At 37.9% G+C, this 108,498-nt stretch overlaps 9 protein-coding genes across 14 annotated transcripts; 5 read left to right on the forward strand and 4 right to left on the reverse strand.

The window, feature by feature from the left end:
* Nucleotides 1-540: 540 nt before the first annotated feature.
* cfap20dc (CFAP20 domain containing) lies at nt 541-18,734 on the forward strand (the record flags this gene model as incomplete). The annotated part of the gene is made up of 20 exons (XM_079461042.1): nt 541-561; nt 644-733; nt 2,079-2,172; nt 2,368-2,440; nt 2,652-2,766; nt 2,895-3,042; nt 3,524-3,664; nt 4,943-5,122; nt 5,233-5,346; nt 5,493-5,618; nt 8,121-8,326; nt 10,877-11,206; nt 12,622-12,801; nt 13,887-13,958; nt 14,552-14,613; nt 15,717-15,808; nt 16,620-16,783; nt 16,858-16,961; nt 17,562-17,649; nt 17,732-18,734. 20 exons carry the CDS (start codon nt 541-543, stop codon nt 17,744-17,746), a joined length of 2,415 nt encoding a protein of 804 aa, XP_079317168.1. The 3' UTR covers nt 17,747-18,734.
* A 186-nt stretch (nt 18,735-18,920) lies between these two features.
* Nucleotides 18,921-25,299, forward strand: LOC306896035 (uncharacterized protein). Its single transcript, XM_079459686.1, has 12 exons — nt 18,921-19,015; nt 19,088-19,195; nt 19,283-19,336; nt 19,431-19,554; nt 19,759-19,817; nt 19,934-19,984; nt 20,080-20,164; nt 20,253-20,379; nt 23,063-23,129; nt 23,247-23,451; nt 24,010-24,154; nt 24,693-25,299. The coding sequence occupies exons 1-12, from the start codon at nt 19,003-19,005 to the stop codon at nt 24,828-24,830; spliced, it is 1,176 nt and encodes a 391-aa protein (XP_079315812.1). The 5' UTR covers nt 18,921-19,002; the 3' UTR covers nt 24,831-25,299.
* A 130-nt stretch (nt 25,300-25,429) lies between these two features.
* camk1a (calcium/calmodulin-dependent protein kinase Ia) lies at nt 25,430-42,784 on the reverse strand. Of its 4 annotated transcripts, XM_079459520.1 has the most exons (13): nt 42,665-42,765; nt 41,355-41,468; nt 33,487-33,618; nt 30,861-30,935; nt 30,551-30,689; nt 29,798-29,924; nt 29,572-29,647; nt 29,355-29,467; nt 28,925-29,003; nt 28,729-28,816; nt 28,420-28,588; nt 28,244-28,311; nt 25,430-27,337 (listed from the first exon to the last, which is right to left on the reverse strand). In XM_079459520.1, exons 2-13 carry the CDS (start codon nt 41,438-41,440, stop codon nt 27,233-27,235), a joined length of 1,257 nt encoding a protein of 418 aa, XP_079315646.1. In that variant the 5' UTR covers nt 41,441-41,468; nt 42,665-42,765; the 3' UTR covers nt 25,430-27,232. The 4 variants fall into 4 exon arrangements, with proteins under 4 accessions (XP_079315646.1, XP_079315647.1, XP_079315649.1 ...); XM_079459521.1 differs by lacking the exon at nt 28,244-28,311 and having other exon boundaries at nt 42,665-42,784; XM_079459522.1 differs by lacking the exons at nt 41,355-41,468; nt 42,665-42,765 and adding an exon at nt 38,833-38,962 and having other exon boundaries at nt 25,431-27,337.
* A 2,374-nt stretch (nt 42,785-45,158) lies between these two features.
* Nucleotides 45,159-56,996, forward strand: pbrm1l (polybromo 1, like). 2 transcript variants are annotated; one of them, XM_079460577.1, is made up of 30 exons: nt 45,159-45,430; nt 45,789-45,934; nt 46,032-46,129; nt 46,224-46,371; nt 46,486-46,638; nt 46,714-46,830; nt 46,936-47,004; nt 47,226-47,324; nt 47,425-47,510; nt 47,591-47,682; nt 47,933-48,140; nt 48,241-48,382; nt 48,509-48,591; nt 48,675-48,954; nt 49,097-49,202; nt 49,285-49,948; nt 50,148-50,359; nt 50,729-50,923; nt 51,057-51,214; nt 51,337-51,582; nt 51,664-51,809; nt 51,949-52,106; nt 52,463-52,646; nt 53,290-53,497; nt 53,789-53,987; nt 54,082-54,162; nt 54,679-54,843; nt 55,612-55,667; nt 55,756-55,954; nt 56,178-56,996. In XM_079460577.1, the coding sequence occupies exons 2-30, from the start codon at nt 45,800-45,802 to the stop codon at nt 56,339-56,341; spliced, it is 4,851 nt and encodes a 1,616-aa protein (XP_079316703.1). In that variant the 5' UTR covers nt 45,159-45,430; nt 45,789-45,799; the 3' UTR covers nt 56,342-56,996. The 2 variants fall into 2 exon arrangements, with proteins under 2 accessions (XP_079316703.1, XP_079316704.1); XM_079460578.1 differs by lacking the exon at nt 54,679-54,843.
* Nucleotides 56,997-57,197: 201 nt separating this feature from the next.
* On the forward strand, nt 57,198-64,666 carry stau1 (staufen double-stranded RNA binding protein 1). The gene is made up of 15 exons (XM_079460579.1): nt 57,198-57,396; nt 58,806-59,134; nt 59,278-59,399; nt 59,486-59,666; nt 59,876-60,026; nt 60,278-60,449; nt 60,602-60,697; nt 60,796-61,008; nt 61,335-61,478; nt 61,644-61,790; nt 61,904-61,979; nt 62,098-62,420; nt 62,521-62,643; nt 63,149-63,228; nt 63,357-64,666. Exons 2-15 carry the CDS (start codon nt 58,945-58,947, stop codon nt 63,442-63,444), a joined length of 2,106 nt encoding a protein of 701 aa, XP_079316705.1. The 5' UTR covers nt 57,198-57,396; nt 58,806-58,944; the 3' UTR covers nt 63,445-64,666.
* Nucleotides 64,667-64,807: 141 nt separating this feature from the next.
* On the reverse strand, nt 64,808-69,961 carry LOC306896504 (uncharacterized protein). 2 transcript variants are annotated; one of them, XM_079460580.1, is made up of 10 exons: nt 69,913-69,961; nt 69,714-69,801; nt 69,605-69,628; nt 69,368-69,445; nt 69,029-69,106; nt 68,695-68,772; nt 68,361-68,438; nt 68,022-68,099; nt 66,277-66,359; nt 64,808-65,955 (listed from the first exon to the last, which is right to left on the reverse strand). In XM_079460580.1, the coding sequence occupies exons 1-10, from the start codon at nt 69,925-69,927 to the stop codon at nt 65,875-65,877; spliced, it is 681 nt and encodes a 226-aa protein (XP_079316706.1). In that variant the 5' UTR covers nt 69,928-69,961; the 3' UTR covers nt 64,808-65,874. The 2 variants fall into 2 exon arrangements, with proteins under 2 accessions (XP_079316706.1, XP_079316707.1); XM_079460581.1 differs by having other exon boundaries at nt 65,215-65,955; nt 69,714-69,767.
* Nucleotides 69,962-72,654: 2,693 nt separating this feature from the next.
* On the forward strand, nt 72,655-76,450 carry LOC306896040 (somatomedin-B and thrombospondin type-1 domain-containing protein; the record flags this gene model as incomplete). The annotated part of the gene is made up of 5 exons (XM_079459692.1): nt 72,655-72,937; nt 73,528-73,719; nt 74,134-74,212; nt 74,496-74,678; nt 76,333-76,450. 5 exons carry the CDS (start codon nt 72,655-72,657, stop codon nt 76,448-76,450), a joined length of 855 nt encoding a protein of 284 aa, XP_079315818.1.
* Nucleotides 76,451-81,162: 4,712 nt separating this feature from the next.
* Nucleotides 81,163-98,968, reverse strand: kcnb1 (potassium voltage-gated channel, Shab-related subfamily, member 1; the record flags this gene model as incomplete). Its single annotated transcript, XM_079459760.1, has 2 exons — nt 81,163-83,091; nt 98,393-98,968. The coding sequence occupies 2 exons, from the start codon at nt 98,966-98,968 to the stop codon at nt 81,163-81,165; spliced, it is 2,505 nt and encodes an 834-aa protein (XP_079315886.1).
* Nucleotides 98,969-100,739: 1,771 nt separating this feature from the next.
* ptgis (prostaglandin I2 (prostacyclin) synthase) lies at nt 100,740-108,225 on the reverse strand. The gene is made up of 10 exons (XM_079460645.1): nt 108,106-108,225; nt 107,339-107,462; nt 106,898-107,073; nt 106,661-106,807; nt 105,901-106,022; nt 105,625-105,806; nt 102,622-102,760; nt 102,309-102,490; nt 101,589-101,740; nt 100,740-101,471 (listed from the first exon to the last, which is right to left on the reverse strand). The coding sequence occupies exons 1-10, from the start codon at nt 108,168-108,170 to the stop codon at nt 101,330-101,332; spliced, it is 1,431 nt and encodes a 476-aa protein (XP_079316771.1). The 5' UTR covers nt 108,171-108,225; the 3' UTR covers nt 100,740-101,329.
* Nucleotides 108,226-108,498: the final 273 nt, after the last annotated feature.

Raw genomic sequence — 108,498 nt, forward strand, 5'->3', positions numbered from 1 at the left:
ACACACCACGTTAAAGAAATCTGAAATGGATTTGGATAAACAGCTGAGTTTATAATGGTAGGGATATTCTTTGAAAGTACCGTTCAACAATATGCTAAAATAAAATTATAATAACCATGATATAACACTTTATAAATGTGAATATCATAGCCTACACTTGTAACGAATAGGCTATTTCTCGTAAGGTATCTGTAGGCTATGTACAAAACTGTGGAAACGTGATCGCAGCTTATAGACAGACGACAGCGTCCCGTTGCCATAGAAACGGTGCCGTTGCAGCTAGCTTACGGGCTAACACCGGCCACTTTTTATTAATAAAGCGGGCTTACAACCGACAAAATACGAACATCATCGACAAGTATTGTTTAAACGTTGTTTTTCTTTATGCTGGGGGAAAGTTAAAACTGTTCGACAGTTCGCCTTTATGATATATATGCTTACGTCATCTACCGCAGCTTCTGTTATTAGTCATTTTTCGCCTTTTTGAAAGCGACACAAAAAGAAGAAAACGTGATTTTAAACCGTGAGACGTTTGAAAGCATGTTCAGAAAAGATTATCAGGTATTGTAAGAACTAAACACCCTGGTTACTTTCTTTAAAGAAATGGAAAGTCTTTTCAAAGCTTTTTTTATTGCGTGTGTAGGGTGGACCCATTGTGGAAATCTTCAGTGCTCAAGGAAAAGATCCTGTGTCAAAATGGAAACTATATGGCAGGAAACCTTCGATAAGTAAGGTATGTATGAACACATATGAAGTTCAGTAATGCACAAAGTCAGAATGAAAGAGAGAATGGTTGTTTTTAACATTCTGCATATTTTTTTTAATGTATTTATCAAGCCTATTCGTGTTCAAGTGTTGCAGATTCCGGCGTATAAATCATCTGAGATGGTCTTTTACGTCATTTAATTTACATTTACATGTATGCAGTAGGAATGAATCAAGGGATACATCTCATTATGAGTTGGGAACTGCTAACCAAGTAATATAGCTTTCTGGTCTGTGCTTCACAATTCAATTTTCAGACCATACAATGCAAATGCAAAAATTAAATATTCTATCTAATTTTAATTGTTTGGGGTTACTTTGTCAATGGATTCTTGTCATTTTATTTTCATTTTACTTCAGTCAAATTGTGACTTAACAAATAATCATTTCAACAACTGAGAACTAACCTTTGTCTTGTCATTTGCGCTGTGGGCTGTACCTTTTTGCATGGGGGTATGGACTACTGGTACATGGACAGCACAAGCTGATAAGTCTCAGACTCACATGTCACGCCCATGGACCGTTGGCTAAACGTCTGATGCATAAAAGCTAGAATACACTACAAGAGTTTTGCTGAGATTTCGCCTAGATTTTCAGTCTGGACTTGTTGCAGAAAGTCTGCGCCAGTCTGCAGATTTGATCAGTTAGTCTGGTTCTATCTGAAACTTTCAAAAAAGTGTAGCCTACGTGATGTATGATATCTGTTCAGATATTAAAAGTCTAGTAGTGTATTCCTTGGCACACGTTTTTGGAAACACTTCAGCACGTTCGAAGTCGTCATTGGTTGAATTTCACAGGATTTCCAGGAGACGTGCGTTGTTCCAGGTTGTCCACCTGGAAACAAACATCACAAAGCCGTATGACCTAAGAAGAAAGCTGTTGTGTTTAGAACAGTTGCTTTAGGAATGAATCATGTTTGCCTTAAACACTTAATTCTTAAAAGTATGCGAGGTTCACGGCATAAATTAAAAATCATTTTGTTGCTGTTAACCTTTGACACGTTCGTAAATGTACACAGGTCTGTTACTGCGGGGACATTTCCACACCTCTAAACATGACGCGGCACAAAACGAAACGTGATTGGTTGCTTTACCTGTTAGTCATATGTCCTCTTGGGCAGGCCTTGGCCAAAGAAAGCGTCAATGAGTCCCAGCCAGGTCTGGCTACGCGAGACTACAGGCAGGCTGATAGTCTTGCTGCTCTGCGCTAGTATACATTTTTCATTTTTGCATTTGTGTCTGAATTGAATTGTGAAGCGTTACACTGAACCATTTGTGTGTAATTTATGTCTTTGCTTTATTTGTTTTCAACAGGAGTTTGACAAAGAAGTAAAGGGTTTTGTATACAGTCTTGATGGGAGCAGTCAAACACACAAGATGCAGTTACCAAAAGATGGCAAGATAGCACGTGAGTGCCACTATTAATTAATTTGACATATTTGTAGTAAGAGAAAGTCTAGCTTTACGATTTAGATGAAATCACAATTACTTTTGATTATATATTTTTGTGTTCTATAATGAACTATCAATTCACATTTATTATGTCGTGAAGAATCAATACCGTCCTCTGTTTATCTTCTAATTATCTCTTTTTTTCATATAGTTGGATTGATTCAAAGGTTCCTCATTCTACAGGTCAATGTTCCATTGGGAAAAGACTTCTCTACTGAATGTCTGTAAGTTTCATATTTCATTATCATTGTTGTCTTTTCCTTTCTGCGGTGCATAACATCTTAAAGTTACTATACTTATCTGACTGACATAGATGAATTTCACACATGTAGACACAGTTTGGCTCCCACACAACTCTAAGCAGGAAAACGGTTAAAGATCCTTCCCATCTGCTTCGCAGAGCAGACGCTGTTAACTTTCAGAGCTGTCTTGCAGAGTGACAGATGAAGAACATCTCAAGAGAAGACTCTACTTGTCTACTATACACAGAGAACTCTCAGCGACCCCTCTGCATGCGAGAATACCTCTAACGTGCCTGAGACGCAATACTGTAAGTCACCTAGAATAGTCAAATCAATTGGTATTGACTCAGCGAGATTCGCTGTAAAACGGCCACGAAAAATGACCTGGGAAATGCTCTTGTTGCTGGGATGATAAGGTGCTACTGTCTGTGTGCAGTGGTGTAATCTGTGTATTGATCTGGACTCGCTCTCCACTGAGATATTCAGAGGGACACGCTTCCTGTCTTTGGATGGGATTGTCATCTCCGCCTGCTGTAAGCTTCGCCGCATCTTCACGATGAAAAATGAACCTGAGGACTCCATGGGTAGAGGTTTGGAGAAAGTCATCTGATATTGTAGTTGATATATACTTTTTATGGCTACAGTAAGTCACCAACAATGGAAGTGAATGAGGCCCAAATGTACATGCATTATTAGGTAAAAATGTTGTAATTTATTTATTATTTATTTTATAGATATATTTAGTTAAAAAAGAGACAATCTACATTAATCAACATCTACGGATGTAAATGATCCCAATTTTGACCAAAGGCTAGTTTTCATTGGTAGTCTATAGGCCAAAATGCAAAAAAGAAAAAAATAATAAATCAACCAGAAATTATAAACCACTCTGTAAAATATAACGAAATAACACTTTAAACAAAAAGTATTGTTATGTGTTAAATAATAATAACAACAACTATTGTTTTTATTGTTGTTTGTTTATTTACAGTATGTGTTTACTGTAAATTCCTATACAGGATTATTGTTAAGCATTGTATTCTCATTTAATGGGACAAAATTTAGCCCTTTGTTTCTTCATTCAATGTCCAAAAGAAGAGATTCCCAGAAGTTGCCAGTTTCCCAGTGAAGTCCAGCATATTATCCAACTGGTGAACATGAAAACTTTGGGACATATTGATCTGAAGGCTGCAAACTTAGATTCCGGTCAGTACCATACGCAAACACCCGTCTTCCATAATTCCCTTCGGTTACATTTGCACAATTTTACATTTGTCTCCTTAAGTTGAACTGAGCTGAACTGAAAGTTTTCTGTTTTTAAAGTGTTCTTTGCTTAACAGAAGGTCAGGCACCTATTCAGAACTCTCTCGCCCGTTTTTGTCTGTTAACTTGCCGTCTCTTGCCAAGAGAGCTCTAATCATGTGTCCTTAGTCACATACCTGTCCATTCTTTAAGCCCAGTGAGACCTTCATAGCTGTTCTCGGTTAGTTTTATTTATCCCGACATCTGCTGGCCTCATGTTACAATGCCAGACTTTTTATCTTCTCACCTTTCGACTTCAGAAATTGGATCACATAATGCCCTCACACGTCAAATTCACCCCAGTGAGATATGAATATAACACTGACCTCAGGTGTTGGACACTTACGTTCGTTTGAAAATATTTGCACATATACAAACACTGTGACAAAACACCGCCATCTATCACTCTACATTATTCATCGTTTTTATTGCTCATCGCCTAGCAACAATGTATAAAAAACAGCGGGCCCTGTCTATGATGCCCTGTAGTCATAGCATACAGCCTTGGATTCCTGGATTTCTGGCTGTTATATTGAAATGACTAATGGCAGTATTTTGTTGCCAGGTTGCCACGACCTTAACACTGCTTTTTCTTGCAGCGTTGTGGTAAATAACAATTCAAGATATGCTCATCTCAAACCAACAGATGGAAAGGGCTTCACAATAAAAAGCTTTATAAACACAAGCAGAATATGAAGGCAGTTGTTTTGTCATAGAGAGTGTTGTGGTATTGCTACATAAATACAGTTATTATATGGAAGACAGTTCACCCAAAAATAAAAATTCTGTCATCATTTACTCACCCTCGAGTTGTTGATCTGTTTACATTATTTGTTCTGATTAACACAGGGAAAGATATTTGGAAGAATGCTTGTAACCAAACAGTTCTTGGCCACCATTTGACTATACCATAGTAAGAAAATTTAGAATGGCAGTCAAAAGTGCCCCAGAACTGTTTGCTTTCCTTCATTCTTTCAAATATCTTCTTTTGTATTCAACAAAGAAATTCAAAATATTTTTTCTTTCTATGGCCAATGGTGGCCAGTCAATGAAGACAGAATTATAACTTTTGGATGAACTGTTCCTTTAATACATCGTCAGTTTCCTCGAATGACAGATGCTGTAATGCTTTTAAATACTTCGGCCAGGATAATGGGAGATTTCGGCTTGTCTGTTTGCTAGAGGAGACAAGCGCTGTCAAGCCAACCACCACACGGGGTCCAACTCCTCGGGACTCCTCCCATATTGCGTTCGGGTCAAAGGTCATTGGACCTCCTCCGCTTACTGCGAGGAAGAGCAACACATCTGCAAACAAGAAAGCAGACAGATCGAAGTCTGAACTGAGCCTCAACATATCAGCAGGTAAACGCTTGATTATTTTGACATGATAGGGTATATTATATTAACCTTAGTTTAGTCTAGAGATGTTCAAATAAGGTGGATTAAGGTTCCAACCTTGTCTCCAAATGCAGGTAGAGATGAAATTATACAACCACGACCGCCACTTGAGAAGCCATCAGCCGAGAGAACAAGCTCCAGCAGAAAACAGCGAATTCACAATGTAGAGAGAGAAAAATTAAACACAGGTAAAGAACAAATAAATTCTAACAATTAGAATTATATTATTTTTGTTATTATGTCTCAGACATGGACTCCCTTGATAATTAACTCCTTGTTACCCTTTGCTGGTTGTACAAAGTCATTATATTTTGGTCTTCTATTTTACTCCAAGATAAAGAAGATGGCCAAATTTGCTTAAACCAAGAGGGACTTGAGCTTCAAGGTAAACTTTCCTCACTTCAAACCCGGCGCTTCGATTTAACAGCGGAGGCTAAATTAACTGATCCGGATCTGCGGGGTGAGTAATATTCTGCCTTAAATGTTAGTACATCTAAAGGAGCTCATATGGGAAAGAATTATTAGCAGTGCCTGCTAAGGCAAGTAAAGCTTTTATTATAGCTCATAGTCCGGGTTAGAGGTTTATGGAAACCATATTAAACTTAAGTTTAAACTTCTGTATAATGCATTTGTGCTACGGACATGGAGTACTTTTGGACATGAATGACTATAAAGTGAATTCACTATAGATCATTAGAAACGTTGTTTAAGTTACATTAGAAAAGGGACCAGACGGAGACCAATATCTGGCAACACGAGATCCGCCCGCACCAGAGTAGTAAAGGTTAAGCAAACCGAACGAAGCAAATGAGCGACAGACGGTTTAAAGCCAAGACCGAGAACGCGATCGGCTGCTAACAACCCTTCCCTGCAGAGCGGGCCTAACTCTAACTTCCCTTTAGCTGCGCAAAGAGAGTTCATTAGTGGTAATGGGACATTAAGTACACTGTGTAGGTCAAAACCAATGTCTCTGGGGTTCAGGCAAGCCTGCACCGTGGGCAATTAGAAAAGGTGATTACAATATAAGCCTGTTCAAAAACGTGCCAGGAATTGAAATATGCTAAACCCCTCGGAATGACAAGAGCGACGGCAACACTGGAGAGGTGCTCTGTGAGCGTGCATGCTTTAATTAGATTGAATGCTACTCTGTGAAGAGCTTAATAGAGCCTTTACATCACTTCATCTGACATGGTCATTATGTTTGTGGTTTTTCATGTTTCATATTAATATGCAATCAGTTGTTCAAGTGACAAAGTCTTTATTTTCCCCGCTACAAACAAAACAAACAGAGCTTACGATAATCCATCATTCAATATATGGCCAAAAAGGAAATATCACCAAGAATCTTTGTGTTGCAAAGCAATGAGAACAAATGGAGATTTCTTTCAAATAAGATTTCATCATTCATTCACCCTCATGACATTCAGAACCTTTATGACTTGCTTTCTCCAACAGAACACAAACGATGATTTCACCCCATTGATTTCCATTGTATAGACACAAAACCACCGAGACATTTTTTAAAATATCGTCTTTTGTGTTCCATAGAACAAAGAGTCTTAGAAAGGTTTTGACCGACATTAAATTCTGACTGAAATTTCAGTTTTGTTTTAACTATCCCTTCAATACAGTCTCAAACTGTGCAGTTGTTTCTACTTTTCCCAATTCATTTAAAGACATCTGAGGCAAAGTCGATGCTATTTTCTGTGAAAAGTAACCTCAGAGCAAAGATTTCTTCACTTGGAATTGTGATATGCATTTATCTTACAATCATTAGGGAAATGTGTCACTACATCGAACCTCGTGCATGTGGTCTTACCGGACTTGCCAGTGATTAAAAGCAAAAGCAATGTCCTTTCTCGCCCTTGCGTCTCGGTGAGCAGAAGAAAGCTCAGGTTCACAGTTCACAGTAGTTTAGTGAGACTTTTCGCCGCTGTGCGTTTTCCTGAAGTAGATCAAAGTGTTCTACTCTCAGACTGCAAATTCATCATTTGGTCTCTGTGGTGTCTTTTGCTCCCTGCTCTCTGGGTGTCTTCACTTTAGTATGAGGGCAGGCAGACCCCACAGGCACACATCACAGCGTCTGAATTATGATCTTACTGTACCATCGCTCCCTATCTGCTAATGATGCTGTTTTTTGTGCCAGTGGGACTGTTCGAGAGTACCCCCCTTCTCAACCTCACACACACGGATAATGCTATTTTTTATGGTAACGGTAATGCTGTTTCACTTATTCTCTCAGGACTGCAGATGTAAATTCCTTCCATCCACATTTTTTAAATATTGTTTTCAGTGCATCTTCACCGTTTATGTGAAATAGGAGATCATTAAAGCATAATGCCGCAGTTATCAAATTTAGCACAAATGAAAGCCGCTGGACGCGTCCTATTAATTCATCCACGCAGTTGGCAAGCGTTGCGAGTTCATCTCAGTCTTCGAGGAGTCTGCTTATTTGCATATGCCTATTAAAAAGAACGCAGGCGAGAAACATGAGTGCCAGTATAAAAAATGTAAGATGAAACATTATGTTTCCTAATTAGATCTTTATTATTGATCTTTACGAAGACAAATGAGTCAATACAAGGTCCCAGAGGGTAACTCAAGCGGAAATTATTAATGCTTTCTAGATGTGCAGCATATTATAATCAGGGCATATTTGCGTTTTATTTTTGCAAAGATCATTTGGGGTGAACTTTTTTGACATAAGTATACAATCAAATGTATATACTGTATATTTGAATGCATATGTAAATATGTGTGTTTTATATATTTTATATTTAAATTTCATCAGGGTAAACAATTACCAAAATATAAAATATATTTAAAAGGGCAACAATACTTATCATTCCAACAGACAGCGTTTCTACTTCGTATACATCTGGGTCAGTTCTCCAGCTTCCGTGTGCTTCTCCACCTCCTGCGTGTGCACTGAGTACAGATGATGCTGACCTTTGTGACACAGAAACTGAGCTCTCTCTCAGCGATGAGGAATATGAAGGGGAAGTCTTCACTTTCTCCTCATGCCCTCACTCAGCCAGACGGAATCAGGCTAGCAGCAACCCTGTTGAGGAGTTGACCTTTGGCCTAAAAGGTCACAACCTAGTGTCAGGAGGAGAGCGCAAAGATGCGCGCCTCGAGGATGATTTTGTCGGCAGTGAGAGTGAGGAGGTAAAGTGTGCACTCCCAGACACTTTAAAATATTGAGATTAACACATCCCACGGGTTTAACTGTAACTGATGGAAATGAATAGAAATAAATGGAGACTTCTTTCTTAAATCATTTTGGTGTTCATTCTGCGTGGTTGTCAAACAGCCAGCAGAACTTGAAGACAGAAAATCAAGTGTGTAAAACATTGTTACTAAAAAGTAATAAGGTCTTAATTTTGTATTCTGTAGATAGAGATACATTTAAAATAAAAAATAAAAAAGATGTCTTTTAAATGATCCTTACAGTATGTCATTTTTTTATTATTAATCATTTACTATTAATAAATTATTGTCATGTATTTATATCCATGATTGTTATTGATAATATAAATATTTGTATTATTGTTGTTACATTATAATGTTTAATAATAATAATCATTGTCGTTGTTCGATTGTATTATTGTTATGATTATTATTATTATTTGTTATTATAATAATAATAATTATCATTTAACAGATCTGTTTTTATTAGATAAAGGTTTGACTCATTTAAGTCTAAAATATAATCACAGAAAACGTCACTGACTAGAATCTTTCTGTGCAAATACCTACAGGAAATGGAAACAAAAGCCGATAAAAATCCAGCTGTGTTTACATGCATAAGTTCTTGAAGAAACTTTTCAGAGACGCTGTATACTTTTGTTCAGACACCTGTAGAAATAATCAACTCTTTCTTCTATAGCAGCATATAGACATTGACAGAAAATGACATCAGTAATTTCACTGCGATTTGTCTGCATAAGTAAACAATTTATTTAATCGCACATGCCAATAAACTTGCAGTCATAGTTTTCTTTCCAAGTTTCCTATCATGTATTATTTAGCAGAGTCATCCGTTAATAATGCACAACCTGATTGGACCCCCGAGGGGCGCTGCCGTTCAATTAGGTCCATGAAGAAAGCATCGGTTTTCATCAGCTCAATTCATTTCTTATGAGAGGGCATTCAGCTCAATGGTCCTCATCAGTTCTCCGTCCATTGAGATGCACATCATTCATTTACCCTGCGTCTGCTTCGTCTCCTCCCGGGAAATCAGCCTCATCTTTGGCATACATATGTTCTGATGCACTTAATTAGAGATATTTGATTCATTCCGCTGACAGTTTTACTGTTTGTTTATTTCTCCTTCCCGCCCTTGATATGTTTCTAACTCTTATTATTTTCCATTCTCTTTGGCAACAAGAAGAGGATGTCAGCATTTGTCTTCTTATTACCAAAGGGATATGGAAAGTGAAATAATGACTTGTTTTAAATATTCTGTTTGTTTTGCATCGCTGTAACTCACACCTGCGTGATATGAAATAATTTCCACTGGAAGCAGAGGTGATTATATGAACCTAATGACTTCCATTAATGCCACTGAGTTGTCATCTAAAGAGAGATGAAGCAGTAATGTACTAAAAATCCTCTGTAACACAACGGACTTGTTTCAACCCAAAAAGATTGTTTTAACCCGTGGTTGGGTAAGATAGGGACAAACCAAACTATTGGTTTAAATAATCCTCAGAGGTTTCATAACGACTTGTTTGTTTGTTTGTTAAACGAACACAAATCATTAATGTAGCTACAACTTTGATTGATTAAGTTTGATGATTGACATGCACAATTTTAATGATGCCCCTGTTTATCATATGTCAAAATATCTTATAATGTAGGCTAAATCAAAAGAAGTGATGCCTCTGTCTCCCCAAAAACAGAGATATTTCAAATGTCCCCTGGTGGGGAAACGAAAGACGACAAAAAAATTGATTTGATAGCTCGGCTGTCCGTGCCCTTTTACTAAGGTTGTCCTCATTAGAGTGAAGCTTGCTGTTTAAGACCATTAGCGTAGATCAAAGCCTTGCCGGTTTAAAGACCTTATCTCTTCCAAAACAGAGCCAAGACAGACAACTTCCCCTGGACCGCTTCGCCCTGATTAATTACAGGTAACTGTGATGTTACTCCACCCGCGTCAGGCTGTCTCGCGTCGTGGCTATTAATGCGTTTCATCTGTGACAGCGTTGGTGTTCTTGGCTCTGAGATTTTTGCAGGAGGTTTCATCATTCCCTTTATGATTCCATCACAAGTGTTTTTTGGGGGTTCAATTTAATACTAAGTTAAAATTTAGAGTAAATTTGGTTTATAAATGTCTTACGTTTGTTTTATTATTGCAGTCTGTAGGGCTGTGATTTGAGGTTGCTGCATTATTAATTTTGGGTTTTCATAATTAATGTCGCGTGCTAGTCCAAGTGTCTCTGTTAGGGATTTAAAAACAATAAATTCCTTGGGTAGACTTACAATGCGACTAAGCAATAAGCGATATGTCATAAATCAGTTAAAGTGTCTTGAAAGAGGGACTTGAGATATTGGAATATTATAGGGTGTGGGCTTTTTTGGGAAGAAACAACATACTAGCACCTCCATAGAATACACTCAGAACATCGGGTGACCCGGCACAACAAAAATTAAGGAATGTAATAGTGAAATTCCAAACATGCTCTCACTGTTTTTATCTTTTTGCCTCTTTAATAGGATGAAATGCACGTCGAGTTCCTCATACCTAGACATGCAGTCCATTCCGTCACTTCTCCGCCATCACCTCTCATACAAAAGCACACATTCCTACCCAAGTTTTCTCCTGAGCCTGTCAAGACCTCCACACACCGTGTCTCTGAGGGCCCTAGAAGGACTGAAGCTGTGCGTATAGCACCAACCCGTTGCCTCTCACCCAGCACCTCAAGATACGCGAACAGACCGGACCACTCCAGATCTGGTAGGACATTGCCTGATGGAGACACCGGTTTATCTATTAAGAGAGCATCTGTTCGAGAGATTTCAGTTGAGAATTCTGGGCTTCAGATGGTAAGTCTGTTTTCTAAGGGTTATAAATATAAAAATGTATTCTATGAATAAATTGTAAATAAATTAGATTGTATTATTATTTATTGACTTAATATTTTTTTAAGTTATTTTATATGATTGTTGGTTTTATTATTAATTAATTGTTTTAAAAAAACAACTCTGCATCTTTGATGTTCTTCTGAGAAAAAGATAACTCAATTTCAGAAGAGATCTTCATATTACAAACTGTGCTCAGATGTTTTGTGGAATCTTATTAGATACACAATCTTTGACAATTGTATAGTTCCACGTTCCTTATGTATGTCAACAATTTCTCCAAATTGCAATTTTTGAAAAAACATATTCAGACAATGACAAAATTGATAGTTAAAGGAATAGTTCACATAAAAATGTACAAAAGAAAAAAACTGAAAAGCTTTGGTCCCCATTGACTTGCATTGGTTTTGTGTTAATACAATAGAAGTCAAAGGGGAACAACGATTTTCAAAATGTGTTTTTGTGTTCCGCAGAAGAAAGTCATACAAGTTTGAAATAACACGAGGATGAGTAAATGATAAATCATTTTTATTTTTGGGTTAACAATCCCTTTTAATGAAGCATAACTGAGAACTCCAGTAGATCATCCGAGCCATGAAAGACCATCCTTTGAGCTATACATTTTTCTCAGAAAAATCACATGATCCAAGTTCACGGAGATGAAATGTTTTTAAGCGTAACTAGAATCCCATCCATGCAGGGTTAGAGGGGATCAAATCAAGCACATACTTCAGATGAATTGGTACACTCAGGCAGAGTGCCTTGTTTATGAGTGCCTCTTTTCTTATTGTAATTTCCGAACTGGTATGACTCTTATTTTCCCCAGAGGGCGGATATTTTAATCGGAATCTATTCAGATTGAGGAGAATGCGATGTGCCTCTGCATCTCTTTATGGTGAATGGCTTCGATACAGGGTTTTGTTTTTCACGATTGAGAGTATTTTGGGCGTTTGTGCACACAGAGGTTGCTCTTTCATACTATAGCTCAAGAGCTTGCAATTCTGTTCCACAACAAGCAACAATTAAAACCGACTGTAAAAAAGTGAACACCTGATTTAAATGGCTTTGATGTAAGAGTTACAGAAGATATTAACGGATGCCCAACACCACTAACCACTAAAAGCTGACAGGTCTCTCTGATGCCGCCAAAGTTTTCTGAGCTTATCTTGAAGGTTTCTCATAGATCCATGGACATGTAGGACTTCATATAAGGATTTGTAAGCAGCAGGCAGCCATCCCTGCAGATGTCTTGGCCTTAATACGGGTGCCAATTAGCTTGCGAGCTCTGATTGATTGCTCGCTAATTAGCTATAGCCAGTAACGATTGTTCTCATTACAAAGTGGCAATGATGAAGTAATGAGATTTTTGGGCCTCGCAGGTGAGCGTCGATGAGAGGGTTCGACCTTTGGGCTCCAGCAGGTGTGATCTGAGAAGAAGTGAAAAGAGCGAAGAGGAGGTGGAGGAGGAAGATGAGCTACGAATGTTGGCCACTTTGAAGAGAGAACAGGAGGAGGCGCAAAACAGCGACACGGGCGGTTCAGGTCTTACTGCATCACAGGTAAAGGAAAATTATGTAATTGAAGAGAGGATGCATGATAACACGTTGTGATGGATAAGTGATTCTTATGAAAAAAACATGCATGCCAAACAAAAAGATAAAATCATATATTATGGCTAGAAAGACATAAAACCGGGCAATCTAATGCAAATCTCAATTTAAGCATTTACCAAAGGTGTTCAGTTGTCAATATTTGGTGGTTTGGTCTCTTAAGGTTTTCAAAGCATAATTCCATTGTCAGGTAAGTGAATTGTCACATCCATAAACGTATTTCACATAAAGGGGCAAATCAAATTAAAATGTAATAACAATTGTGTGGTCATTAAAGAGCCATCCCTTTTTCATTTGTTGGGTATAATTGCTTCTGGGTTGCACATTTTAATTCACCGAGATCCTACAAAGTATGTTGTCTCCCGAAAACATGCTTCCTTTTTTCACATCCACAACCCATTAATTTTTCACACTTTTTTAACAGAGAACTCGTGCATAGATGGATATTTTTTCTGATGTCTGGACTAATAATAGTTTATATAAATATAAACAGATTGTTTGCAATAACAAAAAATGATTGGCAATAGCAAAAATTGGATAATAATTGTAATGCAATATTTTTATTTATTTAAAATCATAATATGTTATGGTCAATTTGATACACCATATGCGTGAATACTTTTTTACAATACAGTTTACATTAACAATAGATTTGTTTGTGTTTGCATTAGGGAAATGAAAATAACGTAGAAGGTGTATGTGCTGAATCGTCATCAAAAATACTGTCACAGTATGGAAAAACAGACTTCTCATGAGATTCACTCATTTATCATAAAATCAAATAACACTAACCATATATAAAGGGTTATTAAAGGGATTGATGCATTATAATTGTTCACAACGTGTGTTATTATAAATTACATTTTGTTGTTAAGAATAACCAAATAAAACAAATGAAAAGTGTAACAATGAATTGAAAAGTGTAATAATGTGTTAACTATAGTTAAAATGATTCATAAGACAATACAATGCATTATAATGATTAATATATGATTAAGTAAAATGTTTCCACAATATTTATTATCTTCTTTCAGGTTCACCACTGTAACATCAGTCTAAGTGCCAGCAGTGATGACACTTCTACCTGGACTCAGTGTATTCCACTGGTGGGTTCGCACGCACGCACACGCACGCACACACACACACACAAACACAAACACAAACCCACACATAAGGTTCAGTTATAATTACAGCAGTTTTAACAGCAGAAATGTTGAAAGTCTAACCTCATCCTGTCCTCAGCTGATCCAGTATAGATAATCTATAGCCAAAAGGCAAATAAGATATGTTACTAGGGGCTTTCAAACTTTATAAATTAGGTCAGAGTAAAATAACACCCCATGACACTGCAACATCAGACCTGATCCATAATTTGTTTTTGATTACATAAACAAACTGCAAATGCTAATCATGTCTGGTGGGCCTGGTGCTCTAAAGCTACAAATGAGTAACCTGCACTTTTATGAAAAACGGTGCAATACTGCCACCATCAGGCAGTGCATAAACAAAACATGCTAAATAACACAAAAATACGGAATTACATTTTGCTTGTCTGTTGCTCAATTGTGCATTGCATTTTCAGTGCAACGGGTTTGATCTTCAAGAAATGGTCGTACTACTAATGCATATCTTTTTATGTACTGTAAGTTGCTTTGGATAAAAGCTAAACTGTACAAACTTTTTCCACGCATATCCACAGCCAGTTGAACAGGGCCAACACTACCAGAAAGAAATGACGCCTCTTCTTCACTCCAATCCAAGGTAAGAGTCCACATAGGAATATTTGTGTCTCCCTAAGGCATAACTCTGAGCAGGGCTCCGGATAGCAAGTTAATCCATTAGTTCCATAGCATAACAACTTTTGAACACTGGAGAACAAAAAGAAGAACAGACAGTGCACTCAGTTTTGAAATAATCCGGGTACCAGACATGACGAAACACCCAGACTACATCTACACACAAAAGTATCCTCATTTCTGTTTTACAGAATATACAGAACAATACATCACACCTAAAAAATGTAAATTTGAGTTAATTCATATTGACAATCTGCAGTCTGTAGCTCTCAGTGGATCTCAATTTCCTACACCAAACTTTGCTGTTAAGGGAAGCAGCCCACAACGGCACGGCACCTCGATGATTAATTAAGCATGGTTGTCATGGACAATGAGTAAGCCGAGTTATGCATGTGCTCAGAGGCTTGTCTGTGTCACCTAGCTGTCACCGCCGTAGCGGAGCTCGCTGGGAGGTCATCATCCACCTCCCTCCCATCTCACTGGGGAGCCTGTCCGTCATCACCACTTGGGGCCTTCAAAAGTGTCATGTAAATGAGAGAATATGAAACAGAGCGACAGGCAGAGTGGGGGGGGGGTCTTTCATTCTCAATAAGCGCTACCATCAATGGCTGTACAGGGATGCTGAAAGTATAATTCAGTACTTTCACCAAGACCATTACATCATTATAATGCAAACTGATCAATAAAAAAATTTCATTGCTGAATTAAATGTTGATAATTAGATTTTTTTGCCAACTGGTCTTAAAAGTATTGCAAGTGTTGTATGTGATTTTAGCCAAAACCTTGGCCTCTAAAGGCACGTGTGCTTACAGACTCCAAGTCATTTTGCTGTTGCATGTAAGAAAAAATGAATAAAGCCAAACAGCGGAGACATCTGAAGGAGCTATGAAATACAGTATATGCAGCAAAATATCCTCTCGCTCTTGTCATTATTTTCTCATGCCAAACCGATGCCCGCACCTTTCAAATTTGGGCTGGTCTGTTAACATGCAGAATAATGAAAAGTGATATAGGCCTTTTTAAGAAATGTAGCATTTTTAAATGATTTACAATTTTATCCTGTTGTAGAGAATGGATGGATGTCATTAGCCCTCCGATAGTTCATCCAAATCAACAGATGGCAGGTGGCAAAGGAGACCACAGCAAGGTGTCAACAAGAGGTAAAACATCAGAAGATAGGCTTCAAAATTGTTTTTTTACATATATATATACTTAAACATTTTTGGACTAGATATTTAGCCACACAAATGATATAATAAAATGATTAACTGGTTGCAATTTGATTTAATAGTTTATAGTAAAACAAATATAAAGTAAAACGCTTTTGTGACTAATAGCACTGCTCTCCCATATTTTAGTTTTTATTCTACATGTAACTTTTTCCTCCATCAACAGGGTCTAAGTTACACAACAACAGTGGAGAGGAAGAGTTTCTCAATTTGATGTATGATCCCTGCCTCAATTGTTATTTTGATCCACAGTCTGGGAAATATTATGAGTTGCTCTGATTTTAAATGAACAAGATCAGCAGATGTACATGAGATTAATATATAGAATTTAAAAGGTACAATTAATGGAATTGTTTATAATACGAAATTAAATCAAAGCAGTTTGTTCACATAAATTTGCTCTACAAGTTATGATCTGACAGAACTATATTGCGGAATGTGTTTTTCTTTCAAACGCCAACTAAATTATATTATTTATTAAGAGATGTACAGTCCTATTTAACTTTAGCATGATTTTGATGGGAATTTGATGTGTCAAGTGAATGTACAGGTCTATAAGTTTCGTTACACAATAAAAATATTAATAAGATCCCTTTGTTGTTTTTACATTTCTTTTTTTATAAATGACCTCACTATGTTTACGGTATAATGTTGACGGAAGTCTTGACGTTGCCGCGCTATCGACCAATCAAATGTCCGCTGTCCCTTACGTCAGCAACAGCTGAAATAACCAGGAAGTAAACAACCATGGCGAGAAAGTCGTTGAAGTTAAGCTGCTTAAATATGTTATTATCGACGATTATATACAGCGTTCTTGAAGAGTTAGCCATCGCCTTACCGTCATCAGGACACAGCGAAAGTACACGATCGCGAAGTTTAGAGAAGCCTCCATCAACCGATCAACAGGTTTGATGCTTATTTGCATAATCGCTTAATTTATCAACTGCATAGCTAACCTTTCTTTTCACATTGTTAACTAGGCAGTAAGACTTCATCCTGGAGTGATAGCATCTGTTGTGTTCGTTGTAGTAGCTGCAGTCGTCGCTGCTGTCTTTATCGTCAGGAAATACTGCTGTCCGCAGAGGTAGGTTAAACGACACTAGCAATGACATCAAGATTATAGGTTAAAATAAATTAAACGACATTTTTCGATGTTGGTATGTTTATGTTAAAACTATTGGGTCAAAAGCTGAGCACAACATTGGCATACATAGGCACATTTATGCTGAAAGGTTAAACTGTGTTCTCAGGTCAAGGGGGCAACTTATAAGTTGTCACGTGTTTAATTTGTTCATTTTCTTTCCTTTGTATTCTACGTTTTCGTGTATATTATGTATGTCTCAAAATGGTTGTGATTTGTAACTGTTGAACTCTTTAAATAGAGCTTAAGATGATCTATTTAATGCCATGTTCCCCTTTAGTTTCCTGTGTACCCTGATAAATGTTGTCACAAAGGCTTTTTTCCTGTAAAGTAAAGAGTGGAAATATTCAATGCTTTTCAGTAGTCTTGTGCCCTTACAGATATCGACCTTTAAAAACGAACCACCCCTGAGAAATATGATGAGACTACAAGCCTATCTTCCCTATTGCATGTTACACAATTGGACATAGCAGTCACTGCTTGGTAACAGCAACCCACCTAAAGATGAACAATTTTTATAAATGGACATGTTTTCACTTTCAGTAATGCAACATATAGGTACTCAGACCTGCGTCAACAAGAAGAGCAAAATGCAGCCACTGCCGCAGAGGAGGATAGTGACTCCGATGAGGTTTGTATAAGTGATTAGTTACATGTATAATGGCTTATTTCCTTCTTATTTTTTATTCTTACGCAAACTTTTCCTTCCCCAGGATCTTTTGGAATGAATCGGCACACAATGTATTCCCCGAGATTCTCTTTCCTTTTGAAACTGTGACATTTTAGGGCCATAAGCATCACACGGGATCAAGCCATTTACAAACCAAAGGAGCTTATGAAATATTTATCATTGTTCCATCATGTTTTAACACGGATACATCCACCAACCAGTTAAATTTAGCTGGTTTAATTGGGCAGCGTTCTAAGTTTCTCAGCATTATTAATTCTAAAATGGGGATTTATCACCAAATATGGTTCTGTTTGAAATATGTTTTTGAGTCACTGTATGTGTAAGATTTTCCTTCTCGATTCCAACATTTTAAAATATTTCTTTATTTTAATGGTTTATATGTGAAATACCGTTTAAGATGTACATTATATAGGTTTTGAAGTAAATATTTGTTTGCAGAAATATAAAGTAACTTGGATGTAGTTGTAAAACACTCCTTGAGGAAGAAAGATACTTTGTACCAAAGTCTTTAAGCCTTTTGATGTTTTCCTTTTTATTTATTGTGAGTGGATGCGTGTGTGCGTGTTGGCACATCTTTGCCTGCTGACCTTACAGTAACATCTCAGGGTTGTCCCGCTGGATACTGTATCAAGTGCCACTAATACCGGAAGCACAATCTGAATATGCCTTTGGTGCAGACTAGTCCTATCAATTATACACTATACCATCTGTTGAGTTTGCATATCCCTTGTGTCTTACTGAAATACGTTACTGAACTCTGTAGGATGTGCAATAATCTGTTAAGGAGAGAAAGGTCAGATATTCACCAGTGGCCGTGTTTGACAGTGCTGACAAAGCAACCTTAGACGAGAGCCGTTTCACCTTTCAGAGTGTTTTAAATTAATAAGTATTTTTATGACAACTGAAATCTATCTCGCTTCTTTCATATGGAGTAACAAAGGAGCATCACCTTCTTAACTGAAAGTGACCAATGAACGTTGAACAAAATGTTTGTTTTACTGAGAAGAAATAAAATATGTGTTTATATTTCCTGTGTCCAGTGTTTTCTCATGGATTGTCACTAGATGTCAGCACAACGCTGTTAAATCCTAAAGAAATGTCTCCCTGACAATCCTCAAACAAAAACATACAGTTTTTTTTTAACATTTGTTAAAGGTGTGCAAACATTGAGCCAGATCCTGTTCGGGATGTCTTGCAGCGCTATTGTCCCGACGCCTTTTAACATCTCGCGTTAATTCCAGCAGTTACATTTTCCAGCAGACACTAAAGAAGGAACATTTTGCTGTATCAAAGATGAGATCTCGTGGTAAACAAACATCAGTTTTTTTATGTCTGTGTGTGTACAAATGTGCTTACAGTCCTTCTGTATTTCTTTCAGATCTTCTCTATGTTTTAACAACAATGATAATCTTAATCTGGTGTTTATCCATCGACTGGTCAAAGCAAGCAATACAGTCATGTAATAAAAACGGTGCTGACATTACAGGTTGACAATAACATAACATTGCTACAATACGCTGTTATAACTTAAATCTTTTAGCTTGCTTAAAGTTAGAGTTGTTTTGCATTGCAGATGGAGTTGATGGTTGCTCAAAAGAGGCTTCAGAAACAGACTGTGATAATCGAGGTATTGTGCATGGGTTTGTGTGTTTTGAGACAGTCATAAAAAGAAAACCCATTTTTTAAGAACAGCACTGTATTTGTTTTATTTTTCTGGGCAGGTCTGTTTAAATCTCATTTTGGTTGTTGTCCACGTAAGGAATGCTCCTCAGATCATTTCCCCTTTCACCTTCGCAGTGGAGCAGCCAACGTGGTCCCTCCAAAAATCTGCTTTAACAACACTATGTAAGGAGTGTAACATCATACTGTTTATTTACAATCAAATTATTTAAAATAACATTGGAGATAAAGGAACCATTTTAACTAAAATTACAATTCTATCAATATTTATTTACACTCTTTTTATGGAAGTTTAAAATGACACGAGGGCAAGTAAATAATGATGTTGGTTTGTTTTGGGGTGAACTGTTCCCTGCTTCTTCCCTGCAGCATCATGGGTGGTGTAAGGGACAATTCAGGACAAGGACTTAACATTGTTATAATAAACGGTCAGCTTTGAATACTTTTTACTTTGGAAAAATATTTTCAATCTCACAATTCAGAAATCATTCATGCACATCTATTTTATAATGCACAAACTCAATTTCTTGACTCATCACCCTAGGTCAAACCGGGAAGATTTTACGAAGTAACTACTTTAATTTGAAATCTGCAGGTAGGTCTTATGGGCGATTTCGCATGCGAGAAAAATGTAACATCTCCACATTTGCAAACACTTCTGCTCAGTCTAATATTCAATACCTCTTCAAGGTCCCGAGGAATTGCTTCACTATCTACATTCAATAAAGCCAGGAAATATCATTCTTGTTGCGTCACACATCAACCCCATGACAAAGTAAATCAGACAGCATTCGCACACATCAAAACATTTCAAAATTGTCCCTGCGTGGTCAGACTTGTTTCTGCACTTTTGAATTTTCCAGCTTGACTGATGAGATTAAAGATCTTTTCGCTGGTGTGGGAAGCACTATGATCAGATCCCTGAAGCCTATGGATAGCTGGGTATTTGCAGGTGCCTATGGAATGAAGAAAGCTAGTCCTTTTGAAAAGGTTTGGACATCTTTTTTAAGATCTTCTGTTGTGAACAGATTTACTGTCTTTTAAACTGTGTTTTGTTTTTCTCTTAATGTTTAGCTCATTCAAAATGATTTGAAGAACAATGCATATGGAGACTTGCCAGAGATTGTTGAGATCATGGACTGTTTCCCAAAGTCTAGATATCTAATAAAAAAACTACTGATCAAATAATGAAATCATTTGTACAAAATAAATGTTTTATTTGAATACTTAAATCTAATTTAGCTCACATTTTAATAGTATCGTATCCACAAACCTATTTTGTGATTTTTACGAAAGCATTTTAGTCTCCATTTGTTTTGCAAATATTTAACCAATAGACAGTATTAAAAGAGCTTGTCGACGTTGACAACTTAGTATTTTATACTAAGGGGCAGTCGTGGCCTAATGGTTAGAGGTTCAGTCTCGTGACCGGAAGGTTGCCGGTTCGTACCTCAGGGCCGGGTAACGACTGAGGTGCCCTTGAGCAAGGCACCTAACCCCTTCTTGCTTACCCCTGTCGCTGCAGTGATAGCCCCCCACTGGGTGTACATGTGTTCACGACTTGCTGTGTGTGCGTGCGTGCGTGTGTTTGGGTGTGTGTTTGCTACTCTCTGGAATGGGTTAAATGCGAGGTCACATTTCGGGTATTGGTCACCATATCTTTCACACTTTTACTTAATCAGTTAAACAGTACAGTGTTTCCATTTCCTGAAAAAACTGTGAATATGGACAGCCAAGGTTTCCGAAGGACAGCAACGATATTGTTTTATTACTTGGATTTACTTGGCCTTTATATGCATCTAACTGTGTAGGAAAGAATGTTCTGTAAATAAATCTATAAGATGCCCCAAAGATTAAAATATTTTTTATTTGATTTCTTTTTTGTTTTTTTATTCTGTTTTACATTTATCTCTTTCACGCACCCTATCCACTGCTGAACTGTAGCAGTCGGGTCATGCTCTGTATGCGCTCTGGGGTCGTCCTCAGCTGGCTGCGAGAGCCGTGTGTGTGTTGGTTTAGTTTGTGAGATTAGTTGGTGAGACCCCATCCCGTCTCTCCTCTCGCTTTCAGAGAAGAATCCTTTACTTACAGAAGACATTTCTGGACCGACCCGGCTTCAGTGAGTGGTCTGCACCTGTGGAATCATGGGAGTGACCCATGGAAAGAAAGTAAGAATATTCAAATCCACTTTAAAGTTAGAGGAACCTGTCTGTCGCTATATCACAAATTCATCTTGTATTGACCAGCTACTGTACGACTGTGTTGATAGTAAGCATTCTGTTATATGCATATCTCAAGTCTGTTAAAGTGTTAAAGATTGTATATGGATAAATTGTGTTTACAATTGTTTATACTCTAAATGAACATAAAAACAGTTATTTGCTGTAAAATATGTGATTAATTTACTTCCGATCAATGGATGAGCTGACAAATTTACTTTCTTTCACTTTCTTTTATCTTGTGTTCACAAAGTATCTTCATGGAACTTTAATCACAAAGTTTGAGCATCAGACATATGCAATTAAAAAAGACATACTGTTAATGTAATATAAACACAAAAATACAATATACACATATAGCACAAGTTGGGCGTGAAACTCATAGTTCATTTGGTTAAGATTCTCAGGAATGTATGAATTCTAAGTGCATCGCAATAGCAACTAAACCTGCATGGACTTTTGGGTTTATTGGATTATCGCCCAGGCAGAACCCCACATGGTAAATCTCTTTTGACATTACAGTGTTTACCCTTTTAAAGCACTGTAGTATAGTTGGTTACACTCTGTACCATTCGCCTGATTTCAATGCTTTCTTTTACCTCTGGTTTACTTTCCTATAGTGCTTTAACCCACAAACTCCTCGTGCCTTTCCTGCAACAATAGCCTGACAGCAAACAGATTGCGGAAAGAAAATGGAGAGTTTGTTTGGCAGGGCCTGTAATGAGGTGGCTTAACGCCAGCTGGTCCCAAAACCATTTTAGTCCAATATGATCAACCCGGCGTGGTGTTAACACACAAACATGCCCACAATGCCTCACTTGTCTCACTCGAACACAACTTGTGTTCTCTCAACACACAGGCCTATTTGTCCTCTTCATCAACAGCTTTAGAGATTATTATCCAACGTTTGGACGAATAGTTATGAGACATATCAAAGTTTTTGAAAACTAAATTTAATATTAATGTCATAATCCAAAATAAATGAGTATGCACATTAATAGGAATCATCATTTGTTTTGGTGGATTAAATATCATTTGTAACTTTCCTGTAGCTCAGTGGTAAAAGCATGGTGTTAACAATGCTAAGGTCGTGGGTTTGATCCCAGGGGATTGCACATACTAAGAAACAATTGTATAGGTTAATGCAATGTAAGTTGAATTTACGTGGACTATGATTTTATTACAAGTAAAAAACTAAATTTAATTTATGGGTCATAAAAACTACGGTAACTATGGTTTTATTACAAATTAATTGTATAATTAATTAATTATTAAAATTAATATAGTAAAACATGGTTGTGTTGGTACCACGGTATTTCATCTGTTTCCAATTTACAGGACAATACAATTTAAGTGAAAAGCAAAATGTTGCTAAATAGTTTTGTTATGATTTTTTATTATAATGTCCTTGTGGTAAATGTATAATGAATCATAGTTTTGTTTACACCGCTCAGGCAGATCATAACCATCAGAATCTTAATTCCGGCTGTGCTCAACCACTTATTGGACCCGGTGAATCAGGTCAGATATTCTTTATTTAGTACTGAACACACCAGGTCCCAGAACACATATACAATAAATGCGAGTGTTAGTGGCCTTATGAAATGAATTGTTCTCTCCTCCCTCCACCTCCTTCAGATCTAGTGTCTGGTTTTGGATTTGTGACGGACTCTGATCAGAGGTGGGGTACAGAAGAGGATTTTGACCACAGGCATCTGCTTCCTAAACAAACGCACAACTGTTACTATGATGAGCTTATCAAGCCCAAGAAGATCCACAATCCCGTCAAAGCATCCGAAAGCCACCGTGAACTCCACAGAGAGCTGATCAGCACACAGAAGAGGTGCAAACTGACCCACCAGAAAGCATATTCATATTATTCAACAAGGCAATTTGGGACTACAAGTCATGAAAAAAGGCTTAGTAGCAGACTTTATTAATCACCTGACACAGTTTCTTTTTAAGCTTCAAATCCTTTAGCAACGCTTATATTTCCTTTGCATGTACATGTTTAAGCCAGCAGATGGCGGTAAAGCTAATGGTTTGATGTTTTTTGATAATCTTGGTCCAGGAGATCTCAAGCCACAACATTTTAAATTCCTTCCTCTAACTATTTAGACCTTACTAGAATAATGTATATTTACATAACCAAACTCTAGAAAAAAATCATAGGAAAGTCATCTTGAGGCCCCCCATTGGCCCAAATCCCCTGGGTTGACAAACTTGGTCGCTTCATTAACACAGACAAAGCTTGCTTGGTCACCCACCTTCACTAGAAAGTCCATACTGGTTGACTAGTTTCACAGACTGGCAAAATTAAACCTGGAACCAGATGAATGATAAATTCAGTGCACAAATGGTTGTTAACATGAGCTATACTAACTCTTCTCTGGTCTAACAGAGGACTGATGGAGGAGAAGCCCGAGTTACAGAAGATTCTGGAACAAAGGAACAGAATTCAGGCTCTGAAGCAGCAGCAAAAACAAGATCTGGAAAAGTCTCCCTTGAAGCAGGAATTATTAAAGAGGCAAATGAGATTAGATAAGGTAAACGAAGAAGTTACTTATTACACACAGCAAAATCACCAGTGTTAAACCAATATTTATATAGCTGATATATAGCATAATAGTGTTTGAGTTATGCTACGTTCAATGGAAATGCATCCATATTACTCACCCTCTTGTCGTTTCAAACCTGCATGACTTTCTTTCACAAAACACAAAAAATATATATTTTTGACGAAAGTTAATAGCTGAACAGCATCGGCAAATTCACTTCTATTGTACCGCACAAAAACAATGCAAGTGAATGGATGCCAGTTCAAAATATTAAAATCAAAATATATTTTTTGTGTGTTCTGCAGAAGAAAGGAAGTCATACCGGTTTAAAACGATAAGCCTGATGAGCCCAAAAAAGTATGTAGACATGCTCTATTTGGTTAACTTAACATAAAATTATATAAAGTATATAAAAAATATCAAATCCGAATCTAGTGATCAATCCACTGTGTACACTATATATATATACTCTACAAACCCCTCATCTAAATGTGATTTCTATAACAGAACATGTACTTGTTCTCAGCTTGAGAGAGAGGCAGAAAAGCAGACGGAGATGTTACAGGGTACACCTGAGTTCATCAGAGTTAAAGAGAATCTGAAGAGCACAGCCGTCACAAGCACTTTGGAGAAAGAGCGTCAACTGCACATCAGTTTACATTAACGTTAATGTCGGGTTCCTGTGAACATCTGGGAACAGTACAGTATGTTCAACCAGGACACTTGTTTGTATTAAGATTATGATAACAAATGATGATGCATTTTTCTGCAAGCTTGGGTCAAGCGTAATTAACTTTTTGGGTTAGTTTTACAAATCATTCTAAACGCTTTTTTGATTAAGACATAGTAAGTTGCACCAATTCGAGAGGATAACATTTTTTATTTTGCATACTATTTCACATTCTATTTCAAAATAATAGTGGGTCTATATACAGTAATCTTGTTTGATATTTCAATCATAAGCATTCAAATAGAATTCTCACTTTGATCAGCTGTATAAATCTCTTCGAATCATATGATGACATGACTCACACATTTTTTACATCACGGATGTGCTAGAGTAAAGACACAGAATTAGCTTGTAAACATGTTTTATATATGTATTCATTAAATAAAGGGATTTTGAGTCGTACAGTTGGAAGTCTGTTTTGGTGTGTTTGAAGAGTTCATTTGAATCTGAAAGTACTGACCGCATTCCCTTTGCATACACTTTAACGTGCCCTTAATTTGGACTGTACTCAAAGATTTTATCGGACTCACAATGCATAGACAAGGAGTGTTTATTCATAACGTGCTACGGCCTGTATATCTTTAAGGGTACAAATCATTGGCTCTTGCTTCTCAACATGATGCATTGCATCGATACATTGTAGCTTTTACAAAAAAGATATACAATACATGTATACATCATATTCCATTGACAATACACATACTGTATTGGTGTCTCCTCTTCCTTGCGAAATCGGCAAGTGTGCGTACGTGAAACAAAATGATATATATATATATATATATATATATATATTCTGACAAAATGTATGTTTACGCTTAATCAAAATGCTGGGTTGTTTCAACACATGGTTAGGTCAAATATGGACAAATTCGGGGATAATTTAAACCAGTGGTTGGGTTTGTCAACAAACTATGAGTTGAAACAGGATTTTTTTAGATGTAAATATCATATAACTATAACAAAACACTATTTTTAAGTTACGTTTTACAAGAAAAAATACTTTTGGGGAGAATTTGCTAAGAAAATGGGTTATAGTCGTGCTCTCATTGGCACAAATATGATATACTGACAAAACAAGGTAATAAACGGTCTTGCATTGTTATTTTTGAAGAAATCCAGTTTAGGCCAGCACTCCAAATATTCTTAAATGTGCATTTTCGCTTTAAAATATAACATTTATATTCCACAAAGTAAGGACAAAAGATAAAGATTCAGTCAAGTGCCAAAATATCATATGCCTCTATCTACATCACTTTATGAGCAATATTTTTTATCATATTTTGCTCTTCAGCATAGTTTTACTGTTAATAATGTGTATATTTGTATTTTGTTCATCGCTCTTGTAAACACATTTACGAGGTCATGCAAACATTAGACATCTTCTGTACATGAGAATAGTACAGATTATGGCCAGAAAACCAAACAAAAGAACCTTTACAAAACGACCAGCTCACACGACATGCATCCAACCACAATATTTCACCACCACGTCCAAACCCCCTCACCTCAACCTGGAAAAACTCATAATCATATACCAATAAATAATATAAATAAAAGACAATTTTGTCCAAAACATGGTAAAATAACTTGCGCCAGGTGCAGCACACCTATAATGCTGTAAAAATGTTTTCAGAATAAGTACCTCCCTTGGGTTTGGCTAGCTTCGGACTCTGAGAGTAGGTTGTTTTTGACCCACACAGTCTAAATTTAGACAAAAATGAAATATTGAAAAGAGAGATTATCCAGGTTTGTTACCGTATTTAATCTGGGTGTAAAATAGAAAGCACCCAGACAGTGCTTGGCTCACAAACTCGGCACTACAGAACCAGTCTAAACCAGAGCACAAAATCAAGAATTCAACTACATCCAACAGACCTCATAAAACAAAGAACACATCGGATTAAGGCGATTAATCTTAAAAAAAATTAAGAAATTTAAAATTAATCTTAAATAACCTAAACAAATCTTTATAAAAATTGGGATTATTGGACATTACACCTAGTGGCTTTCCAAGAAAGTCCAAAATGCTACGGGGACGACATCTGAAATGTCATGCCTCTCTTGTAACGCTTTAAAAAAAGAATGAATTTACATTATGACCCATACACAACTAAAACTATCTTTGGTTGGGCAACATAAATATAAATAAAAAATAAACGAGGGTTAAAACAGAGGAGTTAATTTCTGTCTGACTCTTTAAAGCCACAGGTCACTTTTCTGATTTGAGTTTCCAACCAGCATTGCTAGCTCCATCTAGTGCATGTTACCAGGAAACTTCTCTCTGTGTTCCGGGTCAGACTGGTGCAATAGAAGTGCATTTGTGGGTTCCGCTGGGTTCAGAGATCTTCTTCAGATCCTGCTGGTTGGTCGGCAGCAATAAGCACAGCTTCTGAGACTCTCTCTATCGGAACTACCCCGACGTCCGTCTGTGGTGGGAGAACCTTAAACATATATAAATAAAATAGTTTATACAACGGCATGCATCTCCAGACAACAAATTTCCTTCTGTGTGCCACAATATACCGGAATAACCGTGATATAAAAAACATGATTATGGATACTGCATTATTTCCACACATAGGCCTACTGTATAATAATAACGTAAATACTTCAGCATCGGTTCAAATTTTTGCCTTAAAAGACACAGTTGTTACAAACTCCTTCTTTCTAGTCCCTATACACTCAAATTTGAAGTGTGATTTTTTAAGTATTATTACTTAAAATAATAATAAAAATATTTAGGATACTTTTTGGCTCATAGCATTACGTATTCATCAAATAACCTTTCAAATAGATATTGTTATATTAACATTACTGTGAATTATTTTGGCCACGATAACTGTCAAGTACAAATCTTATATTGTGACAGCCCTATATTAAATATTTGACTATTTTAGAATGTTTCAAGGGAAATGTGATGAATAACTTACTCTCCAGTTGTTTCAAATCTGTAATCATTTCCTTTTTGGATGAACACAAAGAAAGATAGGTCGATTGTTTGTAACCAAACAGTTCTTGGACCCATTGACTAACATGGTAATAAAAAATAGTCAAAAGTGCCCCAGAACTATTTGCTGTCCTACATTCATCAAAATATATATTTTTGGGTTCATCAGAACAAAGAAATGTATACAGATTTGGAACAATGTTGACGGATTAAAATTTTTGGGGTGAACTATCCCTTTTAATAAAAGTCATATTACTTTTAATAAGAATGTGATGTGCAATGTTTAGTTGAATTGGGGAGAGTTTGGGTCTTAAGTAGAGTTTAGGTCTATACATATCGTGTAGAATCTGCATTTTCTTTGTAAATACATTGTTTCATTATGTAGTAACAAGATTTAAACCTGAGAAAACTCTGAATCAGATTCTGCTGATTGAAAACAGTCCCACCTACTGGCCAGAACAGGTACTGCTGGAATAAAACAAGGGCTTTAAAACATGCCATTGCCTTTTAAAGAAAACTTTTTTCACACTGCCATAAAGGAAACCTATAAGCAACAGCTCAATGGCTAAACCATACCATTCTCTTCCTCCTCCTCTTCATCTTCCTCCTGCTCAAGCTCTTTTGCGGGGAGGAGCAGGTGTCTGTGATACGGGCTGGTGGTGTTGATTTGGCTCGGCCCCTCTAGGCTGGTGTTCAGCTGCAGTCTCCGCATGTGTCTGACCACCGCTGTCGCATTAAACGCTTGCTGGAAGGGCACGAGCAGCAATAACATGCCTCAAAAACGTTCACAAACACATCTGAGAACAACTTTTGATGCAATTATATTTCTATTTCAACACCAGCCAGATATGTTTCAGTATAAATCTCTATAATAAATGGAGATACCTTCCATTTACTTTTGGCAAAGTTCTTCTTGATCTGTTCACTAACAGACTCGTGAATGTTCCTGTCCAGAGCTGTATCTCCAGAAATCCTTTAAAATCAGAGGAAGGATGGGTTACTAATGCAATTGTGTTGAAAGATGAACCTTGATATTATAATAGTTAAAAGAAATGAAGGCACAATTTCTAGGTGAGCTTACCAGGGATGCAGTAAAGCCTGTTCACATGTGTATCTCAAACATGGATCTTTCTCCATCAAGTGACTGATGAAATCCTTGGCTGAGAAGAGATATAATCGAAAACATGCTTGTCAAACAACATTCAAAACTTTCCTACTATCCAAACCTTCTAGTACACCGCTTTGCACATTACCCCAAAATACAATTCTGTCATTGTTTATTCTTCTTCAAGTGTTTAAAAACCTGTATGTGACTCTTTGTTCTGTGGAACACAAAAGAATATATTTTGAGAAATGTCTCTTTGGTTTTGTGTTCATATGGAATGGGGTCCAGTGTCGTTGTGACTGTTCTTCAAAATACCTTCTTTTGTGTTCTTGCATGCAATGCCATCAGAATTGCCTTTGCTAACCATCATGTTTCGACCCAAAACTGTTGAACATGACTGAACTACCTGAGTCAGAGATGTCGTCCCAGTACGGCGAGTCAAATTCATATTCTGCTTTTAAAATCTGTTCAAACAGTTTGCCATCGTTTTCATCATAAAATGGAGGATATCCACATAATCTGCAAAAGAAATACTGCAAATTAACTAAAGAAAAACTTGATTTCTACACCGCTGTTGTTTATATAAACATATTTAAAGATACTGTCTATGTATTGTGACTTACAAAATATAAGAAATCACTCCTATGGACCAACAGTCTACAGCTTTACTGTATGGCTTTTGAGCCAAGACCTCAGGAGCTGAGAGAGAGAGAATATTTCACCAAACCTTCTATTTAGTTCAATTTCATTTTGACACTTGAGTGGCTTTTCTAAAGGAAGTGAAACTAAAAATGTAGATTACTGAACTCGGTTTGACAGATCAGAACAAAAAAGAAAACCCACTCGTACCCACGTATCCAGGCGTGCCACAGGCGGTTGACATCACGCTTCCTGAATCCTCGATCTTAGACAGGCCAAAGTCACTGATCATGATATTGGAGTCTTCTTCCATACTGTAATACAACAGATTCTCTGGCTGTGCAAAAAAGAAAGAATTGATCCGAGATGAACATCGTTTCCCCGTAATTGAATTAAATCGAATCAGATGTTACAGAAATTAATCTGCAATAGTTGGTGGACTTCATTTGATATGTATGCGACTGACGCTGCTCTCTTAAAGGTCCAGTGTGTCAGTCTTTTTGAAGGAAATATTGAAAGAAATGCAATATAATATGCTTAACTGTCTTGAAAAGTGTATAAAAACCTAAACATAACCGTTATGTTTTTATCACCATAGACTGAGCTATTTCTGTCTACATACACAGCAGAACCCTTCACATTGAATTCACCATGTTGTTTCTACAGTAGCCCTAAATTGACAAACTGCTCTAAAGCCCGCGTTTCGTAAATACTTTATATCCTTCGGCAAAGAAGTGAAAATGTGACAATATCTTGTGCCGTTTCACCCACCGTAGTGCTTCAAAAGGGAGAGGGGGAAGTGGATTGAGATGTTGGCTGAACCATATCAAACACATAATATTTTATAATTGGTTGTTATGTCCCTGCGTGACGTAAAGAGGACAGAAGCATTTTTACAGCTTGATGTTCATCACATTATGACTTGTCTGAAGAACAAATGTGATAATGAAAGGATATCTTTACCTTCAGATCTCTGTGCACAATGCCCATATCATGGAGATACTTGACTGCATCTAAAATCTGGCGAATAAGTTTACTAGCATCTCTCTCGGTGTAGAAGCCCTTTTCAACGATCCGGTCAAACAGCTCTCCCCCCGATACCCTTTAAACACACACGCATGCATGCACGCACACACATACTATAATTTACAGCTTAGCTATAATAAGATTAGCATTGAGAAGAAACTGTGCATCATTAAAACATTATCTAATAGTACTGCTTTAATACAAATGCCATCTTGGTTAATGTAAAACTGAGTGCTCAGACACTTACAGCTGCATGACTAAGTATAAATGTGATTGACTCTCAAAGATGTCCGCCAGTGAAACAATATTCTCATGTTTTATTCTGGAGAAAAGCAACAGAGAGAAAAAAAAACAGTGATTAATAAAACAGAGGAAATAACTGGAAAATAGTCTGGAGCTAAATCTAATAAAGTGCATATTCTTTGTATTTTCTTTACTTAAAGGGATAGTTCACCCAAAAAAGAAACTTCAGTCATCATTTACTCACCCTTAGATTGTTCCAAACCTGTAGAAATTCCTTTGTAGAAATTTGGAAGAATGTCAGATCTCACCCACCATTTGCTGCCATAGTAGGTAAAATAAATACTGTGGGAGTCAATGGGGGTTGTGAGATTTTTCCAGATATCTTGCTGTGTGCTCAAAAGAAAAAATACATTTATTCAGGTTTGGATCAATCTGAGTAAATCATTTTTGGGTGAAGTATCCCTTTAAAGCTACAAATAGTTTTTTGGATAAAAAAAATTATATATCAGAGCTCATGACTTTCTTTTTTCCGCAAAAGAAGCTATTCTTAAGAAAGCTGGTTACCAAATGACTTCTATTGTATGGTATTGCTCGGTTACCAACATTCTTTAAAATATTTTCATTTTTGAGTGGCTTTCTTTACCTTACCCCAACGTAAGCTTACAATAATACATTTACAATTTAAGTTGTCAGGTACTATTTAATGGGAAATGTGAGTTTCATGAGGCAAAACGTATGGATTGCAACATTAAGATAAAATTACCCCAGAATAAAATTTCTTCAACATATTTTATTTTATATTATTGCATGCAACCTGCACTGGTTAGCGCATTGATATTTGAATGTGATTGATTTTGTGTCTGTAAGGAAATGTGATATGCTTACATCTTTTAAAGCTCTCGGTAACGTTTAATAGATCTGGGTTTTCTCTCTTCATTATGGCTTTCCGTCCCACTTTGTTATTTTTAATTCCCCGTCTCATTCTGTTTCATACAGCATCACAGCCATGCTGCAAAGCTCTCATCAGCCTTTAATTCAATATTCTGTTTTATCTCCCGTTTCATCTTCACTCTTACTTTCACTGTAATTATAGTTGTTCACACCAGTAGTGGAATTCTCTTTCTGGTAACTCTTTTCTTTCTGTTTTCGTCTCTTACTATCGCTCCTCTGTGTCTCTCTCTCCTTCCTTCTCACAATATTGCTGCGGGGAACCTCCATACCATCTTCGCCGCTGCTTGTGCTGTTACCCTGGCAACAGAGACACTATAAATAGGAGTATTCTCCAGTACTCTTGACATTTCCGGGGCACACTTCCATGATTTCTAAGGCAATAGCACATTTTTATCGCATATATAGCACTACAGCTTTTTTTGCTCCCTGAGAGCAATCGAACAGATCTTTCAGCTTCTTGACTGCCACTTGCACTCAACAGAGTCAAGGCCATATTGGCACACACATCCTAACTGACCGCTCCTCGCTATAAAAACAAAGCCTGTAGTGTTATCCGTCACTGTTACTCGCTTCAAACATTGAACTCTTCTCTTTCGCCCCACTGACTGACACTGAAGTCACCAGACTTCTCTCCAGCCACCCCACCCCCTTGACCCAATCCCCTTCCATCTCCTTCAGGCCATTTCCAGCACACTCACACACATCATCAACACCTCCCTGCTCACTGGCACTTTTCCATCCACCTTTAAACAGGCCCAGGTCACGCCCCTATTAAACCCACATTGGACCCCTCTACTACCGACAGTTACAGATCTGTCTCTCTCCTCCCATTTATTGCTAAAACTCTGGAAAGGGCATTTCTTAACCAGGTGTCTTCCTACCTATGCCAGACCAAACTACTGGATGGCAAGCAGTCTGGCTTCAAAACAAACCACTCCACTGAGACGGAACTGCTATCGGTCACAGAAGCACTGCGGCTAGCCAAGGCAGAATCTCAATCCTCGGTCCTGATTCTGCTAGACCTATCCGCAGCGTTTGACAATGTCAATCACCAGATACTGCTAGCAACCCAGTCATTTCAAGGAATCTCAGGCTCCCCTCTCCTACCTCTCCGGCAGATCCTTCAGGGTGTCACGGAGGGGCTCGCTGTCCACTGCTCACCACATGATCACTGGGGTCCCTCAGGGATCGGTGCTTGGACTGCTGCTTTTTTGCATCTACACGACATCCTTGGGACCCATCACACGGCTTCTTGCATCACTGTTATGCTGACAACACCCAGATCTACATCTCATTTCACCCAGATTCAGATTCAAGTCACTAATGTTTGCCTACATGACTATCACTGGATCTGCACCGGCATACTTTCATAGCCCACTACACTCCTACATCCCATCAAGAACCCTGCGTTCAGCAAACAGTGGCATCTTTTATTGCCTTCAAATAAGGGCAGTAAATCGCTTTCCCACTCATTCTCCATCACAACTCCTTCCTGGTGGAACATTCTTCCTAACTCGGTCGGGTTAACCACATCTTTTAATCAGATTCAAAGGCAAGCCTCCTGAATAAATTTTTCAGAGCACACGTGCCACAAGGCCACTAAGGCAAACTGTGTTTTAAATATAAATAGACCTATCTCTTATGACCGTACAAGCTCTCTACAGAGAGTCACTTCTGACCTGTGTAGCACAGCAATCTCATTCTCAATGCTGTTCTCCTTTCCCTCCAAAGCTTTCTTAGGGATGCATTTAATTGCTACGAGTCGTTGGGTCTTCTTCTCCTCGGCCAGGAAAACTTCAGAGAATGCACCCCTGGTGGAGAGAGAATAAATAGTTAGTGCTGTGTTCAATATTTAGCTAACATGATAGAGATTAGGGTGGCGAGGCTGGTTATTAGTACTACGAAAGAAATCAGACCCACATTGGACCATTACAAGTACCCAGCAGACAGAACATTCCCATAACATTAATATCTGGTTCTCGTTTGGTTACTTTATTTATATATATTTATATAAATAATAAATGTAAATATATAAATAATATTTGATATTTACATTCTAAAACTATTTTCCTGTTAAGAAAAACTTTCCCGGATATAAAAAAAAACATTAAAAATAACATTTTGGGAATTTTCTGGGAACCAGATATCGATATCACCTACAGGTGAAAATATGAGCTGCGACAGGAGTTTGCCAGACCTAGATTTTGTATAGACAAGAAAAACAACCCCAACAAAAGAAAGCTCCATAAATAAAAACTGGAATAGTTCATTCACAGATGTTTGTTCACAACGATCTATGAAAAATGCAAACAAAAAAGGTGATGGGAGGTATAACTCTGACTATTGCGTAACATTCAACATTCAATATCGTGAAACAGTGTTGTGTGCTACTTGCACACAACACTGACTGCTCTATTTTCTGTTGCTGCTATTTGTTTGCACATTCCCTTGTACATTCCTGCTCATGTAAATAGTTTACTTCTATCATAGTCTATATATACCTTTATCTTTATATTATTTAAATTTTCCTCATTATTTTTATAATAATTGCACTGTCTTTGGAGCTGACCTGACCTACATTTCACTGCTGGTTGTATATTCTCTTTATTACTATATATGTGACAAATACAAATCTTGAATCTTGCGTAACGCAACACAAAAGGGCTGTAAGCATTTTCAAACGTTTTATTTCTTTGCTGTTTGTGCTACAGAAATATTGTGAATGGCTGATATTTTATCAGGTCAGACTCTTCAGGAAAACATTGAACCAATTTTTTTACAGTCCAGAGAGACTCGACTCGCACATAGGTGAACACGAAGAAACCAAAAAAGATAACTGGAATGAGCTGTTTATTCACACATGCATAATTTTGTGTGTTTCAGCATTTGGGTGCGTGTTCGTCTATTTTTAGCATCCTTTCAAGTTTTTACACTTAGATGTAGACAAACGCATTCATTCTCATTTACGGTCTTAAATAGCGAGTCCGTGTGTTAAAACATAGCCGTCTATAATCTAGTTGTCCCAAACACACACTCCCTTAACAGCCTTCTTAATCACAGAGGGAGCAATTAAACATACAATTTGCCTCTAAGGAAAAGAAATAAAAACAAAGAATACATAACAGTAGAGGAAACTTCCTTTCCTCTCTGTCAAGGCTAAATGTTGCATTATGTTAATAAGAGCTCTTATTAGCATGTCAAACAGTTTCACTGATCCTTGTTTTATAATTGTTTAAAAATAACATCACCTACATGTTAATATATACAGCATCCATTCAAAGTGCATTGGGGTACTACTGATATATATGAAGAAATATGCTAGAATTTGGAAATATGCTAGCCACTTATCTAGAACTCTGTAGAAAAGCCTTAGCAACCACCTAAAACACCATAGCAACCCCTCACCAAGGTACTACTTCAATCATTAAACCGCATATTTTTTAAGAATAAAATTAGATATGGGACTAAGATGATTCAATTAAAATGGTGATATATTCTTATTATTGTTTAAATTAAATGGAAATCTCGTAGGGTTGCACAAGCCATAAGCAAGTTCTTTTTTAAATGAGAGCGTAAAGTCCACACTAGAGGCTTAGTAACTACTAGCTAGTTTGTAACCAACTCTGTAAGTTATTCTGCATTTGTTCTTAAGGCAGAACGTAGTTAGTAGTCCGTAAGCTCTCCGTAAATTAATGCGTAGTCGCATAATATGATGTTTTACTTCAATAGTCCAATAGCAGCCTTTGAATGCGTGGGGAAATGTTGTGAATTTCAAAACGTTTTTGATTTTACATTATTGTACATCACATAATAACAGTAAAAATATGATTTTATATATAATACTATCTAATTATGAATAACATAGATGTTAAATATTCAAATTAAAGAAGTTATTAACTATTCAGCATAATAAAATCATAATAAATGATATGTTACATGATATAATTTTACTGTTAACCGCCAATGAAATAAAAAAGATGATTTTATTTTGACATGCACAACACAGGCAGATGGATGCACACACAAAGGCACGCTAGTTCAGTGAGTGACTCCGGACTTAATTTAGTTTATACGCAACGTTACGCTTTAACGAAGTTGAATGGTGCAACTCCAAAATATTTATTAGTGCTTAAGTTGTCATTTAAAGCCCGTTGTAAGTTACGCACAAATGGTGCAACCGGCCCCTGGAAGCCAGGGCTAGTGACTCATGGTCACAGCAGGGTTGTTTATTGAGAAGGAACATTCATACAGAGCAGCAGCTGTCAACAAACTTTCTGATGGACTCAAATCACAGAGTTATCAAGGCGCCTTAAGTGGAGGGGGGGTTTGTGGGCAAAAAGGAAGTCGAGAAGAAAGAAGAGAGAGAGAGAGAGAGAGAGAGAGAGAGAGAGAGAGAGAGAGAGAGAGGGGGGAAACAGAGAGAGCGAGCACAGAGCTGTTGCCGTGAGACATGGTGTAATTAAGGCCTCCCATGACTTCCTGTGGGTATAGAGGATGGGAGATGTAGAGAACGGAGATTGGGAAACGATACAAGACAGACAGTGTGGGGGTTTGTGTCTCTAAATAAGAAAATTATTTATATACATACATAATATGAAGTGAAAAATGAAAATTTTACATGCAAGGCATAGTTCACGCAAAAATGAAAAATCTTGCATTAACTCATCCTCACGTCTTTACAAACCTGTATGACTTTCTTCTGTGGAACATTAAAGAAGATGTTTCGTGAACTTGTATCAGTGGTTTTGTGTCAATACAATAGAAGTCAATGTTATTGCTATGTTATTTGGTTCCAATTGTTCTTCAGAATATCTTCTTTTGTGTTCTGCAGAGAGGTTTGGATTGACAGGAAGGTGAATAAATGATGTAAGAAGATGATGGCCCAAGACAATTACTATTATTTTAGCATTCTCTGGTACACTCTCAAAATGAAGGGTGCTTCACGATGCCATAGAATAACCTTTTTTGTCTAAATCGTTCCATAAAGAACCTTTAACATCCGAAGAACCTTTCTGTTGCCCAAAAGGTTTTTGTGGCAAAAAAGGTTCTTTGGATTATAAAAAGGTAAGAAAGAAATGGTTCCTTTGACTGAATGGTTCATTATAACACAAAAAAAATGTTCTATGTCATGTGAAGAACGCATCTTTATTTTTAAGAGTGTAGGTGCCCACCTTATTACGAAATGCAAAATGCAGATTTTAAAGGTCATTTTTGTAAATGTGCTCTTTTAGCCGCACAACTATTTACAAACCTGTGTGTTGACATTATAATTATTATGACAATATATCAAATCTGATAAGAAATACCAGTGTGCGACATCAAGCAGCATAACAAGCTGCATGTTTTGTACAGCTAAAAATAACTCAAAGCGGATTAAACCAGAACACATTAAATTTACAAATGGCTGCACCTGCTCCTAAATTGAATATCAACACACCCAATTGTATACACAGATTTGCTTTTTCCTACAGTTTGTAAAATAGATTTCATTCAAAATTGAATTATTATTATTTCTACACATAGCTTTGGAGTCTCTCTGAACCTAAAACACATGCAGCCAATCTTAACAGAGCATGAATTCACTTTTTGTCCTTCTCTCTTATAAACAAAGCTGCATAATTGTGGTTATTTATCCATTCTTGTCCTTTTCGTGGCAATAGAGCCAATAGTCATAATGAAACGTTTGTGAAAGCTGATTTTCTTGCTGTGCAGCTTTTTCAATCATTTTAGACTATTAGCAATCAGACTAGCTTCTACTTTTCTAACAACTGACGAAAACGATATCATATGATAGTTAACCTAACCCTGCTAAATAATTTACCAGGATTAACATTTTCTTCCTCATAAACTAGGCATATAAACATGATCAAATTTGTGTAAAATACTACAGAAGGTTTTAGAAACTGCAGCTTTTATACAAAAAAAACATAAAAAAAATGACAAAACAATGACACAAAGATATTTATTTACGTTAAAACAGCTTAAACATGCATTTTAGTCTGGGATTAGGCCTTAGCCTTGTCTGTGAAAGTAAGTTTAAGTAAACTAAATACGAAAAATTACCTTGAAAATGGTAAAATTAGGGCTGTTGTGTTCACATAATATATGTGAACACATAATAAGTCTGTGTACAATAATTTTGTATATATAAACGAAAAACGTATGAAGAACGTTTATACATACATTCAATTATTGGTGAATATAAATAAATAAACACATCTAAATATTTCATATATGTGTTTGTGTTTATAAATACACAATTAATATGCACACAGTACACAGACACAAACATTTTTCAATAATGTATAAACCAACATTAATACCAAGATCATGGTTCAAGCATGTGTGTAAAACATATTTTTTCCATTTTCATCACTGACTAAAATGAAGCTTTATTCTCATAGATTTTCATCTGTTTGGCGAAATATTTGAGACATTTATATTTACTGTCCTCTATAAAATCCAATTGCACAGGTAGATTACCCAGATCAGAATAGGTTGTTTGCACATGGTACCGATGGAGGGCAGGAAGTGATTTTCTCCATAAGAATTCACTATAACAAACTCAAAATACCTGTGTTTCGTGTTGTTCAAATCGATTAAAACTATGAAATATCTTGATGTTCATTGAGGAGTATTGACTGAGAAACGGAGATAAAAATGGCTTGTAAACCTGAATCTCCGGTTGGGATGAGCCGAGCCGTATGACTTTCTAAAATGCTTAACAAGGTTTAACGTACCTAAACAACGACCAGGTGCGCTCAAATTTACTGCTTAAGAACCTTGTCATGGCGCTGCAAAAAAGATAGACTCCTGATCAAACGGATAAAGTGATAAATCTCGCCCCTATAAGTCTGTTATAATTTAACAGCAACGTACCAAAATAACAACCACTTAAAAACAAATTTCTCTTAAACCTTAATTGTAACTTGTGATTTTTCACTTTCTCCATTTAATAAGGGCTCGTTCTTTTAGCAGAAGCTAGTTTTTATTACAAGTAAGGTTTGGCAGAAATGTGTTCTTACCTGGTCGTTGTTCAGGTTGTTAAACATAGGTACATTGTGTTTGTGATAGTGAATTCCTATGCAGGGAAATCGCTTGCTGCCCACATAAAAAACATGTGACTTCACACGGCCTATACAATTTCTTCAGACTAAATCAATTAACTCCGCTCACAGAATTCACAGGTAAACCAATTCCATAATCTTCTTTAGTAAAGAGGCTTTCTGTCAACATATTCAGTTTAGTCAGATCCTCTGAACAGAGCCATACTGTCAGGCAAGTCAAAGCTGCAACAGTGACATTACTATCTGATTCTCACAAGGAAAAACAAAGATGGATTACAAATTTCCCTACACAGAGAACTTCTTCCACTTTCTGTCTATAGTCGCATTATGTGTGCAGATCAGACAATTAACAAACTTTGATTTATAACCCATTTAATGCCCCATCATCCTAAAGTCTTTCATGCTGTGTAACCACAATATTTGCAGAATGCTTCTGCATTGCTGTTGGTATTGCCAACCTCAAGAAGATTTAGGATGTGTGCTCAGTCTCTTTCTCTGTGTTTCTGCTGATGGGGCAGACGGGTCCCAGTTGCAGCAATCCTGCCTACTACACACTCCGCTTCAATTCATTCAGCTCTCTGAAGAATTCATTGTGTTTGCATACAAAAAAGCTCCTTGGCACAAGCTAAAATTGATTATTGCCATTGATAGCTCCATTGCAGCACTTACATTTAAGTGCTCTACTAGTCCAGCCCAGTCTCAACCTTGGCACATTTATTTTGTTGATTTATCACTTTAATACAGAGGCTTTAAGGATTGTTGGTGCAACACTGACAACCACCGAATGATATTTCACAGTGGCATAAAGAATGTGTCTCTGGTTATTGTGTAGCACAAAGCAATGCAGGCTTCCAAAGAAGGAGATTTGTGAAGACTGGCCATGTGAACTCAAGCCGAAGTTGGCGTGCCCAAATGATTACGTTATGCCATCTGAAAGAGCAGTCATTCTGACCGCGGGAGAGGACAGACACTCAGCGTAACCCCCGATGAATAGTGCGTGCGTCTGCAGAGGCGTCCGAAGGCTTCCACCACTTTTTAACACTCGTGTCTTTCCCCCAAGCTTTGCCTTGAAGGTCGGTGAGCTATTTCCCACCCAACATCCCCCCCCTCTCACGTGCCTCGTGAAAGATGTTGCACGAGTTACACTAAAATCCGGCACGGCAGACCACTCAGTCCATCTGTCCACATATCTCGCTGGCTCTCTGCCAGCCTCTCTTATGAGTCGCAGGGGATGCAGCGAATGTAACTGTTAACGTACGCACTCCACCTACGCAGTCTGCGGTATAAATATGTCTGCGATATAAAAAGGTTAGTGCACTTAAGGTCAACGTAGATTGGATGTTGACTCCGGATGAGTAAGGCGAATTAGCGATTTTGTAAACATACAGGGTAACTGTTTGAATTCTTTACTTTGCATAATTTCTTTAATTTGCATAATTGCACATATTGTGGAAGCTGTATTTCTATTTTTATGACAAGACTGCATTAGTCAACTTGTATTTAGGATGCAGTTAATGGCCAGTTGACATGACATCATGTTTCCCCGCAGCATTAATTTGCGATATTTAATCTGCATTACATGTTTTTATTAAAATATAGAAAATTAGGCTACGTGATCTTTAAAGGGATAGTTCACCCAAAAATTCTGTAATCATCTACACAGCCTCTTGTCAGTTCAAACCTGTATGACTTTCTTTCTTCTGAAAAACACAAAAAATATATACTTTCAAGAAAGTTGTTAAACTAAACTGTGTTACTTCCCATTCACTTCTATTGTATGGACCCAAAACCAGTGGAAGTAAATGGGTGCCGGTTACCAACATGTGTTCTGTCGAAAAAAGAAACGCATGCAGGTTAGAACTGACAAGAGAGTGAGAAATTATGACAGATTTTTCACTTTAAGTGAACTGCCAATTGAAAACAACAAATAAAATCTAAAAATGTGTCTTAATCTCTATAGTCATTAATTTAACCCGTGGCTTAAGTCACACTCATAAATGTTTTTGTACATTTAGAAATAATTTAAAAGTCAATGTAAATGCATGTACTGTAACTCCCTTTATTGACAGCCAACCAAAGTCATGTTGTGTGCTGCTCTGAGTTGTTATTATTCCCAGTCTGCAAAGTGAGAAAAAATGTATCTACCCCCATAGATGAGTTTCTGAAGTGTCTATGAATGCCAACACGACATATTGTGATTCTAAATCGTCTAAAACAAATGACATCTTGTGAGGCCAAATAAACAGCTACAGACGGACTACTTGTTGATCACATAGTTGGCATTACTCAAAGTCTATGCTGTCACCAGTCCATACAGCATTAAAAAATAGATGTGATTTTCCTGCAGTGATGAGTTTCACGGGGCTTTGATGTCTTTGAATGCATACTGAATGTATGAACTATAAATAAAGATTTTCAAAAAAGTAAAGAAGCACTTGAATGAATTGTTCAAGTTACCATAAGAAAACACAAACACTCACGTTCCCAAGACCTCCTTGAAGTCGTAATTCTCCTTGATATCAGTTGTCTTCTTTTTCCATCCATTTTCACCCTCTCCTAAAGGCATCGTACAGTTGGTTTGTAATTCTGAGAATCTTAAAAGACAGAATATATTAAGCATATCAAGTGAATCAGAAAACCAAAGTTTATGGGTAATAATGCATCATAAAGAAATCATTCCGATCATTGGCCACTTGGCTCATATATGTCAGTTGTTACTACCTATTTGACAAGATTTGAAACAAAAAATCTACAAAGAAACTCTCAAAATCTCTACAAGTCACAAGAGGCCTTATTTGAAGTTTTTAAAGGGAATAAATTGGTTTACATGACAATCAATATTTCTCTAGTCTAGGCAGACACTACACTCTTCAACTGACTGTTGGCCTATTGATATTTTCCAACAGATTAATTGCATGAAACATTACCACATCACAAGACAAAGAAAATAAACAGATCACAGAAGGAAACTAATATGATTAAGTGAGCAGACAATATGATAAGCAGCATTTGCGAAAACGTGACAATTCATTAAACTTTTTCAGTGCATTCAATATATAGACGTGTGTTTGATGGGATTCGAACCCACAAGCAATGGCACTGCTTTAACAACTGAACGAACCTATTGTGATATGACATACAGCGCTCCATTCATTCCCATTGCACCAAATACCATTTCAGCACAATAGCCCACGTCTCTATGTGGCCACAACAATCAAAACCGCAATATCACACAAAGCAGCCTTTGCGTAGACAAAAAGTAAAGCAATGCAAAGCAACCTTACCAGCACTTGTCAGTGGTCCGCATCTAGGCTATATTGAATAAGCAATAATTTATGTCAACGGACACATACTGTTCGCGTGTCCAATGCGCATCGATGCGCATGCCGTTTGCTGCCACCTGCACTAAACCAACAAGAGCGAGGTAGTAAGCTATAACATGTACAAACAGGTCAAGCAATATCTCTTTTAAATCGACGTGGCAAACGCTGCAGTGATTTTCACCGACAATATTGCCGAGGTCATAAAGCCAATGCGCGTCAAACAAACGACTTTTCCTAAAGCACAACCGAGCACACGAAACCATGTAGCCTAAGGGATGTATATGTAAAAGTCTGTATTTTTTTAATCGATTCGTGTAGTGAAATTAGCCTACCTGTTATCTATAGACCCATGATGCGCGATGTGGGCTGATATTGTAAAGCCATGAAAGTACGAAATGCATTGCTAAAAACACATAATCTGTCGATAAATGTAAATCGTTCACTAAAGAAAACTTCAAATGGTATACCTGATGGTCTGTTCCCGATGTTCCTCTTCTGGCGTTTTTGTCTATCCGCTATTCTCCTCCGATGCTGGAGTTGCGGGATCGACCCTGACGTCTGGAGGAGTGTCCCTCACTTAACCACACAAACCTCATATTCATATCAGTGACTGCACAAAACCATGAAGATCTCATGGAAGATACTGTGTTTTAAAAGTAAATAGGTTTATCATGGCCAAATTACTTAAAAATTATACTTAAAAATAAATGTAAAACAGGCTATATGCATGTTTTTCTGCTCATTTCTATACTATGTTTTATATTTATTTAGATTGATTTGTATATACTTTCATCTAAAGCTGCCTTAAAAAAGTGGATTCAGGGTATTCAGTTTTCCTCAGGAAATCAAATGTTTGTGCTGCAAACATAATGATCTACCAAATTGAGCTACAGAAACAGAACGTACTTATTTCACTGAAGTAATTTGCTCATCACTTCTAAGGCGACTGAATTTCTTGTGGACACATCACTTTCAATCTGAGCAGGGGCCGTTTGGGCAAGAGGGATCCATGCCAGCAGAACGTCATCCACGGTCGGAATGTTAGTGCTCCATGTGGTCTTATCAACGATGAGCTGGATTTGAGATGGCTTGGGCTTGTCATTCCTGCTGAAGCGCTCTGGTACAAGTTGGGAAGATACGTTTAAAAACAAATACGCCCTTGTTGCAATCAATAAGAAGCAAACAATAAGATCGTACCTAGTACATATTGCACACGCTGTTTATACTGCACACCTCTCCATTGGAAATACAATCTGTTTTTCACAAAACCTGCTTCTGTTGCCTGCTTATGTTTTATTCACGTAAGATCAGGAAGAAGTTTTCATGTTTCTTGTTGTAGCTGTTCTTCAAATACCCGGGCCGAAGTAACAGTCTAAAAACTTTTGCATAAGAGGCATATTAAAATGCACATCCTCTTAAGTACCTGACCTGTAAATAAGTTTGTACGAAAATTTGCAATCGCTTACCGTATCTTCTGTCTTGCTGAGTTTTAAAGTTTTTTTTTCTTAAGAAGCTGTAAAAGGACTTTCTCTCCTTCCTTTCTTCTATTATTCCAAACCTGTACCTGTGAAAAAAATTTGAATAAAAAAAACCTTACCATGTGCACAATCTAAGAACGAGTCAAAATCTGTCACTGTTTCACTGTACTCAATTAGGACTTTATCCAAATCAGTGTGTCGAGATGCAAAAGTTAGGAAGCAGTTCAACAATGCTCTTAGGAGACTGGTCGTGCATACACATCAAAATGGCCACACAATAATTAAGGTTGTCTGGTTCCTATTATGAACACCTTTTATCCCAACAAGTCCTTCATAAACATCTTCAATTTCCGCTCTTGCCAGAGCAATCACATCCTTCCTACGGTTGGTGGAACTACTGAAGATTGCAAAATGGTACGGTCATCATATACCTAGACCTTCAAAAATCTCATAAAACATTACTGGGAAATCAAAGACATAGGAAAGCTAAAGAGACGAGTTAAAGTAGAAACTGCATTCTGGAATTCATTAACATTAGGACATTTCCCTTTCCATCCACAGAAGACTACCTGATAGGCTACCTTTTAAAAAATCCCTGTTTCTCAAAAAACTCGGCCACATTATGGAACGAAGAGTCCCTTCTCATAATCTTCTTCCCCTCTGCAATGTTAATAATTCTTCCCTCTTTTGACCACTTTATCTGGGATTCTTTGGCCCTCGGCACTTCTTGATCAATACGGTGAGCATCACCATTCTCCTTCATGCATGCTGTTCTTTGATCATCAGAAAGACCGGACCACACAGAAGGCAAGCCCCAGCTTTCCGTTAGCTCAGTGGTAAGAGCATTGCGTTAACAACGCAAGGTTGTGGGTTTTAAGTAGTTATTTTTTGTAGTTCTGCTTATGTTACGATCTAATGAAATGTCTATTATGACACAAAAGCGCACAAAAGTGTGGGTTCGATCCTGCAGATACCTATGTAAAATGTATAGATAATGCAATGTAAGTCTCTTTATATAAAAGCGTCTGCCAAATGCCTAAATGTAAATGTAAGGCAGTAAACTTCCTGAATGTTAAACATTTCCCAGAAACACAACAGATTCGACAATACACACGAATATAGAAAAAATGCAGATGTGCACTTTTGTGTCATAATTTTACATAGGCTTGCACTTTTAACCTTTAATGAATTTGTAAAATATAACAGTAGTGTATGGCTTGTGAACTAACAATATGCTAGTGTACAGTTTACTGTATCACACTATTTAATCATGTGGGATGATACATTTCATTAGATTGTAACGTAAGCGGAACTACAAAAAATTACTACTTAAAAATACAAGAAAAGCGACTAATAATGTAAAGGCTCTTAAATCTTTGAAACCAATTCATCTCCATTAAATTCAAATCAGCGTATTGTCGTTATTATGCCCCCTAGCGCACCTCTACAAAATATGGGGCGGGGCTTCGCCAAATTCTCTTCCGGACAAAGGAGGCGGGACTTCTTTGTTTGCTAGCCGTCATCGTTTCATGCTAGCTAGTGGGCGCTGCGTTGTAACCGAGGTTCCATTCTTAATTACACCAAGAAAGTCGAGATTTTAATACGGGTACGAGAGCTTATGTGGTAAACCTTTATCGCCAAATACGTTGATCGTCGCAGTAAGTTTAACAAAGCGAATGACCCGCGAGCGCACCGTTGAGACCGCTCTTTTGTTTGACTGAAGCACGCCGTGGATTGGCTGTTCGAGACCGGAAGGTTAGCGGCTAGGCTTACTGTACTTAACCATACACATATTGTAGCAACATTGGTTTATAAGGTGACTTAAACGCGGCACTATAAAGAGTATATTGTGTGAGTAAAAAGAGGGGACAAACGGAAGTTTGGACACTAAACGGGTTAAATGCAGATTGTTTTGTGAATATTGGTCTATGTGGTCACTGTAAGCTTTGTATTATTGCATATGCGGATTTTCATAACGCTTTATACAACTGTGAACGGTTGAAACGAGCTATAAAATCTACTGCAAATGTGGATTGTTATGTAATTCATTCATGCCGTACCCTGGTGTTGTTGCAAGCAATGTGAACCGTGGTTGTGTTATAACCATCAACAGGTACTGTTTAAATGGGGTCCAAAAGAAGGCGGGCCACCTCTCCCTCCAGCAGTGCCAGTGGAGGAGACTTTGACGATGCTACTTCATCAACGCCGGTCAGTGGATGGAGGAGGAGGAGAGCTGCCACTGCCCCTTCTGTGGATCAGGTGAGAACATAGTTAGCATTGTGCTGAGCATCAAATTGTCATCCATAAAATGACTGATCTTGTCAGAATGACGATTTATGCTTTTATCATTTCTCAGATTGCAATTTGCCATGAATTGTACAACACTGTCAGAGATTACAAGGATGATCAGGGCAGACAGATATGCGAGCTGTTTGTTCGGGCACCAAAAAGGAGGTATGGAATGATCATTAAATGATTGGCAAATTAATCCATACTGAGTTTAATACATACAGCAAACACCAATCTAAACACTATCTTTCCTGTCTAGAAACCAGCCAGACTATTATGAGGTGGTGAGTCAACCCATAGACATGATGAAGATACAGCAAAAGCTCAGGGCAGAGGAGTACCAGGATGTAGAACAATTCTCGGCCGACTTTCATCTGCTTATTAACAATGCCAAATCCTACTATAAGGTAAGACTGTTATTTTACAGTATTTGCCATATTATCTTTTTCAGCCATTCATCATTTTGTGTGTAATGTATTACCCAAACTTCAATGCACCAGTGTATCTCTTTTTGACAACAGACAGACAGCGCAGAGTATAGGGCTGCCAGCAGGCTTTTTAATGTCTTCCAATCCATAAAGAACGATCTGCTACAGGGGGGTGATGGAGAGGAGGCAGAAGATGACGAGGAAGGCGAAGACGGGGAGAACCCAAGCGTTTCCACGGAGGATGAGGTTAGATATTTTACCCGGACATTTCTTGTCTGTTTGTAAATGAGAGGTGACATTGATGTTTCTCTGTGTGATCAGACACCACCAGGCTATCTGAAAGCCATATTGGAACAGCTTTTGGAGGCCGTCGTGTCATGTACTGATTCTTCAGGAAGAACTGTTAGTGAGCTCTTCCAGAAACTTCCCTCTAAATTGGTACGATCTAAATATATATTTAGACCAAGGTAACATTTTATTTAGCAGTTTATTACTTTTCACTTTATTACTGTTGAAACATTGTTATTTGACTTTTATGTTCAGCATTACCCAGACTACTATGCTGTTATAAAGGAACCGATAGATCTCCGCGCTGTAGCTCAAAGAATACAGGTGTGTGGAAATTGCTATTTAAATTGTTTAATGGTGTGTGCTGATTGGACATTATTTCATATGTTGAGGCTAGAATGAATTGGTCAATTATGTGTAATAAAGAATGATGTATAGTAAAACCTTTTGTAACTTATTGGTTTATAAAATAAGCTTTTACCGGAGACCTCTAACACACAAAACAGACCAAAACATCAAGAGAAAATGTTTGTGTTCTGATTCAGGCGGGTCATTACAAATCTATCAGTGCCATGACGAAGGACATCGATCTTTTGACCAAAAATGCCAAAACCTACAACGAGCCCGGTTCACAGGTTTTCAAGGTTGCTACACTTCATATTGTTCAGTAGCTATTCATTCCTTGATGTATTTTGTAAGATTTTGTACTAAGCTCTTGTTAATGTAAGCTTGTTTTTTATTAAGGATGCAAACACAATCAAGAAGGTTTTTGCCCAGAGAAAGGCAGAGATCGAGCAGGCTGAACCCACTAAATCCAGCCTCCGCATCAGGTAACTTCTACCTTGTCTTTAATTGGTCACATTGATGAAATGTATTTTAACATCCTAAACATTGTGTATGTGAGTTACAGAAATCGGAGGTCTGCTCAAGGAGACCGCCTCTCTGCCATCACCATGGCGCTTCAGGCAGGTTCTGAAAGTGATGAAGACTCCCTGCTTTCAGGTAACTTTGATCCAAGCTACAACTGCTTTTCCTCGTAAATGCTGATTTTTTTTTTTTGTTACACTGCATACTGTGTGTGTATCCGTAGATTGTTTTGGCTTGTATTATTATACTTGGATGTTTACGAAAAGCCCCAACACTCAAAGGTTTAATCCACAAGGTCGTTAAGACATGGATAACAAAAATAAAAGGGTGCATTCTCTTAAAGAGGCATCTTTTATCTTTGTACTTCTCTTTGTCGTGGTTTCAGGCTCTGTGCGTTATGACGCTTCAGAAACGGAGGCTGACTGCGGTCTCGGTTCAAGTGACCCAATCCTCCTGATGTACCAGGCTGTGCGTGGAGCCAAAAGCGTTTTGGGGCAACTTCTCGCCGAACCGTTTCTTCAGCTACCCTCACGCAAGGAATACCCAGACTACTACCAGCAGATCAAAAACCCCGTCTCCTTACAGCAGATAAGGTAGGAATATCAGAGAATCTCTCTCTCATATGTACATATTTAGATTTGATTCAAATCTGTCCAGTCCAAACTCTGACCCAATCCATGCCTTTCCCTAAAGAGAAAAGATGAAGAATGGGGATTATGAGGGAGTTGAGCAGATGGAGAGTGACCTCTCGCTCATGTTTGAGAATGCTAAACGCTACAACATGCCCAACTCCACCATATACAAACGTGCACATCGACTGCAGCAGATAATACAGGTAGGTCTGCTTTGATAACTCCAGCTTTCTTTCATATAAATCGTGTCATCTTTAATTGATGCATTTCACATATAATGAGAAAAACAGAGCTTTTTTAGTGAAGTTGTTGGTGAATTTGTCTTTTAGCTGAAGAAAAAGGAGATTCGGGACGAGGATGAAGCAGAGGTTTCTACTGCAGTGTCTGACCCAGGAAGTGGTAAAAGAAAAAGGTAATTTGAAGGCTATAAATATTTCCAAACATTTAATTCAATGCATTTCTCTTTACAACTGTTTTATATCCGCGTTCTTACAGCCATAAGAAGAACACCAAAAAGAACCGAATGAAGGCGTTGTATGCTGCAGTGACTGAGGCACGAGAAGCTGGCACCGGACGACGCCTCTGTGATCTCTTTATGGTAAAGCCCTCCAAGAAAGATTATCCAGACTACTACAAAATCATCCAAGAGCCAATGGACCTGCGCACCATCGAGAACAACATCCGCACTGAGCGCTATAACAACGAGGACGCGCTCCTGCACGACTTGAAGCTCATGTGTCGCAACGCCCGCCATTATAACGAGGAGGGGTCTCAGGTGGGCGTCCTTACCGGACTTTAACATAATGCTGGGGGGAAATTTATGTCAAAACAAAGACTGAATCAGTTGTTTAAAATTTATCTAGATGCGAGGTTGGCATGTGGATGTTTTAATTCGCATTTACATTTTTTACCTGCAGGTTTACAATGATGCAAACATCTTGGAAAAGATAGTTAAAGATAAACAAAAGGAGCTTGGACCTGCTCCGGAGGAGGATGACATGGGCTCCCCTAAACTGAAGCTTCGTAAGTTCTGTGGCCTTTTGAGTTTATGCAAAACTTTCCACGTTTTTGTTCGATTTTGTATTTTTTTACATTGATTTTCTAGGTCGTAGTGGAGTTGCAGCCTCCCCTAAAAAGGCGCGCACGCAGACCACACCGCTTCAGCAAAAGCTCACTGATCTTTACGAAGCTGTTCGCAACTTCACAGACAGCCGCGGGCGTCGTCTCAGTGCCGTCTTTCTACGTCTACCGTCGCGCTCTGAGCTGCCTGACTATTATGCCGCCATCAAGCGGCCCATTGACATGGAGCGGATACGCAGCTACATGGTACAGGGTCGCTACCAAGACATCGATTCTCTGGCGGAAGATTTCATCCTTATGTTCAACAACGCTTGCACCTACAACGAGCCAGAGTCTCTCATATATCGCGATGCTCTGTTGCTCCATCGAGCTTTTCTGGATGCCCGTCGACGCATTGAGGATGAAGAGGAAGGAGATGAAGGCATGCTGGGCACCACGGCAGTCGGCACTCTTGTGCGCGAGCTCATTCGTAATCTCTTTGTTTCGATGATGGGGCACCAGGATGATGAGGGGCGGTGCTACAGCGACTCCTTGGCAGAGGTGCCGGCTGTGGACCCTGCTGACCCAGAGGAACCGCCACTCAGTTTAGAGATCATTCGCCATAACCTGGATCACGGGCGTTACCGGAGACTGGATGTGTTTCAGGAGCATGTGTTTGAGGTGCTGGAGAAAGCTAGACGCCTCAATAGGTAAGCATTCAAGAGTATGAATATAAGTTGATGCTATAAAATCTGTCTGTTTGTTTTCCCAGTAAAGTTTAGAGTCAGTAAATTACATAAGAAACACATCTGTTTCTTCAAGATCTAACAGAATGGAATTTGATGTCTAAGTCAGCATAAGTTTAAGTCTTGGGTTGAAAGTGTCTAAGGGGCTACTCTCTGCTTTCAGAACTGATTCTGAGATCTTTGAGGATTCAGTGGAGCTTCAGCAGTTCTTTGTGAAGATTCGTGATGAGCTGTGCAAGAACGGTGAAATCTTACTCAGTCCGGCACTGAGCTACACATCCAAACATCTTCATTCAGATATAGACCAGGAGAAGCGAGAAAAACTACCCCAGGAGATGGAGGAAGACCAACTGAAACGAGAGGAGGATAAGAAAGGTCTGCTTTTGAGACATCTTTGGGACTTCGGGTCTTTGGGAGCCGGTCAACTGGCCCCTGATGCATATCATGATATCCTGATGACCATCTGTACTATAAACTTTCTTAAGCTCAAATTGCTTAAGAAAGTTTATAGTACAGATGGGGTCAGGTTTTATATTTGGATCAAAACATGTTTTTAAATCAGTTTTTCCCTGTTCAAGTAGTTAGGACTTTGTCTCATATGACTAATATAGCTGCCCAGAAGTGTTGTAAATATTATTGGGTGACTCACACCGTCTAAGTGGGTAGTTCTTCAGAATCATCTGTCTGGCAGTGGTAGACTGTATGAATGCATATCAATGAGTAATTTGCCATTACGATTCGTAGCTCTTCCGGATGAGAATAAAACAGAGGGACCCGCAGGAAGCCAGTGGTCATTGGATTCTCAAAGCGCATACAGTCAGGACTGCAGTTTTGAGAACAACACCTACAGTGTGGGAGACTGTGTATATGTGCAGCCTGCTGAAGCCAATTTGAAACTTCACATTGTGTGCATTGAGAAACTCTGGAAGGACGAAGCCGGTGCGCAACATTCTTATATTGTCTTTATTAGTCTCAGTTTTCATTTTCTTTGTTTATAGACATTGTCCCATTTTCCGCCGCTTCTATATTTGTAATAATTGGTAATTTGTTGGTTATTGGTTGTTTTCTGCAGGGGAACAGTGGATGTATGGTGGTTGGTTTTATCGCCCAGCGGAGACGTTCCACCTAGCCACGCGTAAATTCCTGGAGAAGGAGGTGTTCAAGAGCGACTACTATAACCGCGTGCCCTTCAGCAAGATCCTGGGGAAATGTGCTGTGTTGTTTGTAAAGGTGAGTGCCACAAGCCACTCTATGGTCAGGATGTATATACAGTATATATGTGATGTTGGATTCTTTAGTGTGTCTCCATAATGCTGCAATAAAGTCACTAGGATGTGTCATTCTTCTTTAAGGACTATTTTAAATCGCAACCAGAAGGATTCAAACCAGAAGATGTTTACGTGTGCGAGTCTCGGTACACTGCCAAGACCAAAACCTTTAAGAAGATCAAGGTGTGGTCCATGCCACCAAGCTCCGTGAAACTAGTCCCTCGAGATGTTACGTTGCCTGTGGTCAGGGTGGCCTCCATGTTCATGACTGCTAAACGGGATCAAGACAAAATGTTGGACCTTCCTGATGGAGACGGTTTTATTGAGAAAGTAAGAATTGAATAATTGAACTGTGTTGGATGCCTCTTCTTTGGCTTGTTCGCTTCAAACACTCATGCTTAATGTTCACAGGAACGAGAAGATGTCAAAGTCGAAGTGCCCAATGGGGAGCCGGGTTGTCAGTACTATGAGCAGCTTCGCTACAACGATATGTGGCATAAAGTGGGTGACTGTGTCTATATAAGCTCCCACAGGCTGGTGCGCCCTCGAGTTGGCAGGTGGGAAAGATCTTCCTTGTTGAACAGAAATACCTAATGCATTAAGACTTTTTGTTGACTGAAAATTGAAATATTAAGCTGTTATCCTGCAAGTAGTTTGAAGCTTTAGTGAAACGAATTGCTTGGTTGATATCGACAGGATCGAGAAGATGTGGGTGCGAGATGAAGCAGCGTTCTTCTTTGGACCCATCTTCATCCACCCTGAGGAGACCGAACATGAGCCGACAAAGATGTTCTACAAGCGTGAAGTGTTTCTTAGCAATCTGGAGGAAACCTGCCCTATGACATGTATTACAGGTACTGAGCACTGGCTTATTTAATCTAATTGAAACTATTTATTTTGTATTCGGTTATAAAAATCTGATATTTTTAAGCGCTCAATACAACAACCTGCCTTATAAAATCATGTTTAAAAACACTTAACATTTAAAGTAATAAGGAATTTTACTGTATGAATACTGTATGATTTGTTACGCCACATCAGAACTCTAAACGCATATTTGAAGCTGCATAAGATCTCTTGGATGGGGAAAAGAACCAGTAGCAAATGTTTTATGTAGAAGCTGGTCAGACAGACAAGATATACAGAAAGTGCATTATTTTATTTTAATTCCTGTGCACCCGTTTGAAATCATTTCTGCCTGTTTTTGCAGGGAAAAGTGTGGTGTTGTCTTTCAAGGATTTCCTGTCCTGCAGACCCACTGAGTTTGCAGAGGAAGATGTGCTCCTGTTTGAGAGTCGCTACATTGAGAGCGAAAAGCAAATGAAGAAGTTTAAAGGCCTTAAACGTTTCTCACTTTCTGCTAAAGTGGTGGATGATGAGATCTTCTACTTCAGGTGTCTAATGCTTTCCTACATGTTGTCCTCGTGTTGTGGTGTATGTGTGATTGCTTTATATTGTGCTTTGTTTTTCATAACCTGGAGATGTAATTAATCCAATGATTAAAGTTATTCAAGTTCTTTAGGTTTGTTTTGGGGTGAGAGGTAAGGTTGGGAATTAAAACCGAAAGGCTAGGAATCGTATCGGAAAAGGAATCGGATCCCTCATATCAATTCATTTGTAAATATTTTCAAAATTTTGGTTGTGCTAACTTGTGATAAAGTACAGGAACCACAAATTGACCATAGTTTCATTATAGTAACAATAGTTTAACCATGATGTAGTTAAGCAATTGTAATACAAATTGTAATAAATCAGAAAAAACATGTTTGCTACAAATGTGTATAAATATACACAAAATGGTGCTTATTAATATATATATTTTTTTGCAAACCAGTCAATACGCAGGCAAAATGATCATACAGGTTGATATCGAAATGTTTTACTTCACCTGTAGAATCGAAACTGGGAATCGATAAGCAGAATCGAAATCGCTTGTATTCAAACGTTTCCCAACCCTAGTGAGAGGTTGTCACCACACAACAGTGTCAGTTAAAGGAAAAGAAGCAAAATACAATTAATTCTTACTCTAATTTTCAGAAAGCCTATCGTGCCTCAAAAGGAGGCGTCTCCCCTGCTGGATAAAAAGATACAGGAACTGGAGGCCAAGTTTGCAGACATGGAGGACCTAGATGAAGATATGGAAGATCTGGATGATGATGATGAAGAGGCAGCAGCGACGCCCTCAATGCCTCAGAGCCAGACATCTATATTAAATGACATAGATATGCCTTATACACCACCACAGGTATTTTCGATGAATCACATTTTACATCTATCTGCGATCATAACAAAGAAAATGTAATATAATATCAGAGAATTAGGTTGTTTTTTCTGACTTGGCAACACCCTAGCAACTGCGTAGCAATGTGATAAAACCGATTCAGAACACCCTAGGCTAGTTATGCATCAGCAAACATCACTAACGATTTATTCAGAAAACACAGATTTCTTGTTGAAAATGTCTAATAATTGTATCAGGCTTAACACATTTAACATCAGCCAACAAACTCTTATATATCCGTTGTGCAATCTGCAGTCCACACCAAAGATAAAGGGCATGTCCAAGAAAGAAGGAGCCAAGCGTAAGATCAACATGAGTGGCTACATCCTGTTCAGCAGTGAGGTGAGGTCTCTTATTAAAGCCCGTCATCCTGATTTCTCCTTTGGAGAGCTGAGCCGACTGGTGGGCACAGAATGGAGGAACCTGGAAACTACTAAGAAGGCAGAATATGAAGGTAAGCCCAAATGTCATGCGGTGAGGTTACGGCATCTCTTAGCCATAATGGTTTGATTGACAGGTCTCTAATTCACATCTCGATTCATTTAAAGAAAGAGCCGCAAAACTGGTGGAGCATCAGGAACGAGAGAGGGTCCTTCAGCAACAGCAGCAGCAGGCTTCCCCAAGAGCAGGTACCCCAGTTGGCACAATGATGGGGGTGGTACCTCCCCCAAGCGCTATGGGGATGCTAAACCAGGCCATGCCACCTGTGCAAGGTAACGCCAAATTGCCCAAGCCCTTGCTGAAAGAGATCGATGCAGCAGCCGGGCACCCTCTGACAATTCTCACCCATTCAATCCATCTAAACCTCCACTCATGAACGTTCCTCAGTCATCATGTCACTGTCCCTTCCCACCACTACAGCATGCCCCATTTGCGCTGGTGTAGTTCATTTCCAGAATGTCTCGTTTGTATTTTAAACTTGCATTTCTTGTGTTTTTGAAAATTGTCACAGTCCTTATATACTTGCATGACATCCTTTTAATATTAACCCCTTAAATACGTAGATGCTCTTTTGTGCACCATGATCCTGGATTAACTCCAGTTAAATTTGTGCACATGATAAGACTGTTGTTTTGTAGTGCATGGTTTGTTAGCTGCATGTCATCAATGCATGGATCTTTTGTGCTATCTCCTCCTCGCCCAAGGCATGATGGGAAATTATGGTCCGCCCTACATGCCTATGCAGGGTCCTTCTGAGGGCATGATGGGCATGTGTGGCACACCACCACATCCCATGGGGGTGCCCCAGCTGCCCTCCCAGCACTACCTTCCACCAGGCATGGCCGGGTACCCTGGTATGCCCCTTCCGGGTAAGAAGCTCCCTGATTAATCAGAAAACACCACCAGCCTGATTAAAATGAAGATGGTCTGATAAGTAACAAGGCAAATTAATCAAATACGAAAAAGAATTGGTCAAAATTGAGTATTGAAAACATTGATTTGAAGCTGCAATTTCTTTTATCAAGACATTTAATTGGTGGTGTGAAATTCATTCTTTGCAGTAGTTGCAGCATGTAATTTTTACTAAAACATTTTAAGTTAATACATACATGTATTTGTGAGATATACACATATTGTTACTTAAATGGTGTAGAAAACATGCATTGTTTATGTGAGTATTACTGCATTTATTGCTTTAAATAGTTATGACATTATATGTACTATAGATATATAGTGAAAAGGAAAATATTTCATTTTCGATGATCTCAGATTTTGCTATTTTAACAAACCCTATACTGATGTATCTTTATATCAGTACATATTCTGTTTGTATATCTGCATGGTCTGATTTAAGATGACTAAAGGGTAAGAATATTCATATTCACATCACACCACTAACATTCTTAATTCTTTTTCTCAACAAAAAACGTCTTTTCTCATGTTATATTTTGAAATAAGAAAAGATTCGTCACCTCTATTCTCTACTGAATCTGTGGTTTCTCAAACCATATGCTGTTAGAAACATAAACAACGGCTTTTTATTGATTCCTTTTAGCTCTTATGAATCACTACAATATTCAGTGCCATTGAGCATTATATAGTAAAGCATTTTTCACACTGTTTTTTTTATTTCTCAGGTATAATGAATGGTATGGCTGGAAGTCCTGGTCCCGGAAACCCTTATGGCATGCAGGTAATGATCAGATTAGTAAAGATCTCAAGCATCGATACTAGAGTAGATGTAGGTTTTCTTGTCCTTACTTCTCTTTTTGTATTTCAAGATGGTGGGTTATGGGCCAGGACAACAGGCTCCACCCCCATATCCATGTCAAGGTCAACCAGGCCAGCCAACCCCACCTATTTTTGTCGCCCCGCCTCCAAAACCTCAACGTCTGCTGCATTCAGAAGCTTACCTGAAATATATAGAGGGCCTTAGTGCTGATTCATCCACTATAAGCAAGTGGGACCAGAGCCTTAAGGGTAAAAATGCATTTGAAAAAACAAGTTCTTTAAAGTGTTTTTTGCTAAAGTTACACTTTGTATGACTTCAAAATACTATAAATACAGGGTCATGTGGACTGCTTTTATGGTGCTAGTTTCACAGCTGCTGTGGTTTATTTTTCAAGCGTCTGAAAACACCAAGACACTGTTACGTGATACACAATGTTCTTAACAACATGAACTCTCTTATGATTTCCCTCAGCACAAAGAAAAGACTGTCGGCTTACCCGCGAGCAAGAAAGCCGTCTCCCTACACATTGGCTGAAGAGCAAGGGTGCTCATACCACGATGGCAGATGCATTGTGGAGACTCCGAGACCTGATGATGAGGGACACACTCAACATCCGACAGGCCTTCAACCTTTAAACCTTCAACTTTCACATCTAATTCTCAGGACTTATTTATGCAAGAATCCTCTCCTACCAAATCTTTCCTATCATGACTAAAGATCCGATAACGTATTACATACTTTGTCAGAAATGCTTCAGCAATAATTGTGTTTGTTGGTTTGTTTGCGCGTGTTTGAGAAATAAAGGTTTTAGACATTTATTTAGGTACATTTGACACACTGAAATTAAGTCACTAATGCATCAGCTACTGATATGGATTTGTTACACCAGGAGACAATTAGAGGTCTTAAAATACTAATAATGGTCGTGACGTTAAACTACATCTGTTAAAAAATGTATACACTTTTAACCGCACCTCAGGCACTATTATTAAATATAATTTCCCCTAAAGTTGCCATAATTATAGCTTATAAACACACACACACACACACACACACACACACGTGACGCTGTAATGTACACAGTAGCATTTTACAAATATTCTCTTTTTTTATACAAAAGCAAAAATAAGCTGAGTTTCTAATTTTATTAATTTTATGTAATTTGTTACCTCTTTCATTACAGACAAAGCTTGTCTGCTGGTTTCCCCTGCAATGTTTTTTTGGACACTGCTGCATTAAAAAGGACAAGTTTGTGTTAAATTCATCAATAAACAACATTTCAATAGAGTCGAGACTTGTCGTGTTTATGTTTATGAAAGAATTGAATTACCAGTACCTCTACCTACAACTGTAACAAGGCCAAGCCACAAAACCCGACTCGGCAGACCTATTAAATACTAAAAGGAATATCTAAAAGTTAACTAAACTATTAACCATTCACTGATAAATCTATTTCCCCAATTTAACCCCACAAAATAACGACGTGATGTCATTTCCTGTCAGGGGCGGAACGCAAAGCGCTATTCTCTTTAGTGTTTGCCGTGTCTATGTTCACACTCTCTACCTCTCTCCCGTATTTTCATGCTAAACCAATCCAGAACACCCCTAAACCAGGACTAAATCGAACAGACAGTACTCTTTAACATTTTAACTCATGGAGTAAATTGCAACAGGAGCGAAATAAACCGAGGTGAGGTTTATTCAGGGGAGTTTGCGAGGATGTGCGAGCTAGTGCTGTGTTAGCTCGAGCCTTTCAAATCGATCGCTAACTCATATTGTCGTTGTAGCAGTAAAATGCACATGTTATATTATCTTTGCCGGGATCATTTGCATGTGGAATGGTTGTTGTTCGTGTGTATAAACGATGTCATTATGCTTTGCTTTGCAGGGGTAACGTTAGGGGAGTCAGGTTTTTTTGACAACTAATATTTATTTTTCTATAGGCTTGTCTGTGTTTATCTCATACTGTTACGCCTATAATCGTTTAAATGCCCGTGTAAAAGGGCAGACAGGGCATACTAATGTTTAATAAACCAGGGGTTATTATAATATAAGCTGGCTTTTACTGACGCTATAGTTTATGCAATAATCAATTGAATCTAATTTACAGTGTCATGTGCTGTTAGTCTAATGCACGTTTTAAAGATTCACTTGATATTATTCACGACTCCTGTCTTTTGTTCTTGTAATATTGATCAGGTTTACTGGAATGGACAACCTATCAAAGCTTGTTACTGTAATTTTTACTGTGCTTTACCTTGCTTATTATTTACAGTGTAGTACAGTAAGATAATACATTGCAAGGCAGAGCAGTATTGTAACGATCATATATTAAGTTTTATGAACTTAGCTGATGTAAGAATAGCAATTAAAAAGCTACTGTTTTAATAAAATGTTCACCCTTCAATATGTGTCAGTTTTATAATTGTGATTTTCATGACGTGCATTTGGAATTGTGCCACCCATATGAAAGAAAATCTGTAGTATCTTAGTTATTTCTCCGAGACATCGGTGAGACTAAATGGAGAGCAAATGTTCACTTGCTTAGGTCTCCAGGTCTCAGGTTTTTCTTTAAGAAAAAAATAAAGAAATTCTTATAAAAGTATCCATGTTTCAGAAGAGATTTAAACAATGTTTCAGCTTTGCCAAGTCTGCAGCACAATGTCATTCGTTTGATGTTTTAATATGAAATATTTCCCATCAAACATGCCTAAATCCAAATCCAGATCTTCATATTTAATGCATTTTAATAATAATCTCAAAGAGATTTTAACAGAAGTATCTTCAACTTTTAAATACCTCAATAAAATAACTACATTTCCTGAGCTATGAGTAACCTCTAAGCAATACAAATAGACATCTACATTAACATATTTCAAAAGTTTTGTGTAGATTTCATGAAACTTTTTTTATAATTGATCTCTAAGAAAACCGTTCCAATTTTTCTTTGGCTATCCCTAATAAGAGAAACAAATATATGATGTACATTTTCCTTTTCTACTGAATTTAGAGTTTCTATTCTAACATTTTCTAACTAAGCATGTATTTACATCTGAAAACTATTTATGATCATTTTATGTTCTTTTTTTGTCTTTATAGGTAGAACTTTGCAGTCATCTTTCATTCTACAAACCGACACGGTCTTCGCCTCTCTCTGTTCATCATAAAATTGTGTTCTCCTAACTGCAAAGTCTATACCTGGTTATTTAATCAACCCGTCTCCTATCAACCAATCAGAATGTCACAGCTTCAGTTCCAGGCACCTGTCAACCCTTCACCCAATGCCGCTCCATTACAGCTGGCTCCGCCTCAACCCAGGTTCAGTATTCCATGTGCCACCGCTTCCTTACCTTCAGAGAGTGCCAGTCACCCGCTTAGAAACTCCGCCCTGCCATCTGCCTCAGCCACACCCTTTTGCAACCCTACAGGTGGGTGTTAAAATGTTTAGAATATTTAAGGGACATTTAATTATCAACATGCGTTCTTGTAGCACATGTGACATTGGCGACACCAGGTTCATAGGTTTATATGCGTTTGCTTATTGATCAAATATTTAACTTTTTTGTTCAAGTCTCTAACATGGCAAACCCTAAAGAGAAGACCCCGATGTGTTTGGTGAATGAGTTAGCCCGTTACAATAAGATCCAACCTGAATACAAGCTACTCAGTGAAACAGGACCAGCCCACTCCAAGGTAATATTCTACAATATCCTTTCCAATATCCTGCTATACACACAGGCTCTGCGTGTTTCCAGTTGCTGATGGTGTCTCTTGGTTAGATATTCTCAGTGCGGTTAACTCTGGGGGACCAGGACTGGGATGCAGAGGGGACCAGTATAAAAAAAGCCCAGCACTCAGCAGCCTCATGTGCTCTCACCCAAACCACCCTGCCTAAACCCAGTCACAGAACCCCCCGCCACCTAGGCAAGAACCCAGGTGGGATCTACAAGGGCTCAGAGTGTACGTCTTAAAACGCGTATTTACTCCCATCATACTTAAAGGGACAGTTCACACAAAAAAGTGAATACAGATTCGATCTTAATTTTCAGATTTTGTTCTTTTTTTGGGGTAAACTGTTTCTTTAAGATCTGAATTGAATATCTGTTTTTTGCTTATGTAGGACTGTTTTTGTGTCTACTTGCCTTTAATCTGTATTATTCTCTCTGCAGATAGCGTAACCCACACTGTGGAGCTAAATGCACTTTGTATGAAGTTGGGCAAGAAGCCCATCTATAAACCTATAGATGCCTACCAGGGGATGAGACCAGCATTCAATTACAACATCAGAGCACCAGGCCCGTATGCTCGATCCATGCATCAGTATGCACACTCTATATTTACTACCATGAGCTTTTGAACAAATTCGGTCACATAATACCCAGATTTAACTGAATATACCCAGTTACAATGATGCTTCGATATTGTACACTGATTTATCTTATTTTGAATATTAAATTATGTGTTCAATAAGAAAAAGGCGAAATATTTGTTTATTATTATTGTGTTTTTGTATAAATGATAGAACAATGCTTTGATTATTGACCTTTGTTATGTGATCTCTTCTCTTGAAGTTATTACTACCCGTTTCCCCCGGTGGGGCCAGTACTGTATCATATGGAGCTGTCTGTCGGCGGACAGCAGTTCCACGGCAAGGGCCGCACGAGACAGGCAGCCAAACACGACGCTGCTGCTAAAGCCATCAAATATCTGCAAAAAGAGCCAATACTGCAGCAAATGGCAGAAGTATGAGCTCATTTTACAAACATGTTAATGGTATATGACGTAATTACAGAAAAACAATGATTTTTCAGAAAGCTACTGTGAAATGTTTATTTAAAAAAACATACAGCAATGTCAGACTTGATCCGATTGATGATTCCCTTTGCTTCTCTTAGATGAAAGAGGAACCAGAAGAAGAAAACCTTAACAAATCGGAGATCAGCCAAGTGTTTGAGATTGCTCTGAAACGCAACATGTCTGTGGATTTCGAGGTACTTGATGGACCCAAGATGCTGTATGCCAAAAATCCGAACAGAAGGATTTTTTCGGCTCAGCATTTACATCCTTTGTCTCTGTCCTCATCGCTTAGGTGCTGAAAGAGGCGGGGCCTCCTCACATGAAAAGCTTTATGGTAAAAGTTATAGTGGGCGAGTTCTCAGGCGAGGGGGAGGGCAAGAGCAAGAAAATCGCCAAGAAGCTGGCTGCAATCACTGTGCTGGAGGAGCTCCGCAAACTACCCCAACTTCCCGTCGTGGACAAGATGCCACTTCGCATTAAAAAGAAAAGCAAATCCATTATTAAGGTAGAAAATGTGTTTGATTGCTAAGTTATTGTTTGAGGGAATTAGTATGCTACAGAGATTCAGTTTATTAAATCTAAAAATAAGTATTGAGGTAATTGATTTGAAATAGAAGCATTTAGATCACATCTCTGACATTAGTGAAATATTCCTTGTTACACGTATTGAACTCGTGTCCAAATCCCAGCCATACCAATTCCTTTACCGAGAGGTTCCAAATCAATCTTTATTGACTTGGTCTTTAGATCACCTTTTTCTAAATCCACTGATTATCAGATTATAAAGTGTTGTGTAATGTGCATTGCGCATTGCCTTGTCTAACCCCTCAGCTTCAGACCAGCCCAGAGTACGGTCAGGGCATGAACCCCATCAGCAGGCTAGCTCAAATCCAACAAGCCAAGAAGGAAAAAGAGCCTGAGTATACATTGGTGACTGAGAGAGGACTGCCCCGACGCAGAGAGTTTGTCATGCAGGTACTCTACCAGAGATGAGCACTGCCAGCAGTTTACAGTGGAAACATTTTGTGATAACAGCATGCACCTCCTTAAATCATTTTCTTGTATAGCTTGCAACGGTTTTTCTTTTTGTATTGAAAATGTTCCTGTAAAAGTAATTTGTCTTATCTCTCTCTGTGTCAGGTGTCTGTTGCGGGGCAGACTGCTGAGGGAATGGGTCCCAGTAAAAAAGTGGCCAAGCGAAATGCAGCCGAGAAGATGCTGGAGCTTCTTGGCTTCAAAGTACCTCAGCCACAACCACCCAAACCGGCACTGAAAACCGAGGAGAAGGTGATAAAAAACTTTTGTTTATCTCAGCTTTTTGTTGTAAAATATAGCGTATAGTTAATCTCTTGCTCTATTTCGACCACCACTGTATATAAATGTTTTTTATCTATGTAAAGCCACCTGCTAAGAAACCTGGAGATGGACGAAAAGTGACCTTCTTTGAGCCAGGCTCTGTGGAGAAGGCAAGTCTTGGTAGGTGATGTTTTTCAAAACTGCACATTAGCAATTGCATAATAATTATAGATTAAAACTCAGTTTTGTCATTTAAAGGCATTTTCTTCATTGTATTCATTTTTTCATTTCTATGTAGTCAACAAGGAGGAAGATTTCCGAATGCCTTTCCTCAGCCATCAGCAGCTCCCTGCCGGGATTTTACCCATGGTACCCGAGGTGGCACAGGCAGTGGGTGCCAACCAGGGACCCCACGCCAAAGACTACGGTCGCCCAGCAGCTCCAAACCCAGCCAAAGCCACGGTCACAGCCATGATTGCCAACGAGCTACTGTACGCTGGCACATCCCCAACTGCAGAGAGTATACTGAAGACCAACAACAGCTTGGCACACAGACCCCACGGGCCTCTTACCAGACCATCCGAACAGCTGGGCTACTTGGCTAACATACAGGGCTTACATGTATGTGATGTAATAATGAACACACACGCACCTGCCCATACATAGTTATAAAATCAGAAGTATGCAGTGGCCCTGAATCTTAATTTTAAATCTGCCACAGGTTGAATACAAAGACTTCCCAAAAAACAACAAGAACGAGTTTGTGTCTCTGATAAACTGCTCCTCTCAGCCTCCTCTGATCAGCCATGGCATCGGCAAAGACGTAGACTCCTGCCACGACATGGTAAGCGTTACTCAAACCTCAACATGTTCAAAAGAACACTTTGATATGTAAAGTGCTAAATAATTAAAATAAAAGAATCATGTACATGGGAAAAACTAAGAGACCATTGCAAATGTTCATTTAATCATATTTTTTCTAGATGTAATGTGGCCATTCCAGTTCAGTGTATGTTGAAATGTTTTTTATGAAAAAGGTCTGAAAAAATATAGAGCATATTTTCTGTTATTTTGAGCTGTTTCTACAGTTTTCATTTTCTGCTAAATTAATGCAAATAGAAACAATCTTTTTATTTGTAATTTGGGAGAAATAGGATCACTTCACCTAAACACATGCCTATAAATAGAAGATTTTAAAATCAGAAAACCTGATTTTGAAAGGTTTCTTAATAAATAATAAATAATAAAAAATGTATATGATATTTCAAAGTTTATTTATAATATACAACCATGTAAAAAAAACAGGTTTTTTAATCTTTTTTTTCTGATTTGTTCTTCTCTATGAACAGGCTGCTCTGAACATTCTGAAGCTTCTGTCTGAGCTCGACCAACAGTTGAGTGATCGCACAGCTAATGGACAGATATCAGGGTCAGTATCGTGTTGAAAGGGCCAAAGTCACATTAAGGGTTGCAAATTACATTTCATGCTGGCTTTACATACAGTTATTATAGTTATTTTTCCCAAAACAGCATTGTGATGTTTTTTTTACTCTGTAGGTGCAGCAAACAAGACATAGAGGGTGACCCGTTACTGAAACCGGCTAACTCAAGCACCATCAGAAAGACTCTAGACGGCACAGTCTAAAATTCACAGATTCATCCGATTGGTCGCTTTGACTGCGAAACATTAGAGAAAAGTCAGAAGCAGAGTTTCAATTGGCTGCTCACAAAAGCCTACATCGTATTAAATGTTCGAAATGAAATCTAAATCAAAGTGAAAATACTCTAAACACAACGTTTAGAGGTTTGACGTCGTTTCATTGTACACATGCCGTTATCGGTTTCTTTTAAACACTAAGGCTTTGAAAAAGTTCTAGGTTTTCATCATATCCAGTGAAGTGGAGGTTTCGTTTTCGTTGTTGAATTGTTAAATGATACTCGTGACGCTTGACTTGAGTAGACAGACTTCTCTTTGTTGTTGATGAAGTCATGTTTTCAGTGTCATACCTCTTTTCTTTTATGTTTCTCTTATTATTATTATTATTTTAAATGTTGTATTATAGGAACCCAGTGAGTTGGGTTGTTGTTAGCGCTGTTGTGAAGTGCAGTATAAACCCCACTGAAGGATATGATGAAGCTATCAAACACGTCTCTGCTGTGGTGGTTATTCTCCAGTGCTTTTTAAGTTAGTATGGCGACCATAACGCAAAACAAAAACGATTTGTGACTTTAGTGTAGAGCGTGTGGTGGTGTTTAGCGTCATCCGTGCGTGCGTGTGTGAGAGAGTGAGGTGATGAATGTACGTTTCAAGCACGATAATCTACAGTCTTGTCAGTTAAACTCATGTATCCTCCTCTCTGTGTTGACCCCGCCCACTCTGCCAGTTGCATCTTTTTCATCATGGAGTACGAGTAAAATTATGTACCTCTTGCAAAAAAAACTTGTCTGTGTTTTGGGGTGACGGTTAAAACGGTGTTCAATTTGTGGAATTTGATGTACATATTGATGTGACTTGACTGACTACCGTGGAAAGCAAATAGTAAAGTAGATAAATGCATATGGACCCTTAAAGGGATGTCACCATTAAAACTGCAAAGACAAGATAATAAAGCTATAAGCCCCGCCCTTAGCCGTTATAAAATGCACTGTAACCCACTGCTTTGGGAGCTTGTTGCTTTTATAAAACGGTTATTGCATATGAGTAGCAAGGTTTCATAAAATAAAGTCAATAAAATTATACTTAGGCTATGTAATGCGGTCAGCTGTTAGAAATCGGGGTATTTTATAACGGCTTAGAACTCCGTTCAGCCAATCAGAATCAAGAACCAGAACTGATCTTTTTATAATAAAAAGTATTCATTTCCAAATGCCATGAGTCATGTGATGCCATAAAGGGGCAGGCTGTGACATAGTGATGAGGTTGTCATGGTTGGTGACAATGCTTGTTCTTGCTATCTGGCCATTAAGGGGCAGTGCGGTTGTCCTGAGAATGCACACTAGAAGCTGATCTATGAGAATAACATTCATTACCTGCTGTACACAGTAGGGAGGCACAATACATTTTGTCGGCTGTATCTGCCAATACGATAACATTAAAAGGTTATCGTTTATCGACCGTTATGGCCGATAATTTATTGTGCATCCCTACTGTGTACAGCAGTATGTGAAATTTAGGCCGATATAATATAGCTAATAAATCATAAATCCCTTCCCCTGGTAAAGCTTCTTCGGCTGCTCGGTTAAAATACAGTACAGTACTGTCTGTCACGATCGTTCACTATTAGCAAAACATCGTTGATGTAGATATTTACAGTATGTAGATATTTATGAATGTGTACATTATGGGAACAAAAGCATATTGTTTGAACCAGACTGCTGTCTGAATGCTCTCTGTCTTGACACCTGTAAGACATGTGGATATTAAGAAATGTTTTCTGGGTTGCCCTGGAAGAACATCTTGTTTATTAAATAAAAAATATCGGTGCATCTCCAGTAAACAGTACAGGGGCTCTGGTGGAACCAGTGCCAGTTCGATCTTCTCCCGGTAGGGGGAGACAAAAAGCAATAGGTAAATGCAGTCGGTCTGCTGTTTGAGGTTTCATGATGATTAAAGGTAAAATATGAGGTAAAGTATAAACTTAAATTGAGATTTAAGACAATTGTGAACAGTGAAGAGCAGATGTGCAGAAGTGTCAAAACATCAAGGAAAGAGCATTGAAAGAACAACCCAACCTTAATGACTTCTATCATTATTTATGTTTTAAGCCAGAACATTTTAATGTTATCGTTCTGCAATCTACATCCCATAATAAGTATTTAAAGATAAATGTGCAAGATAAATCTGTTTTCACTTTACCTCTAGCTCTAAATGACCCAGAAGTTTAAAGACGAGGCTAAATTTGGGGTAATATTGAGTAATAAAAGGCATTTGAAAAAAGAAAAAAAGCGGAGGAACAAAAGTAATCATTTAAATATTTGTTTAAATAAAGTATTGGAATTTTGGGGGAAAAATTATCAAAACAATCAGAGAATTTATGATAAACAGAAAGTTAAACTGGTTTAAATGCTGATCATTTTACGGATTTATCTTCTGGACTCTACGTGCGGTCAGCTGCACATCGCTTGTCAGGTTGCGTCTTACCAGCTCGTATTTAAGCTGAAACAAAGATGGTAAGACAGTTTAACATTTCTTGCATTTTATATTTGCATGGCTGTCTATTAACAGTATATTATACATTGAGTGCGGGTTCCCGGACAGGGTTTAAAACTGGTCTAGACTCAAATAAATGCTAGAGCTGTCCAAACATATCTTAAAAGACACCAGTGCCATTGTGTTGTCTCAAAACTCACATAGGCCTACAGTTTTCTTTTGTAATACAAGTTTGTAAATAAAAACTACTTAAAGATTTAGGGCTAGTCGTGGTTTAAGAGAATCCCTGTCCGGGAAACCGCCCTGAATAGTCCCAGTGTGACTTACTTTCTCCAAAAGAAACGTTACGTTTTCACTCAGGTTCAAATATGAGGTGACTTTCATTTGAAGTCCAATCACAGTAGGCCTATCTAATAAAAAGACACAGATTCAAACAAAACTATAATAAAACAACTAAATACATATTGATGATAATACATCTTGATAAGACACATACTTATATTTGCCACAAAGGCCCATCGACCAGCTACGTTTACATTACTTGTGTTCTTGAGGTTTGGGAAGAGGTTCCAATTAGATGACCCAGGAATGATAAAGTAATGTGTGGGGACGAAAATGTAGCATACACATGTGGGTATGTGCAGTCTCTATATTATCTTAGTGGCGGAGGTCCGGACGATAAGTTTTCAAATAAATAATAATTAAATAAATTGAGCCCATTCGAATATGTATTTAAAAATTTAACATCTAATGTTTTATCGGGACATTTATTTTCTGATACCTACATTTTGTAGGCTCTGGCTCTAAAGCGAAGTCCTAGTGGCCTATTTTAATATTTAATAAAACTACTGTCAACAAAATGTAACAACTGAAATGAATTTATCATGAGCAGGAGTACTTAAAGTTACTAACAAGAATGCCATACTATTACTGATTCTAAATAATCTCCAATTAAAACACGATTCATTATGAAAGGCTCTGTCATGCTGATTATTAATGCTATTGATATTATAAATAGCATTAATGCTAAATGTAGATACAAGACGTTAAGGTTTATAATGTCACAAACTTATATAGCAGACAGCAAACTGACTGACAGCTAGAAATACCGCCACGCGCTCTCTGTACGCTTTTGGGGAGTGTGCTTACCTGTGTGTGAGCGCGCATGCACCGATGCAATTTGCAAATAAAATATAAATATAGAGTAAGTTTAACACTGGCTTTGAATGTTATATTTAACTCTTTGTAAGTCGCTTTGGATAAAAGCGTCTGCTAAATGACTAAATGTTAAATGTATTTAGGCCGTGACTGACTTAGCTCCCTTCGCTATCATATGCGAACGTTATATTCCTATATATACGGTAGATAAACATTGCTGACATAGGCAGCTTTGTATCTTTCAGTTGGTGTCGATCCCTCTTGAGGAACAACTTTGAAGCTCATCCTGCTTGTACTGTCCCAGGTTGACAAGCAGGTTTTTACTTATGTTTTTTTTTACTTAAAATTTAATAAATTCACTATTGTCTCTTCCGAGGTTGGGACTCTGTGCGACTACAGTCCATGTTGCATGTTGTCCACAAACTTTAGACATGGCGTCACGTACACCGCTGTCTTGTGAAAACAACAATGGCAGCAGCGCGGTGGGTGGAATTGTGTAGCTTTAGGGGCGGTAACATTATAATAAGATCCTGTTTTTACGTCACAACAGGAGCGAATCAAAACGGCCTTGTTTCTCACATGCTTGCAGGGAAAGGCACACCAAAACAAACTTACTGTTCTTGTTTTTCACGTTTTTTAGGTTGCTAGATGCACCGTGGACCCGATTATAGCACTTAATAAATAAATTGGGGTTTTCAATCGATGACTACTTTAAAGGAAAAATAGAGTATTCAATACTAAGACGCTTTTGTATAGCATAAGAAAAATGAATTATAAATTTGGCAACCTTTTTATTTGATTATTTAAATGATTCATAATTTTTTTTAAAAATATGCTGAAGACATAAATGGAGTCACATGGACTATTTTACCAATATCTTACTAAAGTCTGATTGTGAGTATATTATAACATACCAGAAAGAGTAGTGGGGGTTGTTTTCGTCGTAGTACGAATGCCTGATATCACTGCACTGCTTGTTGGTCTGGTGGTTGCTGAAAGAAAAAACATGCACAGTGATGTTAAAATATATTTAAAATACAAGATAATATTTCATATTTTAATGCCAATATTCATAAATGGCCACGTTGAAGTTTTTATCACCTGTAGAACAAGAACCTGATGTCACTGTTATTTTTGTTTTACTGCGCACAAAAAATATTCTGGTCACTTCAGACAGACTGAACCACTGGAGTCACATGGACTATTTTACCAATATCTTACTAAAGTCTGATTGTGGGTATAATATAACATACCAGAAAGAGTAGTGGATGTTGTACCAATTGTAGAACTAATGTCTGATATCACTGCACTGCTTGTTGGTCTGGTGGTTGCTGAAAGAAAAAACATGCACAGTGATGTTAAAATATATTTAAAATACAAGAAAAAAATTCATATTGTAATGCCAATATTCATAAATGCCCACGTTGAAGGTTTTATCACCTGTAGAACCTGATGTCACTGTTATTTTCATTTTATTGCGCACAAAAACTATTCTGGTCACTTCAGACAGGTTGAACCACTTGGAGTCACATGGACTATTTTACCAATATCTTACTAAAGTCTGATTGTGGGTATAATATAACATACCAGAAACAGTAGTGGAGATTGTACCAATTGTAGAACTAATGTCTGATATCACTGCACTGCTTTTTGGTCTGGTGGTTGCTGAAAGAAAAAACATGGACAGTGATGTTAAAATATATTTAAAATACAAGAAAAAAATTCATATTGTAATGCCAATATTCATAAATGCCCACGTTGAAGGTTTTATCACCTGTAGAACCTGATGTCACTGTTATTTTCATTTTATTGCGCACAAAAACTATTCTGGTCACTTCAGACAGGTTGAACCACTTGGAGTCACATGGACTATTTTACCAATATCTTACTAAAGTCTGATTGTGGGTATAATATAACATACCAGAAACAGTAGTGGAGATTGTACCAATTGTAGAACTAATGTCTGATATCACTGCACTGCTTGTTGGTCTGGTGGTTGCTGAAAGAAAAAACATGCACAGTGATGTTAAAATATATTTAAAATACAAGATAATATTTCATATTTTAATGCCAATATTCATAAATGGCCACGTTGAAGTTTTTCTCACCTGTAGAACAAGAACCTGATGTCACTGTTATTTTTGTTTTATTGCACACAAAAACTATTCTGGTCACTTCAGACAGGCTGAACCACTGGAGTCACATGGACTATTTTACCAATATCTTACTAAACTCTGATTGTGGGTATAATATAACATACCAGAAACAGTAGTGGAGGTTGTACCAATTGTAGCACCAATGCCTGATGTCACTGCTTCACTTGTTGGAATGGTGGTTGCTGAAAGAACATATGCATACAAACGCCATCAAAGAAATTCAAAAACTTTTTAGTGTGTCTCCCAATTCACACAAGATGAGTCTGTTTCCAGGACAAATTAAAGCGGATCATAATTTGATCCGTTTTGAGAACTGGTGTGAATTAAAGATCAATAACTACCTTCTGGTGTTGTTTGTGCACCGGCTGTTAGAAAAAAATAATTTGTTCATTTTTAAAGTCTTAGTCACATTAATACTGTTATGAAAACATGTGATGAATGAAAGCTTACTCAGAGACAAAACTGAAATGAACACCAGAAGTTGTTGAGAAAGGCCCATGGTTCCTATCATTACAAATCCAAAGATAAAACCAGAATTCTGTAAACAAAATGAGCTTTTTAAGTCTTATAATCACAATAAATGCTGTTAATTCACTGCATAAAATCAAACACGGAATTAAGTATTACATTCAAATTGAATCAAGATTACCTTATATAGCTTCATCCAGCACAACGTTGCACCTGCTGCGTGTCAAACTGCTGAGCAGGAAGTTTCCTCGGTTTTAAATGCACGACCTGATGACATGCTTTGATTAACACCAGTAGTAATGGTAACAACTAAAGCTTTGTTTTGTAGATGCATAACGAGAATGATTAAAACATTGTCTTGTTTTGTATTTTTCAAATTAAGTTATATTTTATAGTTTCGGACTACATGTAATAAAATACATTTCTTATTTTGTATTTTATTTTGAAACATTTGAGGAGATGTCTGTGCCCGGCTCTGACAAAAATTCACTAAATGAGGATATGGATGAATTAAAGCCAGCCTTACTGAAGTTTGTAGTCACGAAATCTATAATCTATTGATTTGTGTTCATGGACACAAATGTTCTCTTTTCTCATGTCAGTCAGCACAACCTTATTCTGTGTCACTCAGCACAACGTTCAATATACATACCTTTACATATACTGTATTTATTACCTGATATCAGGGAAATTTGTAAATATTTCACGAGGTGGCTAAGCCACCCCATACCCCATCCCAAAGCCTAATGTCAGAGGTGCAAAGGCAAATCATACTAGAATTTATACGAATGAGCCACTTTCTTAAATTATGTACAAATTCCTGTCTATATACTGTACATATACCTATACACTGAAACCCAAATGGTAAATTTGGATATAAAATGGTCTCTGTAATGGTCTCTTAATTTTTTTACCTCGGCTGTATATAGCCTATTCTAAACATATATGAAAGATACTTCATATCAAAATCCCGCGCAAATCCTGCAGTCATCTAAGTTTTACTGATAAACAAGATTCCAGTTAAGCTTACATTCCATCTTTGTGCTTTCAGAATATAATAGAGTTAGTGCCCAACACATATACAGTTTATAGCGTTAATACAATATATCATCACTAGCTACAAAACTGACATAGGCTCTCTGGAACACTTGATTTAAATCGGTCAGTCGTGGCATTCTGTCATAGTGTACTGTATATGTGAAGCCTTCACAATGTATATAAACTTAATCAACCTGACCTCTGTATGTGTGTGTTATCTGTGTGAAACCAAGTGCGTAAACGCATATAACATTTCATTTCCTCTTCCTGTGGAGCAACATTCCTCTCTCTTTCCCAGCACAAACTGGATTTCGAAAAAGCAAACAATCATTTTATGTTAACATAATATGAAGTTTGAATAAATTAAATCACAAGAAATTGTAGTCTGTGAAGAATGTAGTATGTGAAGTAAAGCCATTTATGTCTCATTAAATTAACGTTATTTGTTATTTATAATATATGTTCAATTGCTCCTTTGTTTTACCAATCTTACATTAATCTTGAGTACCTATAGAGTAGTACTGCATACTTCGCATCTTCGAAGACTATTTAGTTTGATAAAATTGATTAAAGAAAGATACAGCTTTACGATTATTTCCGAAAGAGACGAGCTCCTGGTGGGGACGGAACTACAGCACAGGCACACAATACATCATCGCATTATCCCTGCATCACGGTTGATTCACTATAAGTTCATGTTGTTTACATAATACACAAACAAGCCGATTGCCAACAAAACACAGACATATGACTCAGTTTGATTCACGCATGCGGCAAATGTCCGGAATATTTTAGCGCCGGGACCATCCATCTATCAGTTTCAAACTATCTCCAAATCCAGCGTTATATCCACCGTTTAAATAAGTTTCATCACCGAAATGCAGTGAGCAAACGAACACAGTGACATTGATGGGCTTTCTCACGCTGGCTGGTTGACGGGTGGGCATGCTCTTTCTCTTTCAGGCAGAATCGTCCAATAAAGGAACTAAGAACCATTTGTTACGAATCAAGAATCCATGTGCGAACTGAGTGTACTACGTCAAATGTTCAACTCGTTTTTTGACAAGTTGACCATGTTAAGCTTGAGAAGCCAGCACGTTTAACAGTGTAAAGTCAGATGATAAAGTACCTCGTCCACAGCATATTTAGTAAACTCCAGGGTTAAAAGATATCCCAGTGATTTAATCAAATCTTTTATTAGCATCAGTCAACCCTCTAGGCCTTTTACAGCCCGCAGACATAGGCCCAGAATGCAGTACATGACATAAAAGAATATCACTCGTTCACCCGACTGTCCCTTTAAATATATCATTTCCATACAGAGAGTATTGCGATTAAATAGAGAGCAATTTAAAACTTTTAGGAGTCTCCTGCATGTCAGATATTTCTCGTGAGAAAAACGGCCAGAAATCTCACAAATGTCTCCATTGGAGTTTTAGAGTTCTTTATCAAGATTCATACTTTAATGCATTTGTATATAAATCAGGGTTCGACATTACAGCAGTGCCTATGGTATTTCTCTTTGTGCATGAATAGCCTCTAGCTATAGAAATGAATGTAATCCTCTCTTTTCACATGTTTCAGCATCAATGGACAGTACTGCTCAGTTAAGGAAACACACAAGAGGCTCCTCCACTACAAAGACAATAACCATGATGGAACACAGAGCCAAACTGTACAGGCCAACCATTGCAATATACTTAATATGATCAGATGGCTGAATAACAACTTGTCATTTGTATAGGCCTGTGGACGAGTTGTCATATAAAAAGCTAAAACATTGATAAGAAACCTTTCTATAGAGAAATAAAGTATGCCATAAAAAACTGGGCCAACAAACCACCCAGCTCAGAGGTGCCGGAACGTATAGAAGTCAATTACATGCATGAGTTCCTCAGATAAGGGAAGTCTCATATTCAGACTGGCCATTATCATGGCAGCGTGCAGCTCTAGTCTCTCGTGGATAGTTTTTTATCTTGCTCTGCTGGTAACGCTGGTGTCCCAGAGCAACGGAGGCTGTCAGGTTGCGGGACTCTGTTGCGTTGGACAAAATCGTTCTTGTATTACTGAAGGCTGGAGAGAAGATCCCTCCTATGGGGAATGTTACTGCGACCAGGCATGCAAGACGACGTTGGACTGTTGTCATGACTACGACCTTGCCTGTCCAGGTTTCTTGCAGTTCATATTTTTCAGCTAGCATTAATTAAAATGATAAAATGGTTATTTTTTAACCATAAGATTTGGGCTACTCTGGTATGAAATATATACAGCTTTTGGATTAAATTGTGGTTCGATTTTGCTGGGTTTGCCATTTTTATTAACCTTCTTTTGCATTTTCATTTCAAGCCTCCTTTGGTGTGACTTTTTTGAATATTTAGTATAAATATTTCCTCTCCCTCAATTATTATCAGGTCCAAATAGCTGCATGAAAAAGTTTTGGATTTAGACGCATGACAATGTAGGACACAGTCAAGTTTTAAATGTATTCTCCATCCCATATTTAACATTTCTATGTTTCATTATATTGTGTGTTTTCCTGGTATACTCATAAACAAATGTTTACCAAAACAATATCAAAAATCTCCCAACAAAGTAATACCAGTCATTTTTTTTCTTGGGGGATAGTTTGTGTCCCAATGAGGAAAATAGCGTATAAATCAAACTAAATGATATAAGGGTTAGGGATGGAAAATACAGTTTGTACATTATTAAAATCATTGTTTAACAAAAAGACCCCACATATGTGTGCGTGTTGTAGCTGTTCCATGTGTGGTGAGTGAATGGAGCGTATGGTCTGGCTGTATGGAGGCATGTAAGACCACTGTGCGCACCAGACTGAGGCGGGTAATCCAGGAGGCACGTAATGGTGGAGAACTCTGTCCAACTTTACAGCAGACTGCAGGCTGCATTAAGTATCAAGACCAGCACGGTACATGTCTTCAATCACTCGGTAAGCCATAACATCCTTTCTTTTTCAACATAATAGACTGAATATATCTGGAAAAAAGCAGCTCCAAAGCAAAATAATGTGATTAAATTTCAGCACGAGCCCCTTACACAAGGAATGAGCACCATCAGTACCATAGTAACAGTAAATAAAATAACCATCACCATCTTAATTTGTGAACCGAAGAGGTCTTAGGCCAACACATCTGGCTCAATACAAGCAACTTGCAGAGAAACAAATGAGACAAAAAGGATTTGTAGCAAAATACTTACAGCCATTTAAAATTATTATTGATTTGTGAATCACGAGCGTGGCCTTTGTGTTAGATTACGGGGACGTATGTGAACACATACAGTATGCATTAAAAGTTCCCTTATACAACCTTAGACCTACTTCTCTGTCTTCTATTTTTTACAGTCCCAGCTCTCATCACCACTAGTGGCTATGGAAATGCTCGTAAAAAGAGGGAGATCTCATACACAAACAACATCACGGGGTAAAATCTTAGAATCCACCACTTGCAAAAAAGACTTGTTCTTTTGTTTTAGGTAGTACCATGGCATTCTGATAATACAGAAGTCTGTTCCAGATTTGCAGCATGTAAGAGGATATTATCATGAGATCCTATCAATGTATCATGTATCGTGGTACCACCATGCTATGTTGTCACGAACAAGGAAATGGTAGCTGTGTGATTCAAGATCATAATCACTGTGAATTAAAAAAATCTTATATTTACAAGCTGTATGTGTTTTTTAATGTGCATTTATGTGTCTCAGGTACTGTGTGGACTTTGAGATCATCTCTCTGACGGTTGGTTGTCAGCGAAGCATCAGCCCGCACACCCGCTGGATGAGGTACCTTAAGGAGGGGCATCAGGTTTGTGTGGAGTGCCAGCATCCAGCTCTGCCACAGGGTCAACACCACTGCACAGGGGACGGGGAGAGCTCCGGCCCGGATAAGTAAGAGCAGAGAGGCTTTTCTGAAAACGTTTTTAAAGAATGTTCCAAAATGTGTGTCATGCTGTTGAAGAGGGAAACATTTAAATGGGAGACTCTTCCTTTCCATGTGAAATAATACAACAAATAGTGTGTACATATAAATTCACTTACCATGGTAGTCAGGGGTCAAGGCACTGATGAAAAATTTAAAGGCATCAATAATTGCTTATATAAACTACAAGTATAGCCACAGTATTTACAGTAAAACATATAAGGTGTTTCTTCATTAGACTACTGTTAGAAAATAATGCAATAAAATAATAGTAATAATATAAATAACTTTTTTGCATCAACGATTTCAATGAAAGTATTCTCTCAGAAATTAATTTAGTAATTTATTAAGTGTAGCCTATATTTGAAGAATTTATATTAAGTATTTCCAAAATGAGATTGAATCCAAAAATATTTTTATTCCAATTAATATCAGTCAATTTGGTTTGGTTTAAGCCGTAATAATTCAAAAAATACCAACACAATAAAACATGATAACACAATAAAAAGGTGGTTTGAGATTTATCTTAAATCAGAGTTCATTTGAACTAGCATACGTAAACGTCACGTCGCGCATCTGTATACCGCTCAAAGTTTTTATTTGGCCAGCGCGTTGAAAGTGGAAAACGGAAACGGCGGTGCTGTTGAATCTTTTTTCATTTTTTCGGAGCTTGAGGAAATCGTTATAAATACGTGTTGAATACTGCAAAATACATCTCTTCTAACATCTTGAATTGTTGCGTATACTGAGCTGCAGCGGACAATTTAAACGAGTTTACTGCGACTCATTGTGCGAGCTGTCTCTTTAATGCCGCGTGGTTTATAAACATGTTGCAGCTGATTGGACCGACAACCTTGACACACCCACCAAACAAGAGAAACGCATCTCAAACCGCGTTGCAAACCGTTTCCAGTAAACTTGTTGTTCCGGTTTGAGTTTGAACACGCCTCTGGCTGCCATTCGTGCGTTGCGTCATCAGCATGTTGTTAAAATTCAAGATTGGGTTTAATTAAACAAAATGAGTTTAGTAAGCGATTTTATCATGCTTTTAAGGCAGCGTGTCTAAAGTTTAAACCTTGTGGCTATACTTTCAAAACAGCCCGGTTTTTATTTTAATCGCATGGCATGCATTCATGTGCATCTTGTTGTTTAACGGTCTGGTGGACGTTTCAAAATGATTTCATCACGCTCAACGCTGTATGAAAAATTAACTTATATTACTTTAATTTTACCTGTCTATAGTAGTGCTCACCAGAGCTATTTATACCACTTCCCATAAGCCGTTTTCATGTCCTACTGGGTAAAAATCAGGTTTAGTTACCCGAAATGTGATAGATCAGTGAATAGGCCAGACACAAATTTGATGCAACTGTATCTTTTGCCACTGGAGGGAACCACGAGACATTTAAAATCATGCAAGTTATTTTTGTTTATTAAACCTCTTGTGCTGTTTTGAGACTCTCGTAATACAACAACCAATAGGCTATTTGTAAATTGTATGAATGCAGTTGAAACTGTGTCTAACCACAACACAATGTAGCCTATCATGCACTCTATCTGTCTTTTTCTTTCTTTTCTCTCTTAATCTCTCTCTCTCTTTATCTCCCGCTCTCTCTCTCTCAGGACATTATCTCTGCAATGGCAGGCCGTGGGGAACTCTCAGTGCAGAGGGGTATGGCGACGGATCGGCCGTCAAAACTCCTGTTCCTGCCCTACTGTACACAGTTTTCTCTTCATCTAACTTGCCCGCTTAAATATAACCGGGTGCAATGTGCAGATACAAGACGACTTTGGGTATATGGATATCACAGTTGATTACATCTCAATATAGTTATCAAGAATAGATTTAATGTTAGTCACCCCCAGTAGTTCCGACTTCTTATTGAGGCTAAGAGTCGTATCAATATTCAGATTGGGAGGTAGTCATAGATTTTAATAGCTGTAAAAGAAAATGACTGCTTTAAGTAGGAGATGAAGAGTGGCCCCAAAAAAGAATTTGGACACTTTTAGGGGCGGTTTCCGAGACAGAGATAAAACTCGTCCTAGAATAAAATAATCCCGGTCCAGGATACCGCCCCTTAAAGTTAAACATGCATTAATGTAATTTCTTGCAATTTTTGCAATTACATACTCGTCCCGAGGCCATTTATAGTGTATTTATTTTTAAACTATTTTGCTATGACATTTATTTAACGGGATTGTTCAACCAAAAATAAATATTCCTGTATGTATGCACCTCAACATCTTTGTATGACTTTTTCTTATAAAAGAAGATATTTTGAGAAACGTCTCAGACAGTGGTTTTATGTTCATACAATGGAAATCACTGGGGCCACTGTTGTTTGGTTACCAACATTGTTCAAAATATATTTTGTATTCTGCTGATGTACGAAATTCATACACATTTGGAATGCCAAGTGAAAGATTTTAAATTTTGGGGTGATCTATCTCTTTTAACTGTGGCCTTAGTGTCCAAATATGCTTTGGGCCACTGTACACCTATATGGTAAATTGTAGACAATTAATGAATAATACATTTAAGGTCAAATTAATAATCAGTATTATTTATTTGATTTCCAGCCGACCAAAGGGGGAGGGGCAATCTCTTCTTCATACTGCAAAGAAATCAAATGATTTCAGGACATTTTGTCACATTTTTGGCTCTTTTTCCTATACAAGACAAGGAATTACCTTTTAATCACATACAGAACAAGTTACAACTTGAGAAGTACAACATGCATTAAACAACATAACACGTGTACAGAAATGACGGCATAGAAAGTCAACAGGTAGAAAGTTTACAAAACAAACAGCATTTAGACCTACAAACAACATTGTAGAGGATTAAGGGGGAGGGAGGGCTTGTAAACAGTGCTCTCTGTTTTTTATTTTAATTCCCTGGAAACTCTGTATGGATGTTCATGTGATTTCCTTTTCCTCGTGAAATGCTTCCCTAAATTTTAACTCACTGTTTTTGTACAAACAACAGGAATTCAATACATGAAAGAAGTCACCTAATTGTGCTTTCCGTTTTAAATGAGATGCATACAAACCCGTTATCATCACAAAAAACTTGAAATAATCATAAAATCAAAACTGAATTAAATCTTTGATTGAAAACTAAAACTAAATCAATTAAGAATCATTGTTTTTTGTTTTGAATGCCATGTTAATATTAGCACTCGTCCATGTTGATGCTGGAAGCATCGTCAGTTTGTCACAGTTTGACATGTTATAATGCCATAATTCGAAAGATTTTATTTACGAACCGTGATGAATTTTCGACCTGTTATTATGTGTGAGTGGGTATGTTTGACAACACACCTTTAATGCCGTTAAATCTTTCAGTAAGACACTGACATTGGACTCAAATTATTGATTGTCATCACTGTTTGGGGCCTGGTGCCTAAAAACTTTCCTTAAATAATCACCCATATATATAACTATATTAGACTCTAATCTTTGTAAATTATCTAAGCACACTGCACTATGGGTGTCGCTCATGGGACATGACAGAATGATGACTGATGAACAGCAATAACACCACATATGCTAATCTTTTACATCTCTGATTGGCCAATGAACAAGTACTATAAAGGGAGTGAATCTCACAAAACCATACAAAACCAAAACCAGTTTTTCAGATTCTTCTTCTTCTTCTATTTATAGGTATGTGTCTAGGTAATTAAGGTCATTTTTGTTTCATTCTGTGAACTACTAACAACATTTCTCCCAAATTACAAATAAAAATATTTTTCCTTTTGGCATTTATCAGCAGAAAATGAAAACTGTATAAACAGGTGAAAATAACAGAAGAGATGCTCTGTATTTTTTCAGACCTCCAATACTGAAAAAAACTGTTCATATTTACGTTTAAGCGATACAACAGTAATATTTGTACATGTATTTAGGAATAGTACAATTACAAATTTAAAACAGTTTTCGTGTGTCTTGTCATGCTGTCAGTCTTTCACATTGCTGTTGGATGACTTTATGTCACTCCTGAGGTTTGATTTTGTTGAAATTCAACAGACGCTGGACTAGACTGGCCTCAATACATCTAATACCGATGAAATACAATTTTAAAATGCTCTCTTAAATTTTCCCGGCTGTATAGGCCTATATAGAAATGATATGTATATGACTGTTATTTAAATGACAATGTAGCACCTTGTTGCTGTAACAAGAAAATAAAAAATGTTTCCGGTTTCATTACACTGTCACTGTAACGTGAATCAAGTTTGAGAATAGAAGCATATGATGGTGAAAGATGCTTAATTGTCATGAAAATAACGTCTTCATTTGTTAGTTCGCAGTTATATTTCTTTGTGAGATTCAACCAATTATCATTACAAAAAACAGGGTTGATGTTGACCTCAGGGCATAGCTTAACACCTACAGAAGATTTGTGATAATGTTGAAGAGAGCAATGGATGTGGGTCTCACGCTTTGAATTATAACAGATGCTGTACTATGCACATTAAATGAAAGACCACAAGCAGAAAGGGGACCTAAGCTCTTCATGCACGCAGTTCCATCTCTCTGCCGTACAGATCGTAACGATCACAAATTATTTCACATTGAGCAGAAAGAGGGACGCTACATTTCATTTCCTGTTTTGTTTCTCTACCTAACCAACCTTAGGTCCTTCCTCTCAGAAATTTGTATTCCGTTCACACCCAGTTCCACTTGGCTAAATCATTGAGACAAGGATGGAAGCCTACACACTTGCAAGTATCAGGAGAGGCTGAGTTTGTACCCCCAAATAACACACGTATACATAGAAGGTCTCAGAGACAAGCCCGTTCTGACATTGTGACTTTTTTGTGATCGTATTTGTTGACAGATGCATTTCTGATCTAATTTGTCCCCCGCTTTCCCGGTTTTTAAAACTGGATATGAGTGCTGGCAGGGAGGGCTTGTGGTCACCATGGAAACTGGATATGGTCGTCTTCAGGACATGGTCTACATACCTGTGAATACATGCTGGACTGTGTATAGTTACAGAACGGTGATAAGGATTTTAGGATGTTTTAAGAATAATAATCTTGTGCGGTGTGAAGGGATCAGAGCTATTATGTAAACATGGCCATGCGTTACATATTGTGTTACAGAGCTCTTTATCAAAAGTGATAAATGTTTTCAAACTTTCAAAGTGATCTTGGTTACGTAATGTACTTTGAGCCTGAATAACAATTTAGGACACAAAAGGTCCCATAAGACTTTGTACTAAATAAGCATTTTAAAATAAACATTCTCACTGGCTATGTAAAAGTATGAGACCCCCTACCACACTTAATTTGATCATCTAGAAAATACTTTAGAAATATATATCTATTCTCATTTCTTCAGAAATATTAGTGTGTGTGTGACAGCATCCACTGCTATGAAATTGTTCAATCTAACCGAAGTGTTGAATCGAAGTTTTCAGTAGTTTATTTTTGTCAGGTTTGCAATAACTGGTAGCAACAAGGTATGCGTTGTCCATTCATTTTTCTCATTGTTGCTTCTGTTTGGGCTGCCAATGTGGATGTGCTGTTTTTTATATGTGATCATATGTGAAAGGCATTGGGCATTAAAACGTAATACACAGCATGAGGTGTCTCTTCTTCTGTAACTTTTAAACACAAATTTTATCTTGACTATACAAGAAATATGTATTAAACACAAGCGGGTGGTAAATCTCTTCTAATTAATATTTTATTCTTATACCGATGGATATGAAACAATATGTTATTTCTAGAGATAATTTTCATGTCTATATAAAAATAAAGCAAGTTAGAATCACAAACTATGTGAATATATTTTGAAGAGTGACTATGTGTGCAAGAATGTAAGTTACGTATACGTGCACATTGTCATACCATCAGCCCTCCCCATATCATATCATTCTTGCACACAACCGCAGACCCATAACTGCAGTAAGGCTAGTTTGTTAGGGGACCAGGGACGGGTGCACTAGTAAACAGGGTGTAACATGTACTCTAATGCTAATCTTTAAGGTGGGCTCTGGACAGTGACTAGCTGACGTGGGCAGTGGAGGACCGTCCCCCTCACTTTTTCATTCACATCTACGCTTTAATGTTCGGTAAGGGTTCAGTTTTCATCTTAGTAAGCTTTGGAATGAATCTTGTTCATGTCGATTTCAACTGTACACCAGATCTATTCTGGCCTTTTTCTACCCCGGGGACCCACCGATGCAGGCCTGTTTACAGAAGATGAAAAAGGGCAAGAGGTGTAGGCAGTGGTACATCCTCAAGATCCTGTTCCTTAATGATGTAACAACCTCTGTTCTCCAGCATTAAGTCACCAGAGTGGGCCCCCTGGTCAGATGCCTGTAAAATTATTTCTACATTGCACTTTAGTCTTTGATTACTCCTATTTCCTTGACTGAACTTGGCCTTCTTTCCTTTCCTGGACTCCATCTGAAGTCCAGCTCACAACGCTAGGGCCTCAGAGGCCCTTATCAAAACTATTGGAATGTCCCCTGTTCCCTTTGGGTCTCCGTGAGATTTCGGAAGCCACGTGGTTCTCGTGGGTAACACCTGGGCTACTTCCTAATGGGAATAGGCAGTTCTGACCTAGAAGCCTCTGGGCGGCTTCCAAGTGGTTGGTACCTCCCTGGTAAGCACTGGTGAGTCGAGACTTGGAGCTCAGGCCACCCAGCAGGCGATCCGTTGGGCCACTGTCACGCAAGTGCTCCTCATCATCCGTGTCAGCGTCGATGTACTTGCTTATGGAGGAGTCGTGGAAAGTGAAGACCGCACCGGTGGATGCCTTCTTATCGGGTGTCGTAGGTGGAGTCCGGCTGCTGGCTGTTGTGTAGACCGACACCTCAGGACTAAGGATAGAGTAGTCAGAAAGAATAGAGCTTTCAGACCGAGGACCACCCAAGGGGCTGGTCTCCCCACAGTTGCGATGATTGACCCTAACTGAATGCATTTTATGATCATTTCCAAGCAGGCTTTGTTGGCGTAAATCATCTGTGTTAAGGGGTTTAGCACCTGAACACGGTGGTGTGAGCATGGTCTCGTGCTCCATGGTGGTCTGTAGACTTGGGTTAGCACTTACTCGACCGGAGAGGCCAGAACCAGGGCTGTGGGAGAAACGTAAGCTCTCTGGGATGGACAAGCCCCCAGCTGAACTGTAGGGAAATCGCGGGTTCTCTTGAAAGTCTGTTGCACAGCTTATGTAGCTGTCGATGCTGGACAGACTTTTCATGTCCACCACTCCTTCACGGCCTCCGTTTAGTTGGTCTACGGGACCCGGCAAAGCCCCCAACTCAATTTCATCTCTTCTATGTCCTGCTCGAGATGTACATCTGTCTTTACTGTTTAGGTTGGGTTGTGATTGAGTCTTAGCCATCTGGTTGTACATTTCTTCCAGTTTCTGTGCGTTAAGCCCTTGTGGACTTGAAGCCGTCGCCTTGTTTGGGGAACCTTGGTCTGGGTTGAAGGAATGATTCGAGCTGGTCTCAGACGTCTCTCGCTTGGATGACCATTTCCACCGACTGGGTGAGAGATGGTTGTCCTGAGTTATTTCGCCCTTATCCATCACCACCACATCTAGAAGCTCTGCACCACGAGAAAATGCTTCTCTTACATTCATTGACACTATGCTGCCATTGCGTTTGGCCCGCTCCAGAGCCTCACGTCTCTTGATAGCCTTTTCTTGTCTTTTCTGTTCTTTGTAGAATTCTGAGAAGTTGTTAACAATAATGGGAATGGGCAAGGCAATGACTAACACTCCTGCTATGCAGCAGAGTCCACCAACTATTTTGCCCAAAAGCGTCTTGGGGTAAATATCACCATATCCCACAGTGGTCATGGTAATAGTGGCCCACCAGAAAGAGGCAGGGATGCTCTTGAACTTGGTGTCATCCTCATCCTTTTCAGCAAAGAAAACTAGACTGGAAAAGATCATGATCCCCATGGCTAAGAAGAGGATAAGCAGGCCGAGCTCATTGTAACTCCGTCGCAGTGTGAAACCCAAGGACTGCAACCCAGTGGAGTGACGTGCCAGTTTGAGGATGCGCAGTATTCGCATGATTCTGAAGATCTGAACTACCCGTCGGACATTCTGGAACTGCAGCACGCTCTTGTTGGACTCTGTCAAGAATATGGTGACGTAATACGGTAAAATTGCCAGCAGGTCGATGACGTTGAGGGGACCTTTGAAGAATTTCCACTTGTTTGGTGAGGAAAGGAAGCGAAGAAGATATTCCATGGTAAACCAAGCAATACACACTGCCTCCACATGGGCCAGCTGTGGATTATCTGTAGTCTGACCGAACTCGTCTGTGTCTTGCAGTTCCGGTAGGGTGTTCAGGGACAAAGCAATAGTGGAGAGCACAATGAAAAGGATAGAGATGATGGCCAAGATCTGTAAGACAAAACATGCCAAATCCATTATTAAAAAACCTCGAGACTTGTATGTTTGTTAGTATCTTATAAAAATCTAACTTACTGGTGAAGATGTTTTAGACATAATAGTGTACTAACACCTAGTTAAGCTTAACTAACTAAAAGAGAAATGCAGCAATTTCTTAGACCTTGCTTAGTGTTGGCTTTATATACACACTAATACAGGCTTATTTTTCAACCCAGTGTTTGGTAAAAAATAGACAAACTCAAACGCTGGGTTAAAACGACCCAGAATTTGTTTATAATCGACCCAACAATTCAGTTTAAACAAACCCATAACTTTGGGTTAAAACAACCCTGCATATGTTCATTTATTAGCATACATGTATGTCCAACGTTCGGGTTTGACCCAATGCTGGGTTTAAATAACCCAGAAATTAAGATTGACTGTACGACTGACTATGGATTTATGAAGAAAATGAAAGAAAAAAGTTGTTAGCAGTAGCGTCTAGGTGAGCCAGTATGCCTAAATGACTGCAACTGACATTTTCTGTGTGTGGGAGATTGTACTGATGTTTCTGGTGGATAACTTTTACCCTAGAAACAATGGTTTTGACAACACTGAATGATTTTGTTAAAACCCCATTCCTTCCTTCCATCTTTCCTATTAATGATATGGAAGGTCATGTTTTTGTGACTATTAAGGTATTAAGGTGTCTAAGAAGAAACCTTCCAGTCATGTGACTCACAAGGGAAATGTTAGAAATGTTAAGCAGATTATATAATGCCCATAACAACAAAGATTAGCCCTTTATTTATAAGCCTGCCAAAGCTCATTATTTCCACATTGATATCAACAGCAACAATCTCTACGAATGCACACTAGCACTTCCCACACCCTCCCATTTTCTTTGGAATCTATTTTCTCATTTAAAAGACTAAAATGCAATTGCTATGAATTGGTACAAAATATTTACATTTTGTATTGATCCAAAGTGTTTGGTAGTGTATTTTGTTCTGGGCCTTAAACTCCATTATAAAAGACAATATGCATATAGAGTAGAATAGCATTTCAAAAAGTCCCTTATGAAATAAAATGATAAAAGATTTCTTTATATCGTATTTTTCTTGTGTTTCCTTGTGTTACTAAGATAAAGACCTCTATCTATCTGCCTCTTTGCTTTCAGAAAGTGTCTCCTCTAGAGATCCAGAATATATTGTCTTAAAGGGATCGTTAACCCCAAAATGTGTTCTGTAAAAATATTTGGAAGAATGCTTGTAACCATACAGGTTTTTTTATACAATAAAGATTCTTTTAGATATTTTTGTATTGTGGAACACAAAAAAATTGCAAATTGTTCTATGGCACATCTGACAACCAATTTAATAGAAGTCAATGGTGCAGAAATCTCAGTTGCTAACATTCTTCCAAATATCTTTGTCTTCGACAGATCAAATACATTTAGACAGGTTTGGAACAACTTGAGGTTGAGTATTTCATGACAGAGTGTGAACAATCCCCTTGAATTGGAACAAAATATACATATACATTTTCTGTCTTCACTTACTTACTATGCCAGCAATTGTCTAATTTTTGTCTATGTTTATATCTTCCACATGCTTTTTCTGAGAAACATCTCAGATAAACCTGATTCTCAAAAGAGCCAACCGAGAACTCCACTAAGTCTCCTGTGCCAGAGAAAGAGCACCTCTAGCAATGACATCTTTCCTTTACTACAGAACAGAAAAAGTGATTCTCAACCCTGGAGGTAAGAAAGACTCCTTTATAGGTCATTTCCTCAGTCTTTTAAGCCGAACGTGTGTAAGCGTGTGTGTATTTAAATGCATTCTGTGAAAAGGGCAGCTTAAAAGGACAGTCCAGCGCAGTGACAATGAAAAATAAGGCTGCCTAGACATTAAACTGTGAATGCATTTTAAGAGGGTTCGGCACAAATTCCCCATGCACAATCAATTGAGCCATTGACCAAGTGATAATCTGTAAATAATGCAGGTACACACTCATGCTGAGCGGATCGTAATAGGGTTAGCTCCCCGCGTAGAGACGGGAAAGGATGCAAAAGGAGGAATCCCGGGATTTCTGTGTCATGTGAGTGGATCATTATCACATCCAGTATGGTGCTTTTACAAGCACGTACAAATGATGCTCTCCTGGGACACGCATGACCAATATACTTGTATGCATACAAGCACGCGAGCTAAAGCTGCTGTGTAAAGGGCAATTCAGTCTCCAGTCATCACAAAAAGAGAAATCCCAAATGAGATGTCTTTAATACACTCTGACAAATAAAGGTGCTTCCCGATACTTTAGAAGAACCTTTTTTGTCTGAATGGTTCCATAAAGAACCTTTAAAGGGACAGTTCACCCAAAACTGAAAATTCTGTAATCATTTACTTACCCTCAGATTGTATAATTATATAATTATAATATCCAACCACCTGTAAACCGTAATCCAGTAATGGTGATAGGAGTTCCATTTGCGACACATGATGAACGCGTTTGACCAATCACAACAGTCTACACCATCTGACCAATCACATGCCACTAAACTCGCGGATAGGAAGGGATTAGATGGATGAATCGCGGAACGAATAATTTGAGAGTCCGTCAAGAAGTAAGGTAAAAAACTGCATATTATTACGACATAATAGTGTTTTTACACCTTGTATGTACATAAACTTGTTGTTGGATCCTCCATAAACCAAAGTAGGACCTTAAAAATCCAATGTTACGTACTATAATAGTAAATAACATAGATCTCTCTCTTCTAGACAGCAATGAGTACTACTAACAAATTTTAACATAGCAAAGTTTGTTGTTTTGGTAAATCTGAGCAATCAAACAATCTAAGATTTCAATATGAAAATCACATTATCTGATCTAGCAACATTTGTCATAATAATTGCATTTATTTGTATTTCTTCAAAACATATATAGGAAAAACATTGAAGACAAGCTTTTACTGGGAACTACTGTGTAATGGAGAAACAGGATTACGTTGTACCAATATAAATATATAACCTATTTTCTATCTGTATACATTTCTGTGACTTTTCAGTGAATGCTTTCTTTGACCTTGACCTCTTACATTTAGCTACGGCATTGTCATGGCAACCTTCTTCAAGCGCGGCAGGAGGCAGTCACATGAAGAGGTTTGATGTAAAAGTCTCTATCAGCCTTAAAATCATTCTTGATCAGATGGTACTTAAAAACATACAGAGGTCAGACAGTTCACAGTCCTCTTCAAACTTTTTATGCGGTTTACTTTGTAGCTTACATAAAACTTGTATTCACTGTTTGTGGAGAATGTGGGGTGGAGATGGGTGAAAATAAATCGCAAGATAGATTTAAACTTGCATCTGCCAAAAGAGCACCAAAGTTAAATTTCTCGAGGCCAGAGCTCTCATAAAAGCTGAGGCCCAATTCACAGGCGGTATCTTTTGATGGTCAAGGACATTATTCAGCCATGAAATAAGTCCTTCTTTGCTTGGACCGTGAAGGACAGAATGGTAGGATACAGTATGTCTGAAATGGAGGTGGGAAATCAAAGACTTAGGTTGAACTCTTTTTACCTAGCCCAGGTAAAAAATGTTGCACTAAAATACACTTTATTTCATTAATTTGTTACATTGTCTGGGTACTCAAAGCGCTTTACATGGAAGGGGGGATCTCCTCAACCACCACTAATGTTCAGCATCCACCTGGATGATGGGACGCCATATTGCGCCAGAACGCCCACCACACACCAGCTTACTAAGTACACTCCCATAAGTGTACTTAAAGTGTTCTATTTTCACACATTGAGTTTGTACTTAATATACTTAAAATATAGTCTTAAGCGTAGGCTATACTTCTATTCATGACTTCTCAAAATAGCACAGTTGAGTTCACTCAGATCTTCTTAAGTTTATCTTAAAATACTAAAGACAATTTCTTTGTGTATAAAGTGCAAAATTAGTGCGTGAAAACATAGCACATTAAATACATGTGTACTTTAGTGCACTTTTTGCACCTGGGAGGCCATCAAGCAACCATTTCCTAGTCAGTTTGCAGACACCCACAATGCCCTAGCGTTATATCATTATATCAAGTTTATCTTCTCAAAAATGAAAATAAATAAAGAATAAAATGATTATTACATTCATTTAGCATTTTTTGTGAATGTTTGATGCTGTGAAAATGAAATAAATATGCGATAAACAAGACAGACCCCACTGGCCATTGTTGTGTGTAAACAGAAAAGGAGAGGAGAGATGGGATTCTGACAGTGTTCACCTCCCTCTGAATGTGACACTGTCACCATGGCTACCAACGGAGACCGCGTCTTCTGCATTTTTCACCGAGCGATGCCTTGACAAAGCACTTGAACACGCGTTACGCATTTTCACGGCTATAAATACAAACAAGTCATTTCCGAATCCTTGATGAATCTTCAAGTCCTAAATACTATCCCTTAAGAACCGCTAATAAGACACTTCGGCGTCCTCGTTTTCTTTTTGTCTCTTAAAGCAGTTCTGACCGATCCTGGAAAGGACCTTCAGCTGTTGTGTGGATAGCCCTTGAGATACAGAGACGACATAGAATTGCAGCTGGGTCCTCCTTATACACACACACACACACACAGAAAGCCGACTGACATGGGTGACTAGTTTTGGCCGAGCCCTATATTATATTTCCTTCATTATTCATATGTCTGTAATGAAAAGGAAAATCCAGTCGCAGAGTCTATATATAAACCTGCCCAGCCCCGAACACGGTTATTAATAGCATCGGACGGGCAGCTTCGGGATCCTACTGGAAAGCTTTCTGAACGCACACAAACACATGCACACGGCTGAGACAGTGACCTGGCGGATGGTGCACTGGGATCTTATTTTTATGCTACTAGGACATTATATCAAATTTGTACGATTTGTATGTTTTCAGAAGAAAATCTGACTAGTCACAGAAAGGTGTGTTGTGTGTAGTTACTGATTTTTGAGTAATGCCATGTTAATATACGTTGCAAAAGCGTTGTGGTACCCTTAACCCTTAACAAAAGCAAACGTTCTTTTACTATTCAGGTTTTGTCCTAATATTTACCACCTGTGTGTGTTTGCATGTGCGTGCGTGTTTTTTATGTTAATTTATGGGCATATTAAGGCAGGAACAGAACTGCGAAGTGATACTCATACAAATGTTCAAAAGAAAAACACATTCAGCCCACAGCGACAGTTGTGTGAGCATTACATTTGTGTCATTCAGTAACATCCAACAATGACAAATCAGCCACATATGTACCACAGATACACTTGTGCGCAAATGACATTCAAAGCGGACTCTGAGACCCACCCATGCGTATATGCACAAACACCTGTTAGTATATTAAATATACAATTCATCACAAGAGATGTAGACACAAAGGATCAAACACAAAACAAAAATTGCATACACTAAGTAAACACGCACACACTTCACTGCTTATCCTGGCAGAGACAGCTGTGCGTCCAAGCGTCGCACAAGACACGGTTGCTATGGTTGCAATGACGACACACTTTTAAGCATTGCAGGGATGGCAGAGAGAAAAGAATGTGTGTGTGTGTTTGTGTGCACAAGTGTGTGTCTGTGGAAAAACAGACCAAAGCATTTACAAAAACAAAATCACAACAAACAAAAGATTAGGAGTTGTGATGTAAAGTGCGGTTTGTGTTCAAGGTAAAAAACACAGAATGCACTTTATACTGAATGTAACGTAGCACTATACATCCAAACCGACAGTCAGAGGTCAGTAACAGAACAGATCACTTAAGCGGAGTCTTGACTCGAATGTTTAAAGTTCAAACACAGCTTGCGGAAAAGAGATTGCATGCAGGATTACACTTTAGTTAAGGGAAGGTTAGAAAGAGAAGCTTTCTCATTTACCCTCACGGAACTTAGATTACATAAGCTTGACCCTTAACAGGGTCATTATCAGGATGTGTGTTCATGGGACCTAGTGACTAGTTCAGGATAAAGAGATTATCTGTTGTGTGTAATGTGTAAATGCATTTCAATGCATTACCACTGCATGTTGATGCATGCAAGATAACATATCATTTTTACAGTACCGGTCTAAAGTTTTAGATCACTTGAGTGAAATTTTTAATTTGACCTGAAGGTGTGCTGTATGCTTAAAAATCTAATTCTGAGTTCACACCAACTGCGAATTAAGCGATTTGCGCACGTAAATGACATACATTGTCAATGCAAACATTCAAACTCGCGTCTTCCACGCAACATGAAACATTTGAACTCAAGTAAGAAATTTACTTTTTATTTAAAATTGATAACTTTGACTGAATAATAAAAAATAGCAGCTAATAAGAGAATCCAACTGTTGGGAAACATTTCCTTTAATTCTAGGCAAAAGGAGACAACACTGAGGATGGCTGTGATTTTAAATGTTTTTTTAGTTGCACCCTCATACTCATAGTTTCCTTTGTGTTATTCCATAGTGTTGATGAGCTTACATTTGGTCTGAAATGAAAAAATATGAATACTGTGTTATGAATAATATAAGTAGTATGTAAAGAAGTGATCTAAAACTTTTGACTGGTAGTGTAGTTATTGAGATTTCTAATTGGTTCAAGATAATCTATCCGTTTCTCTCACTATTGCTTAGAAATGTTGTTTGAAAAAGTTAATAACAAAGATATGCCAACACATCCACCATGTTGGTATGGTCAATATTTCAGCTGTCATATGTTGGTTTATTTTATATTACAGTGTTTTTGAACTAAGGTTATGCTTTTGTCTTGTTGTATTGGTTAGTTGAGCAATTGTAATGTTTGGGTCTTTAAAACAGCGCGTAACATTTGACATTCATATATGCATATAACTGCGGAAACAGACACACAGTCAACTTGCTCTCAAATATTCACAAACCAGTATGGTGGAGGACTTACGCATAACGGCCCATAGCTGCTATGAGTTATTGTTTCCCAATGGTTCTTGCAAAAATAAAGGCAATATTTGAAAAACTTTTAGGCTCAGTCTCTCATTCTCTTGTACAAGCTTCTGAATCACACTCTCATTTTTATAAACCTTTCCACTTCCTCTGTGCCATTTATTTCACACCCCTAGCCCTTGCTTCCTTGTCAGATCCATTTCGGCAGCAATCCAATCTCTGTCACCCAGAGAAGGGCCCGCACTAAAGATGGCCTCCGTGCTTCAGCAGGCCTTGTGTAGTGTGTTTTACGGCCGTTTCTATTGATCGCAGTGACAATAACATTGCAGAGTGAGAGCAACCTGTCACCATAAACTTGACAAGCAAAGTGTCGGAAACCGAATGAAATGACAACATGGGAAACAGTTTGAACGTTGCTTCCATAGTGGTGCCGTTTCTGTGATGTATTGGCCTTCTGCTCATTCGAAAGGAATTTTAATGCAACAGGGAGAGACGGATGGATGTTCACGGACCATGAAGAAACCGGATAATATCGAAAGATAAAATAAAATTATGACTGGACCTTTGAGATATGAGGAAGAGAATTAACAAGCCTGTCCGTTTCATGTCCCACACGATCACTGGTGAGATCTATTCAGTACATCAGTTGGTTTCTCCTCGACAGCAGTGAGATGTAATTGAGAATAAATTGAGATTTTGCCTCAGTTCTCAGATGTTCTTTTTTAATAAAATCTCATTAATATCTAGCATTTGTTTGAAAAGAGATCTAAGCAGCATCGCAGATTTCACCAAAGGTCAAAAAGTTTCATATGAATTTGAATATGAACGTCAAATTCTTCCAAGACCAAATTAACACGTACACCTTATTTCATTATCACACACTCACAGTCAAACTCATTTCTCAACGGAGCGTTAACGGCCCGGGAAAGACATCAATAGAAAAAGAGACATCATGTTCCTCTGTGATACTCTTACGGTATCCGTCTTTGATTATCTCTCTCAAGATTAGCCTTCTCGTGTGCGCCGGAACTTTCTCATCGTTTCATAATTGCTTGCAAATGAGACGCATCTGCTATTGAAACCAGGTGTCATATTAAACGAATATCATCTTTAAAGGGATAGTTCAGTGAAAAATGAAAATTCTGTCGTCATTTACTCAACCTCGGGTTGTTCCAAATCTGTATAAATGTCTTTGTTCTGCTGAACACAAAGGAAGATATTTGGAAGAATGCCGGTAACCAAACGGATGTCATCCCTCATTTACTGCCATAGTACTATGGGAGTCAATGGGGGATGAGATCTGTTTCTAATGTTCTGATATTTCTCTGTAAAAGCATTCAGGTCTGTATATTCAACATTATTTTAATGAAGGCCATAACAGAGAGTCAGATCTAATGAATATATCAAAATCATATAAGACTTGAGGCTAATATCATTTGAAAAGGATATGATGGCCGAATAACAATATTTAATGTCGACAGAGAAAGCTGTTACATTATTGTAGGTCCGCTGTCACTCCAACCTTCAGTAAAAAGTTTTCATATGATTTAATTAAGAGCTGCGACCATATAGGCCTGTTCTGTTTATTGTCCTCGACAATTTACACATTGTGAAATCAGCTGGCGTATGCATTATGCAAGTGCACACATTTCTGGAGGTGAGAGTTCATGTAAGGTAATTAAAGGTGCTGTAAGACTTGTTTTTGGAATAGCGCACATAAATTGTCCCTACTACTTGACAGATATCACAGAAATAGATGTCCTGGGAAATCACACCTGTCTCTGGGACAGCCGTGGAATCTGTTAAATGCAATACGTCAAGCTGGTGCTGTTTTAGCCAATCGGAAAATTAGTTGGAATCATTTTTTCCTGTAAATGATTTTGCATGCTCATATTCGGTGGGTGGGGTTTGAGCGAGGGTCTTTATTCGCTACGAATTTGGAAGTATAATGTGCAGAGAATGATACGGTAGTATTGTGCTGTTCTTTCTTGTTTTGATGTGTTTCCTGTTGAAACAGGAAGTTTAAGACATAGAGAGGTTTTTCTTTTGAACAATGATTTGGTACTTGTGTGCGTGATTAGTTGGAGGAGTCTTAGTCTAAAGAGCACTTTATTGGATGGAAATCTTTATAGTGCAGGATGAGTCATCATTATTTTGGTTCATTTTCCAGAAAGAAATTATACTTAGGGATAGTTGACCCAAAAAAGAAAGTTCCTGCGGCAGAACATAAAAGATGATATTTAGAAAATTGTTCTTGAGCGAACGGCTGTGGCAACCATTCACTTGCATTGGTTTTGTGTCTATACAATAGACGTCAATGGGTGCCAGCGCTGTTTGGTAATCAACATTCCTCAAAATATCTTCTTTTGTGTTCTGGGAAAGAAAGAAAGTCATACAGGTCCGAAATGACAAGAGGGTGAGTAAATGATGACAGAATTTTCCATTTTCGGTGAACTATCCCTTTAAGTCCTATGAACAGTCAATGAAGCCGTATTGGAAACCGTCTGACCGGGTTGTGTCGTCCTTAGACAAAACAGATGCTACAAAGAAACCGTGAGCCTACCCCAGTCAACATAGTGCAATGAGACAGCGTGGTATTGACATTTTGTCATCAGGGACACAGAGTACAGGTCGACCAGCAGGGCCAACAGCTAAAGGACAAGCAATCACTAGAGAAAAGAATGCGAGTATTCATTTCAGTATTTCTACAGTATTTGCAAGCCATGCTGATCAAACTAATCTTCATTATGTACTCACTGCACACTACATACTCTTACTTTAACGCAGAGACACAAGCCATTGCCCTGGAAACCGATGCAGTTTGCCATGGCAACAGAGGCTCTGCTGCCAATTGTGTAGGTGAATGGGAATGCTGTGAATAGGGATGGATTAATACATGTATAGACCTTCTGAGACGGAGGCATTTTCATGATGAATTAATAAACGTTAGCGGTATTTTGTTGTTTATGCTTAGGGGTAAAACAGCACATGCCTTTAGTATTTGATCAAAACAATTCTAAAGCTTTGTGAAGTCATGTCAAGGTACCAAGGTTTGTATGCAAAGATGAGAAAATTGTCCCACATGTGTATAAATCAAATAAATTCATATTGGAAAGTATCTTTAGAAGCTCCAGTATGAACCTGTTCTTGAATGTCAAAGCCAGACACTATGCTCTAGAAAAGTCACTTCTGTTCATGTAAATACACTGACACGAGCCACCTGCATTCCCAACTGGCGGAATGTTTTCGTGAACTGTGTGTATGTGACAGAAGCATGGAAAGAGACTGCTTTTTAAAGCTTGACTGATTCATAACTATTTTACGCTCTTGGTGGATGGTGGTTCATTTCTCAAGGGCTTTTCAGTTACATTTCATTTCAACAACTTACTCTAATGAATCTGAAAAATAATTACTTTTCTCTATTCATTAGATACTAAGACGGTCTGGTCTCCTAAAATGCTACAAATGACCTTCTAATGAGGTTTAATCAAAGAATGATTTATTGTGTATGCAGATATATGACTTGGTATTAATAACGCCATGTCAACAGCACATTTTTACATATTGCGCAGCTTTACTTAAATTGTCACCGGTTAAAGATATTATTCCTGAAAAGATATATGAAGAACGGAGAACTTTACTGACACACATAGACACAAAGAAGGCCAATAGGGTGCAGTAGGGCGATTAGACCAGATTGGACAATAACAAGCCAAACGGCTCCTGGTAGCATTTATATCCAAGGCTGACTGCGCATTAGATGATTCATAAAACACTGTTGTGATTCATCATAATGTGATTCATAATAAGAAAGATCCCACCAGAAGTTCTGTGTCATGAGTAATTAGGCTATCCTAATCACAAGCTACCACAGACTAGGACCAGGTGACATGATGGGCTTTATAAAAAAAGCTGCCATTGAAGAATTTTAGCATAATAGGATGCCATCTATAGTATTACTATAAGAATAATTTGTTATTATTAATGATTAAAACAATGCGTAATGTCTGGTTTATAACTCTCAATCAATGCTTAGTTTGTAACATGGACACCGATCTAAAGTAATACACAATACGGTGCAAATGAATATGAGAGATACGTTTTTAAAGCCATAGCATATGTATACGTTTATAGAGGTCAAAACGATACCTAACACTTAACGTAGATAAAGTTTTACAGCATTTATTTTGGTAATGTTAGATGTTGTATGATAACAATTTTATTATTTGTCTATTTTTATGTTGCTAGATAAGATTCATTTATTTGTTAATTTTTTGTTAATTATTAAAATTGTAGTTTATTTATGAGGCAACATTTTTCATTCAGTTTAAGTTTTTACAATAATTTTAAGGCCAATATTTTATTTGATTAAACGTTTCATTTGAGCAAATTAAAATAAACGTGAACTTAACATTTACCAGCTTAAGCTATTTGCTATTTTACTACATGTTGTTTTTAATGGTAATGTTTAGAGCCGTATTCTACAGATGTACAGACAAACACTTTAACTTTTACCGTATGGGCTATGCTATCCACATATATTTGGATACAGAGTCATAAAATCAATGAGGATTGATACTTGAGTTGTTAAAAAGCAGGCTGCTGTAATTTTAGAGCAACAAAATGTTGTTCTAGAGAGAAGAGACTGCTCAACAAGAACAGCATAAGTGTTTTGAATCCTGTTCAAGCGAGAGTACTGGGACATCCATTTCGAAAACCCAACTAGGTCACAGAGACAGGAATCTACTGCACAACAGCAGGTTGGAATCAAATAGACTAAAAATAATATAAACGGTTGTTTTAAATAACAACATCAAGACCTAGAACTGAACCCAGTACAGATGATTTTCTTAAACCAACAGTAGTTTGTGCTTGACAATCTGCCAGTGTTTCTTTTTCCTTTTGAATGATGTTTAAGGCTTATATTGAATTTTATGAAGCTTTTGGTTGCTTATTGCTGTTGAACTATATGTAATCATTCACTTTTTATACACGGGATATGTGTTGGATGATATATTATATTAAATAAAACGATTCCAAAAAACAAGGTCATTCAAGTTCACATTTAAAGTTTGTAGCACATTTTGTTCTAAAATTCATATTAACAAAGAAATCAGAATATTACAATTTAAGGATTGTCCTTTATTTGTGCTTGTTTTTATTTTCTGTGTGATCAACATCACAGCAACATTCATTGTCTTTAAAAAACCTATACTGTAGTTTTATCTTAAAGTGATAGTTCACCTAGAAATAAAAATGCTGCTATCATTTACTAACCCTCTTCTCATTTCAAACTTGTATGACATATTTTGATATAGGATGTTGTTAAGTGGCACCCATTCACTTGCATTGGTTTTGTGTCCGTACAATAGAAGGGGTGCTGGTGCCATTCGGTTACCAACTTTCTTTAAAATATCTGTGTGTGAAACAAAGAAAGTCACACAGGTTTGATATGACAAGAGGATGAGTAAATGATGACATAATCTTCATTTTTGGGTGAACTATGCCTTTGACAGAATGAAATAACAATGTTTTCTTTTTTCTTTTCTGCTTTGGGTCGGGAAATAACAACATAACGTGTACTGTACACATTACATGAGCACTTCTCAGGCTTATCAGTGCGAGCAATGTACATATTATATGTTACATTGTATCTGCTTAAGTGGTGCTCTCGGCAATCTATGAGCTATTATTCAATAAATCACTTGGACATTTCTGGGTTTAATAAAAAATAAAAAATACTCTTTAATTTTTTATTGTGTGCTGACTGACAGATTAACAGACAGAGTGAAGGTTTAGAAGTCATTAGCAGCTTAAGTTTGTGACTTGAGATGAGACACCTTTACATACTCTAGACAGATATCCTCATAAATGTTGCATTGACGGAACGGCGACTTATTATCTGTATTTCCCATAAGAATGAATGAACATAATTCAAATAGATTCCAAGAACATTTCAAAAATCATAAATACATTACGGATAAAATAGTCTGAATATATATATATATATATATTGTGTTTTATTTTAGCACTAGTGTTGTATTATACAGTATATATATATATTTATATATATATATGTGTGTGTGTGTGCAGGGCTTTAAAATCCACAAGGTAACTCTCAATATCTCAGAGCTTGAATGCTTTCTGGAAGGACATTGGCGGTAAACAACTACAGTCCTGTAAGTGATTACTGCCCTATATTTCTAAAGGACACAGTAAATAAAAGTGTTGGTTTGTGGCATCTGTGAGTATCAGAAACAGCCACATCCTTCTAGGCACTGAGCTTTACTGTGGGTCTTCAGTGAACATGATGTTGCTAAATCAGAAATGAGATTTCTTCGAAAAGAACATTTGCTAATTACGTTTATGACCCGTTTGTGCTTATAGTCTGAACTCACAGCACCACTTTTAATTGGAATTCATCTTGGGTGATTTGTCATTCTGGTAAGTAGTCTAATACCGACAGATTTGTCACCGGTTGTTACCAGATTGTCATTCACAGGCTTTTTTTAAATGCATAAATTGTACATTATTGCTTGGTTTATACTTGGGTGTGAACTCAGGTAATCTTGGACATAACATGAGATTTCGTGGATCATCATGTTTATTTTAAAATAGATTTTTCGGGGTGTAAATGAGTATAAAAATGTCCAAAAATATCCCAATTCACCACAAATGTCACTGAATCAAAGTGGAGCCTGTTTTATGATATTACCTCAAAATAAAAAAAATTATCTTAATGTGCACTCTAGATAGGTTGTTTTTAATGGTTGAAAAAAAGGGACGAAGCCAACCATTGAGTTGTAAAATAGCCTGTGCTGTGTTCTGTCAAATATAAACCATTTTCTGGGTAATTTTAATCCTACAGCCGGGTTTGTCCCTTTTTTACTCAACACAGAGTTAAGAAATAACCCAGCATACAGTGTGCAATTTAATTACAGTCCTCTCCAGCATCATCTACACGTCACCACAATGTTATGACCATGAGACTTATTTTCCACCTAAATATTATCACCAGTGTCTAGTAAATAGCAAAGCAAGGCGATATTTGCGACAAACTGAATTCCAGCTTTCAAATTTGACCAGACGGTAATTTGCAACAATATGACGGTGTTCTGATATAATCTTATTATGTGGTAGGACCATGCAGTGAAATCTGATTTGCGACAGATGTAGACAGAGCTCGGTACCATTGAGAACAGGGAGGAAGAGGAGGGGTGGAGAACAGAATGGGACACACAGTCTCATGGAGGATAATTAATGTGACATTTGCCTGACATTTAACCAGAGGTGCAGCGAAGAAGCATGATAAAAGAGGGAGAGATAGAAGGAAGACGGAGAGTATAAAAGAAGCATGACATTTTGCTCCAAATACAGATTTCTGTGCTCATTATGTGGGTCAATGACAAACAAGGATATCGGAAATTATGGAATCAAGAAATCCAATGTATGACCAAAGTTATCAATCTTTGTAATCATTATGTTTTAGAATAAAACGCTTTAATGATATTTTGAAATAAAATTAATTTTAATTCACAAATGTAAAACTGGTATGATCAAGTATTGTGTACGATTCACATTTTTAATGCGTTATTGAATAGATCCGGAAGAAAATATAAGTGCAAGCCATTGACCCACATGCACACGTGGACAAAAGCTGCATGTGTCCACTTCAGCCGTGAGCCGCACACACACTCACAAACACAAACTTTGTCCTCTGAGTGACTTATACTCCTTTCTTTTTAAGTGATAGAGTCATCTGTCTGTTGCCTGGTAACAGGAAAGACAAGTCTCACACTGAAATATGCCTCCCGATCCCATGTGACCATCTGCACAGGTACACAAGTTTAGAATCAGAACAAAACAGAAGGTCAGCACAGAGACGAAGCAAAACAAAGAGAGCTAGTCGGCAGATGACCGGTGGACCTCTTACATTTAGAAGAAAATTAGTGATGTCAAAGTTTCAGGAATTAATGACCGTCCAGCGTCTAACAGCAGCTTACACTTGCATGCTCTGAACGTTTACATGGAAATGTAACATTTGAATTCAGAGAGGCAAAAAGATTGTGATTGATCACACAACTGCTGCAATTTGGTTTGAGTCCAGAAGCCTGAGCTGCACTTTTACATTGCCCTTTTAAGCTAATTGAATGTTGATATATGCTTTCAAACTGTTATGGGGAGGTTGCGTTTTTTCATTGCACTTGATGATGTTTGAAACAGAATGGTGAGCCTTCTGGAAAATTAATGGTGTATGGCCATTTAAAGTGTCTTATTTATCTTTGAGCTAATGCATGCCCACTTCCCCTTTGTCTTTGCCTGTTTATCAGTAGCCTATATAGTGATAAGCTGTCAAGGATATGGAGTGATGTTTACCTTGGCCGCTACGGATGATCCCGGTTTCTCTAGCAGGTCCCAGAGTTTTTTTCTTTTCTCTGAACAGCATGTGTTATCGAACTCTTCTCCGTCCCTGTCCTTCAGAGTATCGGCCTCCCTTTTGAGTTCCTCATTCATTTGCTCTTTCTTTTGGTGGTAGCGCGCCTGGCAACACGACTCCAGGTAGATCTCATCCACACCCCAGTAGTCCAACTCTTGGCTGAAGGACAGGGCGCACATTTCCTCCATCATGTGCAACTTCCCAGTGCGGTAGAAGTTTAGTATAGACGTAAACGCTCCCGGGTGCCGGTCGAAAAAGTACTCGTTGTCGTCCAAGTTGTAGTCGTCGCATATGTCCATGAGTGTTTCGTGGGTTTTGCAGTCGCGTAATTTGCCCAGTCGCGTGCGTGGCAGTCGGTCAAGGGTTCTCCACAGAACCTCGTGAGGCAGACCGCCGACGTTCAGTTTGACCCGCCGGTAGCACGACATACTTCGTATAATATCCGCAGGGTCCGGAGGGAGAGAGGCTGTCGACCGCGAGCCAACTTTACTCATTCCCGCGGATGGTTTATCCATTTCGTTCGTCTGAATTCATGTGTGGACTCTCCTAACGTGTCCATGCGACAGGCAGTGTTGCCTGCCATTTTCCGAGTGGATCCATTCTATTTGAGCTGTTGAGACAAAAAACAGAGTTATTGCTGGGGTAAATCATATTTAGGGCAAGCCAAACTGAAACGTACCTGCAGAGACATTATTTATTGAACGCTCAAGTAGTCGCTGTCCACTCGAGGGGTGCTGAATCGACTGCTGCTCGCGAGTCGAAGGTCCCGAAGTCAAACCCTTATTCGTCCGTTACCTCTCAAAACATAAACCAAACAATGCATTCAGCTATATCATATAAAAATGAACATTGGACTGTCGTTAAAGAACTCTGTTGCTTCACGCAAATGTACTGCAGTATATTAAGAGGTCCATCTATTTGAGAACAAAACATTAAATGTAAGATATTGAATTTCCATACCTTGTATCTAAAGAGTTAAGTGTGAGATCCGACGGAGCCCGCCCGTACAGGTGCATCAACACATCAGCGTGTTCCAGGCAAAACGGATGAAAACATAATGTTATGTACGTTAATATGTAGCATTTTACACAGCAATGCTTTGTAAAATAGATTAGGTTAAGCGTCGCGCGTCTTTTCTTGGAAGAACGATTATTAACTGCATCAAGGAGTCATCGTTGACATCGATGTCAATGCAGCGGCGCTTACATGATTTCATTGATAGAAATCCTTAAAGGAAAGAGTCACTAAATTGGCGCAGCAGATCGTTTGAGGTCATATTCTTCGTCAACATCTTGAAGTGCAAATTTATTAAATGCGATTTTAACATCGTAGGAGTGGCTTTCTTGGGGGTTTTGATTATGCATCATGCATTTAAAAAAAGCTTTCTTAAGACATGCGGCGCGTCACAACAAAACAATAGTAGTCACTTTAATAATGTGATTGGGATGGTGAAAAGCAGCATTCAAACAGCGTTTATCGAATCTGCACATCGTCACTTTCCAATCAGCAGATTGTAGATCATCCTTAACATCTGGTAATCATATAAATATTATGCAGATATACAAAGCTAAAAAAATACATACCATAATATGCGATAGGGCTCATCGCTGACATTGCTGTTAAAATAAGAATATGAATAGGGAAAACGCAGGGACGTCACTGTTTAAATAAAGCCAGTTTACAGCTTTCATCTTCCAAACATCAGACCCGATTTGTTTCTTTAGGAAAGAGATCAACAAGTCCCGTGGTGAATCCACACTGTTTTCCTTCACTGCTTTTCAGCGTCTCTTGCGTGAAGGCGAACGCGACAGCTGCTCTGCTTGCAGATGACTGGATCTCCACATCCTCACCGCCCAATGGCAGAGAGACGGCACGTTTAACCCTTGCCACCCAAACCCAAAGATTCCTAGAAGCTTGCCTTGTGTGTCTAAGAGAGTAACCTCTGTGGAAATGGCGACTGAAGAGAGGGCAATAAGGAAAACTAGCCCATTTTGCGTTAGAGGGCATGCCTGCTTTTGGTGATTTTTCTGGAACCATTTGTGAAGATTTTAAGTAATGTTTGAGTTGAACTATTCAGGTCCTGATTTTTCATTGATCTTAGATGAAGCAATACACATGAAGGTGCTAGTGAGGAGTCTTCAAATGACCATTTTGGTTCCTCAAAGAAACTTTTAAATCACATTTGACCCTTTTGTCGGAACAGAAAGGGCAAGTGAGCGTTTTTATGGGACTGTACAGCTCAAAATAGACCCTTGTGGAAACCATTAATTTGAAGTGCACCAATATGCTCTAATACCTGTCTTTAATCTCCGCATTTCTGCTGACATTTTGAGAAATGTCTCCATACAATGGGAGTCAATGGTGGCCATTGTTGTTTGGTTACCAATGTTCTTTAAAATATTGTTTGTGTTCTGCAGAAGCAATAAAGTATACGAGGAAAAGTAAACAATTAAAGTATTTTCAGTTTTGGGTAAACTACCTTTTAAAGGTAAATAAGTAGGTCATGTCCACCCTCAAAACTGTCCCAGTCCAATGAATTTCTTTAAAGTAGTCATTTCAAAATCAACCACTTATTCTTCTGAATGTATGTGTGTGTTCTGTTTAACTCCAGTATCTCTACTGCATAAAACCATGGCACTGGCAACACCAAGGTCATGGGTTTAAACCCCTGGGAATGCACATACTGATGAAAAATGCATAGCAAGTCACTTTGGATAAAAGCATCCAATGGCATAGAAATGTCAGTCCATGAGAGATATTACATAACTTGCAGAATGTTGTATTTATATTTAATGCAATAAATAAGACATTCATCGAAAATTGTATTTACATCAGAAAAAGTTGTACAGAGAATCAGAATTGGCATCTTAGGGCGGTCAAGATCTCGTTCTGTAGCGAATCTGCAGATCTCCTCTTGGTTGTAGCATACCAAAGCCGTATCTGCTGGCGTCTACCGACGGCATGGTTGCATCTTTGCACACTTCCAGATCATATCGAATCAAGATTGTGAACACGAATCTAAAGAGAATAGAAAATTAGAAAATAATTCCAGTGGTCACCATGCAAATGAAGATAATAGCACAAGTATGTAAGTAAATCTATAGGACGTAAGTGTTGATAAAGAGTGTCACTTACTCTTTAATTGCGCTGACTGCAAAATACCTTCCCGGACACATGTTTTCTCCTGTGCCCCAAGGCATGATGGGACTATTTACTCTTCTTCCATCCTTAAAGAATTCCTTCCTCTTTGTCCTGTCTTCATTAAGGAAGCGTTCGAAAATGAACATCTGAAAAATCAGGAGGAAAACAGGATTACTGTTTGCACGTTGTCATTCTGACCTTTTTGATGATTGTGTTTTTGCATGGAAATAAATAACCTCCTAGCGTTATTATCAGTACCTCAATACACATGATTGATGACACATAAAGAAACAATACGTTATGTTCATGTGATGTGTTCATGAAACACGTCTTGCATCGTCTCATTATTAATCAGTGTGCCCGACCTGGAAGCAGTTCTTTAGTTCACATTGCCAACAAAACGTGCCATGTTGTGCAATGTTAGCCTTTTGGCTCGCCAAGCCCCATTTAAACGCGGGACCCTACCCCTGTATACCTTCTTTGCCTCCATGACGGTACTCAGAAAGTCAATTTTAGATATTTTGCTAGATTTGACCTGTGCAGCATGTAATTCTAGATCGCAGTGATGGATGTCGGCAATGTTACATTAACGTTATGTCAAAAAGCTTTTTTGTGAAGAAACCGTTTGTGAAATAAGTTCTTTGAAAACGTTGTGACACTCCATTTATCAGGTTTGGTTGTCAGAATCTATAAGATTGAATCTGAAATCTGTACCTCTGGCTGTTGGTGGATCTGTGGGTCCATTTGAGGGCTGAGGAAAGGAAACACACACAGCCGATCGCCCCGCCTGAGTTGGTATCCCTGTCCGTCGCTTAAAGAAATCTTCGTATCTTGAATAACTTCTCTAGTAATGAGTGCGGCTGCAGTTAGACGCAATGTCTCTTCAAGAACACTATCTGTAAAAATTATGTTTTTATTTACCAGTTGACATTAATTTAATTTGTGTATTTTCATTTATGGTAGGTGCTCGTTTTGGAGATTGTGTTCTTGCAGTCTGACACATTTAAATCTCAGTGATGTCACCTACCAAACACAGGAGTCGGTTTATCTCCATCTCCCGGTGTGAGATGCTGTACACTTCTGATTTCCTCTCTGACTGCCCTCAGAGCTTCGGGATGGGTGAGTAAGAAGCCCACGACCCAGAATGCAGCAGGGCCAGCGTTTCCCTGAGGACATCAACATACTTTAAATGACTTGCATTTAATTACATATCATTTTGATTTTACAGAAACAAATTACAAAATAACAAGCTGGAAATGCCAGACTGGGTACTGTGAAAATATTTTATACATAAAAGGGACAGTTCTGTCATTATTTAATCAAGTTGTTCCAAATCTGTTGTAATTTCTTTATTCTGTTGAACACAAAATAAGATATTTTGAAGAATGTAGGAAAATAGGTGAGTTCATTTTTGGCAAACTTTTCCTTTAAGGGTCAACTGTGTGGCGCCATTCAAATATTGCTGTGTTTGTTTGACCATCTCGACCGGCCCTACGGCTCAACCAGTTGTTTGAGTTTGAGGTGGGACTCAGTGTTTGTTTAACCAATGACAAACAAAGTGTTTCAAAAACCTGTTTGAAAACAATCTTTATGCAATTCTGTTTGGTAAAACAGCAGATGTTGCACACTTTTTACAGATAGCTTTGTCTAGATTAAAACCCTAGCTTGTTTTAATTTTTCTAAAAGAATCTAAGATAGTGGCAGTCGGCAGACTTGTGAGTCATGTTGATAAGTCAAAATTTATGACATTTCATGTAAATATAAAGCAGGGTGTAACCTCAAGTGTAATGCTTCTTCGAGTCACAGCCATAAATAGAACCGCAGTCTGTATGTGTGAAGAAGCAGAAACTCAGTGACAGACGAGGTCAATGAGAGGTGAAGACTTTGAGACAGGCTGTTAGTACTGTACCTGTCTGTCAAAAACCTGCTGATACTGTGAGTAAGCATCTAGAAATGTTTTATATGAGCGGATGTCCCAAGTGCTCTGTTTCTTGTGAAATAATCAATTGATCATCAAGGTAATCATGTTAATTGCATATTGCATCACAATTAAAGGGATAGTTCACCCAAAAATGTTAATTCTGTCATGTTTTACTCACCATCATTTCATGTCAAACCTGTTTTACTTTTTTTGCAGAACACAAAAGTAGATATTTTGAAAAAGGTTGGTCACTGAACAACAGGCGTTGCCCATTCCCCTCTATTGTATTGACACAAAGCCAATGCAAGTCAGTAGCTGTTCTGTTGTTCGGCTACCGACATAAATGACAGTAAATAATGACAGCATTTTCATCAGCGACATTTAAGCATCTGGTAAACAGTTTAATAAATAGCAATTTATATTCTATGCAGAAATAAAACCTATGACCTTTAGATCTATTTACATGCTTTGCAAGTTGTGTTAAGTTTATTTTTTGTTTCACAAAGTTGATTCAGCATGTCACATAGATTAATCGCAGTTTCTTTTATTTATTTCTAAGTTATTACAAGTATATAATATAAGTTATTTATTTTTGTGCTTAGTTATACTGCTCCCGTGTGGTTAAACGAAAGCACTGCTACCGAAAGTATTGCCTCAATTAGACAGACATTTTATAAGCGAGGAATTGAAGATTCAAAGCCATTATTCCGTTAACTGTACCTTATTGTATTTATTTTTATTTGCCACTTTTATCCAAAGCGAGTCACATTGGAGTCAAGCCAGACACTTGAAGTCTGAACTCGCAACCTTCATGTTCCACCAGTTTATCATCAGGCAATATTTTACATTCTGTTCCTGGTCCCTCCAATCTGCATGTAATTCAATCCTTTAGACTCGTTCCACATTCTATGCGGGAACAAACACTCCTTTATATTCTTTTTATAACAAAGGAAAACATTGTGTACGTGTGCTTTGGCCTCAGGCTGTTGTGTCCCAGGTGTGCTTTGGGCAGCTTGTCAGATTTCCTTTCATGTACTTTGTAAGTGACAGGAGCTCAAGCAAACCACACATTTGTGCATTCCAGAGCTGTCAGGCTCTTTTGTTTATGGTAATACCTCGAACGGCATAAAACACCCTATACTTGCAACCTCAAGGTATTAGTGTGTCATCATCAGAATGTCTTGTACTATAGTTTTGTGTGATTAAATAGTGAGTCGTACAAAAATGTATGGTTTAAAAAGCAATGAAAAGCTCCACCCCTAACCGCGCCTACCTACCGTCACTATAGCCAGAGCAGATTGCACTTAAACATACAAATAACATTTGTATATTTTAAAATAGTAAAATGATGAATTGACGTTATGCTGTTGATATTTCAGGTTTTTTGGCATAAGGTCTCTAAAATATGTATTTTAGGTAAGGTAGATGTATATATATTTTTAGATTTGCCATTGGGGTGGGGTCATTGAACTAGTTTTGGGTTAGTCTTTGTGTGGCGTCATCAACTAGATTGCTGAACCAGCTTGGTTAAACAATTGATCTCGGAAACGCACCTGTTTTTTATTTACTATATTATATGACTTTATAATATTAGTAATATAAGTAGCATTAGTATTATATATTATGTTATTATAATTAAATTAAATTAAATTAAATTAAATTAAATTAAATTAAATTAAATTAAATTAAATTAAATTAAATTAAATTAAATTAAATTAAATTAAATTAAATTAAATTAAATTAAATTAAATTAAATTAAATTAAATTAAATTAAATTAAATTAAATTAAATTAAATTAAATTAAAAACATTACATTACATTACATTACATTAAATTAAAATATACTAATTAAATTTTTATATTTCATTTATATCAACATAAATTTATATTAGTATTTTACTGTATATTTATTTTATTTAATTAAATGAAAACACTCAACATGTTTTGATTCTTTGTCGATGTACCAGAAGTAAAATTTAGGCCACATAACATTTGTTTATGTTGTTACCATTGAAATCGTCTATAGACCCTGCAAAAAATATCTTGCAACGTCAAAGCGTATATACAGAATAAAAGGAAGAGTGACAAATAGAAAGGGGAGTGACTCACTTGTGTGACCCATAGCTGGAGAAGCATTGCTTTCCTCTGAGTCTCAATGTCCAGGTCTTCCTTTTGAAGGTGTTGTATGTAACTCTGAAGCCAGGACAGGTCCGTTGCATTTCTGTCTGTGCTTGCTGGAGTTAAGAGTTCCCACAACCTCCCTCGTGCCGAGTTTGCCACTTTTTTTTCCTCTAATGAACGTGTGAAAATGCACAAAGTTTAGAAGAAAAACAAGAAATTTTGATTGACAAAGATTATAAACTTAGTAACCTCAAATGAACCTGCCTTTGTTGTGGGTGCCTCTCGCCAGTTTAGGTAAAAGCTTGTCGAACCTGCGGAACTCTTCATAAATTTCTGTTAGCTCAGCACTATTGTTCTGCGTGCCAAACACAGTAAGATAGGCAGCCCTGCGGAGACAGAGAGACAGACGAGAAGCGAGAGGTATGAGGATTTGCATGAAATGGAACACTGAAACATCCAAAACTGGCTGTTGTTCTGTACACTAAAGCAGGTTTTTCCTGACTGCTAGATCGTCATAAACTTTTAGTTTAACTTCAGGCAGTGTCACAGATGTCAGACTTTACAGCATGACCCATGAGGGACCACGGACAGTCTGAATCTTGTGGAGACATAAATATAAACATGCTAAATACAATGATTTTCCACTTACAACCTTAAAGGAACATTTTTCACCTTCAAAATGTTGTCATCATTTTCACACCTTGCTGTCATTTTAAATCTGTATGATTTTCTTTCTTCTATAAAACACAAAAGAAGATATTTTGAAAAATGTTAGTGAACAAAAACTGTTGGTCCCCATTGGCTTCCATTGTATGGACACAGAACCAATGCAAGTCAATGGGGACCAACGTTTTTCTGTTACCAACATTTTTCAAATTATCTTATTTTGTGTTCTGCAGAAGAAAGCAAAAAAGGTTAAAATGACAAGAGAGTGTATAATGACAGAATTTTCATTTTGAAGGCAAACTATTCCTCAATAAAATGGCAGTCTGAGGATTGTATAGTTCAGAGGCTACAGGCATACCTGAAAAGCAAACTGTAACAAAAACTAAAGAGTCCATCTTTTTTCCATTCGGCTGTGTTGAGGCCTGTTTCTGAAGATGTCAAAAGTCGCTGGAGGTTATTGTGCATTGAGCTGCACAGTTGGGTTAAACTGGTCTTTTGAAAATGTCTGCTCAACACACACACACACATGCACGGTTTAGAGTGAATTAATTTATCATACAGAAATGGAAGTTATTTGCATGGATCAGAACAATACGTTTGTGCTCTCCTCCTCTCTTCTTCTGGGTTGTGATTGGGTAGATGCAGGTCGAAGATTTTCTTCATTAGGAGCGTGGCATAGCCTTTCGCATCCAGAGAGATGTTATCCTCCAGGACCCTATCATAGCAGTTTGAATCCAACAGAACTGTGACGTATTTTCCGGCAACACACACCTGGTTGGAAGCACATTAGTCAGGTTAGTGGTAAAAATAATGTTTTTAATGTGGAAATAAGATTTTTCAATATGGAGTGTGTTTGTTAAAGTTCGATATTGTAGAAACTGACAGAAGCTATTTTACAAAAGATAAACACATGATAATCAGATAACCGTCTTTATTAATTAAATGTCTGATGCTATTGTGACTTGTCTACTGCGACCCAATAGTTTTTTTTGTTGTTTGACGGTAGCAATACTATTGCACTACAACAGGAACTTACCGTAAAGATGTCTCCATGTTTCTGTTTCATCCGTGTCAGGAATTTAGCGGCATCTCTCCCAAACTCGAGTGCATGGCCAAGCCATGGGATTATCCCATTATCAAGAGGAGGTTCATTTCTTTGTCTGAAAACAGGTAGAATATACACATGAGCAATGTTTTGGGGTTTTCTGATGTTATCCAATTGTCTTCTATAGTTTTTCATCTTACTTAAATTGAATAATTTGTTTGTTAGTGGCATAAAGTATTTAATTGATAACACCTTACAATAACATTACTAATACATAACATGAAACAAGACATAGACAACATATTTTACAGTATTTATTAATCTTGTTTTATCAGTCCATGTTAGTTGTTCCTTTTAACAGTTGTTCTTTGTTTGCTCATGTTAAAGGTCCAGTCAGAATTGCCACCAACTGCTCACTCCACCCCTCCCTTTCGAAACACTATGGTGGCTGAGACCACATCTTAAGACATAGCTCTGTATATTATAGTGCATTTCTATCAATTGATCATCCCAAAAATTACACACTGGACCTTTAAACTAACATTTACAGATACAACTGGTTTTAAAATGTGGAAAGTAGCATGAACAAAAGTTAAAGAATGCTGTAGAAACTTTGTTTCATTGTAAGTACATCAAAAAATGCAGAAAAATAAAAACAATAGAAACCTTGTGTAAAGTATCAACAATTTATTTGATCCTGTAGTTTCTGTATTTTTAAAGATCTAGCAACACATTTGTTAAATCGCAAAGAGTGTTACCTCCGACGTCTTGAGTACACCAGCAGTGCGATGAGTCCCAGCAGAAGAGCAGCCGTCCAGAACATGACGAGTATCTGTGTGAGCAGACGCTCTGGTTTCAGCTCTCATATACTCCTCTGTAACAAAAGTAAAACTACGTCAGTGCTTATTACGAAACACACTGCTACTACAAAGCAGAAGGAAGCGGGCGTGAGCGTTTCAGTTATAGAAACAGCATGAAAGTTAGTCATGATGACTTAATATGATAACACATATTAAAGATACACAGTGTTAAAAAGCTACTATGGTAACTTGATCATAAAAAAACATAAAAGATAACATTTGATCTGAAGTGATTTAAATCAGTTTTGTACCGTAGATCGAAACATCTTTAGCCATTAATTCTTTATATTA

Source organism: Barbatula barbatula (genome assembly GCF_947034865.1).
Source record: "Barbatula barbatula genome assembly, chromosome: 7".
NCBI lineage: Eukaryota > Metazoa > Chordata > Actinopteri > Cypriniformes > Nemacheilidae > Barbatula > Barbatula barbatula.

Excerpts from the sequence above, each read along its gene's own strand:
- pbrm1l (XM_079460577.1), top strand. The coding sequence starts at position 45,800 with ATGGGGTCCAAAAGAAGGCGGGCCACCTCTCCCTCCAGCAGTGCCAGT. Across the intron at positions 45,935-46,031 it reads CTGCCCCTTCTGTGGATCAG|ATTGCAATTTGCCATGAATT; the intron begins GTGAGAACATAG and ends ATCATTTCTCAG. Across the intron at positions 50,924-51,056 it reads ACTCTGGAAGGACGAAGCCG|GGGAACAGTGGATGTATGGT; the intron begins GTGCGCAACATT and ends TGTTTTCTGCAG.
- camk1a (XM_079459520.1), bottom strand. The coding sequence starts at position 41,440 with ATGCCTTTAGGAGAGGGTGAAAATGGATGGAAAAAGAAGACAACTGAT. Across the intron at positions 30,690-30,860 it reads TTATACTTAGTCATGCAGCT|GGTATCGGGGGGAGAGCTGT; the intron begins GTAAGTGTCTGA and ends GTGTGTTTAAAG. Across the intron at positions 28,312-28,419 it reads AGAGGAGGAGGAAGAGAATG|CAGTACCTGTTCTGGCCAGT; the intron begins GTATGGTTTAGC and ends GTTTTATTCCAG.
- LOC306896504 (XM_079460580.1), bottom strand. Across the intron at positions 66,360-68,021 it reads AACCCCCACTACTCTTTCTG|ATAGGCCTACTGTGATTGGA; the intron begins GTATGTTATAAT and ends TCTTTTTATTAG. Across the intron at positions 65,956-66,276 it reads TAACGTTTCTTTTGGAGAAA|CTTAAATACGAGCTGGTAAG; the intron begins GTAAGTCACACT and ends TCTTTGTTTCAG.
- stau1 (XM_079460579.1), top strand. The coding sequence starts at position 58,945 with ATGTCACAGCTTCAGTTCCAGGCACCTGTCAACCCTTCACCCAATGCC. Across the intron at positions 59,135-59,277 it reads ACCCTTTTGCAACCCTACAG|TCTCTAACATGGCAAACCCT; the intron begins GTGGGTGTTAAA and ends TTTTTGTTCAAG. Across the intron at positions 62,421-62,520 it reads CTAACATACAGGGCTTACAT|GTTGAATACAAAGACTTCCC; the intron begins GTATGTGATGTA and ends AATCTGCCACAG.
- LOC306896035 (XM_079459686.1), top strand. Across the intron at positions 19,555-19,758 it reads ATCTGCTTTAACAACACTAT|CATCATGGGTGGTGTAAGGG; the intron begins GTAAGGAGTGTA and ends TCTTCCCTGCAG. Across the intron at positions 23,452-24,009 it reads CTGATCAGCACACAGAAGAG|AGGACTGATGGAGGAGAAGC; the intron begins GTGCAAACTGAC and ends CTGGTCTAACAG.
- ptgis (XM_079460645.1), bottom strand. The coding sequence starts at position 108,170 with ATGTTCTGGACGGCTGCTCTTCTGCTGGGACTCATCGCACTGCTGGTG. Across the intron at positions 105,807-105,900 it reads GAGAGGCACCCACAACAAAG|AGGAAAAAAAAGTGGCAAAC; the intron begins GCAGGTTCATTT and ends CACGTTCATTAG. Across the intron at positions 102,491-102,621 it reads TAAACCGACTCCTGTGTTTG|ATAGTGTTCTTGAAGAGACA; the intron begins GTAGGTGACATC and ends TAATTTTTACAG.